General features: G+C 42.3%; 4 protein-coding genes across 5 annotated transcripts; 3 read left to right on the forward strand and 1 right to left on the reverse strand.

The window, feature by feature from the left end:
* Positions 1-15,254: 15,254 nt before the first annotated feature.
* Positions 15,255-44,239, forward strand: LOC139461042 (dymeclin-like). 2 transcript variants are annotated; one of them, XM_071242547.1, is made up of 18 exons: positions 15,255-15,309; positions 15,953-15,995; positions 17,289-17,381; positions 18,815-18,962; positions 19,232-19,378; positions 22,063-22,190; positions 25,722-25,830; positions 29,676-29,801; positions 30,834-30,967; positions 31,316-31,504; positions 31,935-32,116; positions 32,814-32,939; positions 33,641-33,754; positions 34,801-34,895; positions 35,998-36,106; positions 36,592-36,774; positions 41,943-42,056; positions 43,452-44,239. In XM_071242547.1, the coding sequence occupies exons 4-18, from the start codon at positions 18,823-18,825 to the stop codon at positions 43,605-43,607; spliced, it is 2,052 nt and encodes a 683-aa protein (XP_071098648.1). In that variant the 5' UTR covers positions 15,255-15,309; positions 15,953-15,995; positions 17,289-17,381; positions 18,815-18,822; the 3' UTR covers positions 43,608-44,239. The 2 variants fall into 2 exon arrangements, with proteins under 2 accessions (XP_071098648.1, XP_071098647.1); XM_071242546.1 differs by lacking the exon at positions 15,953-15,995 and having other exon boundaries at positions 15,260-15,309.
* Positions 44,240-50,973: 6,734 nt separating this feature from the next.
* LOC139460255 (DNA-directed RNA polymerase II subunit RPB1-like) lies at positions 50,974-52,669 on the forward strand. The gene is made up of 4 exons (XM_071241763.1): positions 50,974-51,119; positions 51,313-51,491; positions 51,671-51,871; positions 51,957-52,669. Exons 1-4 carry the CDS (start codon positions 50,974-50,976, stop codon positions 52,667-52,669), a joined length of 1,239 nt encoding a protein of 412 aa, XP_071097864.1.
* Positions 52,670-67,561: 14,892 nt separating this feature from the next.
* LOC139461043 (mothers against decapentaplegic homolog 6-like) lies at positions 67,562-104,677 on the reverse strand. The gene is made up of 4 exons (XM_071242548.1): positions 103,891-104,677; positions 102,900-102,959; positions 99,911-99,982; positions 67,562-70,360 (listed from the first exon to the last, which is right to left on the reverse strand). Exons 1-4 carry the CDS (start codon positions 104,285-104,287, stop codon positions 69,828-69,830), a joined length of 1,062 nt encoding a protein of 353 aa, XP_071098649.1. The 5' UTR covers positions 104,288-104,677; the 3' UTR covers positions 67,562-69,827.
* Positions 104,678-141,829: 37,152 nt separating this feature from the next.
* On the forward strand, positions 141,830-143,524 carry LOC139460256 (fap1 adhesin-like). The gene has a single exon (XM_071241764.1). It carries the CDS (start codon positions 141,830-141,832, stop codon positions 143,522-143,524), a length of 1,695 nt encoding a protein of 564 aa, XP_071097865.1.
* Positions 143,525-144,179: the final 655 nt, after the last annotated feature.

Below are 144,179 nucleotides of genomic sequence, written 5' to 3' on the forward strand. Positions count from 1 at the left end.
CGACTTTTTCACAACTTCTTCCAAATAGGTGTCGTGCCGTCACTACCCCCACCGACCACGACTACTTGAAAACCAGGTGCAGAAAAACAAACTAGTAAACATGCCAAAAAAGTTTCAAAACAAGGGTGAATGGATATCAAGTGCCTGTTCTATTGGAATGGCGAATACCAGTTTACGGATCGACAATGTTCCATATTTGGTGCTGGAAGTCTTATTAGTTCAGTGTGTGAAACTAGAATAGTGTCTCTATGGTAACAGAGTAATCATTCTCCTGCATACATGTTCAGGGCATGGGTGGCCACATCATTGAAGGAGTCGCATTCGGAGTCCCACAGGCGTGGCGGAAACCTGTGCTCGTGGGTTAGAATGCCAGACTCGCCCTGTTTGTTTCTAGGTCTGCCAGCACTATACCGGTGCTCGAGGGTTCGAATATCAGATTGGCCCTGTTTGTTTCTAGGTATGCCAGCACTATACCTGTGCTCGTGGGTTCGATTGCCAGACTCGCCCTGTTTGTTTCTAGGGTTGCCAGCACTGTACCGGTGCTCGTGGGTTCGAATGCCAGATTGGCCCTGTTTGTTTTTAGGTGTGCCAACACTATACCGGTGCTCGTGGGTTCGAATGCCAAATTCGCCCATTTTGTTTTTAGGTGTGCCAGCACTATACCGGTGCTTGTGGGTTCGAATACCAGATTAGCCCTGTATGTTTCTAGGTTTGCCAGCACTATACCGGTGCTCGTGGGTTCGAATGCCAGATTGGCCCTGTTTGTTTCTAGGTTTGACAGCACTATACCGGTGCTCGTGGGTTCGAATGCCAGATTGGCCCTGTTTGTTTTTAGCTGTGCCAACACTATACCGGTGCTCGTGGGTTCGAATGCCAGATTCGCCCATTTTGTTTTTAGGTGTGCCAGCACTATACCGGTGCTCGTGGGTTCGAATGCCAGATTGGCCCTGTTTGTTTCTAGGTATGCCAGCACTATACCGGTGCTCGTGTGTTCGAATGCCAGATTGGCCCTGTTTGTTTCTAGGTATGCCAGCACTATACCGGTGCTTGTGGGTTCCAATGCCAGATTCGCCCTGTTTGTTTCTAGGGTTGCCAGCACTATACCGGTGCTCATGGGTTCGAATGCCAGATTGGCCCTGTTTGTTTCTAGGTCTGCCAGCACTATACCGGTGCTCGTGGGTTCGAATGTCATATTGTTACTGTTTGTTACTAGTTTTGCCAGCACTATACCGGTGCTCGTGGGTTAGAATGCCATATTCGCCCTGTTTGTTTCTAAGTGTGCCAGCAATATACCGGTGCTTGTGGGTTCGAATGTCAGATTGGTCCTGTTTGTTTCTAGGTATGCCAGCACTATACCGGTGCTCGAGGGTTCGAATGCCAGATTGGCCCTGTTTGTTTCTAGGTGTGCCAGCACTATACCGGTGCTTGTGGGTTGGAATGCCAGATTGGCCCTGTTTGTTTCTAGGTTTGACAGCACTATACCGGTGCTTGTGGGTTCGAATGCCAGATTGGCCCTGTTTGTTTCTAGGTTTGACAGCACTATACCGGTGCTCATGGTTTTCACCAGAGCGGTAAACGTCTTAGCCGTTCCTCCTGTGGCAGCCGCTCTGTGGTGTAACTTGAGTACTCTTAATGCGGGATTAAGCCAATGTCACTCGCTCATTAATTAAAGTGTGTGATTCATCACAAAACATGGAACTGAATAAACTCCGTCCAGGTATAAATAGCAAAACTTTGTCGCGAATAGCTGCACCAATGCTCGTGCGGCGTTAAAGAATTGTGTGAGTGAGTAAGTTTGATTTAACACCGCTTTTAGCAATGTTCCAGCAATCATCACGGCGGGGTACACCAGAAATGGCTTCACACATTGTACCCATGTCGGGAATCGAATCCGGGTCTTCGGCGTGGCGATTGAAGGCTTCAACCACTCGGCTACCCGACCACCCGTTAAACAATTGGCGCTCATATCTACCCAGTAGCCAACATGTCTGAACTTGCAAAGAACACCACAGAGTACTAAACAAACAACATCATGATAATTGATCTGCAGGTAACCTCCCAAATGTCAGGCGAGGTAAGATTGAATGCACTAGTAAGTGTTCCCCATTGTCCACTACAGATAACAGAGAACCAAAATGAGGTACATGAAGGAGGATATGTTTATTATATATTTATATTGATGACAAATTTCAGCACAGTATGGTACATTTAAATATTGTGACAGACTGGTGATAGTTCCAACAAGATATCACTCTATATGAATCACAGTTCGTGTGATTGCCCATCATAAATCTGCATCTTAATATCCAAGAAGGGTCTTCTGCCCAGTGCACAACTTCTCCTTCAGACGCAGCAGTCCCCCTCAGTCAAATGGACTCCTTCTGTCTGGGTGGGGAAGGAGCACCATAGTCTGTCTGGGCCAGCTTACCACCACCTGACACCTCTATCTCTTGTATCAGTTCCAAACAGTCAACATTTTCATCTTGTCCTCTTCATACGTGGTCTGGCCTCAAGTTCTATTCTTGGAGCACGTGAACCCCTCAGGCAAGATGTGGGGCTCCTTTCTGCGACTCGATGAATTCGTCCGACTTTCATTTCATGTTATATACCACATGTGGGATTGTTAATATTGTGAATGTGTTCTTCTTAGTAACGTTTAATTAATTTGATAAGATGCTAAATAAACTCTTAGGTCAAATGATTTTATTAAAATACACTGAGTCTCACAACTATATCATCAGAAAACAACTACATGCAACCGGGGGGCACGGGGGGCACGGGGGGCACGGGTGACCCAGTCGTCTAAGGCGCCGCGATTTGCTGTGCAGAGTTGCGTCCTTTGGGCACGCCAGAAACCTATGATTGTGGGTTCGAATCCCGGTTCACCCCGATAATGTTTCTAGGTTTGTCAGCACCATACCAGTGCTCGTGGCTTTCACCGAAGTGGTAAACATCTGAGACCTGCATCACTTGGGGCTTTCCTCCCACATTAAGCTGACACGCCGTCACATAACACTGTTAAAAGCGGCGTTAAACCCAACTCACTCAGTCACAGGCAACCGGGCACAGATCAAACACCACCTTTTAACACAGTCACAATCTGGTTCATCTGTATCACCCACATGAGCTCACAGTTGGGAGATGCTCATTAATTACGGAGGTAAGGCTAGGCAGTGATACTAGTCACACCTTACCTACTTGGCTCACAACTTCGAGTGATCAGTGCAGTTGATCCTATATTCATTTTCAGGTGGAATTGGCGTTTCGTTGAAAGTTCATCTACACTGTGTTGTTCATCGATGAACATGTTTCAGGCACCATGTAAAAGAAGTGTTACTACCGCTTCAGTCCAGTGTAACGTTGGTTTGTTGTTTTACGCCGCACTCAGAAATATTCCAGCTATATGACGGCGGTCTGTAAATAATCGAGTCTGGACCAGACAATCCAGTGATTGATATCATGAGTATCGATCCTCGCAATGTGAGATCGATGTCAAACATCAACCAAATCAGCGAGCCTGACCACCCGACCCCGTCAGTTGCCTCTTACGACAAACATGGGTGCTTAAGAACTATTCTGAAACGGAACTTCACGGGTGGAATTGTATAGGAAGAACAGATACTTTTCCCTAAGGTTTTAGCTGTTACTTTGGCACCAGATTGTCTGGTCCAGACTCGATTATTTACAGATTTACAGTGCGGGGTTTAACAACAAACAAACAAACAAATAACTTTGGCCAGTTCTAAATTATCAAATATTAATATGTGAAATAACATCTGAATGTGGAATGGTCGGGTAGCCTTGTGGTTAAAGCGTTCGCTCGTCACGTTGAAGACCCAGGTTCGATTCTCGACATGGGTACAGTGTGTGAAGCCCATTTCTGGAGTCCCCCTGCCGTGATATTGCGAGAATATTACCGAAAGCGGCGTCAAACCATACTCACTAATTCATCATCTAAATGGTTAAAAATGATACGCATTGCCTTTTACATTCAATAGAGCAACAGCTGAGCGCGTGTTTTATCACGAGAGAGTCGTGTTGCACGTGCGGAATTGAGTAGGTTCCAATTGTGTCCTGTGCTCGCATGCTTTTTCGTGAATTGTATTCGATAGATATTCATCTTTTTAAAGTATTTAAAAGTGTAAAAGTTGGTTCAAATTTGAACAAAGCACTTTTCCTCGAGTTTTTCTCTATGAGATTCAAAACTCACAAACTAGGAATAGGATGCGGGGTATAAATCTTATAATATATTCTATTTATTTTTAAAATCAAAACTATATATCAAAGCTCGTGATAGTGTTTTTTCTCTCCGAGAAGTAAAATATGTTTGACCATCAAACAAACCATGCAACGACTCCTTCTTTATTTAGTGTGCAGAAACTTGCTTGTACAAATGTACCACGTGTCTTATGTAACTACGTGAAGCTCGAGCATATTTTGGACGACGCGCCTTTGCACTGAAAAGGGACCGTCTCAGTATGTTTTGATTATAAACATTTGCCCTTGGAGAGAATGTGTCTTAAATGTAGACTTTGTATACCGCCCCGTTGTTATGAAAAAGCATTGACGAGTTTTCAACACGTGAAGAACGAGAAAAGCATGAATTTATCGTCTTGTCTGGTGGTATAAATATGAAAACGAGGTCAAATGTCTTTAGTAGGCTCGGAAAACCTAACCTAGCAGGGGACTACCTTTCTTGTTCGATGACATCTTGGGAAGGAATTGCACGTGAGTAAACTGGAGCTGTACAACTGAAAATCCTTCAGACATACGCCATGAGATCTCCTTACCTGGTGTTGGCAGGCTTAAGGATCTCAATTTCCTGGGTCACTGCAAGTTGTCTGTTGGACGTAAGTCTTGTTTGGGTTGTGACAAGTAGATCAAATAGATTAGGGGCGGCCAGCACTGCTTTGCAGATGTGCGTCGGCCGGGGTGCCGGGGGGTTATGGTAGTGGGGGTGCGGTGGGGGTATGATAGGGTGTGTGTCACGCAGGTTGTTGTATAGTTTTGGTTTTCTCTCGTTGCGAAACTGGAATGGAAAGATTCGGTACAGGGGAGCAATTTTTCCCGTCCGCTGCGACCGTTTTCTCAGCAGGGCACGCGAAGTAGGGTCGTACGAGCAAGCTAGCCATTAGCTAGTCTTCTTTAGTGCGGCAGTAAGTGAAGGTTTCTGCATCTGGTGACAATGTGCGCTGGGCGGAGTCTGCTCGAGGTGCGGGTTAAATGGCACAACTAGGATTTAGAGACTGCGTTGGGTAGGGCGAGCATGACGAAGGAGCGACATTGGATGAACCATTTGACTTCACACTTTTGCTAAATTCTTATTGTCATTGGCTAGCTGGTCCTTCAAATTTAAAATTTGGGGCGACTGCGAGGCACCAGTGCGGCAGATGGTACTCCCCGACCCCCTGATTATTTATTTTACTCCCATTGACGGGAGATTGGGACCGCTTTTGTTTAATTAAGGCTCCTGTAAAAACCTTGATTCACTGCTTTGTGTTGATGGGTTAGCCATCATGACTAGATGGGGGGTCCCGGGCGCAGGAATAGGGTAGGTTATGTAAGGCCGTGCCGGGCTGGTTAGCATAGACTTAGGGCCGGGCAGTGTCGAGGCAGGAGACCTTCTATAAATTCCTCCCATCGAAATCGGCTGTGCGTGCCTCAACGTGGCATGGGGGTGAACATCCCTCGGGGTGGCTAAAGTAGCACAACGTCCTGGCTGAAACGTGACTGAACCTTGCATTTAAATATGTTAATGTAAACAGACCATATAATACATTTTATGGTCTCTGATGTAAATGTCTTAACTAAGCAATGCCATTTAATTGGTGATGTATATTTATATTATAATAGTGATAGATACTTGAATATATTGCAGTTTATGATGTTGGTAACAATCGTTTGATTTCTGTGATTGCATGTTTTCTTTGTTCAATGCATGGCTTGGGTTTGTTCTTTGCACGTGTTAAATAATGATTTTTCTTTCAGCAAGTGTATTTAGCATAACGATAGAAGCATGGTTTTCTTTTTTCACCACAGAATCATCGGAAGAGGGGTGCTGTTTTTATTTGTTGCAGTCAGTTTCTCGTCCATTACTTGGATTTGTTCTTTTTGTATATATTTTTATTCATATATGATGTACCCTGTGTGTGAGCCTATGTACCCCGAGCCGTCAGGTGTGATATGCAGTGTGTGAGCCTATGTACCCCGAGCCGTCAGGTGTGATGTACCCTGTGTGTGAGCCTATGTACCCCGAGCCGTCAGGTGTGATGTACCCTGTGTGTGAGCCTATGTACCCCGAGCCGTCAGGTGTGATGTACTCTGTGTGTGAGCCTATGTACCCCGAGCCGTCAGGTGTGTTGTACCCTGTGTGTGAGCCTATGTACCCCGAGCCGTCAGGTGTGATGTACCCTGTGTGTGAGCCTATGTACCCCGAGCCGTCAGGTGTGATGTACCCTGTGTGTGAGCCTATGTACCCCGAGCCGTCAGGTGTGATGTACCCTGTGTGTGAGCGTATTTACCCCGAGCCGTCAGGTGTGATGTACTCTGTGTGTGAGCGTATGTACCCCGAGTCGTCAGGTGTGATGTACTCTGTGTGTGAGCGTATGTACCCCGAGCCGACCGGTGTGATATACCCTGTGTGTGAGCGTATTTACCCCGAGCCGTCAGGTGTGATGTACCCTGTGTGTGAGCCTATGTACCCCGAGTCGTACAGAGGCTCACAGACGGGTACATCACACCATATGCCCCGAGTGATCGGTTGACAACGAACTTCTCACTCACATTCACTCATACAGACCCGGAATATATGTCCCAAGTTTCACGGACTGAAGCGCTTTGACACGACGACACCGACGAACCGAGGTCCGTGTACCCAATGCATTCAGATAAAACTCGGCTCATTTCAGCTCAAAAATAGTATTGCGAGATACGCAAGTTGCCTTATGTATGTTCCGATTGATTTCTCATCGGGCTACATGGAAAATAAGTTTCCCTAAGTAATCAGGAGTTTGTATTTTTATGTAATAAACTTTTAATGCTACTGATAAAACCATAAATTGACGTATATATTATCCTTGAAAATCAGTTGTGAAGCCATTTTGAATGTTTACCCGCAATAATTCGCAGTTTAATCCAACCGCAAGATACCCCACGCTGTTGTGCACGTCAACAACACTGCTCACATCTTCATCTTAAACCTGATCCGAGAAATTGAGATGGTGACGTCACTTCCGAAACGAAGCTACGGCGGGGAAACGGTCGAGGCTATTTATAGTAACTGAATTGAGATACAACACCCTGGATAATCATTTGATCAGGAGAAGTAAACTCGACCAATAACACAACAAATCTATGTAGTACGTTTCTTTTTAACAATGGCATACGTTTTCTGATATTTGGACATTTGTAAACGTAGATGTACAAACATGCGAAAATATTTACCTCTTAATGTTCAATATCAGAAAACCTGTGCACATATTGAAAAGACACCTACCAACATAGATTTGTTAAAATAAAAAAAGGTGATTTCGGTCATGCTCTGAGATTTCATGCACTTAAAGCTTCAATGCAATCTTTCAAAAGGGAAGTGATTAAAATTGCTGGGTATGTATATAAACACACTGAAGGATATCATTGCAAGGACTGATACAAACGGTTGTCACACTGGCAGCCTCGGCTGTCAATCAGAAGATGAAATTGACACGTACGTTCTCATGCACGAAGCACACAGATCACGGCCATGCGAGTCTGTATTGGTTCGTGTGTTCAACTCACGGAAATACTGGAGCCATTTTCAGGAGCCAGTGTCCTCGTTATTCAATTATTGTCACTAACTCCTTTACGGAAAACAAATTGTGTATGTGTTATTTGACGAAGGATTAAGTGTCGTGAATCTTGTTTTCGATAGCGACATTTCCACTCCAACCTTCATTAACCAATTGCAATACATACAAACCAAAACCCTTTAAAGACTGCAGCTATTAATATAAAACATTTCCACCATTCGTTATAGTTTTAAAATAAACCGGGTTGGTAATGTTATGGTGAATTGTGCCTAATTCATCACATTGCCCATCCATCCACATATCAATGATCAGATCTCACACAAATTAGTATAATATACGTGTATCTTCTAGCACGATTGAGAATACATATTATATCAAGACAAGTTTCCTCTTGAATAAGGAAATGAATGTTAATCTGTCCCCGAGATGACACCATCTATTATAACAGCGGTGTAACTTGGGGGAACATGGGAATACAGGTAATACACTGGCTTTTGGGGAAAATTTATAATATTATATGTATTAACAATTGATTGATGAAAGGCTAAGAACTAACCACTTTCCTACGCTATACACTTTAAATATTTTAGAAAAAAATGTGACTGAATAAGCCTATATAATCCTATGCACACACTGGTGTAACTGCATTGATAAACCTACTGGCTGTTTGTGTAACTCGATATGGAGTTTTTGACATTGTGATGACGCCTCGTAGGAGGTATTATAATGATTGTAACACCTCGCAGGAGTGCTTCCGTTCAGATTGCAACATGTAATGAAATGTAAAATCAAATGACAAATGTTTTCTTTATATTCCCGAGGAGCGAATTCGCAAACTTCATATCTGTAGCCCAGTGGGTGTACCACAAGGCTACAGAGGTGTTGATGAGCTGCACTGCTTTTTTAGAATGTCCTTTTCAAGATCCGTACGCCAGCAACAGGCTGTACAATGAATGAGCTTCAGTCAAAAAAACGTGTAATAGTCTCAGTCTACAAGACGCACATGCAGATTTCGTGCCACTGCCAAACCCACTTGCTGAGGTCACCGGTTTCATTGAACCGAGTTCTCGACTGCAGGCGATATTTCATCTCCGATACAGGTTATACATTTGAGAGTTTTTATTAGTTATTTCATTAAAAACGTTGTCTGTGCGATGAGTCGGTTTATGAGTTGGAGAAACCATGTCTCCTTGATATTACTAGAGTTGTAAACCCTCACATTCGGAAACGTCCTTCATGTGAGTGTTTACAATCTCTAGTAATCCCTCGGAGACGTGGTTTCTCCTACACATAAACATACTCAAAGTTTGTGCAGCGATGCTGTGGTGCAGTGAGAAGCTGCATCTTACACGAGGAGGTAGTTTCAGGGCACGTGTCCGCCAAGCCATGGACAACATAAGAACTGTACATCTCATCAAGGCCAAGCTTGAGACTGGATGAGCAGACACGTGACTGACGCTTTGTCTCTGAAAATATATGTTTTTGATAGAAAAGATAACTCCATTAAAGTTGAAAAGTGAGATGAGGAAAATCTAGACTTGTTTTGTTTGGGGCTTTTTGCATGACAGAAAGGGCTGGGCGGAAGGGAAAATAATGTGGGTAAACTGGACCAGCAACTGACCATACAGAAACTCGATATGAATGCTGATTGCATAACCAAGCTTGATACATGTACCGAGATGTCTCGAGATAGATACTTAGATAACTGAGCTGGATTTTCCGAGATCGTGACATGTAAACTGTGTGTACACACTAGTAAAGTGTTGAAAGTTCATTTTACTTTCAGTAGTATACTTATTTCTATTTGGTTTCCAAGGTTGACACCCATGTCTGGTGTCCCCCGCCGTGATATTGCTGGAATATTGCTAAACGCTGCGTAAAACCAAACTCACTCACTCACTCCAAGGCTGACAAGGGTCTCTCATGTTGAAAAAGGTTGGTCTCACTTCCGGAGCAATAATCACTTACTCATAAGATGTTCAATATCACATCAGAACCTTTGCTAAACTTGGGCTTTGGTTGTGCAAACAGTTTGGTCCAATCCCTGACCCATGAAGATCTGGATTAGAATAGGTCTGCGTTAACCCATGCTTGCTGTAAAAGGCTTGTCGTCAGAGGCGATTATAGGGATCGGGTGGTCAGACTCGCTGGCTTGGTTGATGCATGTCATCGTATCCCAATTTGAGTAGATCGATGCTCATGATGTCAATCACTGGATTGTCTGGTCCAGACTCGATTACTCAGACACTGCCGTCATAAAGCTGGAATATTGCTGAGTGCGGCGTTAAACAACAAACTGATAGTCACTCACTAGCTACTGAATGCATAGTTACTGATATAGGTCCGATAGGAACACTCTAGATACTGTATGAATAGTTGCTGGTATAGATCTGATAGTGACACACTAGCTACTGTATGAATAGTTGCTGGTATAGATCTGATAGTGACACACTAGCTACTGTATGAATAGTTGCTGGTATAGATCTGATAGTGACACACTAGCTACTGTATGAATAGTTGCTGGTATAGATCTGATAGTGACACACTAGCTACTGTATGAATAGTTGCTGGTATAGATCTGATAGTGACACACTAGCTACTGTATGAATAGTTACTGGTATAGATCTGATAGTAACACACTAGCTACTGTATGAATAGTTACTGGTATAGATTTGATATTAACACACTAGCTACTGTATGAATAGTTGCTGGTATAGATCTGATAGTGACACACTAGCTACTGTATGAATAGTTGCTGGTATAGATCTGATAGTGACACACTAGCTACTGTATGAATAGTTGCTGGTATAGATCTGATAGCAACACACTAGCTACTGCATGAATAGTTACTGGTATAGATCTGATAGTAACACACTAGCTACTGTATGAATAGTTACTGGTATAGATTTGATATTAACACACTAGCTACTGTATGAATAGTTGCTGGTATAGATCTGATAGTGACACACTAGCTACTGTATGAATAGTTGCTGGTATAGATCTGATAGTGACACACTAGCTAATGTATGAATAGTTGCTGGTATAGATCTGATAGCAACACACTAGCTACTGCATGAATAGTTACTGGTATAGATCTGATAGTAACACACTAGCTACTGTATGAATAGTTACTGGTATAGGTCTGATAGTGACACACTAACTACTGTATGAATAGTTACTGGTATAGATCTGATAGTAACACACTAGCTACTGTATGAATAGTTACTGGTATAGATCTGATAGTGACACACTAGCTACTGTATGAATAGTTACTGGTATAGATCTGATAGCAACACACTAGCTACTGTATGAATAGTTACTGGTATAGATCTGATAGTGACACACTAGCTACTGTATGAATAGTTACTGGTATAGGTCTGATAGTAACACACTAGCTACTGTATGAATAGTTACTGGTATAGGTCTAATAGTAACACACTAGCTACTGTATGAATAGTTGCTGGTATAGGTCTAATAGTGACACACTAGCTACTGTATGAATAGTTGCTGGTATAGGTCTGATAGTGACACACTAGCTACTGTATGAATAGTTACTGGTATAGATCTGATAGCAACACACTAGCTACTGTATGAATAGTTGCTGGTATAGATCTGATAGTAACACACTAGCTACTGTATGAATAGTTACTGGTATAGGTCTGATAGTGACACACTAGCTACTGTATGAATAGTTACTGGTATAGATCTGATAGTGACACACTAGCTACTGTATGAATAGTTACTGGTATAGGTCTGATAGTAACACACTAGCTACTGTATGAATAGTTACTGGTATAGGTCTGATAGTAACACACTAGCTACTGTATGAATAGTTACTGGTATAGGTCTAATAGTAACACACTAGCTACTGTATGAATAGTTGCTGGTATAGGTCTAATAGTGACACACTAGCTACTGTATGAATAGTTACTGGTATAGATCTGATAGTAACACACTAGCTACTGTATGAATAGTTACTGGTATAGGTCTGATAGTAACACACTAGCTACTGTATGAATAGTTACTGGTATAGGTCTAATAGTAACACACTAGCTACTGTATGAATAGTTACTGGTATAGGTCTAATAGTGACACACTAGCTACTGTATGAATAGTTACTGGTATAGATCTGATAGCAACACACTAACTACTGTATGAATAGTTACTGGTATAGATCTGATAGTAACACACTAGCTACTGTATGAATAGTTGCTGGTATAGATCTGATAGTGACACACTAGCTACTGTATGAATAGTTGCTGGTATAGATCTGATAGTGACACACTAGCTACTGTATGAATACTTACTGGTATAGATCTGATAGTAACACACTAGCTACTGTATGAATAGTTACTGGTATAGATTTTATATTAACACACTAGCTACTGTATGAATAGTTGCTGGTATAGATCTGATAGTGACACACTAGCTACTGTATGAATAGTTGCTGGTATAGATCTGATAGTGACACACTAGCTACTGTATGAATAGTTGCTGGTATAGATCTGATAGCAACACACTAGCTACTGCATGAATAGTTACTGGTATAGGTCTGATAGTAACACACTAGCTACTGTATGAATAGTTACTGGTATAGGTCTAATAGTAACACACTAGCTACTGTATGAATAGTTGCTGGTATAGGTCTGATAGCAACACACTAGCTACTGTATGAATAGTTACTGGTATAGATCTGATAGCAACACACTAGCTACTGTATGAATAGTTGCTGGTATAGATCTGATAGTGACACACTAGCTACTGTATGAATAGTTGCTGGTATAGATCTGATAGCAACACACTAGCTACTGCATGAATAGTTACTGGTATAGGTCTGATAGTAACACACTAGCTACTGTATGAATAGTTACTGGTATAGATCTGATAGCAACACACTAGCTACTGTATGAATAGTTACTGGTACTGGCACTATTTGCCGCCTTTTAGACCGATACACAAAGTTCAATTTTACTGCAGACCTTCCGAGAACCGGCCGACTATGAGTTACCATCCCTGCACAGGATCGCTGCATTCGACTGTTCCACCTACGTCATCGCAATGCCACAGATACGGAGACTGCAGGACGCATCCCTGGTTTGAGGAAGTATCGGACCAGACTGTCAGGAACCATTTTCGCGATGCTGGAATCCGACCCAGAAGACCAGTTGTCGTCCCTGTTTTGCAACAGATCCATGGACACAACGCTTGCATTGGTGCCATACCTTACCGCCTTGGAATTTGAGAAACTAGAGACGAGTGTGGTTGGGCGATCTCCTTCACCGGCGAGATGGAAGACAACATGCTTATCCTCGTCGAAATGAGCCCCCACATTGTATACGCGAATTCGACTATTTCGGTGACGGTAGTGTCATGGTGTGGGGGCCATATTCTACACCACGAGATCTGACTTGGTTGTGGTTCAGGGAAATTTAACGGCAAATCACTACATGAATCAAATTCTTCAACCTCACCTTCTTCCAATCATTGACCGTCAGAGGAAGCTGTTTCAACAGGACAACGCTCCACCACACACAGCTCTTGTCACGGTAGACTACCTCCCTAATGCCAACATCAACGTTTTACCCTGGCCGTCGAGATGTCCAGATCTCAACCCAATCGAACACCTCTGGGGTGAACTCGATCGACGTGTACGTCAACGTCAGAACTCACTGCAGACACTCACACAACAAGCAGAATGGTGCAGAATTCGTGGAATATTGCTAAAAGCGGCGTAAAACAATACTCACTCACTCACTCAAATGTTAGCGACATCGCAATGTTAAGAATTCTATATGATTAATTATTCTAAATTGGGACTAACGTTCTCAAGCCAATGTGTGTCTGGTCACTTACTTATATGAGCAGTGTGTAGAGTGAGTGAGTGAGTGAGTATGGTTTTATGCCGCTTTTAGCAATATTCCAGCAATATCACGGCAGGGGACACCTGAAATGGGCTTTACACATTGTACCCATATCGGGAATCGAACCCGGGTCTTCGACGTGACGAGCGGACGCTTTAAACACTAGGCTACCCGACCGCCACAGCAGTGTGTAGAAATTAAGTGTTTCTAACTGTCAGTATCGGTTGCCAGGGAAACCATTAATTACGCCGTGATTAAACTGAAATTATGTTCCAAGGGGCGTAAAATACATCTCACTCACTGAGTTGTGTGTGTGTGTGTGTGTGTGTGTGTGTGTGTGTGTGTGTGTGTGTGTGTGTGTGTGTGTGTGTGTGTGTGTGTGTGTGTGTGTGTGTGTGTGTGTGTGTGTGTGTGTGTGTGTGTGTGTGTGTGTGTGTGTGTGTGTGTGGTTTTACGTCGCTTTCAGCAATATTTCAGCAAAATCATGACAGCTTCCACGAGATTCTTTCAACAAATTCAATAGCAAAACACGAAAACGTTACAAATCATCTGGGTTTGTTTTTAGAAGAATTTTGCCTAGAATATGTGGAGGGGTTGATGATCTCTTTACTCTGCAGTTCCTGTCTGAACATTGGGGACATACTTCTTTTCATCATTAACACTCCTTTTGTGTCATCCTATGAATAATCCTGATTTGCCACAATACGGTGTAAAACTGTATTCTGACAATGTCTCATATTACTATGCACAGAACAAGTTTTAATCATGTCGAGGCATTCCTGAAGATTATTGTGTGTTACCGATGTGTTAAGTTCCTGTGAAGAGTATTTTGGGGACTTGATAAAATTCACACAATAATCTGAATAGACATATATATATGCAGTCTGTGTATTTCACTATATTAGGAAATAATATCCAAATGTTACCTATTTCGTTATTCGTTATATGGTCCTAACTATTAGAAGAGTTATCCAATAATTTAGATTAGAGTGTATATGTTTACAATAGAGAAGATATGATCCAGTTAGGTGAAACCCAGTTTCTGAAACATCAACACAAAATAACCTTTCTGGCTTCTTTTGAAAGTGAAATGTGTGTGGTATGTTGTACACACTGCTAATTAGGGCTGGGACGGGTAACTCGGGTACCCGGGTTAGTGAAGTGATATTATGCACCCATCCCTTGTGACTTTTCATATGGCTGGATAACGATCTATATCAACTTCAGTGTATGCATGACCAGATTGTTAAATAAGCACGTTTTGACATGGCTATGGTAAAAAAGTCCCAATCGGACATTTTGTTCTTCTCTCTTGAGGCCTACAGTGGGTACCCGGGTACGTCCCTACTGCAAATGCACCTGTTCACCTCTTTATGCAACTCTGGTACAACTGTGAGGCAATTAAACATAACAACATCAACAATGCAACTGTTTTTACTTTGTTTTCTGACGGGTGTATTCGTATGAAAACATCAAGAGTGTGGAAAATGATTTTTAAAAAACTGTTACAGCGTATGTCAGCCCGATTACATATGTTCACTTAATTTCCGGCTTTTATTTGAAACCGGAAATGAAGTTGACAGGAAGTAGGGTTTCACGCGTGCGTACGACGTGGAAAGAAAAACGAATTTACCTTGGGAGAGAATGTTTTGATTGTCTTGGTAAGGATCTGCATTTGACGCTTTGCTTTTTTAGATTGAATGAGTGTAAACAGTGCAGTCGTTATTGATGCATACGGTGATTTGACAAACCTGGCTAAGTGTCATACAAGTTTCTGCGACGGGTCTTATCACGGTCTCGTCTTCCGTTCTTTACCTAGGCCTATTCGTCACTGTCAAGATCCGACACTGTCAGAATTTACACGATTGCCCTAATAATGTTTACACTAATGTTCGGACACTGTTTCATACTGTTTATTTAGTATGTCTAGTTTCTCCTACCGCGCTGTGGCGATTGTTTTTGCAGCATATAGAAAAAAAGATGAGTGTTTGAAAAGCCAACATCCTCTGGATCATGAGGAAATACACATGCGTTGTTAAATTAAATTCAAATATAATTAATATTAGGAGTACTGCACTTTATCTACTCTGACAGTACATATTATCTTCGCTCCCGCCCAGCCCTTGCTATTATGCTATGGCTTAAAAGAAGCCAGTCTAGATTTTTCACAGGTTCTGAATCTCCCATCTCACTGGGGCTCCTTTCCAATCTTGTCAATATAAATGTAGTTGTGTGTTTCTATGAAAATGATATATTTCTGGAGACTAAGTATCAGTCTACACTTTATCTTGTGCACATTTTCAGATTCCAAAAAGCTGAACATGGGTACAGATGAATGAACTCTAGGGTAATTAAATGAGTGCTCTATTCTCACCCTAACACAACTAACCCTAATATGCTTAAGGAACTCAGACGCAGGTCAGATAAGTCAAGTGAGAGCCACATCAAATACAAATTTGCACTAAATGGTTTTGCCTCGGAACTATCCCTTTTGAGTTTTGAATAATAGTATATGTTTTTTTAGTAAGAATATTTCAGAGGAAGAACGACTGACTGCAGAATTGTCAGTTCATTCTTGTGTTCTTTTGGAAGTAATCATCTGATTCACACAGATACTTGTTCACAAGCACATTAGCTGACCATTCACAAATTTGCTAACCTGTTCACAAATTGGATGAGACATGCTAAAATTATCAAATTATTTCTGCAAACGAATGAGTCAATTCTTTTTAAGTAAGTGTCTTTGCATGATCAAGTTGACTATAACCCTTTTTTAGAAGTCAACCTGTTTAAACCCATATTCACCTAATACATGAGTATGCTGACATGCAAGACCATCTAGTGAGTAAATGAAATGTCATCAACAATACTTCACAGGTTTGTATACAATGCGTTCATGTCTAATTTTAGTCAAATAATGAGATGAGACCCACCTATGACTCATGGAAGTCTCATGGAATTTTGTGTGAACCTCCCTTTGCCTGATAAGACATGTTGCAGCAGAAATATTACTGAATTCCGCGTTATATAGAGACATCCCAATTCATCATCAGTATGATTTAGGACTGGCATTCGATATAGATTATTGAGATCAATAATCATTTACTAAATATCGATCAATTATTGATAAATATTGCAGAAATAACTAAAAGAAAATGTGCAAGAAAGGCCTGAAATAAATCAACATATTTCATGGCCAAGACATAGATTATTTTGTGGACATTTAAGATATAGCAAATACAGTTGCTTTCCGTCTTTGACAGTTGACATTATTTACAATAACAATTCTGTTTCGGTAAATCTAAAATTTATTTCATCACCATAGCTTATCTAAGTTATTACTGATGACAACAATTTCAAATCATTAATATTTCTCCCCATCACTTATAATTCCAATTATCAATCTTTTAAGCCAGCCTGTCATAATGTTCAGTTTAACAGATATTTGGCTAAACTGAGTTGGACAAAGTACTCTGAGGCCCAAATGTAACCTACTGAAAAATGTGCCAAGAGGTTGATTCATGCTCAAAGCATTATAAGATTTTGATACACACTACATCTGTGGATGAGCCAATATAACATCCAAATTTTGAACATGTTCAAGTCGTCATCTTTATATTAGTGTGTGTCTCTGTTTCAGATTTTCTGTTCAAAGAAGATGTTCATCTAGGTCAAAGATCTCAGTTCCACGTCAACAAAAGATCAGTGTATCTCAGTAACTCCCATAATACAGGTGTGTTTCAGCAGGATTAGTGTGTAGACATGAAGAAGTCAGCAGGATTAGTGTGTAGACATGAAGGTTTCAGCAGGATTAGTGTTATAGACAGATAGGTGTTGACAGGAATAGTGTGTAGACATGAACATTTTAGCAGGATTAGTGTGTAGACATGAACATGTCAGCAGGGTTAGTGTGTAGACATAGGTGTCAGCAGGATAAGTGTGTAGACATGAAAGTTATCAGGATAAGTGTGTAGACAGGAAGTTGTCAGCAGGATTAGTGTGTAGACAGGAGGGTCTCAGCAGGATTAGTGTGTAGACATGAAAGTTATCAGGATTAGTGTGGAGACATGAAGGTGTCAGCAGGATTAGTGTGTAGACATGAAGGTGTCAGCAGGATTAGTTTGTAGACAGATAGGTGTCAGCAGGATAAGTGTGTAGACATGAAGGTGTCAGCAGGATTAGTGTGTAGACATGAAGGTCTCAGCAGGATTAGTGTGTAGACAGATAGGTGTCAGCAGGATTAGTTTGTAGACAGATAGGCGTCAGCAGGATTAGTGTGTAGACAGATAGGTGTCAGCAGGATTAGTGTGTAGACAGATAGGTGTCAGCGGGATAAGTCACTAGTGTGTAGACAGATAGGTGTCAGCAGGATTAGTTGGTAGACAGATAGGTGTCAGCAGGATTAGTGTGTAGACATGAAGGTGTCAGCATGGTTAGTGTTGTAGACAGATAGGTGTCAGCAGGATTAGTCACTAGTGTGTAGACAGATAGGTGTCAGCAGGATTAGTGTGTAGACAGATAGGTGTCAGCAGGATTAGTCACTAGTGTGTAGACAGATAGGTGTCAGCAGGATTAGTGTGTAGACAGATAGGTGTCAGCAGGATTAGTCACTAGTGTGTAGACTTGAAGGTGTCAGCAGGATTAGTGTGTAGACAAGTAGGTGTCAGCAGGATTAGCAGGGTTAGAGTGTAGACAGGTTGGTGTTTATGATCATGGCTTCATATGGATGATCATAGCTTCATATGGATAATCATGGCTACATATGGACGCTCTTGGCTTCATATGGATGATCATGGCTTCATATGGATGATCATGGCTACATATGGATGATCATGGCTTCATATGGATAATCATGGCTACATATGGATGATCATGGCTACATATGGATGATCATGGCTTCATATGCATGATCATGGCTACATATGGATGACCATGGCTTCATATTGATGATCATGGCTACATATGGATGACCATGGCTACATATGGATGATCATGGCTACATATTGATGATCATTGCTACATATGGATGACCATGGGTACATATGGATGATCATGGCTTCATTTTGATGATCATGGCTTCATTTTGATGATGATGGCTACATATAGATGATCATGGCTTCATATTGATGATCATGGTGATGAATTGTCAGGATGTGTGTGTTACAGTTGACATCATGGGTGCCACAACCAGCAGCCTGGCGGACCTGGCCCAGAATGAGTACCTGATGAGGCTGTCAGGGCGTGACCCCATTGACCCTATGGACCCCTTCTGGAACCAGCTGCTCTCCTTCTCCTTCCTCATCCCTGTCAACAGGTACGCTGCAAGTAGTAACCATCATAACTGAAACATAACATAAGTTCAATTTGAAATTGTTCATTGTATTTTGGAGGGCCTTCCACCACACTGTCAGGTAACTTTTGAAGGAACATTCTAATACTATCTCCTTATCAACTGTTCATACAAGTGGTCACTTAATACTTGATGCTGACAACATATTATTCAACTCTGTTTACATTTATTCTGCATACAGTAGTTAAACATTCGTTTAAGAAGGTTAATGCACAAATGTCGTCTCTTGACAGCTCAGATTCCAAGCTCTTGGAAGATTCAACTGAAAGGATCTGCAGCAACTTTGCCATCAACAACACACACACGGGCAACTTCGGGGCCCTTGTCCACAACTTCTTGGTGCGGGCCGCAGAGTTGAAGGCCTCTGCCCAGTGTGAAGAGTAAGTAGCAGGGGAGACAACTGATGTGAACCCATGATATGTCAGAGGTGAAAAATATCTTAACTGTGAATCAGTAGTTTATTCAATTGTTTAACAAATTCTACAGGAACATTGACATAGAATAGAACCTAAGCAGTCTCCTCAGAGCAGGCAAACAGCCTCTGTTTCGACTGTGTCACTATGACCAAATTGTCCACGTCCGTGACTCCACTTTTTCATTGCCAACCTGCCCTTGTCACGGTATTCACGATTGTCTGTGTTTGTTAATGATAGACATTGTGAGGTAGCTAAAATTCTGACTCTAGGGTTTGCCTAAGACTCCTTAAAAAGAGGATGTTATTGTTTTTTGTTTTTAAAAATTAAAATATGTAATTTCATTATGTAAATGTAAATTTCAAATATGTTTTGAATTCTGAAACACAGTGAGAGTCATCTAAAGCACCTAAGTTCAGTTGCCTTCCACAGTCCCTATCATAGTGGGTATGATGCCAGATTCACTAACTGACATACTGGCCAACAGCGGCATGAAACCCAACCCCCTCACTCTCCGTGGGATGCAGTAAACCCAAACCCCTCACTCTCCGTGGGATGCAGTAAACCCAACCCCCTCACTCCCTGTGGGATGCAGTAAACCCAACCCCCTCACTGTCCGTGGGATGCGGTAAACCCAACCCCCTCACTCCCCGTGGGATGCAGTAAACCCAACCCCCTCGCTCCCCATGGGATGCGGTAAACCCAACCCCCTCACTCTCCGTGGGATGCAGTAAACCCAACCCCCTCACTGTCCGTGGGATGCGGTAAACCCAACCCCCTCGCTCCCCATGGGATGCAGTATAGCAGTGTAATGGCACCAATGAAGTAAGTTCCTTGTGCCGACATCATGTACAGGGCACACTTTAGAATTATGTCTGAACAATGCTTACATGACACACTGTAATTTCCTCCTGGATGTACTGGACATAATCACACAAACATCAGCATATGAAGTAGTATCCTCTTGAGTGGTGGAATCAGGGCCAGATAACTCCTCTTGGTAACCAAGGACAGAGGGTGCCCTGGAGGAGGAAAATGCACATTTTGGGTTCCATGTTATGGGATCCAAGCCCAGAATGAAATAGCAACATTTTAAAACTTATCCTATCTTACACAATGCATTTCTTCTTTTTCTTCGATCTTGGTGTGGAAACATCCTAGAAAAAAGTTTCCCGCTTCAAAAAACACCAATCACCCAAACACATCCCATACATCACCAAATCACCACTGTGATCATTGTTCACACACCACTAAAATCCTGTGCGACACGACCCCAGCGACCTGATCACCTGACATATCCAGCACCCTCATTCTCAATTCTATCGCTATGGTGTTCGGGCGTTATACTCAAACAGAGAAGCAGCTCGTGTTAGAGGAACTTGTGCTTAGACGTCGGTTGAGTCCGGTTCCAGCATCTTCAACCTGTGCTGCTTCCAATCCTCATGAGATGAGGGAAGTGACTTCCACCTTGACGCTGCATAGTATTTCTGGCGTTCTGATTGGTCTTTGCCTCCTACTCCTTTCGGAATCTCAGGTCCAAGGTCATTGCAGCCACACAGCGCAGATGAATAAGCCCAGCGGACTACAAGTCTCAAGTCAAATACTGCAATAATTTTGGATATCCCAGGGTGTATATACTTGTCTGTCGTCAATAGAAGCCACCATCCGGTGCGGCCATTTGTTAAATGGTGTCGCAATCTTCTACCTGTTCACCTCTGTGTTTTGCACATGTGATGTCTCAGTAGTTGATTGAAGACCTGTGTGAAAAACAGGTATCATCATGCGTTTCCTCTTCTCATTCTTACCTTATTCAATCTCTATGTGAGTTTGATTGGTTGCCGAAGTGAAAAAAGAGATGCCCAGCTGGTCCGCCTTCCATCCTTGAGCGTATGTGTGAGGTCTGTCTTGTAGAATCTGCTCGCCGTCAACCATGATCACAGTGGTGATTTGGTGATGTATGGGATGTGTTGGGGTGATTGGTGTTTTTTGAAGCTGGAAACTTTGTTCAAGGATGTTTCCACACCAAGATCGAAGAATAATAAGAAATGTATAGTGTGAGATAGGATCAGTTTATAAATGTACAATACAGTCGGATCCACAAAATAAACCTGGAGATTCAGAGATTGAAAAGGGTATTATCTGTCTCAATATCAAGGAAGGGGCAAACTTTACAAATTGCTGTGTGGATGAACTGAAGCTTTTGGCTCGAGGTGGCAGCCCGTGTTAACATCACAGCTATCAATAGAAACTGTCTATGTTGTTGTTGACATCTTTGATTCCAGCGGTGGCATGAGTAGGACAAGGTAGCCAGGTCTGGGTTTTAAACAACTCACAAATTTGCATCATATATGCACTAATGTATAGAATAGATGCCGACAAAAAATAAATACATTGTACCAAGTTCTTGACAAGAAATATGAAGGCCCTGTAATTGAAATAATTACATCTTACAGTACACTACGTTACCACATTTCATTACTTTACAGTACTCTCATATTTTCTGAGGACCCTTGTAATTAATTATCAGGGGTCCAGGGAGCCCCTGTATTGTATGTCAAGGTAAACCATGCAAATGTCAGCTGGGAAATATTGATATATTTGTTTTTAAAATTCCGTGGTTATTAATTATCTGCATATGTTTGTGTCTACAGCAACATCTTCATTTGGCAAACCTACAATGCACTGTTCATCATCCGAAGCTTCTGCAAGTACTTTGTGGAGCATTTGAGTGAAGAACTTGTGTTACAACAGTTTGACTGCAAGCCCCCCGGGGAGAACGGTGAGTTCAGTGAACACCTTGCTCCCATGTAACATACAACAGTTTGACTGCAAGCCCCCGGGGAGAACGGTGAGTTCAGGGTACACCTTGCTCCCATGTAACATACAACAGTTTGACTGCAAGCCCCCCGGGGAGAACAGTGAGTTCAGGGTACACCTTGCTCCCATGTAACATACAACAGTTTGACTGCAAGCCCCCCGGGGAGAACGATGAGTTCAGGGTACACCTTGCTCCCATGTAACATACAACAGTTTGACTGCAAGCCCCCCGGGGAGAATGGTGAGTTCAGGGTACACCTTCCTCCCATGTAACATACAACAGTTTGACTGCAAGCCCCCCGGGGAGAATGGTGAGTTCAGGGTACACCTTGCTCCCATGTAACATACAACAGTTTGACTGCAAGCCCCCCGGGGAGAACGGTGAGTTCAGGGTACACCTTGCTCCCATGTAACATACAACAGTTTGACTGCAAGCCCCCGGGGAGAACAGTGAGTTCAGGGTACACCTTGCTCCCATGTAACATACAACAGTTTGACTGCAAGCCCCCCGGGGAGAATGGTGAGTTCAGGGTACACCTTGCTCCCATGTAACATACAACAGTTTGACTGCAAGCCCTCGGGGAGAATGGTGAGTTCAGTGTACACCTTGCTCCCATGTAACATACAACAGTTTGACTGCAAGCCCCCCGGGGAGAACGGTGAGTTCAGGGTACACCTTGCTCCCATGTAACATACAACAGTTTGACTGCAAGCCCCCCGGGGAGAATGGTGAGTTCAGGGTACACCTTGCTCCCATGTAACATACAACAGTTTGACTGCAAGCCCCCGGGGAGAACAGTGAGTTCAGTGTACACCTTGCTCCCATGTAACATACAACAGTTTGACTGCAAGCCCCCGGGGAGAACAGTGAGTTCAGGGTACACCTTGCTCCCATGTAACATACAACAGTTTGACTGCAAGCCCCCGGGGAGAACAGTGAGTTCAGTGTACACCTTGCTCCCATGTAACATACAACAGTTTGACTGCAAGCCCCCCGGGGAGAACAGTGAGTTCAGTGTACACCTTGCTCCCATGTAACATACAACAGTTTGACTGCAAGCCCCCCGGGGAGAACGGTGAGTTCAGGGTACACCTTGCTCCCATGTAACATACAACAGTTTGACTGCAAGCCCCCCGGGGAGAACGGTGAGTTCAGGGTACACCTTGCTCCCATGTAACATACAACAGTTTGACTGCAAGCCCCCCGGGGAGAACGGTGAGTTCAGGGTACACCTTGCTCCCATGTAACATACAACAGTTTGACTGCAAGCCCCCCGGGGAGAACGGTGAGTTCAGGGTACACCTTGCTCCCATGTAACATACAACAGTTTGACTGCAAGCCCCCCGGGGAGAACGATGAGTTCAGGGTACACCTTGCTCCCATGTAACATACAACAGTTTGACTGCAAGCCCCCCGGGGAGAACGATGAGTTCAGGGTACACCTTGCTCCCATGTAACATACAACAGTTTGACTGCAAGCCCCCCGGGGAGAACGGTGAGTTCAGGGTACACCTTGCTCCCATGTAACATACAACAGTTTGACTGCAAGCCCCCCGGGGAGAACGATGAGTTCAGGGTACACCTTGCTCCCATGTAACATACAACAGTTTGACTGCAAGCCCCCGGGGAGAATGGTGAGTTCAGGGTACACCTTGCTCCCATGTAACATACAACAGTTTGACTGCAAGCCTCTCCGGGGAGAATGGTGAGTTCAGGGTACACCTTGCTCCCATGTAACATACAACAGTTTGACTGCAAGCCCTCGGGGAGAACGGTGAGTTCAGTGAACACCTTGCTCCCATGTAACATACAACAGTTTGACTGCAAGCCCCCCGGGGAGAATGGTGAGTTCAGGGTACACCTTCCTCCCATGTAACATACAACAGTTTGACTGCAAGCCCCCCGGGGAGAATGGTGAGTTCAGGGTACACCTTGCTCCCATGTAACATACAACAGTTTGACTGCAAGCCTCTCCGGGGAGAATGGTGAGTTCAGGGTACACTTTGCTCCCATGTAACATACAACAGTTTGACTGCAAGCCCTCGGGGAGAACGATGAGTTCAGGGTACACCTTGCTCCCATGTAACATACAACAGTTTGACTGCAAGCCCTCGGGGAGAACGGTGAGTTCAGGGTACACCTTGCTCCCATGTAACATACAACAGTTTGACTGCAAGCCCCCCGGGGAGAACGATGAGTTCAGGGTACACCTTGCTCCCATGTAACATACAACAGTTTGACTGCAAGCCCCCCGGGGAGAACGGTGAGTTCAGGGTACACCTTGCTCCCATGTAACATACAACAGTTTGACTGCAAGCCCCCCGGGGAGAACGGTGAGTTCAGTGAACACCTTGCTCCCATGTAACATACAACAGTTTGACTGCAAGCCCCCCGGGGAGAATGGTGAGTTCAGGGTACACCTTGCTCCCATGTAACATACAACAGTTTGACTGCAAGCCCCCCGGGGAGAATGGTGAGTTCAGGGTACACCTTGCTCCCATGTAACATACAACAGTTTGACTGCAAGCCTCTCCGGGGAGAATGGTGAGTTCAGGGTACACTTTGCTCCCATGTAACATACAACAGTTTGACTGCAAGCCCCCCGGGGAGAATGGTGAGTTCAGGGTACACCTTGCTCCCATGTAACATACAACAGTTTGACTGCAAGCCCTCGGGGAGAACGGTGAGTTCAGGGTACACTTTGCTCCCATGTAACATACAACAGTTTGACTGCAAGCCCCCCGGGGAGAACGGTGAGTTCAGGGTACACCTTGCTCCCATGTAACATACAACAGTTTGACTGCAAGCCCCCGGGGAGAACGGTGAGTTCAGGGTACACCTTGCTCCCATGTAACATACAACAGTTTGACTGCAAGCCCCCCGGGGAGAACGGTGAGTTCAGGGTACACCTTGCTCCCATGTAACATACAACAGTTTGACTGCAAGCCCCCCGGGGAGAACGGTGAGTTCAGGGTACACCTTGCTCCCATGTAACATACAACAGTTTGACTGCAAGCCCCCCGGGGAGAACGGTGAGTTCAGGGTACACCTTGCTCCCATGTAACATACAACAGTTTGTCCTGTGGAAACTAGTGATCTTTAACAATGTTTAATAACAGTTGATTGCCTTGATTTACAATAAAATGTCAGCTGTATTGAAGTGTTTGAAGTCTAGCTGTATGAAAGGGTAAAAGTTAACTTTGCTATTTATTTGTCTATAAAACCCTTACAGAAGTTACAATGCCTTCAATATCCACACCTACCCCAACATTAATCTTCTGTTTCTTTGCAGGTGTACTCTTTTCATTTTCAAAATGGGTAATGATTGAAATCTTGGTTTTGAGAAAATGCGAGATGCAGATCTATTGAAATAACTGCCCCAATAAATATGCAGACATGCGATACGGAAGTCAGGAGATGGTCCTGCTTGATTTATAGTTTTGTATCAACAATTTTGGAGGATGACAAAATAAACTTGTTTCCATCCTGTAGTTGACAGCAACCTTGAAGGAGACATCGATGAAGTGGATCCAACAATTGGGGAACTGGCTGAGAAACTGATGTCATCTCTGGTGGAGCTGTTGGTGGACGTCCCTGTCTTGTAAGTATATCACTGTTGGTGGACGTCCCTGTCTTGTAAGTATATCACTGTTGGTGGACGTCCCTGTCTTGTAAGTATATCACTGTTGGTGGACGTCCCTTTCTTGTGAGTACATCACTGTTGGTGGACGTCCCTGTCTTGTAAGTACATCACTGTTGGTGGACGTCCCTGTCTTGTTAGTACATCACTGTTGGTGGACGTCCCTGTCTTGTAAGTACATCACTGTTGGTGGAAGTCCCTGTCTTGTAAGTATATCACAGTTGGTGGACGTCCCTGTCTTGTAAGTATATCACTGTTGGTGGACGTCCCTGTCTTGTAAGTACATCACTGTTGGTGGACATCCCTGTCTTGTGAGTACATCACTGTTGGTGGACGTCCCTGTCTTGTAAGTATATCACTGTTGGTGGACGTCCACTGTCTTGTAAGTACATCACTGTTGGTGGACGTCCATGTCTTGTAAGTACATCACTGTTGGTGGACATCCCTGTCTTGTGAGTACATCACTGTTGGTGGACATCCCTGTCTTGTAAGTACATCACTGTTGGTGGACGTCCCTGTCTTGTAAGTACATCACTGTTGGTAGACGTCCCTGTCTTGTAAGTACATCACTGTTGGTGGACGTCCCTGTCTTGTGAGTACAGCACTGTTGGTGGACATCCCTGTCTTGTAAGTACATCACTGTTGGTGGACATCCCTGTCTTGTAAGTACATCACTGTTGGTGGACGTCCATGTCTTGTAAGTACATCACTGTTGGTGGACGTCCCCGTCTTGTAAGTATATCACTGTTGGTGGACATCCCTGTCTTGTAAGTACATCACTGTTGGTGGATGTCCTTGTCTTGTAAGTACATCACTGTTGGTGGACATCCCTGTCTTGTAAGTACATCACTGTTGGTGGACGTCCATGTCTTGTAAGTATATCACTGTTGGTGGACATCCCTGTCTTGTGAGTACATCACTGTTGGTGGACGTCCCTGTCTTGTGAGTACATCACTGTTGGTGGACGTCCATGTCTTGTAAGTATATCACTGTTGGTTGACGCCCCTGTCTTGTAATACATCACTGTTGGTGGACGTCCATGTCTTGTAAGTACATCACTGTTGGTGGACGCCCCTGTCTTGTAAGTATATCACTGTTGGTGGACATCCATGTCTTGTGAGTACATCACTGTTGGTGGACATCCCTGTCTTGTGAGTACATCACTGTTGATGGACATCCCTGTCTTGTGAGTACATCACTGTTGGTGGAAGTCCCTGTCTTGTAAGTATATCACAGTTGGTGGACGTCCCTGTCTTGTAAGTATATCACTGTTGGTGGACGTCCCTGTCTTGTAAGTACATCACTGTTGGTGGACATCCCTGTCTTGTAAGTATATCACAGTTGGTGGACGTCCCTGTCTTGTAAGTATATCACTGTTGGTGGACGTCCCTGTCTTGTAAGTATATCACTGTTGGTGGACGTCCCTGTCTTGTAAGTATATCACTGTTGGTGGACATCCCTGTCTTGTGAGTACATCACTGTTGGTGGACGCCCCTGTCTTGTAAGTATATCACTGTTGGTGGACGTCCATGTCTTGTAAGTACATCACTGTTGGTGGACATCCCTGTCTTGTGAGTACATCACTGTTGGTGGACATCCCTGTCTTGTAAGTACATCACTGTTGGTGGACGTCCCTGTCTTGTAAGTACATCACTGTTGGTAGACGTCCCTGTCTTGTAAGTACATCACTGTTGGTGGACGTCCCTGTCTTGTGAGTACAGCACTGTTGGTGGACATCCCTGTCTTGTAAGTACATCACTGTTGGTGGACATCCCTGTCTTGTAAGTACATCACTGTTGGTGGACATCCCTGTCTTGTAAGTACATCACTGTTGGTGGACGTCCCTGTCTTGTGAGTACAGCACTGTTGGTGGACATCCCTGTCTTGTAAGTACATCACTGTTGGTGGACATCCCTGTCTTGTAAGTACATCACTGTTGGTGGACGTCCCTGTCTTGTAAGTACATCACTGTTGGTGGACGTCCATGTCTTGTAAGTATATCACTGTTGGTGGACGTCCACTGTCTTGTAAGTACATCACTGTTGGTGGACGTCCATGTCTTGTAAGTACATCACTGTTGGTGGACATCCCTGTCTTGTGAGTACATCACTGTTGGTGGACATCCCTGTCTTGTAAGTACATCACTGTTGGTGGACGTCCCTGTCTTGTAAGTACATCACTGTTGGTAGACGTCCCTGTCTTGTAAGTACATCACTGTTGGTGGACGTCCCTGTCTTGTGAGTACAGCACTGTTGGTGGACATCCCTGTCTTGTAAGTACATCACTGTTGGTGGACATCCCTGTCTTGTAAGTACATCACTGTTGGTGGACGTCCATGTCTTGTAAGTACATCACTGTTGGTGGACGTCCCCGTCTTGTAAGTATATCACTGTTGGTGGACATCCCTGTCTTGTAAGTACATCACTGTTGGTGGATGTCCTTGTCTTGTAAGTACATCACTGTTGGTGGACATCCCTGTCTTGTAAGTACATCACTGTTGGTGGACGTCCATGTCTTGTAAGTATATCACTGTTGGTGGACATCCCTGTCTTGTGAGTACATCACTGTTGGTGGACGTCCCTGTCTTGTGAGTACATCACTGTTGGTGGACGTCCATGTCTTGTAAGTATATCACTGTTGGTTGACGCCCCTGTCTTGTAATACATCACTGTTGGTGGACGTCCATGTCTTGTAAGTACATCACTGTTGGTGGACGCCCCTGTCTTGTAAGTATATCACTGTTGGTGGACATCCATGTCTTGTGAGTACATCACTGTTGGTGGACATCCCTGTCTTGTGAGTACATCACTGTTGATGGACATCCCTGTCTTGTGAGTACATCACTGTTGGTGGACGTCCCCGTCTTGTAAGTATATCACTGTTGGTGGACATCCCTGTCTTGTAAGTACATCACTGTTGGTGGATGTCCTTGTCTTGTAAGTACATCACTGTTGGTGGACATCCCTGTCTTGTAAGTACAGCACTGTTGGTGGACATCCATGTCTTGTGAGTACATCACTGTTGGTGGACATCCCTGTCTTGTGAGTACATCACTGTTGATGGACGTCCCCGTCTTGTAAGTATATCACTGTTGGTGGACATCCCTGTCTTGTAAGTACATCACTGTTGGTGGATGTCCTCGTCTTGTAAGTACATCACTGTTGGTGGACATCCCTGTCTTGTAAGTACATCACTGTTGGTGGACGTCCATGTCTTGTAAGTACATCACTGTTGGTGGACATCCCTGTCTTGTGAGTACATCACTGTTGGTGGACGTCCCTGTCTTGTGAGTACATCACTGTTGGTGGACGTCCATGTCTTGTAAGTATATCACTGTTGGTGGACGCCCCTGTCTTGTAATACATCACTGTTGGTGGACGTCCATGTCTTGTAAGTATATCACTGTTGGTGGACATCCATGTCTTGTGAGTACATCACTGTTGGTGGACATCCCTGTCTTGTGAGTACATCACTGTTGATGGACATCCCTGTCTTGTGAGCACATCACTGTTGGTCGATGTCCCTGTCTTGTAAGTACATCACTGTTGGTGGACATCCCTGTCTTGTAAGTTCATCATGGTCCCTGGGCGTCCCTGTCTTGTTAATACATCACTGTTGATGTGTAAGATAATTGATCATTGTCCACAAAATGACAAAATGAATTGTCTGGTCCCGATGGATTGTTTACAGACTGCCATGATGTGTCTTATATTGCTGACAGTAACTGTAGTGTAAACCGTTGTTTGTCATACACATGATAGGAATGTTAACTTTCCAGACCTATGTGTTACAATTGTATGTTTCAGGAACTTCACATACGCGTTGCACCTTGAGACACTGAACACGCTCCTGACACTGCTGTCAATACAGATGTTCCATGCCCAGCCGGCCAGCAAGTTCACTCTGTACAGGTTCATCATGCAGGGCAGATGGTGAGTTACCTCATCGTGGGTGTTACTCCCAGATTCCTCGGTATTCATCCTTGGTCTCCACACATCATGTAGGGCAGGTGGTGAGTTACCTCATCCTGGGTGTTACTCCCAGATTCCTCGGTATTCATTCTTGGTCTCCACACATCATGTAGGGCAGGTGGTGAGTTACCTCATCCTGGGTGTTACTCCCAGATTCCTCGGTATTCATCCTTGGTCTCCACACATCATGTAGGGCAGGTGGTGAGTTACCTCATCCTGGGTGTCCCTCCCAGATTCCTCGGTATTCATCCTTGGTCTCCACACATCATGTAGGGCAGGTGGTGAGTTACCTCATCGTGGGTGTTACTCCCAGATTCCTCGGTATTCATTCTTGGTCTCCACACATCATGTAGGGCAGGTGGTGAGTTACCTCATCCTGGGTGTCCCTCCCAGATTCCTCGGTATTCATCCTTGGTCTCCACACATCATGTAGGGCAGGTGGTGAGTTACCTCATCCTGAGTGTTACTCCCAGATTCCTCGGTATTCATCCTTGGTCTCCACACATCATGTAGGGCAGGTGGTGAGTTACCTCATCCTGAGTGTTACTCCCAGATTCCTCGGTATTCACTCTTGGTCTCCACACATCATGTAGGGCAGGTGGTGAGTTACCTCATCCTGGGTGTCCCTCCCAGATTCCTCGGTATTCATCCTTGGTCTCCACACATCATGTAGGGCAGGTGGTGAGTTACCTCATCCTGGGTGTTACTCCCAGATTCCCCGGTATTCATCCTTGGTCTCCACACATCATGTAGGGCAGGTGGTGAGTTACCTCATCCTGGGTGTTACTCCCAGATTCCTCGGTATTCATCCTTGGTCTCCACACATCATGCAGGGCAGGTGGTGAGTTACCTCATCGTGGGTGTTACTCCTAGATCCTTGGTCTTCACTTGGTAAATTACCTGATTCCTGCAGACCTCCCTCCCATCAGAACTGAAAACTGCCAAATCTTACGCACTATCCCCCAAATAATGGAGTTACTTGTTGTGTTTCAGTGCGATCCATGCGCCTGTGGTGATCAAGGCTCTGCTGTGGAACTACATCAACCAGGAGAAGTGTCCGTCCGAACTCTACAAGAGTAGCGCCGATGGATCCAATACCTTCTACAACGTCACTGCTGCAGTCGCTTGTGAGTAATGACATAGACAACTTGTACCATTCATGGTGAACAACTACATTCAACTTCTTGAATGACTGTACACTAAGGATATGTTTTTGAAATGGAAAATATGTAAGAATAAATCTGTGAACAATAAATGTGTCAAGAATTCCACTTTAGCATTTAGGAAGGTTTGAGCATATGTGGCCCAAAATGGACAATTTAACCCGAGTTCTCCAACACCTACTAGACACCTCCCTCATAGCTCCCTTATCAAGTCCATGGTAACTCTCTCCCTGCCAGTAAATGTTACATCATCTATTGTGTTACTAGGACGCAATTGTGTCCGGTCTCCTGACAACAGTGTTTGTGTTCCAGCCAGTCTGTGGTCCGTGGTGACGCTCGGCATGGGAAGCAGCCCAAAGAAAAAGGAGGAGGAGTTCTCAGAGACGTTGTTAGCCAATCAGAGCCTTTTGTTCCTACTGGTGCTAGCCAATCACTGCACCAGTGACTCCGGCTTGAACAACCCCTACAGAGAGGCATTGTTTGCCTTCACAGACTCACAGGGTACGTGAATGAAATGGTGAAATGGATACTTCAGTAATTATGTTGATCAAGTTTTTTTTTTGGTCAATATTTATAAAAAATATTATGATTTATTTGTTTGTTTCCCTCATTCTGCCGACCAGACTGGTTGAGCTGCCATAAGGCATATGACGTCATGTCATTTATTTTTCTGTTATTTGTTACATTTGACCAGTTACTAAATGGCATTGTGTGTTCTTACAAACGTAGTGGTGACATTTCTAGTGTGGTATTATGGACGTTATGTTTCCTACTTGGGATGTTGTATGGCTTGTGTTGACCTGTCCTATCCCTGAGTCCTGTGTTGGACTCCCCCACATGAAGTCCAGCTCTACTGCTGTATTCGTGGAACGGCCTACCACCTGTTTGAGTACTCTTCCAGAAGAGTGTAGTTAGTGCTGTCTACTTGCAGATACCTCAGCCATGAACCCTGTGATAGCCGGCCCCACATTCAAGATGGACTTGAGTCGTCTGTACTCCACGCTGTGCTCCACCCTGAGAGACGACCAGACCACACTGTTGCTGTACCTTCTCATACACCAGAATACATCCATGAAGGCGTTCATCCTGTCCCGAACCAACATAGACCAGCTGGTCAGTACCATACGGGATACGCCACAACACCCACTTCATGCATGCAATACATTATCTAACGTATGAACATGCAGATCTGTCATGTTCCCAATGGGTACAAGTGATGCTATTGTGTCATTTTACAGGTGCTGTCCCTGTTATGTTATGTTATATTACAGGTGATGACACTGTTATGTTACAGGTGATGACACTGTTGTCATGTTACAGGTGATGACACTGTTGTCATGTTACAGGTGATGACACTGTTATGTTACAGGTGATGACACTGTTGTTATGTTGCACGTGATGACACTGTTATGTTACAGGTGATGACACTGTTATGTTACAGGTGATGACACTGTTGTTATGTTGCACACGATGACACTGTTGTTATGTTACAGGTGATGACACTTGTCATGTTACAGGTGATGACACTGTTGTCATGTTACAGGTGATGACTGTTGTCATGTTACAGGTGATGACACTGTTATGTTACAGGTGATGACACTGTTGTGATATTACAGGTGATGACACTGTTATGTTTCAGGTGATGACACTGTTGTGATGATACAGGTGATGACACTGTTATGTTACAGGTGATGACACTGTTGTCATGTTTCAGGTGATGACTGTTGTGATGTTACAGGTGATGACACTGCTATGTTGCAGGTGATGACACTGTTGTTATGTTACAGGTGATGACACTGTTATGTTACAGGTGATGCCTCTACTTCACATCCTGTACCAGGCCCAGGAGCGCAACTCCCACCACATCTACATGGCTCTCATTATACTGCTTGTACTCAGTGAAGACGAAGTTTTCAACAAAGCTGTTCATGAAATTGTGAGTTACCTGCTTGGCTTACAGCAGATTTATTTAAGGTTTCTCCAGAGTTCCTACGGAATTTGAATAAAAAACAAAACTATGAATTCGGGTGAAAAACAATCAGATTTTTAGAATATGATATAATTCTTAAAGTGCAAGTATCATGAAATAATTGTTTTCCTGACAATTTCACCTGTCATTTTTTATCATCTCTTTAATGTTAATTTCGTTTATCATGTTCATCAAATTTAATTTTAATCAAGCATTTGTGATTAAGTATAAAATCTGTAAATTGTGATATATGTTGAGTTAACTTGCCACGAAATGGGTGCAACCGGCTATGACTGCAAAAGGAGGGCAGGCTTGTCCTCCAACAGAGACCATATATGTACAGAAAGTCTCAGCTTCCTCTGTATTTGTGTTTCTGTCTTGGACTTGATAGACAGGACTAAAGTGCATATCAACCTTATTTCACGCCTATGTTTTGAATACAATATTTGCCTTAACGAAGTTACGATTCTACGAAAACTCAAATGTAGGATGGAATTTGGTGCATGTCGTACTTAGGCATTAAAGTAGTAAGGTTTTGAGCAAATTTCCTTGGAAGGTCAAGGTCACCGAAATGGTCAGCCGTGACTACTTCTTAGTGTACTGAACCAACCCCCAGCGTTGATACAGCAAATTTGTGAGAGGCTATAGGCACACTGCTATATTTTCAGAATCTGAAGAATATCCTGTGGTTCAAGGAACGGCCGCTGACCGAGATCTCACTAGGAGGGCTTCTCATCCTGGTTGTCATACGGACAGTCCAGTTCAACATGACACGCATGAGGGTGAGTATGTGAACACCTCTCACCTACTACCTGGCTGCCTTAGGGTGTTTCCAGACCTGCACAGTAATCACTGGTGGAGATTCCAGTCAATCATGCAAAATAACATACTGGAGAATAAGCTGGCACATGGGAGATAATCAGGTCATGCAGGTTTCTATTGCCTCCCTTTGACTGCTAGACACAGAACCGTACTATTTTCCAGCAGACAGTGTTAATACACTTTTGAATTTTTATACACCTGCTAACAGTGTCATGAAGAGCTTTCTGTCACAAGCACTGTTTGACCAAATTGGAAGTCAAAATTTAAGCGCTGCAACTGATTGGTTTATTTTAGTGAATATCTATTGAAGTTTTGCGGAGGATATTATCACATAGAAACGGGTCCGATCTGTCACATTCCGTTTCTAGAGCATATCTCATAAACAATTCAATATTTCGTGATGAAACTTTGAAGCACATCAGATCTGATACAACCCTGGTTGGAGCCTGGTTTCAAACAGGTCCTCAGCAACCTGTGCTGGTTTTGAGAGGGGACTCAATGGATCAGGCAGTCCAACTTAATTGGGGTGTGACGTCGTATCCTGACAGAGTGGGACGTTGATCATAAGGGAACCAAACAAACATACCTCATGTTTAATTGTCTTGCTATTTTGTTATATAACTGTTTTTAGAGTGTTGAGTGTTGTTATGTAACATCTCTGTCAAAACCAAAGCTCTGTCTCCTGAGTAGTACCATGGACACTTCCCACTTGGAAGGTAGAGAGGACATTGAAGAACAGAGGGAATCCCTGGATTTAGTACTCAATCTTTATGGCAATTGTACTCACATGTTTTAGTATTGCCATTTTTGGTCTAATCACTGATAATGAGATATATGATGTACCTTTTGGAGATTCTATGCACATATTTAAGAAGTCAAAATGAAAAGATAACTTGGTTGTATTTGTTAGTGAAAACTGTAAGTTTAGGGCCGAGTGGTAGCTGTGGTTAAAGCTGCACCGTTGATGTCTACCTGCTCCATGTTGTGTGTCTGTCTGTCTCTCCAGGACAAGTACCTGCACACTAATTGCCTGGCAGCCCTGGCCAACATGTCCTCCCAGTTTGCCAACCTGCACCAGTTTGTCGCACAGAAGATTGTCAGGTATGTTCTCTTAATATGCTTCTGTGAGGATTCTGGGGGGATTCTGGGTGAGCATAGATCCCCAGCAATCTGTTTGGTTGTCATGTGAGACAACTGAATGGAACGTGTGGTTATGCTCAGTTTATCATATACTTCCGAAGTTGAGAAAAGTGATACTTTTATTACAGTGAACATAATGCTTGATATTTCACTGCAGTGAACGTAACTTTGACGGAACTATTCTTATACAAGAGTTACCTCCCCTCAAATTGCCTCCCTTCTGTTGTGTCTATCCCGTACACATGTTGATGTCCTTTTTACATTAGTTCCGCATTGACAAGGCAAAATAATGACAGATGGTCATTTATGAAGTTAAAATCGCTTCTTGATTTTTTTTATTCATTCCGAAATGTTTCTATAACAACTGTTAATTTCTCATTTGACCCATCAATCGAGACTGTTAGTTTTGCAGAGCACCATTTTTGTTACTTGATCATCGTGTATTCCTTCGGTTCCCACAGCATCTCGTAGCTTTCAAGAGTATTATTTTTTAGTTGATTTTGTACATAATCCTATCCAAATGAATTTCCATGACCCTAAATATTTTTTTAGACTTTTGCAAACTCAGAAATACTTTTGAAGGGGTGGTGAAATGTTCATTTGTGTTAGTAAGTGAGAATTTACAGGTTTTACATTTGTAATGAAAAAAAAATAATTCTGGTAGAAAGCGACACAAAAAGTATATAATAAATAGGATATTCCAAATGTCGAGAGAAACATCTTCCATGACTTGGATTGTACCATGACTGCATGGGACTTTGCTCACAGGATTATCTGGTCCAGACTGATTATTTACAGGCTGCCATCATATGGTGGGTATATTGCTGAATGTGGCATATCAACAACACGACTTTTTAATGTCAATCACTGGATTGTCTAGTCCAAACTCTATTATTTACAGACCACCGTCATATAGCTGGAATATTGCTGAGTGCGGCGTAAAAATACAAACCAACCAACCAACCAATCCCCCCAGCATATAATGCCTCCGTAATCATTTCGTTTCTTGAGCACAACTCGAAAGCCATTGTGATCGGGTGTCATGAAGTGTGTTGTGTTGCAGCCTGTTTGCCCAGCTGTGTAAGAAGCACAGTCGCCTGGTGGAGCAGATCAGACAGGTGGGGGCTGGGGAGGTCGAGCAGGGTGACGATGAAGACTCAGAACAGGTCTTTGTGAGTACTTCAACCTCTAGGCATGACACCTGTAAACACAAGCTCATGCTGCCATATGGGTAGGGTAATACCATAGCTAGTCATGCAGGTTGTTGCTTTTCAGAAATACTTTGTAAGAAATTTGAATTTATAATCTTGTGATTGTTAACTTAACCATAATTTGACTCAGTTGCGACATTATTGTCAATTGGTATTCACATTGAAATTGATTTTTATCAATGTTTATTCAGCTAACATTATGTTAATGTGCTATTCACTCAAACATTTTGATTTTGATCTGCTGCTTGATGTGTTGATACTTATCAAATTATTCCAATATCATGCAGCCAAGACTGTTGGACATTGTTTTATTTGAGCAGGACTCGATTGACCATTACTTTTAGACTTGTTTATCTTGACCTATTGACTTGACCATTACTGACCTGGTGACCTTGACCCATACTAACCTGGTGACCTATACTGACCTTGTGACTTCTATGTTGCAGATGCAGGACATGACAGCCCTGCAGGAAGTAATCCGGATGGTGTTGGAGATCCTCAACTCCTGCCTCACAACCTCACTCCACCACAACCCCAACCTCATCTACACCCTCCTCTACAACCGCAACCTGTTCGACCAGTTCCACACCCACCCAATCTTCCAGGACATCATCCAGAACATTGACACAGTCAGTACAGTGTATTCATACATGAAATTCATCAGGAACATTGACACAGTCAGTACAGTGTATTTAACTGAAGGCTGAAGTGTGACCTGAAACAGCCGAAAGGCTGCCTACTGTATACAGACTCCTGTGGTCTAGCTGTAGGCTGCCTACTGTATACAGACTGATATAGCTGTAATTGCTGCCTACTGTATACAGACTGTGATCTAGCTGTAATGGCTGCCTACTGTGTACAGACTGTGGTCTAGCTATAGGCTGCCTACTGTATACAGACTGTGTGATCTAGCTGTAATGGCTGCCTGCTGTATACAGACTGTGTGATCAAGCTGTAGACTGCCTACTGTATACAGACTGTGTGATCTAGCTGTAAGCTGCCTACTGTATACAGACTGTGTGATCTAGCTGTAAGCTGCCTACTGTATACAGACTGTGTGATCTAGCTGTAGACTGCCTACTGTATACAGACTGTGATCTAGCTGTAGACTGCCTACTGTATACAGACTGTGTGATGCAGCTGTAAGCTGCCTATTGTATACACACTGTGATCTAGCTGTAGACTGCCTACTGTATACAGACTGTGTGATCTAGCTGTAGACTGCCTACTGTATACATACTGTGTGATCTAGCTGTAAGCTGCCTATTGTATACAGACTTTGTGATCTACCTGTAGGCTGCCTACTGTATACAGACTGTGATCTAGCTGTAGACTGCCTACTGTATACAGACTGTGTGATCTAGCTGTAAGCTGCCTATTGTATACAGACTTTGTGGTCTAGCTATAGGCTGCCTACTGTATACAGACTGTGATCTAGCTGTAATGGCTTCCTATTGTATACAGACTGTGTGATCTAGCTATAGGCTGCCTTCTGTATACAGACTGTGATCTAGCTGTAGGCGGCCTACTGTATTCAGACTGTGTGATCTAGCTGTAGGCGGCCTACTGTATACACACTGTGTGATCTAGCTAAAGGCTGCCTACTGTATACAGACTGTGTGATCTAGCTGTAGACTGCCTACTGTATTCAGACTGTGTGATCTAGCTGTAAGCTGCCTATTGTATACAGACTTTGTGATCTACCTGTAGGCTGCCTACTGTATACAGACTGTGTGATCTAGCTGTAAGCTGCCTATTGTATACAGACTTTGTGATCTACCTGTAGGCTGCCTATTGTATACAGACTGTTATCTAGCAGTAGACTGCCTACTGTATACAGACTGTGTGATCTAGCTGTAGACTGCCTACTGTATACATACTGTGTGATCTACCTGTAGGCTGCCTATTGTATACAGACTTTGTGATCTACCTGTAGGCTGCCTATTGTATACAGACTGTGATCTATCTGTAGACTGCCTACTGTATACAGACTGTGTGGTCTAGCTATAGGCTGCCTGCTGTATACAGACTGTGATCTAGCTGTAGGCCGCCTACTGTATTCAGACTGTGTGATCTAGCTGTAGGCGGCCTATTGTATACAGACTGTGGTCTAGCTATAGGCTGCCTGCTGTATACAGACTGTGATCTAGCTATAGGCTGCCTACTGTATACAGACTGTGATCTATCTGTAATGGTTGCCTACTGTATACAGACTGTGTGATCTAGCTATAGGCTGCCTACTGTATACAGACTGTGATCTATCTGTAATGGTTGCCTACTGTATACAGACTGTGTGATCTAGCTATAGGCTGCCTGCTGTATACAGACTGTGATCTAGCTATAGGCTGCCTACTGTATACAGACTGTGATCTATCTGTAATGGTTGCCTGCTGTATACAGACTGTGATCTAGCTATAGGCTGCCTACTGTATACAGACTGTGATCTATCTGTAATGGTTGCCTACTGTATACAGACTGTGTGATCTAGCTATAGGCTGCCTACTGTATACAGACTGTGATCTATCTGTAATGGTTGCCTACTGTATACAGACTGTGTGATCTAGCTATAGGCTGCCTACTGTATACAGACTGTGATCTAGCTGTAGGCGGCCTACTGTATTCAGACTGTGTGATCTAGCTGTAGGTTGCCTACTGTATACAGACTGTGTGATCTAGCTAAAGGCTGCCTACTGTATACAGACTGATATAGCTGTAATTGCTGCCTACTGTATACAGACTGTGATCTAGCTGTAATGGCTGCCTACTGTGTACAGACTGTGGTCTAGCTATAGGCTGCCTACTGTATACAGACTGTGTGATCTAGCTGTAATGGCTGCCTGCTGTATACAGACTGTGTGATGTAGCTATAGGCTGCCGACTGTATACAGACTGTGTGATCTAGCTGTAATGGCTGCCTACTGTATACAGACTGTGTGATGTAGCTATAGGCTGCCTGCTGTATACAGACTGTGTGATGTAGCTATAGGCTGCCGACTGTATACAGACTGTGTGATCTAGCTGTAATGGCTGCCTGCTGTATACAGACTGTGTGATGTAGCTATAGGCTGCCGACTGTATACAGACTGTGTGATCTAGCTGTAATGGCTGCCTGCTGTATACAGACTGTGTGATGTAGCTATAGGCTGCCTGCTGTATACAGACTGTGTGATGTAGCTATAGGCTGCCGACTGTATACAGACTGTGTGATCTAGCTGTAATGGCTGCCGACTGTATACAGACTGTGTGATCTAGCTGTAATGGCTGCCGACTGTATACAGACTGTGTGATCTAGCTGTAATGGCTGCCTGCTGTATACAGACTGTGTGATGTAGCTATAGGCTGCCGACTGTATACAGACTGTGTGATCTAGCTGTAATGGCTGCCGACTGTATACAGACTGTGTGATCTAGCTGTAATGGCTGCCTACTGTATACAGACTGTGTGATCTAGCTTTCGGCTGCCTACTTTATACAGACTGTGTGATGTAGCTATAGGCTGCCGACTGTATACAGACTGTGTGATCTAGCTGTAATGGCTGCCTGCTGTATACAGACTGTGTGATCTAGCTGTAATGGCTGCCTGCTGTATACGGACTGTGTGATCTAGCTGTAATGGCTGCCTGCTGTATACAGACTGTGTGATCTAGCTGTAATGGCTGCCTGCTGTATACAGACTGTGTGATCTAGCTGTAATGGCTGCCTACTGTATACAGACTGTGATCTATCTGTAATGGTTGCCTGCTGTATACAGACTGTGATCTAGCTATAGGCTGCCTACTGTATACAGACTGTGATCTATCTGTAATGGTTGCCTACTGTATACAGACTGTGTGATCTAGCTATAGGCTGCCTACTGTATACAGACTGTGATCTATCTGTAATGGTTGCCTACTGTATACAGACTGTGTGATCTAGCTATAGGCTGCCTACTGTATACAGACTGTGATCTAGCTGTAGGCGGCCTACTGTATTCAGACTGTGTGATCTAGCTGTAGGTTGCCTACTGTATACAGACTGTGTGATCTAGCTAAAGGCTGCCTACTGTATACAGACTGATATAGCTGTAATTGCTGCCTACTGTATACAGACTGTGATCTAGCTGTAATGGCTGCCTACTGTGTACAGACTGTGGTCTAGCTATAGGCTGCCTACTGTATACAGACTGTGTGATCTAGCTGTAATGGCTGCCTGCTGTATACAGACTGTGTGATGTAGCTATAGGCTGCCGACTGTATACAGACTGTGTGATCTATCTGTAATGGCTGCCTACTGTATACAGACTGTGTGATGTAGCTATAGGCTGCCTGCTGTATACAGACTGTGTGATGTAGCTATAGGCTGCCGACTGTATACAGACTGTGTGATCTAGCTGTAATGGCTGCCTGCTGTATACAGACTGTGTGATGTAGCTATAGGCTGCCGACTGTATACAGACTGTGTGATCTAGCTGTAATGGCTGCCTGCTGTATACAGACTGTGTGATGTAGCTATAGGCTGCCTGCTGTATACAGACTGTGTGATGTAGCTATAGGCTGCCGACTGTATACAGACTGTGTGATCTAGCTGTAATGGCTGCCGACTGTATACAGACTGTGTGATCTAGCTGTAATGGCTGCCGACTGTATACAGACTGTGTGATCTAGCTGTAATGGCTGCCTGCTGTATACAGACTGTGTGATGTAGCTATAGGCTGCGGACTGTATACAGACTGTGTGATCTAGCTGTAATGGCTGCCGACTGTATACAGACTGTGTGATCTAGCTGTAATGGCTGCCTACTGTATACAGACTGTGTGATCTAGCTTTCGGCTGCCTACTTTATACAGACTGTGTGATGTAGCTATAGGCTGCCGACTGTATACAGACTGTGTGATCTAGCTGTAATGGCTGCCTGCTGTATACAGACTGTGTGATCTATCTGTAATGGCTGCCTGCTGTATACAGACTGTGTGATCTAGCTGTAATGGCTGCCTGCTGTATACAGACTGTGTGATCTAGCTGTAATGGCTGCCTGCTGTATACAGACTGTGTGATCTAGCTGTAATGGCTGCCTGCTGTATACAGACTGTGTGATCTAGCTGTAATGGCTGCCTGCTGTATACAGACTGTGTGATCTAGCTGTAATGGCTGCCTGCTGTATACAGACTGTGTGATCTATCTATAGGCTGCCTACTGTGTACAGACTGTGGTCTAGCTATAGGCTGCCGACTGTATACAGACTGTGTGATGTAGCTATGGGCTGCCTACTGTATACAGACTGTGTGATCTAGCTGTAGGCTGCCTACTGTATACAGACTGTGATCTAGCTAAAGGCTGCCTACTGTATACAGACTGTGTGATCTATCTGTAATGGCTACCTACTGTATACAGACTGTGATCTAGCTATAGGCTGCCTACTGTATACAGACTGTGTGATCTATCTGTAATGGCTACCTACTGTATACAGACTGTGTGATGTAGCTATAGGCGGCCTACTGTATACAGACTGTGTGATGTAGCTGTAATGGCTGCCGACTGTATACAGACTGTGTGATCTAGCTGTAATGGCTACCTACTGTATACAGACTGTGTGATGTAGCTATAGGCGGCCTACTGTATACAGACTGTGTGATCTAGCTGTAATGGCTGCCGACTGTATACAGACTGTGTGATCTAGCTGTAATGGTTGCCTACTGTATACAGACTGTGTGATCTAGCTGTAATGGCTGCCTGCTGTATACAGACTGTGTGATGTAGCTATAGGCGGCCTACTGTATACAGACTGTGTGATGTAGCTGTAATGGCTGCCTACTGTTGCAGGTGTTGTCCTTCTTCTCATCGAGGCTGGAGCAGAACGGGAAGAACCTTTCCCCAGCCGATGTCCTCGAGTCCATCAAGGAGGGGGCACTGCAGTTCCGCCGGGACAGACTGAAGGTAGTGGTGTATAGCTGTTGCAAGACTTCCAACAGTTTTGATTCAACAGTTACAGTTGGAACGTTTTGGGGTCATCATGCCCCATGGACCAAACACTCACTCACTCACTCACTCACTCACTCACTCACTCACTCACTCACTCACTCACTCACTCACTCACTCACTCACTCACTCACTCACTTTCCAACAAAAAATTACACAATTGCTATGCATTAATTTAGCTAGCATGAGTTCGTCAACTTTTTATATGACACTCCTCTATATCATAACCAAATTTGAAAGATATCTTCAGGACCGCCTGTGTGGTCTATTGACTAAACCGACTGCCTGGAGACCGCCTCTGTGGTGTAGTGGATAAACTGTCTGCCTGGAGTTTACCTCTATGGTCTAGTAATTAAACCGTATGCCCGGTGATCGCTTCTATGGTCTATTGGATAAACCATCTGCCCGGAGATAGGCCTCAGTGGTCTATTGGATACACCATCTGCCCTGAGATCGCCTCTGTGGTGTAGTGGATAAACTGTCTATCCGGAGAAAGGTCTCAGTGGTCTAGTGGATAAGCCATCTGCCCGGAGTTCAGCTCTGTGGTCTTGTCGATAAACTGTCTGCCCAGAGACCGCCTCTGTGGTCTAGTGGATAAACCATCTGCCTGGAGAGTGGAAGGTCAGTGGTTCAGTCCCTGGCCGCACCATACTAAAAGATGGTACTTGTTGTTTCCATGACTGGCGGTCTGTATTAAGGTGATGTGTCTGAGTGGAATATCCATGTTCAACTGTGGCTTGGTGTCTAGTACATAATTATTTAAGGTGTGCGAGCGTGCATGGATGTGTCTAGTACATACAGATACATCCATGCACACTTGCACACCTTAAATAAGTATTCGATGCCTGAAGGGCACACTTAGATATATTGTTTTAACAAATATACCTTGTCACCTTGTGCAGTGTATAAACCTCTGATAAATGTTCTTTTGAACTGCTGCATGGAGCAACACGTGGACGTGGGAAGCCATGGGAGCTTGCTTAATGCATTGTATAATTCATGATATAAACCTGCGGATTCCAACTTTGAAATGGACATTAGCAATCCCAGTGAAAGAGAAAGGGCAGTCGTTACGACGGCTAATCCGACTAGAAGATGGCTTAAAAGTATTTCTTCTTTCTGGCACACTTTAGATTAAAATAGAAACATCTAAACAAAATTCCATTCCTGTCCCTATATGTAAAGTGGCATTTCAGAAACTGTAGCATCAATGAAAACAGAGCTGTGGTCTTTATTCTTTCAATGCTTGATGAAGGTTCCAGCGTCTGTACCGAAATGTGGCAGTGATAGACTAGAGATGTTGACATCCATGACTCCACCTTGTGTTCATCCCTCTTCCTGTTATGTCTGCAGAAGTTCCCAGAGCTGAAGTTCAAGTATGTGGAAGAGGATTCTCCGGAGGAGTTCTTTATCCCCTACATCTGGTCCCTTGTCTACCACTCCTCCAACATGTACTTCAACGCCGCACGCATCGTACTCTTCTCCCTGTCTGCCAACGCAGAGTCCTGAGACCAGCAGCACTACAACAGTGAACACAGCCTCCCAGTCTGGTGATGTCAGTGCCACCGCCGCCGCCGCATCCCTTGTGAGAAGTCATACCTGATATGTCTCACTCATTTTGGAATCTTTTAGATTTTGAAATCTCAATATTATTGTGTATTTGGAATATGACATAGGAAGTAAAAATCACATTAGAGGAAATTTGATTTGAAGCATGTAGCTTATATGAAATGAACCACAACTGTAGAATGATGTTGATGGAAGTTATTTCCATCAGATGAATACACTTTTTAAGATTTTCAGCTGGTCTTCTAGTAGAGGTTTCAGTAACTCACAGATGACTGGACGAGTCTGTATCAGACTTGTGGGAAGCGATCAGTCTTTGAAGGATTCTATGAACTCAGCAGTATATTTGACTGAACCTGTGAGAAACCCAACAAGCTACAGGTTCACAATACTTTTATGTTTCACAGCACACAATTTAGGCACAAATTTAGACATAACAAGTCACATGTTGAACACACGTATGTTGAGTATATTTTTGGTTACAATGGACGACCACAAAGTTTTATAACAAATCCAGCTAAAAATCGAAAAGATTTAAAAAAATATATAAATGCCAACGAAAATTATTATGTCAATAATTTTGGTAAAATTGGTATAATTTTGTTTTGTTCCATTCACTTTATGTGTCAACTTCAGCCTGTGGCTGTTTTGTGCAAAATCGCTTTCGTGTGTATTGTTTTCACAAAAGAGGCAATTATGCATATTTCTGCAAAATATGTAAGTATGGTGTCTGCAAATGTTTTGTGATCACAGAAACACAATCCTTCATGGACTGATGAATAGGATTCTGAGTGTTGCATTCTGTGTATGCTGTGCCTTTATGAGAGCTTGTCATCTGAAGAACTAAAGTACTCACGGAAATGAAAAAAACCTGTTTTTCTCAATTTAAAAATCGACACAAAGTGTTACGTAGCTCTAAATACGAAATAACAAAACAACTTGAAAAGTACTAGTCTGGATTTGCTAGTTTGATCTCAGTGAACAATACAAAATGTACTTTACAGGAGGCAATTTGTCGGCACATTCAACATTAAAAAATAAAACAAAGTCTAAATTGACATAGCAGAAACAGACTATAGGCATTATGCATCTGTTCTCACCTGTCGTCAAGGTGTCATAGGTCACCTTGATCTACTTACACCTGGTTATGCCCTGTTTCACAATAGTCTGTTTTATTCACATTTTTACACACTTTTATGTGTAAAAAGGCTAAAAACATTTGATACGCTGTATTTGTGCCACGGCCCAATTAGTACTAATTTTGTTGTTTGGATATTTACATATTTTGTATATTAACTGCATTTATTTAAGATCTGAGGTCGAAAAAAACAGGGTTTTTTTTCATTTCCGTGAGTACTTTAACACTGTATGGACTGGCAGTTGAAGTCCAGGAAGCAAAGACTGCTGCTATGGGACACTGCATCTGTGTGTTGTGGGGAGGTGTGGACACAGACATCTGGCATCAGGCAGGAACACTGGAGGCAGACGTTGTGGTTGGGAGCAAGTTGGTTGCTGAGGATACAGCATTCCCTTGTCTCCTTACTGTAATTGCATCAGGATGTAACGTCCAGACTGAGTTGGGAACTACTTGTCAGTGTCACAGCGGATGTTGTGCTTACATTGGGTGTATTCTTGCTGTAAAGGAACAGAACGTAGTTGTGGGATTAAAGATGATTGATGTTATGGGTGTTAATTCTTCATATATGTATATGTTTGTTCAAGTGGTTTTATAGATCAGGTTTTACCTGTTCAAGGGAGGTAACTAATCTAAAACTTGACAGTGGTTCATCTTTGTTTTTACCGAGGTTTTACGCTGAGCTGTTAACATTGTTTTCTTTGTTTTGTTAGCATTCACCAACAACTATATTGTCACAGGCATTTGTTAAATAAAAAGTCTTTAAGCTGTAAGCTTCACCTGTGCCAGAAACCTGTGATTGTGTTCATAAAGACTGCTGGTTTGTCAGCTTGGAATCCATGCTGACGGTTTCCCCAGGGTACAACACCTCACACCGGCATCAGTTGGAGCTTTCCTTCAATATAAGGCTGGAATATTGTGTGAAGCGGCGTTAAACCCAACTCACTTACCGTAGTTGACATGTCAATCCTTCTAAACATCACTAAATTATATGACATGTTTAGTTTGAAGTTGATATACAAGTCATTTCATAAATTATGATCATAACATTCATATATGTGGTTTCATTTGCTGATAAGATAGATAGATTTACCTTTTGTTGCTTATCGTAACCTCACTAACCTGTTGTCTTCTTTCTGTTTACTCTCTAACATATTCTTAGAGATTCCCAATCAATCGCTTCAACTCAAGTGAAGTACAAACCTGGAATATTTATTTCAAGAGATCTTGTTCAGTGGAATTTAGTGCATGTGTACTTACATTGTGCACAGGTTGGAGCCTGATGGGGTTGTCCTTGTTATCCTTTGTCACTTGTCTGAATGAGTATTTGTTGTCCTCCTCCTCCTCATGTATTGTTAACTTGTTATCTGAACTGACACACCCGAGTTAAACACATCACAGGATAGTCACCTATTCTAGTCTTGACCTTCACTTTTATTAATATTCTAGTAATAAATGTAGTCTCATCCTAAAGATGAGTCATTGTGTGATAGCCTGTTATATAAGAGTGGAATTCTACAATCATTGGGATGTTGATGAAGCGGTTGTCAGTCTGTCACTGGAGATGTGTGAGAGAATTGGCTTGGGCCAGATCACTTCATTTCTTGTTTCCTAGCTACAGATGCGGAGAACACAAAAATATAGAAATGTTGCTTGGGATGACAACTGATCAATGGTACTTATATGTGTGATGTGTTTCCATTATAGAGTGAAAGTTCAGATGACAAGTTGGATGCGTATTTATAGCAATGAATGTGATATGTAGCCAAACAGTTATTTTTTGTACTGTACATAATTATATTGACAGCTTGTAGAACAACACTGGAGATTTGTAAATACTTGTAGCACACCTATATACTGACTGACTTCAGCCGGACACATGACACATTCGCATGTGTCATGTATAACAGACACGTTTGTGACACTCTCACACGTGTCTTACGGTGACATGTTACAACACTCCTCGTCAGTAATCGTCATGTGATTCTAAACTTGTACATATTGGTAGGAGATTCTTATCAACAATTAACAAAAGATTATTGATTACTTGTGAATATGAAGTGAAACATGACTGACTGTTGATGTTGAGACCAGACTGTTATGTAGAGTGACGGGAGATTGACATGGATGGGTGACTGTACATAGCAACAGGTGGTGTTACCATGGTTACCGATATATCTACTGTATATAAACACTGGTGTATATATTTCCTAAGGGGCTGCTTCGTGTTCTACGCTGTGGGTAGTCACATACAGGTGTTCTCTCCGCCTCATATCAGGGGACCTACAGCCTTCACTCATCCCAGCAGAACCAGTTTACCATCTACAGCATCTCTCACTGATTCGGCTCTTTGTTTAGAGAATTTATGTCGAGGGATTTAGCTCAGTCATATGATATATTAAGGATGTTAATATCTTTCAGAAATTTGTTTCAACTTATATTGTTTGCTGGTGTTATTTGTTGATGTAAACATGAAATGAAACACCAATTTAGGGTTATGTTGTGCAGTTGCCAGCTGCTGTTGTTACAGCACCATGCTACAGAGGTGTTACAGTGCTGTATTACAGTGTGTTTCTGTCCAGCTTTGGCTAAGGTGTTTTTTGGTGTGGTAAAATACACTTTGTCCATGCGGTTTATCAAAGATTTAATTTTTAGCTCACCTGACTGAAAGGCAAGTGAGCTGATGTTATGGCCTGCTAGGCAGTCTTCTGGTGGCAGCAGTGTCTGTAAACAGTATAACCTGTATAGGACCAGTGAAGCTGATGTTATGGCCTGCTTGGCAGTCTTCTGGTGGCAGCAGTGTCTGTAAACATTATCTCCTGTATAGGACCAGTGAAGCTGATGTTATGACCTGCTTGGCAGTCTTCTGGTGGCAGCAGTGTCTGTAAACATTATCTCCTGTATAGGACAAGTGAAGCTGATGTTATGACCTGCTTGGCAGTCTTCTGGTGGCAGCAGTGTCTGTAAACATTATCTCCTGTATAGGACAAGTGAAGCTGATGTTATGACCTGCTTGGCAGTCTTCTGGTGGCAGCAGTGTCTGTAAACATTATCTCCTGTATAGGACAAGTGAAGCTGAGTCTTCACATACTTGTTCCCAGTACTGAGGGCACCACAATCTGTTCCTGAGGTGGGAGGAATCTGACTTTCAATGTGGCTGCCATGGTTGTCTTTGTTGACATTTTAGACATGACTGTTAAACTGCTATAGGTGAGCTTCAGAGCTAACGCACTGTGTTTGTTGTTTTTGATAGAGCTGACCAAAGAGCATCAGATTAGTTGAGGGGGTTGTGTGGTCACTTGTAACACAGGAGGCATAGCCCAGATTCCTGACTTGGTTTGAAGTTGGAAATTGGAAATTCCTAAATATGATACATTTATATTTCCACTGTGCAAAGATATCAGCTGTTAAACATGTAGGACACTATTAGCACCTGGATCAACTAAAAACAGATTCATGAAATAAATAAAATGACTAGCGTCAAAGATGTAGCAGTGCATATACTGCCAGGGACCAGTCTGTATTTAGATTGTATACTTTGTCCCAGAGCATGACCTCTTCACTTCACTGTGAGGGACATGGCAATTAAAAGTACTCGTTCAAAATGTAATGTTTAGTGGAACTGTTTCTCTGAAATATTACCCCTAATTCCGAGAGGCTTTAGAAACAACTATCAGTGTGTGTGAGGCTGTGAGAATCTTACTTCCCAGGATAAGTCAGCATGTGTGTGTGGTTCACACATATTTGCAGCCATGGGGCCCTTTCCTAGAAGTGAACTCCGTATTGCACCTGTCTCAAGTCTCATAGTTATGTAGATGATGGACAGTTGTAGGACTGCGGTCACTTGATGGAGCAGGTTCCTGGTACAGTGCCTGTATAGATAACACATGGTCTTGCCTTGCATCAGTTTTGTGGTTAACCCTAACAGTTGTTGACTGGGATATAACTATTGCTGGATAAACTGAGGGTCTTGTGAATTATAGACATGTCTGTGACTGAAGCAAGAATATTTTATTAAAATATTGCATTTTATGAAGTTTATCTCATAATTATTGTTGTATGACATGTCCATCATGAAAGATTGTATTTAAATGGTATTTCGTACATAAAAAATATAAACTGCATTTGAGTTTGTTGTTGAAGTCTTCGATGGGAACCAGTCTGTGAGGTGAGTATGTTGTCTACATTTACCTGTGGTGAGCATCACAAAAGGATACCCTTTACACCAATCCTACTCCTTATTTGCCCTCTGCTGTGAAGATTCTGAGTAGACTTGGCTGACTGCGTGCCACTGATGCTGCTCACAGTATCAATCACACATGGGAATTCAGGGTTAGAATTGGTCCCCAGGAACCTTTGCTGTCATAAGAGGCAACCAAATGGATCAGGTGGTCAGGCTAGATGATTTGGTTGATAAGTGAGTCCTCGTACCCTGATGTCATGGATCATTGCTCACAATATTGATAACTGGATTGTCAGGTTCAGACTCAATTATCAGTCATGCCATCGCCATATAACTAGACTGTTACTTGGTTCTGGCAGCAGTGTTACACAAATAACGAACAAAAGCAATATCAATCACTGGTTAGCCTCTTCAAGACTTAATTTACAGAAGGTTACCACATTAAGGATAATCTTGTATTTCTCGTGTCATAACATGGGGATACAGTGAGAGACTTTGTGTGTGTCTTTACTCTCTGGGGTTTAAATGTAAAAAACAAATCCCTGAACCCCAATCAGTTAAACCCAACTCACTCACTCACTATATGACGGTATAAGTATCTCCTTAATTGAATCTTCATTGATGGGTCATCATCAAGGCTTGTTTGTTCTCCCAGCCTTAAACACTGACTAGTTCACTTTTTTGTGGCCCATAGTTGAAAGTTTGTCAGGCTTAGAACTTTTTGACCAGCCGTAGTATCTGTTAGGTGTGGATATACACAGGGACAGACAGCATGTAACGATTGGGTATGAATTTACACAAAGTCAGCCAGGATATAACGTTTGGTGTATGAATTTACACAACGGACACACAAAACTATAATTGTTTGGTGTTAATTTACTCAAGGACGATAGCATATAACTGTTAGGTGTAGATTTACACCAGGGCAACCAGCATAAATTCCTTCGAATACCCTTCGTCATTACATCATAGTCATAAATTCCAGTTGGGCTTGTCATCAGACGTCCTCTTCACTGCCAACGTATCTCATAGTTGTGAGGAAAAAACTTTCCTCCACAGGAAATGCAACTGCGCACGTGCAAGGCGGGAAACCATTTCTTTCTTGTGTGTCCAGATGTCAACTGATCATATCTGGACACGCTCGCTGAAAAAATAGCTGATGTCAATTGATAAATCAGACAGAGAAAATGCGCATGATGATCGACTTGAAAGTACTGAACAAGGTTGATCTACTTCAGCCTCACAAATTTCAAATGGAGTCAGTCAAGAAATTAACGAACGTTTGGATGATAATCTTAGACTTACAGCACGTACCCATTTATCAATGGTTACCGTCACGATCTATGATTTCTGTTAACAGGCAGAGGTATCAGTACTAAGTTCTACCGTTCGCCATGTCCATGGTTCCGTGGCTGTTCACTAGGATCACCACACACCTCATCGGGTTTGCTCATTTGAAGATAGTTAGACTATACAGCTACATCGACGACTTCCTATCGGACGATTTAGTCGCAGATCAAGCAAAATACAGTCTTTTCCTTTCCAACTTCTAGCGTACCTAGAATTCCTAGGATTCCTGGTTCACCCGTCAGAGTCAGTACCCACTCAAGGCATGGTCTATATAGGGGCAAAATTCCAGCTCAACAAGGGTATGCTAGCGCCACTAGAGAACACATACGTAAGGTCAAGAGACATGATCATCAGGTTGCGCCGTTGGTGGATGTCATGTCTTGGCACGCTCACATCCCTCCAGGATATAACCCATAGAGGCTAGTAGCAGTTACATACCTTGATGTCCCTACCAGAGTCCTAGATTTAGATGCACTAACGCAACCTCTACCAGCTCAGCTGTCAGAATAAATCTGGTGGCTACTAAGTCATACACCTACATAGCTACACCTCTCATATTTCCACCACTTCCACGTAACACCTACAGGGATGTTTCAGACAATGGGTAGGTGATCAAATGGACGACGTCACAGTACAGGGAAATGGCCCTCCCAAGACATGAAGTAGCACATCAACTGTCTGAAAGCCCAGTGTCAGCCCAGCATCAGACTAGCCCTCCAACAATAGCCTACCTGTGTACGTCAGCCCAGTATCAGACTAGCCCTCCAACAACAGCCTACCTGTGCACGTCAGCCCAGACACGCTAGCCCTCCAACAACAGCCTACCTGTGGACGTCAGCCCAGTTCCAGACTAGCCCTCCAACAACAGCCTACCTGTGTACGTCAGCCCAGTTCCAGACTAGCCCTCCAACAACAGCCTACCTGTGTACGTCAGCCCAGACACGCTAGCCCTCCAACAACAACCTACCTGTGTACGTCAGCCCAGACACGCTAGCCCTCCAACAACAGACTACCTATGTACGTCAGCCCAGTATCAGACGCCCTCCAACAACAGCCCACCTGTGTACGTCAGCCAAGTTCCAGACTAGCCCTCCAACAACAGCCTACCTGTGTACGTCAGCCCAGTTCCAGACTAGCCCTCCAACAATAGCCTACCTGTGTACGTCAGCCCAGACACGCTAGCCCTCCAACAACAGCCTACCTGTGTACGTCAGCCCAGTATCAGACTAGCCCTCCAACAACAGCCTACCTGTGTACGTCAGCCCAGTTCCAGACTGGCCCTCCAACAATAGCCTACCTGTGTACGTCAGCCCAGACACGCTAGCCCTCCAACAACAGCCTACCTGTGTACGTCAGCCCAGTATCAGACTAGCCCTCCAACAACAGCCTACCTGTGTACGTCAGCCAAGTTCCAGACTGGCCCTCCAACAACAACCTACCCGTGTACGTCAGCCAAGTTCCAGACTAGCCCTCCAACAACAGCCTACCTGTGTACATCAGCCAAGTTCCAGACTGGCCCTCCAACAATAGCCTACCTGTGTACGTCAGCCCAGACACGCTAGCCCTCCAACAACAGCCTACCCGTGTACGTCAGCCCAGTTCCAGACTAGCCCTCCAACAACAGCCTACCTGTGTACGTCAGCCCAGTTCCAGACTAGCCCTCCAACAACAGCCTACCCGTGTATATCAGCCCAGCTCCAGACTGGCCCTCCAACAACAGCCTACCTGTGTACGTCAGCCCAGTTCCAGACTAGCCCTCCAACAACAGCCTACCTGTGCACGTCAGCCCAGTTCCAGACTAGCCCTCCAACAACAGCCTACCTGTGCACGTCAGCCAAGTATCAGACTAGCCCTCCAACAACAGCCTACCTGTGTACGTCAGCCCAGTATCAGACTAGCCCTTCAACAACAGCCTACCTGTGCACGTCAGCCCAGTTCCAGACTAGCCCTCCAACAACAGCCTACCTGTGTACGTCAGCCCAGTATCAGACTAGCCCTCCAACAACAGCCTACCTGTGTACGTCAGGCAAGTTCCAGACTGGCCCTCCAACAACAGCCTACCTGTGTACGTCAGGCAAGTTCCAGACTAGCCCTCCAACAACAGCCTACCTGTGTACGTCAGGCAAGTTCCAGACTAGCCCTCCAACAACAGCCTACCTGTGTACATCACCCCATTACCGGACTAGCCCTCCAAGTGGATGCCGTATCCATGAGCTGGGAGTGAAGTTCCACCGACTCAATTTCCCTTGGTCTCTCCTAGGCAGAGTTCTCAGAAAAATACAGGACACGGACTGCGTGATTATACTTATTGCTCTGAGCGCCGTGAGATCTGACTGAGATATTTACACGGCATCCTGATTAGCCTCCACCTTCATGCCTTGAAATTGTCTGGACAAGGATGCCACTTGCCAGCTAATCAGCTGCACAGACAGTGGCAAGTTCCTGGAGACCAGCATCTGCTTCCATCTGTAACAATAGCTAGGACATGTTCGTCAAGTGGCAAGTTCCTGGAGACCAGCATCTGCTTCCATCTGTCACAATAGATAGGACATGTTCGTCAAGTGGCAAGTTCCTGGAGACCAGCATCTGCTTCCATCTGTCACAATAGCTAGGACATGTTCGTCAAGTGGCAAGTTCCGGGAGACCAGCATCTGCTTCCATCTGTCACAATAGATAGGACATGTTCGTCAAGTGGCAAGTTCCTGGAGACCAGCATCTGCTTCCATCTGTCACAATAGCTAGGACATGTTCGTCAAGTGGCAAGTTCCTGGAGACCAGCATCTGCTTCCATCTGTCACAATAGATAGGACATGTTTCTCAAGTGGCAAGTTCTTGGAGACCAGCATCTGCTTCCATCTGTCACAATAGTTAGGACATGTTCGTCAAGTGGCAAGTTCTTGGAGACCAGCATCTGCTTCCATCTGTCACAATAGTTGGGACATGTTCGTCAAGTGGCAAGTTCTTGGAGACCAGCATCTGCTTCCATCTGTCACAATAGATAGGACATGTTCGTCAAGTGGCAAGTTCCGGGAGACCAGCATCTGCTTCCATCTGTCACAATAGATAGGACATGTTCGTCAAGTGGCAAGTTCCGGGAGACCAGCATCTGCTTCCATCTGTCACAATAGATAGGACATGTTCGTCAAGTGGCAAGTTCCGGGAGACCAGCATCTGCTTCCATCTGTCACAATAGATAGGACATGTTCGTCAAGTGGCAAGTTCCGGGAGACCAGCATCTGCTTCCATCTGTAACAATAGATAGGACATGTTCGTCAAGTGGCAAGTTCCGGGAGACCAGCATCTGCTTCCATCTGTCACAATAGATAGGACATGTTCGTCAAGTGGCAAGTTCCTGGAGACCAGCATCTGCTTCCATATGTCACAATAGCTAGGACATGTTCGTCAAGTGGCAAGTTCCGGGAGACCAGCATCTGCTTCCATCTGTCACAATAGCTAGGACATGTTCGTCAAGTGGCAAGGGGAAGAAGCTTGGCCGACGTATATATTACGATACCTTAACTTGCTGATTTCTCCATCTCAGAAACGTCACGAAGTTCACACATATGGCACCATCGAAGGCTTCAGACCAGCTCTTGCTTGGGTATTACAACACGACCGACTCTCTATAGGTACTCGACCAGTACTAAATCGACTCCAATATCGAAGTCCCTTGTGCTGGAAGATAGCACAATACAATTCCTAGTCTCCAAATGAAATCCAAATGAATCTTACTGTCAGCATTGATGGAGCTACCATATGAATCCATGAACAATGCTACACTACAAATGGCTTGGAGAAAAAACAGGTTCCTCCTCGCTGTCACGGCTACACGTTATGGATACTTCCTCAATGACGCACGCACAAGACTGAAGCATAATATCTTTCTGGTCCCTACTGGTAGTATATTGTCCATCTGTCTTTCGTCACCTTGGGCACAGGCGATATTCGATACCTGCCTTAAGTAGAAGTCTGGATTATCCGGACAGGCTACTACGTCCTATCAGAGTTCTGAGATACTACATCACAGGTACTCAACACCACAGAAAGCAGAGATAACGACTATTAATCTCATGCAAGCCCTCTTAGTAAAGGATGTTACCAGTGCCGGAACAACGTCACACATATGAAACTATCACCGGCAGGAAACAGTGACGTCATCAGTAGGAAGCCTAGTGGTGGTAATTAACCCGACGTGACGTCATAGGTGATCTCAGGCTTGAAATGACATCATAGAAGACCCCAGAAACGAAAGTAACATCATAAATACGTCAACAACAAAAAAAACAAGGAAGGGAAGTGACGTCATAAAATGTTAAATGTTAGAGGGGGTTGTGGGGTAGCCAAATGGTTAATTCCCCACATGGGTACAATATGTGAAGCCCATTTCTGGTGTCCCCCGCCGTAATATTGCAGGAAATCATACTCACTGAGTCACTCAATTAAATCTAGAACCCAGAATTAGTTCCTCCCACCTCCCAATATATCTGCATCTAGTTGATGAGGGTTATGGGTTGCAAGAAGTGACGTTTTCCCGCCTCGCACATGCACAGTTGCATTTCCTGCGGAAGACAATAGGATTGTGATGCGAGGATTGTGATTCGAGGATTGTGATGCGAGGATTGTGATGCGAGGATTATGCTGCAATGATTGTAATGCGAGGATTAACTGATACGTAAGGAGCCTCACAGAGAAAACACTGAACCTAAATACAGTAATCATATGTATTTTTCAACATAATGCCTTTCCACATGATACACTTTTGCAAAATATGTTGGGGGGGGGGGGGGGGGTCTGGGGCTGTAGAAAACGTTCTCCAAAGTTACTCTGACGTCATCGTTCGAATCGAAAAGGTGTCCGTAAAAGCTTTCGTCATGTTATGGAACAGATAAGCCTGGCAGAGCCAGATCAGGTGAATAACGTGGGTGCTGAGAGAGTTCAAAGCCACATTCATGGATTGTAGCCATGTCAATGACTGATTTTTTCGCACTAGCGCATTGTCCTGGTGGAAGAGAACTCCTTTTTTCAGCTATCCACGCCACTAAGTCTAAATTTTATTCCATAATTTCTTCAGACGTGCAGCATAATATATCTGACCTTTCGGAAGATAGTCATGACACTTTGCCTCTTTTGGTGGTGGTGATGTAAACTGTTTCCACCGTTTTGATTTTTGTTTGGACTTATTTGGACTGGAAGTGGTTAACTCAGGTTTCCTCCATTGCAAAGACCTGTCTGGAAACAGACAGCTTCAAACAGATCTATATTATCACAAGACATGTTGTACCTTGAGCGTGATCAGATGTCAAAGCCTTGAAATCATATAAACTGATACTTCATTGCCAAAGTTTCTGTGAAAATCAAATGTACTCTCTTCTGGTAAATACCTACTGAACTGGCAATATGGTCATTCTGGTGTTGCTGATGTTACAGGCTTTCCAGGACGGGGTGTTCTTCAATGCTCTCCCTGCCATGCGTTTTCTCTGCTGTCCACGTCTTTACAGTGACATACGAGGGGTGTTCATTAAAGATTTCCCCTGACCCACTTCCGATGGACCTAGTGGAATGAAACTTGGCATAGGTATTAGTCTTTCTCTACATAGGAACCACCAAGAGTTACACACTTCTCCCATCGTTTTATGCAACTATGGAGACCTCGCTTATAAAAGCCCTCATTTTGCGTCTCAAACCTGGACTTGACTTCAGAAATCAGTGTTTCATCATCTGTGAAACGTTTTCCCTTCAAAAATGACTTCATGGTTGGAAAGAGGTGGAAGTCAGATGGTGCAAGGTCAGGAGAGTAAGGAGGATGTGGAAGGATTTCATAGCCACAGGACCGCGCTTCTGTCTGGGCAACATGAGAGTTGTGTACTGGAACAATGTCTTGCAGGAGACGGACACCCTTGGTCGGCATGCCACGCCTCTTAAGCTTGATAACGTCCCGCAATTTCCGCAGCAGTGAAGCATAATAAGCTCCTGTAATTGTGGTACCCTTTGCCAAGAAATCCATCATCACTACCCCATGCTGGTCCCAAAACACTGTGAGCATGACCTTGCCTGCAGAGGGTTGGACACGTGCCTTCTTTGGGGGTGGTGACTCCACATGCTTCCATTGCATCGACTGAACTTTAGTCTCAGGATCATAGTGATGGACCCATGTTTCATCCTGTGTGATAAGTCTGTCAAAGAGGTTTGCCTGGTTTTTTTGGCACATGTCCAAAAGCTCGTTTGAGCAACTGACTCGTTCCTGCTTTTGGATAGGTGTGAGCAACCTGGGAATCCATCGTGCTGACACCTTATGCATGTTCAAATTGTCATGGATGGTTTTTTCCTGACCCTACACTGATCTTGACATCTTGTGCTAACTAGCGAACAGTTATACGTCGGTCTGCCAAAATGTCGGTCTCCACCTGATGGATGGTGTCCTCATCATTGGCTGAATGGGGGCGACCAGGAATGGCAGCTGTTTCCATAGATGTCCGACCACACTTGAACTGGCGATGCCAGTGTTTAACAACGTCATATGATGGGGCATCTTCCCCTCATCGAAAGTTTCTTTTGGTGTGCGACCTTTCAAATATAAAAACCTAATCACTGCTCGGTATTCTACTGGCTCCATTGTCACACCCTACTCGATCATAACACCTGTAAAAGTGGTAAGATTAATAGTTCGGTGCTGCAAATTCAGACATAACCCATAGATACATGTATCATTACACATGTGAAATTTCAACCAAATATGATAACCCTAAGTGGTTTAGGGGAAATCTTTAATGAACACCCCTCGTAGGAAGGAGCATCCTTTCCCAGCGCTGTACTCATATATTCATGGGTGGCTAAAGAATAGGGGGTCACTTGGTTTCTTCCTAATACATAACCAACTCAGAGTTTAAAAAGCTTCATTCTTTTGAAGCATTTTCTGTGACAATGTTTTTTTCGATAAAATCCCAGGCTATCCCAGAATATCAAATGGTCGGTCCCTAACAGTTGTGTATGAAGGTACATACAGTGTTGTTTAACCGTAAATAACGCTTACAAAATGCCACGGCTTGCTGAAAATATCTGTGCGGCGTAGGTTTGCTGCAAACAGGAATGGCACAAAACGAAGTTGACAAGACATGTTCATGTTCATCGAACACAATATCATCTCTTTGGCCAACACTCATGACTTGCCACTGGCCGGCTGTCCACGTGTGGCGTCACAAGCCATATTCGGTTGGTGCATTTACGAAATCGATACCAAACTGACGCAGTAACAGCTCCGACAATTCCTGGGTTAAGACCAATTGGTGGAAGAACCGTACGATACCGGTTGAGGGAGTTCAACATCCGCCCCCGACGCCAAATTTTGGTGTAGACAGAATCTGAGGTTCGGAAGACAAGACTGGAACTGTATACTGTTCACAGCTTTCATCTGGACAGCTCTAATAGTCGCGAAGGTTGGACAGGCGTCCAGATGAACAGGTTTGGCGATGCTTGTGTGATTCTTGGAAGAACTCACGGAACTCACATGGCACTTATCTTATGGCAGATTGAATGGCGTACGCTAGCGGGCACATCAATTTACATCAAGGTAGACAGCGTATAGAATTTGGGTTTGAATTTACACCAGGACAGACATCCCATAAGCGTTGTGTTTGACTATGAATATTACACTAAATCAGCCAGCTGTTGGGTATTAATGCACACCAGGATAGCCAGCCCATAGCAGTTGAGTATGATTTTACACTAGATTGCGAGCCAATTAGCAGTTGGGTATGCACACCAGGACAGACAGCGTAAAACAGTTGAGGTATGAATTTACACCAGGACAACCAGCCCATAACAGTTGGGGTATGAATTTACACTAGGACAGCCAGCACATAGCAGTTAGGTATGAATTTACACCAGGACAGCCAGTCACAGTTGGGGTATGAATTAGGAAATAAACATACTGTGTTTTCAATGTAAAGCTAGGTTACCTGTAGATTTAACCCCGCTAAATTGAATTTGGAACCGAACACGCAGCTACCATTCTCCTATGACTAAATAAAACGCGAACTCTTTGGTGTTAGTAAATATACTGAGTGAAGCGGCATGGGTTGAGTCCAGTGTTTTGAGTGGGTTGTCGATCTGAATTACGGAATCACCGAACAAAATATTGTGATTTAATAACCTCTGATTGACCAATCAGAATCGGGTAAATTCCAAATTCATAGTAGAATTAGTAATAGGACAGCCAGCCCATAGCAGTTTGGGTATGAATTTACACTAGGACAGCCAGTCCATAGTAGTTGGGGCATGAATTTACATAAGGATAGCCAGCCCATAGCAGTTGGGGCATGAATTTACACTAGGACAGCCAGCCCATAGAAGTTGAGTATGTATTTCAACCAGGACAGCCAATCCATAACAAAGTGAGTGAGTGAGTGAGTTTGGTTTAACGCCGCTTTTAACAGTATTCCAGTTATATCGCGGCGTGTCAGCTTAATGTGGGAGGAAAGCCCGAAGTGATGCAGGTCTCAGACGTTTACCACTTCGGTGAAACCCACGAGCACGGGTATGGTGCAATCCATAACAGAATTTCAACTAGGACAGCCAGCACATATATAGCAACTGGGTGTGAATTTACACCAGGACAGCCAGTCACAGTTGGGGTATGAATTAGTAATAGGACAGCCAGCCCATAGCAGTTTGGGCATGAATTTACACTAGGACAGCCAGTCCATAGCAGTTGGGGCATGAATTTACATAAGGACAGCCAGCCCATAGAAGTTGAGTATGTAATTCAACCAGGACAGCCAATCCATAACAGAATTTCCACTAGGACAGCCAGCACATATATAGCAATTGGGTGTGAATTTACACCAGGACAGCCAGTCACAGTTGGGGTATGAATTAGTAATAGGACAGCCAGCCCATAGCAGTTTGGGCATGAATTTACACTAGGACAGCCAGTCCATAGCAGTTGGGGCATTAATTTACAAAAGGAAAGCCAGCCCATAGCAGTTGGGGCATGAATTTACATAAGGACAGCCAGCACATAGCAGTTGGGGTATGAATTAACACCAGAACAGCCAGTCCATAACGTTTGGGGTATGAATTTACAACAGGGTAGATATACTATAACATTTGGGGTGTGAATTAACACTAGGACAGCCAACCCATAGCAGTTGGGGTATGAATTTACAAAAGGACAGACGCTATATAACAGTTGGGGTATGAATTTACATTCTACCATAAATTTGGAATTTACTCGATTCTGATTGGTCAATCAGAGGCTATTGAATCACAATAAACCCCCTCTGATTGAAACAGCTGGTTTGTCGGCTGCATCACCGCGGACGCTTATATTCATAGAATAGTACTTTTTTCAGTCATTGTCGGTAGGCATATTTAAATAATTATATCTACAATTACAGGTTACAAAATGCACAGATGCGGTTACTACAATATTCAAAGGATGTGTGGCAATATTTTACGTGCAGAAAAACACGACAGAAATCATCACAGAAATTACGTTTTGGAGACAACAGAGAGCTTGGAATTTTGGCGCTTTTCTATATACGACTGTGACGTCATATCTTTTGAGCCACAATGAGCGATATGACGTCATAATGGTGACGCGCGATGTAGAGCGAAAGCCTTGCAAAGCTTGCTTTGTTTTCTCTAGGGATGCCTACCTCATGTTAGCTTACCATGTTGCCGTGCTTATATGCTTTAAATGCCTGTCATGTGTTCGAGTGAAGTATTACGGTGTAAACAAACTGCTTGAGTATATACAGCACCATATTTTGTTCGGTGATTCCGTAATTCATCGATAACCCACTCAAAACACTGAACTCAACCCATGCCGCTTCACTCAGTATATTTTCTAACACCAAAGAGTTCGCGTTTTATTTAGTCATGGTAGAATGGTGATAGACATACTGTGTTTTCAATGTAGAGCTAGGTTACCTGTAGATTCACTGCATAGAATATAACAGTTTTGGTATGAATTTACACTAGGACAGCAAGCCCATAACAGTTGGGGTATGAATGTACAACAGGACAGACAGAATATAACAGTTGGGGTATGAATTAACACCAGGACAGCCAGCCCATAACAGTTGGGGTATGAATTTACAACAGGGCAGATATACTATAACATTTGGGGTATGAATTAACACTAGGACAGCCAACCCATAGCATTTGGGGTATGAATTTACAACAGGACAGACGCTATATAACAGTTGGGTTATGAATTTACATTAGAACAGCCAGCCGGCCATAGCAGTTGAGTATAGATTTACTCAGGACAGCCAGTCAATAACAGTTGGGGTATGAATTTACACCAGGACAACCAGTCGAGAACAGCTGGGGTATGAATGTTAAACAGGACAGACAGAATATAACAGTTGGGGTATGAATTAACACCAGGACAGCCAGTCCATAACGTTTGGGGTATGAATTTACAACAGGGCAGATATACTATAACATTTGGGGTATGAATTAACATTAGGACAGCCAACCCATAGCATTTGGGGTATGAATTTACAACAGGACAGACGACCTTTAACAGTTGGGGTATGAATTTACATTAGAACAGCAAGCCGGCCATAGCAGTTGAGTATAGATTTACTCAGGACAGCCAGTCAATAACAGTTGGGGTATGAATTTACACCAGGATAGCCAGTCGAGAACAGCTGGGGTATGAATGTTAAACAGGACAGACAGAATATAACAGTTGGGGTATGAATTAACACCAGGACAGCAAGTCCATAACGTTTGGGGTATGAATTTACAACAGGGCAGATATACTATAACATTTGGTGTATGAATTAACACTAGGACAGCCAACCCATAGCAGTTGGGGTATGAATTTACATTAGAACAGCCAGCCCATAGCAGTTGAGTATAGATTTCCACCAGGACAGCCAGTCCAATACAGTTGGGATATGAATTTACAACAGGACAGACATACTATAGCAGTTGGGGTATGAATTAGTACTAGGACAGCCAGCATATAACTTTTGGGTTGGCCAACCAGCTTTATATTACTGTTCAGGTATAAATATACACCAGCACAGCCAGCTTTATAAGAGTGTTCAGGTATGAATTTACACCAAGACAGCCAGCTTTTTATGACTGTTCAGGTATGAATTTACACCAGGACAGCCACCTTTATATGACTGTTCAGATATGAATTTACACCAGGTCAGCCAGTTTTATATGACTGTTCAGATATGAATTTACACCAAGACAGCCAGCTTTATATGACTGTTCAGATATGAATTTACACCAAGACAGCCAGCTTTATATGACTGTTCAGATATGAATTTACACCAAGACAGCCAGCTTTATATGACTGTTCAGATATGAATTTACACCAGGTCAGCCAGTTTTATAGGACTGTTCAGATATGAATTTACACCAAGACAGCCAGCTTTATATGACTGTTCAGGTATGAATTTACACAAGGACAGCCAGCTTTTTATGACTGTTCAGGTATGAATTTACACCAGGTCAGCCAGTTTTATATGACTGTTCAGGTATGAATATACACCAGGACAGCCAGCTTTATATGACTGTTCAGATATGAATTTACACCAGGTCAGCCAGATTTATAGGACTGTTCAGATATGAATTTACACCAAGACAGCCAGCTATATATGACTGTTCTGGTATGAATTTACACCAGGACAGTAACATCTTATGGATTTATTGTTGTGACAACTTGACCCTACGAGACATATTTTATTACCAAGATGAATGAACCGAAGACCAACCATGGCATACTTAGTAGGAGAGTAAGACCTCTTGTAAAACCAAAAGAAAATAGTATTCTTCAATTAATTTTCATACAATTCTTAAGCTGATCTTATATAATATACTTGTGTTATTTTGCATCGTTTCACCTCAAAAAACGAGTGGTATAGACAGTAAGCCTCACTCACCCTCATCACTTGGTCTCCAGGTCTGGACTTGATACATGTGGCCAACATGGTGGTGTAGCAGTTAGGGTGGGTATAACACTGCACCAGGACACCTGGGCAACTGATCTTTGGTCTCCTTGTAACAGATGAAGTGAGATGAAATTGGGTTTAACGTCGCGTCCAAGATTATTGCACTAATATAGCGACGTGCATGAGCGTGTGTGTGTGGCTGCTTGTACTAGTCCCGACCAATGCCGATTTATAGTGCCAGCTCACTGAGATACCATGCCGCAGTTTAACATGAATACCCCACTCAGACACACAGTCTACCAACTCCGAGACGACCAGTCCTTTTTTTTAGCCCCTTTATGTGGACAGCCAGCAAGGGTAACAACAGGTACCATCTTTTTCCTTGTAACAGTGTCTATCTGGGCTCCCTGGTTTTATAAACTGATAAATATACCAAATATAAAGCTTTGATATGATGGCGAAGCAGCATTTATAAGGTTGGTCTCACCTTGGTCACAACCCATCAATGTGCAATGAATTGCATTGGTTGAACATAAACATTGTTAAATGGGAATAGAACCCAATATCTTCTCTACTTTTCTTGATAAGCATCTTTTCTTTTTCTCAATCCAAAAAGAAATTTGAAAATAAATGTGCCATAGGGCTTGGTGAAATGGATATGCAGTATGCATTTCATTTTAGTTTTTTTCACATTCCAGTGAATACTGGATATTACACCATCCATTGAGTCCTGATGTCATAGCACTCCGGCATCATGTCTGTCTCACAGCTGTCAGAGTTTACTTAGCGAGTAATACGGGTAGAATTTTTACATTTTTGTCCAAAGTAACTCTTAACTAAATGTAAACAACACAAGACATATTTAAATTCACATTTTTGTTTTATTTCATAAATTTGGGGGAATCACTGCCCCATAACGTTCAGTAGTTTGAGTACTGACAGTTGATTGGTTGACTGTACAGATGCTACAATCCGATTGGCTGAAAACTCCCTCACTGCTGACAATACAATAAATATAGCACTAATAACAAGTTGCCATTTGCTTCTTCAGTCATCAGCAATCTTACTTTACATTGCCGTGTAATGCCAGCAAACAAATAAATATCAACACAATAATAACAAAAATACCGCCTTGTCTTACCAATGTCTTAACAACTGATAGCTACCCAATTCCATGGTTCCTAACTCTTGTTTTAATAAACTGCTATTGGTAGAGAAGAGAATTAAAGCTTTGGCGAGGTAGAGTATTTATCTCAGTGTGGACTCAAGTTGGTGCAAACTTTTAAAACAAGTCTGAGCCTGGCAAATCAACACATAAATAGAGTGAGTGACGTTGGTTTAACGCTGCTTTAAACAGTATTCCAGTTATATCACGGCGTGTCAGCTTAATGTGGGAGCAAAGATCAAAGTGGCGCAGGTCTTGGACATTTACTACTTCGGTGAAACCCACCAGCACGGGTATGGTGCTGACAAACCTTGAAACATATTCAGGGTGAATCCAAAATTGAACCCACAATCATAGGTTTCTGGTATGCCTAAGGGAGGCAACTCTGCACAGCAAATTGCAGCACCTTAGACAACATGGGCCCCGTGCCCCCCTAGACACACACATACACAAATGTTCCAGGTTTTCTTGACACAACTGATGACAAGGATTACATCATCTACATGAATATCTGATTGACTTTGATATAAGACATAAACATGTAATACATGTAATTTAATGAAGAGAACAGAATGATCAATTGTTGGCCATACCTTTTTCTTTGAACACTGATCTTTATCCATTATCCATGGGAAAAAAGTAAATAAATTTCTGAATTAAACACAATTCTTTACTTTGCCTTTTTTTCCCTTTGCGCCTGGATAGTTATTTCGAAAATATAAAAAATTTAAGTTTCATTCTATAAAGATAGTTTGGGGTCAAATGTTTGAAAATATCATCATTGTTTTAATACTTGTAAAATTAAGTGTTCGCAAACAACAAAATAAAGTTTGACCATAAGATACAGGTATGTGGTTTTGAGGTCCTCAAGTCCGCTTAAATCTCAGAATCTTCAGAATAAGTAATTTTGATTAAACAAAAAGAGTTATTTGTAAACATTTTTGTAAAATCATGTAAAAGTGATTTTATTTAAACAATATATCAAAACTGGCAATTTCCTTGAAATAATCAATCCTTCTCCAAGCTTAATATGGATGAAGATGTTGTCTATAACGGATATATTCTTTTAAAGGATCTGATGAACACGATGAAAGTTTTGAGATGACTCCAAATGGGATGATCAACATTTGACAGTACAATAAACACCAATACAAGCACAACAAGCTTTGTATCAATACAAGGTACAAGACTTGTACCAACACAAAGTGTTGCTTACTTGTACCATGCTTGTATGAATACAATGAGGTACATCATTTGTGTAGGTACAAGATACAAGATACAATGAGGGAGTTTCTGGCCATGCTTCTCTGCCACCAGTACTGGGAACCCTGTGCCAAGACACCACACACCACGGGGGCACCGCCGCCGCCGCCGCACTTGAACCATCTCATAACACTGACCCTCACATCAACGTAGAATGCCTATCAATAATTGTTATCATGCATATCAGCTGTTATCTTGCTGTTAAGCCTCATGAATGCCTGTTATCCTCGTCAATACTTCACAGTCTTGTATATATTACGTTCTGGTATCATAGGATAAGATAGTTAACAAGTATGTGAAGTATTGATAGTGGTCTGTTGTGTATTCTGTACAGATTTTCATCTCCATATAAAGCACAAGTTTCATCTGGATACTTCATGTTAAAAAAAGAACAACTTAACAAACATTGAAACAGGATCGCTTTCCCCTTAAAGAACCATCTCATGCTAGCATCCTTTTATCACATCTTCAAATAAACTTTAAAAAGTCAGATCTTTACTGTTGGGTCTAAATTGTAATAAATATTGACATTTTCAAGATGAAAAGCTCAGAAACAATACATACTGTTGCATTCAAGTGCAGCCGCAATCAACTGTCCTGCCAATGTTTGGCTAGGGGTAAGATTACAGCGGAGTTATCTCCCCTGACCCAGGAGCCAGCAAGTCTGGCCTCTCCCCACGCCATTCAAGAGTGCAACAAACAACATTCCGGAGATAGTTCAAGTGTAGCGGCATTGTCTGTACCTTCAGTAGCTACTGCAGCTCTCTCACACAGACCACACTCTACAGCACTGCCAGCCAAACAAATAAATAGAACACAAAACAGAGTAACTTTAGGCAAATACTGGAACAACTAGTGTTTAACTTTAACCGGACTCCACCTGGTCTACTAAATGCGCTTTTATAAACATTCACTTAAAGATCAGCCCCTTATTACAATCTGACTACTTTCCATGCTGCTGAAAGATTGTACTCAAATTCAAACTTTTAAAACAAAAACAATATTTTCTTCCATTCAAAAGATAATTAAAAATCAAATTCTTTTCAAATGTGAAACAAAATATACACAATGGCCTGTAATTTCAATTTAATTTTCTTTGTATGACTTAAAATCGAAATATTTGATGTAAGTGACTGCTGCCAGTTTTGCCCCCTAAAGCCTGCTAATCCCCTTCCCCTGCCCAATCCCAAGCCTGCCCCCTCAAACCACGGGGGATCATGAAGCTAGCTCTATCATATTCTATTGTGTGAGGAGTCCATCATTTCTCTCACATCACTAGCCAAACATTTCAGCCAAGACCCATTCTCCTGCAAATGGTTTTCCCTTATTGAAATGTGAAAGCCATGTAAGACAGTGAACTGGCGGACGAGGAGGCCCCACACTAACTGCAGGCAATTCACTGTGAGGAGGAACAAGAGGCTTTCACAACAGGGAGAGTCAGAAACCCAAAGTCATTGTCGGGAGTCACTATCGGGTAGTCCACCAGGGGGGAGGGGGAGGAGGATTGGGGGGAGGGGGTTCTAAATGTGTCTCACATGATGGAGGGCATCTTACACTTACAAGCAAAACTTGTCATATTCTCAGGCAAATCAGTCCATCAGTCTGTTATATTCTCAGGCAAATCAGTCCATCAGTCTGTTAGTCTAGGTAAATCTGTGTCATATTCTCAGATAAATCAGTCTGTCATATTCTCAGGTAACTCCATCCCTTCATACTGTCTGTGGTGCACTCAGGTGTATTCATGAACCTACTACTGACCCACCTGTATGATCTCAGTTCTCAGAGTACATCTGTATTCAACCCCAAAACTTGCAGAACAATTCTAAAGGACAACATTAAACCTCCATGAACTACTCTTCTTTCAATTCAAAAACAAACATCATGGTACACATGAACTCAACAATCCCAGATATTGAATTTTTAACACAGACTTGTCCCTTGAAACATCTGAATGATGAATGAGGCCATCCAATGTTCAGTACTTTCATGTCGGACCTATAGAAGAGTGGAAACTGATGCCATCCAGCTAGTCAAATAGTGAAACAATCAAGACCAAATGACTCTCCCGTTACTCATACCTATGTATTTCAAATAATGTGATTTCAACATGTAAATATTTTTCAAGAGATAATGCAAACAAAGCTGTATAAAATATCCACCTACATTGACCAACTACATGTTTGTGTGTCTTTTTGCAAGAATCTAGTCAGCCTGGCGCAGGTCCTCTTAATCCCTGTAGATCAAGAGCCCTCATAAACTGCAGGAGACATCTATTCCTGCTCAGTCACCTTCTCATATTGTCCTATTTGCATTTAGGTTTCACGATCCCTGCTATCCAATGTCGCTTTAAGTTGCGAGTTTCACCTGATCATGTCCCAATATGCAGATAGCAGATATAGATTTGCTCAAGTGGCTGGCTCGAGCATGGCCGACATCTCGCTATGTTACCATCACAGCTTAATTATTCTGAAAATCTGTCATCTTGGGGAGAAGATACAACCTGGCTTATAATCTGCTGTGTTAGACTTCAAACTGCTTGAGACTGATCTCATTATGAACGGCCTTCTTAGGACACAACTACATCAAACATTCATCTTACACCAGAATAAACTGAATTATATTCATCATCACATCCACCTGGACATTCAGCTCGATCTAGTGTAGCGCAATATCCCCGATGACCAAAACAGTTATATCATATTGTATATAAACATAAATTCTTGATCTGCACTGATAAACCTGCTTCTTAGCATCTACCCCTCCCCTCCCCTCCCTGGAGACACGGGGACAGAGGTATATATACCTCCACATTGAACTGTCACCCTTGCTTCTCCTGCCCCACCCTTGTCACCCGTCCTCATGTCACCACCATCCTCCGTCACCAAGGCACCTATGATCAAGTCAAGTCACCAAGGCACCCATCGTCAAGTGTTCCCCCACCCGTCGCCCTCACATCATCCCCCTCTCACTGTCCCCATACACCGGCTCCCTCCCTTCCTCCCTCCTGCTGGAAGACAACTGGTGGGTGAGTCCTGCCTGCCCTCCTGACCCCATGTCAGTCACTGACCCTCCTGAACAGGGTTAATTGTCCTGTATCCTGTCCAGAAGCATCCTCTGACAATGAGGTTAACACAGCCAGGTATCCACACCAACGTCAGTGGCCAGTCCCCAACCAGCCAGGATCCTCTACAACAGGCTTTCCCTATTCATCTTTAACAATACTAAAACATTTTCTTATAGCTATCACTAAGAGGTATTAGATGCTTTTAATTCCTATTATGAAACCTTCTGTACATATCATTTGATTTCAGCATTTCTTTATGTGTTAAGGAATATGGAGTCCTCATAAATTCTATATTTCTAAAATATGAAACGTTCCAGCATTTGCCGTAGTTACCATGAGGCCAGCCTGGAGGTAGCAGTGCTGTGCAGCCAGTCTGTGTGAAGGAGGCAGTCCATTTCACCATGCACGCACCGTGCACCAACAACATCGAACTCATAACAGTTGCTTTGTACAATGTACAAAAAAAAAACAATTTTCAAAATTTAAAATTCATTCAAACAGTTTTATCAAATCATTTCAAATTTGGACACCTTCAGCCACAATTTCTCTTACAGCCCATCCATGCTGGTGCCCTTGGGTGATAGGCAGAATGTGGCTGCCCCACCCCTCGGGGCCTGCCGTGTGTGTGAGGTAACAAACATATAACATAGCAGTAACAGAACATTGACGCCAGCTAATGAGGTAGATTCATATTAAAATGCTGCTAAAACGTCAACAAACAGCCGAGTCAAGACTACAGAGGAAATATTATCATTAACACTGCAGTCTTTTGTAGTAAAACTCCTTGAAACTCCATCGGGAAATTCTAATCTTCAAGCACCTTCATGACAACAATGACTTGAAGTCATTTTTTCCCAATAACTTTTGAAAATGGACCTGTCAAATGGGTAGCATCTAAAACTCTTAACACAACACATGTAAAACAAATGTCAAAACAAAACAAAGCCTGATGTTAAAACCTTACCAAGTCTTGAATCGGCTGCTTGTGAGAGTTAAAAATACTTGCACATTGTCTCAGGTAGCGTTCCCATGGCAACAAAAACATTCCGTTACCATGGCAACCCTCAAACATAAAACTTCCCTTGGAAGTGTAGTAGAGCTGAAGAGGGCATAATTGAATTACACAACTCGTGTTGACAAAGAATTGCACACCATTGGTCTTGGCACAACATTCCCACAATTCCATATCTATTTTGTATTTCAACAGGATAAAAAGTGCCAAATGCATTGCACTTCTGATGTCATAAATTACATGATAAAAATGTCTGGACCGTATGTACAGAGACACGTATACACAGGCACATGGTATGCTTATATAAAATATTTATAACTGGGCTCATTTGTTTTTGCCCTCCGTTCACGTACCATTTCTTGGACCACTTCAGGCCCAGTTAATTTGATTTCTGCATATATACATATTTTATATAGGTATGTATGTAGGTAGTTCAGTATTCAAGGGAGGTAACTAGTATTTTCTTTTCCTGCTTCCGCCTGGGCATCTGTTATTGCATGATGGGAAATATTCACGATTTATAACACGGCCAGTTGACTTGTTTTCTGCATAGCGAGATGTACGTGACCTTGACATTGACAAAGAAGGCACTTTGTATGGAAATGAGGCTGGCGTCATCGGCCTGATCCACGCCCACCTCTGCACCATCATTTATGCAGGGTTTTTTTCGGATACTTAAATCGTGGGCAAATCCCAATTTTCCACTTCTGACCCTGTCCAAGGACAGAGCCACACTGAAATGCTAACAATAATCCAGTAAGCAGTACGTTAGACCCGTTTCTTTCCGAAGACCCCAAGTGGGGCCGCCATTTTGGTATTGTGCTATGGGACGCAGCTTGGAGGACCTTGGCCATGGAGGGTCAGTTAGGACCAGATGAGGTATCAGGTCCTCCTGGTGAGGAGGACTGAAAGCCGAGGCCCACGCAAGCCTCATCCCATGCACAATCATCACAAGCCTCCCCTGGAGCAGGTGCTTCTTCACCCCTAGGTGGAGGGGAGGGGGACACTTTTCGTTTGAATGCCCAGAGTTGTGACGCAATTCCAAGACCTTTCGGTCCCAATCCTAGCCACTATCACCTGTTAATGTTTAAAAGTATTTCCACCCAACATGGACATGAAGTCACAAACTGGCGGGAGTAACACGGGCCCCATCCCTTGGCAAAACTGATCCGAATTGAGCTTGGGTCATACGGCCCATCGTACTGCAGGGGGTCACGAGTTCGTTCCAACGTCTCCGCCTCCTCATAGTCGAACATTTTGATTGAATATCCTGGCATGACTTTCCGAACCACTAACATCCGAGAATTGGGAAGTTCCAGCGTTGGAGAGTTGACGAAGATCGGAAAGAGGGAGCGGTTATACACCCACACACCGTCCCCCTCCTGACTGAGGATAATACCAAATCCTATCTTCTCTCGAGTCCGTCGCACAGATTCTAAGTTTGAGTCCTGTTGTAGTATCTCCAGACACATGCCGTCTCCGTGTGGCAGAACTTGGAAGATGCTAATGCTGGGTTCGAATACTGTGAAGAGTCGGCCAACGCGTTGCCGCTGCTCCCAGTAGGCGATGTTGCACCAGTGAGGGCCGCTCATGGCATTCACGCTGTCTGAAATACGCAGAAGAGCACAGTCAGTACAAGTCAAGGTGAATTAAGGCTACAACATGTGGTTATGGATAATAAGACTAGAACTGTGTGATAACATAACATACAACATGGAGGAGAATACTGATACAGCCACAAAGTGGATAGGGATACACCCCAGTGAGTGAGTGAGTGACGGAGTGAGTGAGAGAGAGAGATTTAGAAGCATGAGAATGGGTAGATTATATTCCAGTTTATATCACACCTGAAATCAGCTTCACATAAAGTGAATAGAGATACAACAGAAAAGTGAATAGAGACACAAGAGAAAAGTGAATAGAGAAACAACAGAAAAGTGAATAGAGAAACAGGAAAGTGAATAGAGAAACAACAGGAAAGTGAATAGAGAAACAACAGGAAAGTGAATAGAGAAACAGGAAAGTGAATAGAGAAACAAGAGGAATGTGAATAGAGAAACAGGAAAGTGAATAGAGAAACAACAGGAAAGTGAATAGAGAAACAACAGGAAAGTGAATAGAGAAACAACAGGAAAGTGAATAGAGAAGAAACAGGAAAGTGAATAGAGAAACAGGAAAGTGAATAGAGAAACAGGAAAGTGAATAGAGAAACAAGAGGAATGTGAATAGAGAAACAGGAAAGTGAATAGAGAAACAACAGGAAAGTGAATAGAGAAACAACAGGAAAGTGAATAGAGAAACAACAGGAAAGTGAATAGAGAAACAGGAAAGTGAATAGAGATACAACAGGAAAGTGAATAGAGAAACAACAGGAAAGTGAATAGAGAAACAGGAAAGTGAATAGAGATACACCATGAGAAGTGTGAGAAGAGCCTAAAACTACCACACAATACGACGTTTGAGCAACGAGTGACAGTAGCATACCTACATACTGACCAAAGAGCATTACAACATGCATGCTGGACATCACTCCCACATGAGATACAGAGACCAGTCCACAGGGACTGAAGACTTCCCCTATCCCACCCCCAGGTGGTATCGCCTTCCACACTTTCGTCAACTTTTACAAATTTATTCTACATCAAATCTTTGCTTTTTCTTGCCAAAACAATAATACGTGAAAAAAAAAACAAGTTCATAAATTATTTTATTTGCTACATAATTTTCCTAACTCTATCCAAATCAGTTGTGCTATTCTCCTGTGAGATGCGTGTGGAAACTGTTCAACCTGCCAGGCCATCACAGATCAACAATCCAGCTAGTTCAAGCTAAGGTATTCAAGTCCTAGTTTCAAAGTTGAAAGTTACAACATTTCCTGGATGAGATCGTAACACCTAGTAATCACACATTCTTGTGAGGAACAGAAGACACAGGCTCAGAAATTCTCCAACAAACAGACAATGTATGAATCATTTTCTTGGTACACACAGTTTGAACACTGAAGTTAAACAAGCAACATCTTCAATGTGCAATAACTTTGTCAATAAAGTATTTTTCACAAAATAAAAATAACACACATTTAACTTAATTCACATTCTTCAATACTACAAAAGTTCTGATCATGTTAATGAAAATATAACAGCTTGTTTTATAATGAGGGAGAGGAGTGTGTCCCAGCTTGCACGCTATAAGAGGGCGACATAAGGGAAGAGAAGAGTGATAGCTACGCGACAGCGAGGCACCAGTCTGCAATAGGGTCTAGCGCTATCAGTGAATTTGAGACAGGGAACCTCAATGCTAGCTCTACTCCTAAAAGCCACAACGCTTATCACTCCCTGCCCATCGCAAGGAGCACCCCATGATGAATGTATACCTCAAGCCGGGTCTATTTGAGGAATGTGCAGGAGGGCCAACTTAACAGCTGCCAGCCAAACCACAAAGTCTATATCTCCTTCAAATATTTTCCTTGTATATCATAAATATATGATTTGGTGGATCTTGAATAATAGGTCCGGTATGAATTTGAAGTGAGTACTGGTGGTATGGGAGGTGTGATTGTCGAGGCCTGCGACCTATCCGCCCTCTTGGAGGTTGGAGTGGATCGGCCCGGGGAGCCACAGATCTGTGTATTCTCCAGCAGGCTGAGAGCAAGGGCCCCAGTATGTGTGCTATTTTCAACCTTTTGCCGATCCAATGTTAAAACTCACAATTAAACTCACGACAAACTTACAACGCTTTTTCTAGGAAGAGTTCTTTGGTTGTCCCAAATCTCAGGTTTAAACATTACCACACTGTTTTTCGCACCTCACTTTCATATTGTTGATTCTCTCATTAGAGAGTGGGTGATTTCCTTCATCTCGTGCATGGTCAACGTTTAATTGTTTATTTGAACAGGGGCATATCTGAGTGATTCTTAAACTCTGCCTCACCAGTAGGTCCACATGTTTGTTGTTTCTACCTGATACTTACATTCCATCTGAAGGACAGAGCATCACACAAATCACATATCCGCCTAGTGTATACCTTCCATAATTTCATTCATGCTAACTACCGTGACTACAGTTCAAACACGGCTGTGTTATTAAACACGTAATTTTTTCAACCAAACAATGAATTATTTCCAAATAATCGGTAGGTTACTTGGAGGGCTAGGATTAGTGTCTAGGCCGACCCTATCCTTGCATTGATAAGAAATAAAATATATACCGCTGTAGCGCCATATTGTAAAGGTGAAAGCCATTGTGCAGTTAATGATGTGTATAATAACGAGACCCGGCAATGCACATAGTGTGGATTCCCACTGTACACAGAACACTGTCTCAGGCAGGTCTATATGGCCGGCGGCATACACAGGCATGCGGGGCCATGTGGCGTCACTGGGGACCACTTATGACACAGGTATGTTGGGCCATGTGTCGTCACTGGGGACCACTTATGACACAGGTATGTTGGGCCATGTGTCGTCACTGGGGACCACTTATGACACAGGTATGTTGGGCCATGTGTCGTCACTGGGGACCACTTATGACACAGGTATGTTGGGCCATGTGGCGTCACTGGGGACCACTTATGACACAGATATGTTGGGCCATGTGGCGTCACTGGGGACCACTTATGACACAGGTATGTTGGGCCATGTGTCGTCACTGGGGACTACTTATGACACAGGTATGTTGGGCCATGTGTCGTCACTGGGGACCACTTATGACACAGGTATGTTGGGCCATGGGTCGTCACTGGGGGCCATGTGGCGTCACTGGGGACCACTTATGACACAGGTATGTTGGGCCATGTGGCGTCACTGGGGACCACTTATGACACAGGTATGTCGGGCCATGTGTCGTCACTGGGGACCACTTATGACACAGGTATGTTGGGCCATTTGGCGTCACTGGGGACCACTTATGACACAGGTATGTTGGGCCATGTGGCGTCACTGGGGACCACTTATGACACAGGTATGTTGGGCCATGTGTCGTCACTGGGGACCACTTATGACACAGGCATGTTGGGCCATGGGTCGTCACTGGGGACCACTTATGACACAGGTATGTTGGGCCATGTGGCGTCACTGGGGACCACTTATGACACAGGTATGTTGGACCATGTGTTGTCACTGGGGACCACTTATGTCACAGGTATGTTAGGCCATGTGTCATCAATGGGGACCACTTATGACACAGGTATGTTAGGCCAAGCGTCGTCATATTCATGATATATTGTTAATTTGTGACACATTTCACAATGTCATGATTGGCCAACCACATGGTATAATGCCTCAAAGTAACTTCTAATTCTGTCCCCTTTAACATGAATGTAAAATAAGATTTATTCTAAAAAGAACCACATTTTGAGAATTCAAAAAAGAGGAATCTCCTGAACATTCTTCAGCAAAGGAAACACATCCCCAGTTATATTCTGTATGCCTCCACCACCATGACCTACGGTCCAGTTCATCTGATATGGCCCCGATGGGCAGGCCAGCAAGCAAATTAAGTCTCCGACAGAGACACTCCTTAGACAGGCTCCACAACATCTAAACAAAGGCCAGCCATGACGGGGTTTGAACAAGGGGGTCGTGGGCTGTAGAAACATATTATAAAACTGCCTATGCCAGGACTTGAAGTTGACCTGGAGCCTCAGTGAGTCTCCGTCTAGACCTTGTGATTGTTAGTTGACTGCAGTCCCAGCATTAGTCAATATAATTACAACCACCCCCCACCCACCTCCCCTTGTCATCTACAGGTTATTTCACATGTCGGCCCAATACTGGCCTTACAGACTTGTCACGGACACATGTGATGGCCAAATACTGGCCTTACAGACTTGTCACGGACACATGTGATGGCCAAATACTGGCCTTACAGACTTGTCACGGACACATGTGATGGCCAAATACTGGGCTTACAGACTTGTCACAGAAACATTTGATGGCCAAATACTGGCCTTACAGACTTGTCACGGACACATGTGATGGACAAATACTGGCCTTACAGACTTGTCACGGACACACGTGATGGCCAAATACTGGCCGTACGGGCTTGTCACGGACACATGTGATGGCCAAATACTGGCCTTACAGACTTGTCACGGACACACATGATGGCCAAATACTGGCCTTACAAACTTGTCACGGACACATGTGATGGCCAAATACTGGCCTTACAGACTTGTAACGGACACATGTGATGGCCAATTACTGGCCTTACAGACTTGTCACGGACACATGTGATGGCCAAATACTGGCCTTACGGACTTGTCACGGACACATGTGATGGCCAAATACTGGCCTTACAGACTTGTCACGGACACATGTGATGGCCAAATACTGGCCTTACAGACTTGTCATGGACACATGTCGGCCCAATACTGGCCTTACAGACTTGTCACAGACACATGTCGGCCCAATACTGGCCTTACAGACTTGTCACGGACACAGGTGATGGCCAAATACTGGCCTTACAGACTTGTCATGGACACATGTGATGGCCAAATACTGGCCTTACAGACTTGTCACGGACACATGTGATGGCCAAATACTGGCCTTACAGACTTGTCATGGACACATGTGATGGCCAAATACTGGCCTTACAGACTTGTCATGGACACATGTGTCGGCCCAATACTGGCCTTACGGGCTTGTCACGGACACCCGTGATGGCCAAATACTGGCCTTACAGGATTGTCACATTTTGATCCTCGAAAAGATCTTAGAGCTTAGATGATCATGACTTCCCAACTTTAACATAGACTCACAACAATAATAGCTCTAAGATTGCTTAGTGGAGCGGGGCCCTGGGCGGACCAGCTTGCCACAGACGCATTCATACACCAGGTCTATACACCAGGTCCATACACCAGGTTCATACACTAGGTCCATACACCAGGTCCATACACCAGGTCCATGTGAATTGCTTACACCAGCAGATAGTCACTAATCACAACAAGCAGAATCCATCACATACTACTGACTGAAGAGGCTGAATGTTCTGAGACAATATGCCTGTTTTCCTAGGTCTGCTCTGGATGTTATACTATAGATGTAATTAGTGTAATATGGTGATCGTGAAAGAGAACATGGACAATTTTCACTGATGATTTAATAACGTAGATAACCCTCAAGTTGACAATTACAGTAAATTCAGGTCAAAGGGACTAAGCAACATAAACTGACTATTAATAAGTCAAAACTAGATTACTGTGATTACATATACAGAGTTCCAGATAAGCTTTTGGTGTTGTAGGTTTTTTACCCATGCATTTTAAAATCATTGGGTATCAGTAATTCTATCCGGGGAATTCAAATTTCTGTTACCCACTAGTTTTTACACATGTGGGTAATTAAGTTAAATATTTAAAAACACTATTCATCTAGTCCCTGCAAACTGGTGTCGTGTGGGTTCGAGAGCTTTATAGGACTCAAAAATACCACGATACTCCCACAAGAAAGTGTGATGGCAAATGATCGTGACGTAACTGTCATCGTGGAGTTGACGGAATGCCCGTTTATAATTTCAAAATAAGTTGCCAATTTGCTAATTGAATACGCAGGGTTACTTCACAATATTTAGATGATATGCATATTTTTGTAGCTTATCTGTAATGTTTGTTGCGTATTTGCGTATTTAATACGCTTGGATTTTATTTTACTGCGTATTTCTTCATTTCTGTTGCGTATTTTACGCAGATACACAGCTTATCTGGAGCTCTGATATATAGAAACATAATCAATACTATCTTGTATGATTCTGGTTTGAGCATGACTAATATTCAAATAAATCTTCAAACAGATTATCCTTCTAACATGTCTATTCAGGAAAACACTAAAGTGAGTGAGTCAAACATGTAAAGTGAGTGTGTCAAGCATGTAAAGTGAGTGAGACAAACATGTAAAGTGAGTGTGTCAAGCATGTAAAGTGAGTGAGACAAACATGTAAAGTGAGTGAGTCAAACATGTAAAGTGAGTGAGACAAGCATGTAAAGTGAGTCAAGCATGTAAAGTGAGTCAAGCATGTAGAGTTAGTGAGTCAAATATGTAAAGTGAGTGTGTCAAGCATGTAAAGTGAGTGTGTCAAGCATGTAAAGTGAGTGTGTCAAGCATGTAAAGTGAGTGAGACAAGCATGTAAAGTGAGTGAGAGAAACATTTAAAGTGAGTGTGTCAAGCATGTAAAGTGAGTGAGTCAAATATGTAAAGTGAGTGAGTCAAGCATGTACAATGAGTGAGTCAAGCAGTATAGTGAGTGAGTCAAGCATGTAAAGTCAGTGAGTCAAGCATGCAAAGTGAGTCAAGCATGTAAAGTCAAGCATGTAAAGTGAGTCAAGCATGTTAAGTGAGTAAGTCAAACATGTAAAGTGAGTGAGTCAGGCATGTAAAGAGAGTGAGTCAAGCATGTAAAGTGAGTCAAACATGTACAGTGAGTAAGTCAAACATGTAAAGTGAGTGAGTCAGGCATGTAAAGAGAGTGAGTCAAGCATGTAAAGTGAGTGAGTCAAGCATGTAAAGTGAGTGAGTCAAGCATGTAGAGTGAGTGAGTCAAGCATGTAAAGGGAGTCAGTGAGTCAAGTATGCACAGTGAGTCAAGCATGTAAAGTGTGTGTGTCAGGCATGTAGAGTGAGTGAGTCAAGCGTGTAGAGTGAGTCAAACATGTAAAGTGAGTGAGTCAAGTGAGTGAGTCAAGCATGTATTGTGAGTGAGTCAAGCACGTAAAGTGAGTGAGTCAAGCATGTACAAGTCAGTGAGAAAACTCAATGTGAATTCAGCAATATGTGCATCTGTAAGCATCTATCAGTTCCAGAGCTCTCTCTAAAAGGTAATACATCAATTACATAATCGGATTATCCAGATATTCACCAGGAATTATTTCCCACTCTGGAACATATCAACTGCCTGGTGTATAATCATGTTAACCTTAGCATAGTACTGTAACTACATTTCCTGTCTGACAAAACAAAATCACACACAAAACTGAAGTTGAAAATCATTTCCAAATTGATCTATTCACTTTGAGAAGGGTCTGTTTTCTTTCTGTCATGTGCTACTGAACATACATATTCTGTTCCGGGCAATGATAAAGTACAGTTTGAACAGAGTACTGTTTGAGTATATTCAACAGTCTATGGTTCTACATAGGTGTGCAATATAGTTTAAATATTCTCTATGAATGCTCACATCATTTTGTCAACTGGGACATTAGTTTATGACCCGCGACAACCTTGCAGTCAATTCATATGCTTCTATATGTAAGGGACCCTGTTAATATCACTTTGACAAAGTAAGCTAGGCCTGTCCCAACCAAATGGAGGCCAACTTCTAACCTTGGAAGGTTAGCTCACTCTATACTACAAGCAACAACAATGTTAGGAGAGAAAAAAGAGGGTGACATTGGCGCCTTATGCATAGAGCGGACTCACTCAAGCTATTTAGGCGAGAGTCTTTGCTTTCACACTCATATGAAAAGAGGCTGCGCCGGCAACAAAGGTCTTTTCGACTCGTTGTCGCTTGAACAACAATAAGCAATGTAGGGGAGTCTCACTGTCAACATAGGCAGAAAGGCAGCAGGAAGATAGTATATTTTGAAGGAGAAATTGTGAATGTCTAAGTCAAGAGCAGAAAGATACATCTATAGGTTTGATCCCGTACTAAGTACACAGTGTTGGAGATGGAACAAAACATATCAACAGGTTACGCCATCTGCAAGCTCCACACACTGTCAGGCACTGGTTCCTCCAACACCTCAATACGGAACTCAACACAGCGCTGTGTGTGGTATCACGATTTACACATACCCTGTAAATTGTATTGTAAGCTCCCTGCACCATCAAAAGGATGCACTCTGCAGTAATAACTAACTACCCATTGATACAGTGAGGGCAATGATCTAGTAATTGCCATTCCACACAGAAAGTTACCGACTCTAAAGCAGCCCTATGTGTGTTAATGGTTAAAAGATATAATACCTACAGTGTTATATTAGGATATAACTCATGCACTATGAGTGTGCACTGGCCATGTGATTCATGACACACATCTCTGCAATAAAGGAAACAGTCTAGTGGCAAGTCCTGATACAAGTGTTGGTCTTATCTACTGCAAATGGAAATACAAAATATTTAAAACACTGGCTGAATAATGCTCATTCACCCTTTAACTTGTCAAAACAACTTTAAATATCAAGTCCTTTATTACATATATTTAACGTAGCACTTTTAAACTGACATCCAGCAATCGACACAGGGAAACCAAAATTAGCTTCACATATTTTATCCATTTGGAGAATCAAACCTGGGTTTCAGTGGATGAGTGACTGCCTTAACCACTGGACTAGCCTAACATTAAGAAGGGAAATAGCGAGTATCATCACTCTCAATTTCATACAATATTGTCATATGGTGAAGGTGACAGAATCTGGCATGTGTTATGAATAAGTGGAGCTAAAAAGTCACAGGCTTGACCTTTCAAGTCAACAGTCAGTTGACCTCTACTAATGGCCAATACAGTTCATTCTTGTTATAACAGAAGCCCAACAAAAGGTCATGGGAGAAACCATTAAATTGAATTGTTCAAATTCCTCATCATACTTCACTGCAAGTTTATCTCTCACGTGTGATGCAATTTACATACTATAAACATGTGTTTTAAAAGATATTTCTTTTCAAATCCCAAACAATCAATCAATTTTTCACTTTGATTTTTCATAACTTAATCTGTGATGCAAAATTGTAGTATTTTTTCCTGCTTGGCGAAGACATTACAGTGACAGAGTTCTATATCATAAAGTTATAAACTCACAAGGGATGGTAATTTCACACAAACTTGCTCAACTGCAGGTTTGCTGGCTGTTGGTGAAATCCCTGACGAGTCGACTTGTCTCCTGAACTAGCAGTCAAACCCAATTGTTAACATTAATCACTTATTTTTCAACCGACACAGACAAGTTAAAACCAAAGAAATCTGCTAGTATCATCCACAGTAAAGACACTTTTCTCCCAGTTCAGAGCAAATCAGAGATTACTTCCATACAACTTTTTGCCTACTGTAATCAGTCCAGCAAGAAGCCACAATTACTTCTCCCAAACTTGTAATCATGGAAGACAATGTTCTGCCTTGTGTAGGAAAAAATAACAAAAGTACTGCTTGCTCTGCTAGTCTTGGCAGCCCTGGCAGACTGGTGGTGGTGCTGGCCCTCACGTCCCTGTCAAGGTAATGTAATAAATAAACTGTACATGATTTCTGGTCATACCCTGTCCATCAGGCCCATGTCTGCAGTCACGACAACCACTCCATCACCCACCCCTACATCCACTTGTGTACAGAGTAGTTTTGCAAAGTATCCCGCCATGAGGCCTTAAGCACAATATTCCACATTCAACATACAGTGGACCAGCTCAAATATTTTTTTAAAAAATGAATCAGAATTAATGGAAAATATTAAAAAAATAAATTATGCAGTGTCCCTTGATTATTGATGCCACAATTTCTCCAGGAAAGAACTAAAACAATCTTTCGTCTCAGATTAAAGCAGCAGAGCTACCGTGTAAATGACAAAAACAATTTGCTCCCACCCCCACACAGCCCCACCCTGGCCCAAGCTGCAGGCCTGTGAGGGCCCTATGATATACAAGAGCCATGTTAACCTGGTCCACCAGCAGCATTTCCATATCTCCACCAAGCCTTCAATATTTCAAAGCTAAGGCCCAGGCTGAAATGTCTTTTAACTTGCTCCATTACAGGGCTAAATTTGTCTTTGACATTTTGGAAAACATTCTTTCTCGGCAAACTGTTCAAATATTATGACCAGTTCGATGAACAAATAGAGGGTAACGTTTTTCAAAGTCACATGGGCCATTTTTCAAAGCGGCTAGCTGTACTAGGGGCTAGTGTGTTTCATCTCAGGGTAATATCACGTCTACACCTCCACTTCCGCAGCCTCGTTCCCTCCAGTTGGCCCCACTGCATCCGCCTTGAAATCCTCCTCAAATACACCCCAAGTAGCGCAAACACTCGCCTTTTCCTCCACTCTGTTGTGATTGGACAAAATAAAAGCCCAAGTTCGACTTTGACTCAAAATGGCCGCTACTGTTTGCCAATTTCTGTGGAAGAGGATTTAAGGTTGATCTCCTAACTGTAATTGCCAAAATGACACTAAACAGTGTTGCGTATATTCAAACACTCACTACAGCAAGTCCCAGTATATTTTGGGATGGATATCCAGTGGTGTAATTTGTGCAGAACTATGATTGAGAAAGACAGTGCCTAAGAAAGATGCCAATACTGGAAGCAACAAGTCGACTGCTGTCTCTGCTGGAGCAGATGCCATTGGACCTACATGTCGTCCTTAAATCATTCTCAAAATTTGATCACCACCTTGTGATGATTTCTCCACAAACATTACTTCACACAGTTGAAAAGCTTTGTTCACTATAACCAGGATGTATAAGGCCCAAAACACACCAGCATTATACTGAGGCTAGTGTCATGGTCTAAAAAACCCTAGCTTTAAAAAGAGGCATGTGTTGCCATGTGGTAGCTAGGGCCCCAAACACAATAGTGTTATAAAGAGGCATGTGTCACTATGTGGTAGGGCCCAAAACACACATCATAGAGAAGCATGTCTGCCCGTGTTACAACCTTGGACCCACACTAGAGTTAGTAAGAGGCATGAGTTCCCATATGACATGGTCCTGGTGGCACACAAGCATTATAATGAGGCATGTGTGCCCATGTGACAGGGTCCTGGTGGCACACTAGCCTTATATCGAGACATGTGTGCCAATGTGACAGGGTCCTGGTGGCACACAAGCATTATAATGAGGCATGTGTGCCCATGTGACAGGGTCCTGGTGGCACACTAGCCTTATATCGAGGCATGTGTGCCCATGTGACAGGGTCCTGGTGCCACACTGGCCTTATATCGAGGCCTGTGTGGCATGCCCATGGACTACATGTTGCTGGACCTCCATGAATGATATCTGGAGATGATCTGTGCTGTCATGTCAACCACCACTGCAAAGCCTATCTAAAGATAGGTGCAACTTGATGAGGGTAACTTAGCTCAACAGCGATACCTGGACCTTCTGTCTGGTCAAGTACCTGGGGCCGCCCTCCCGCCCTGCACACAGTCAGCTGACTGAAGGCTTACCTCCAACACTGGCTTTAGCTCAGTCAGCAGTGTAATGGGCCTCAACACTGAAACCAGCCATTCATGCATATGTCACAGCTATATCAAGCCATACCCCATGCCTACATATCACAAATAACTCCCACGTGGATCACATGTATCAGGGAGTGTGTTGTGTATCAGTAACTCGGCTAGACCATGTACCTGTAGAAAGTGGGGGCAGACAAATCCCTTGATGAACACTCTCACGTATAAAGCAACTACACAAAACATGCCCAATAAGTTTTATTACCAAAAAAGCAGCCAGCAATATTTCTTCTGATCATACTTCCTGTGCCAATCTGACAGGGACTACTGCACCAACTACACAAAACATGCCCAATAAGTTTTATTACCAAAAAAGCAGCCAGCAATATTTCCTCTGATCATACTTCCTGTGCCAATCTGACAGGGACTACTGCACCAACTACACAAAACATGCCCAATAAGTTTTATTACCAAAAAAGCAGCCAGCAATATTTCTTCTGATCATACTTCCTGTGCCATTCTGACAGGGACTACTGCACCAACTACACAAAACATGCCCAATAAGTTTTATTACCAAAAAAGCAGCCATCAATATTTCCTCTGATCATACTTCCTGTGCCAATCTGACAGGGACTACTGCACCAACTACACAAAACATGCCCAATAAGTTTTATTACCAAAAAAGCAGCCAGCAATATTTCCTCTGATCATACTTCCTGTGCCAATCTGACAGGGACTACTGCACCAACTACACAAAACATGCCCAATAAGTTTTATTACCAAAAAAGCAGCCAGCAATATTTCCTCTGATCATACTTCCTGTGCCAATCTGACAGGGACTACTGCACCAACTACACAAAACATGCCCAATAAGTTTTATTACCAAAAAAGGAGCCATCAATATTTCCTCTGATCATACTTCCTGTGCCAATCTGACAGGGACTACTGCACCAACTACACAAAACATGCCCAATAAGTTTTATTACCAAAATGCAGCCAGCAATATTTCCTCTGATCATACTTCCTGTGCCAATCTGACAGGGACTACTGCACCAACTACACAAAACATGCCCAATAAGTTTTATTACAAAAAAAGCAGCCAGCAATATTTCCTCTGATCATACTTCCTGTGCCAATCTGACAGGGACTACTGCACCAACTACACAAAACATGCCCAATAAGTTTTATTACCAAAAAAGCAGCCAGCAATATTTCCTCTGATCATACTTCCTGTGCCAATCTGACAGGGACTACTGCACCAACTACACAAAACATGCCCAATAAGTTTTATTACCAAAAAAGCAGCCAGCAATATTTCCTCTGATCATACTTCCTGTGCCAATCTGACAGGGACTACTGCACCAACTACACAAAACATGCCCAATAAGTTTTATTACCAAAAAAGCAGCCAGCAATATTTCCTCTGATCATACTTCCTGTGCCAATCTGACAGGGACTACTGCACCAACTACACAAAACATGCCCAATAAGTTTTATTACCAAAAAAGCAGCCAGCAATATTTCCTCTGATCATACTTCCTGTGCCAATCTGACAGGGACTACTGCACCAACTACACAAAACATGCCCAATAAGTTTTATTACCAAAAAAGCAGCCAGCAATATTTCCTCTGATCATACTTCCTGTGCCAATCTGACAGGGACTACTGCACCAACTACACAAAACATGCCCAATAAGTTTTATTACCAAAAAAGCAGCCAGCAATATTTCCTCTGATCATACTTCCTGTGCCAATCTGACAGGGACTACTGCACCAACTACACAAAACATGCCCAATAAGTTTTATTACCAAAAAAGCAGCCAGCAATATTTCCTCTGATCATACTTCCTGTGCCAATCTGACAGGGACTACTGCACCAACTACACAAAACATGCCCAATAAGTTTTATTACCAAAAAAGCAGCCAGCAATATTTCCTCTGATCATACTTCCTGTGCCAATCTGACAGGGACTACTGCACCAACTACACAAAACATGCCCAATAAGTTTTATTACCAAAAAAGCAGCCAGCAATATTTCCTCTGATCATACTTCCTGTGCCAATCTGACAGGGACTACTGCACCAACTACACAAAACATGCCCAATAAGTTTTATTACCAAAAAAGCAGCCAGCAATATTTCCTCTGATCATACTTCCTGTGCCAATCTGACAGGGACTACTGCACCAACTACACAAAACATGCCCAATAAGTTTTATTACCAAAAAAGCAGCCAGCAATATTTCCTCTGATCATACTTCCTGTGCCAATCTGACAGGGACTACTGCACCAACTACACAAAACATGCCCAATAAGTTTTATTACCAAAAAAGCAGCCAGCAATATTTCCTCTGATCATACTTCCTGTGCCAATCTGACAGGGACTACTGCACCAACTACACAAAACATGCCCAATAAGTTTTATTACCAAAAAAGCAGCCAGCAATATTTCCTCTGATCATACTTCCTGTGCCAATCTGACAGGGACTACTGCACCAACTACACAAAACATGCCCAATAAGTTTTATTACCAAAAAAGCAGCCAGCAATATTTCCTCTGATCATACTTCCTGTGCCAATCTGACAGGGACTACTGCACCAACTACACAAAACATGCCCAATAAGTTTTATTACCAAAAAAGCAGCCAGCAATATTTCCTCTGATCATACTTCCTGTGCCAATCTGACAGGGACTACTGCACCAACTACACAAAACATGCCCAATAAGTTTTATTACCAAAAAAGCAGCCAGCAATATTTCCTCTGATCATACTTCCTGTGCCAATCTGACAGGGACTACTGCACCAACAGCACATGAAACAAAGTGAGTGTGAAGCCTCACACAGAGCAAAGACAGGACTTTTTCTTGTTGACTGACTAAAGACCATCAGACACTGGCAGTACAGTGTAACTACATGCTGCTACTCAGCATGGACAAAACACAAGTTTTACACCCCATGCAGTAAAAATAATTTGCCTCCACTTTCTGTGCATACAAGGCACACATTTTTGCTGCAATGGGTATATATATATATATATATATATATATATATATATATATATATATATATATATATATATACACTTTTAGTGACACAGTTAGAATTTCAAACTATTTCATTTGCAAATACAATATTTTTTACTTTATCTTTAAAAAAATGCTGACCCGTAAAATTACCATGCTATTATATTAGTAAGACTGTGGTCATCCTTCATTCTGCCCTGTGAAAGCTGCGGCTGGTGTGGTTCTCATTCATGTTTTATGGAAGCAGTGTAACCAGCTGCTAACACAACACTGAGAAGTGGTGTCTTTACCCACCACAGCCGACACACACTATAATGTAGTGCTGACAATAGCCGGACAGCTTCATGTAACACGCTATCGTTTGGGACAAATGTAGTCACACTCGTAGAAAGAACCACTACTTGCTTGCGTTTCCATTCTGTGAATGAATACAATTGGCCACTCGACATCCCCACAAAAACAATAGCCTCTCCTTACATTTTTGCTAGTGTTGTGTTAATGTGAGGAAAAAAGAAGAGTCTATTCCATGAGAGGGTAAGCAGGTGAACAATGGTGGCACGCTTGGCCACCCCTTGCCAATGAGCTGCATGAAAGGCCGAGCGGATCAATTTGAAGATCCTTACATGTAATTCATTCACATTTTATCATCGATCCGGCAGCGGAGCTGAAGCACTGGGACCCATGCTCTGTAATCATTAAACACACCAGAATTCCCTAGCCTTGAAACGACCCCTACCTGCCCGCGTGGCTTTCTTTGGTCTGTCCTACAAGTTGCTTAAACTTTAATACAAATGTCACATTCAAAAGTGCCTAGCACACGGTTGAGGTCCGGTTGCAAATCAATACTAAATGTTCGTGATGCCCAAGTTTTGAGTTTAAAAAGACAAGTAATGTAATCACACGAAGCTGAAAGTCTCTGATGATAGGTAATTTGAAATATTTCCTCTCGGGAGAGTTAAATCTTCAGATCTAAGCAATCTCATTAAAACTGCAGCAACAGTATGCTATAAATGTCCATTTAAGTTACGAAGGTTCCCTTTCTCATCACGCAATCTTTACAAAAGACACTGATTGACTTGGGTCTTCAGAGCTCATGGTGATCCTACAGGCCATGATGCAATAAACATTAATTGGCCAACTAGTTATGAACTTTCTAAAACAAGCTCCAGTGTATAACAGACTTTCCATGCATTCAGATGGATGGTCCCATCACTCAGCAGTCCTATCTGACTGTACCAGCACATTACCACACCTTAAACACAGTCAACTCAGACCTGTCACTCATCGGCATTTCAAGAATTTGATTAGGTCTCCGTTATTTTTCGTTATGTTTAATAATTTCTTGTCAGCACCACAAACTATTCAACAGATAGGGGGGTCTGATCCATGAAATAAAAGCTAAACATTTGGTGGAAAAAGTCAGCAATTTTTCTTGGGTGGTTGTCTACACTGTAGAGAGTGTTTATTCTATCCGACTTGATACGAAATGGAAAAGAAAATAGCTGAGGAGATAAGATTGGTAGTAGACATGATAGCGCGAGTTGGAAGCAGGGTTTCCAGCTTCACAAGGCAGCCTTCATTGCTCCCTCAATGAAGCTTTGTTGATGCGACATGGGTTTCTTCCAACTTCTACCCTCCTTTGTGACTGGTGTGATGCTTTTACACCACAAATCGCTTCTCATTACCGACCAGATAATATTCTGGCATCCCATTTTAAGTACTTAGACTGAATACTTAGTGTGAAAAAGCATGTTGGCAGGAGATAAGCCAAATAACCCCTGATAACCACCAGGAATATCACACTCCTAGGTAAGGGTTACCACCGTCACTGTTCAAGATTAAACACCTTCCATTGACTTCCATGTAAACTCCAATAAAAATCAAGTCCGACTTCTTTACTTGACAAAACACAGGAAAAATGATGTATTTATTTATTTATTTGAGTTAAAGACTTTCACAATTGAATTTACTTATTCTTTAACAAATCATTTATCATTCAAATGTTTGAATAATGTAGACTTTTCTATTCCTATCTTTCATCATGCCCGTTCCCCACAATATGCCAAACACATGACAAAAGTATCACCAATTGTCACATCAATTTTTAGGCTATTTACTGCACTATTTCACAAAGAAAATCAATCATGTTGCATTTCTCCACGACGCTTGTATAATTATTCTCAATTCTTCCTCACAGTAACTAGTACGGAAGTCATCGTAGCCCGACTGTCAGATTTGGCAAGTACTGTCAAATTACAAGAAATCGCCTCTTCACTTGGTCTCCATTGCTTGAGCGTGCAGTCGTAACCTTCAAAAAGCAAACTCATTTTTTGCCATCATTTACAAAGAGCTTACCGCGAGACTGGTGGTGGTGGCCGAGTCAACACGGTGTAGAGAGATGGGGCAGGGGTGTCGCTGGTCGACCTCCTCAACACCACGTACACAACAACAACATCGTTGTCACCACCACTAGCTTTACACCACTTAATGAGTAAGCCTCACCATGCAAGTCCACCTCCAAGTTGTCGGCCTCAGCTGTCAGAATCTCATCAAGAATCAGGATGTTGGCATTTTGATGTTATCACACATGATACAGCCAATATATTGGCAAACATACTCCTCAACATGTTAGAGTCATTATTTTAACAAATGTCACCAGGTCGTTCCATAAAACTCCCAAGGAAAATCTCAAAGATCAAAGAATCAGTATTTCCTAATGGTCAAAAAGTGTTTTTTCCAAAAGGAAACAGAGATCTCATTCGGGATGCAGTTTTTAATCTTAATCCAAGTTATTTGACACATATGTTTAAACTTAAACAATGATATTTCTTTCAAATTAAGCCTTGAACCAAGAAATCCTCCCTCCCCGAACAGGTCTTGTTTTCAGATGGTGTGTTTTGGAGTACTGTGGAGACCTTCGGCTACAGAAAGCACTGCTTTCATACACAATCCCAAACAGGTGCTACTGTTGCAAACTCCCAAACATTTATCAAAGCCCATTATGACAACCAGGCTGTGTTAGCGCCGGGGTTGTCTCCCCTGGGGACTTTGGGGGAGTGCAGTGTCCGAGGAACAAAGTGCCAGATAACATGGAAGCGGTAATTATTGAGAGAACGCGGCAGCAGGACATTTGGCTCTCCTTGCTCAAGTCTCCAAGTTCCCCAGCTCCACAGAACGGCAGGTACCACAAGCACCTTCACAAAACAGAAACTGCCATTTGAGTAGCAATCTGACCATGTGATTAGTTGGTAGAAATAGTCTGCTGAAGGAGATGATTTGGTATGTTGTTTATGGAAATGTTACATGTCAGAGTTCCAGATTCATTTGAAATATTCAAAGTTTGGAAAGAAACCAACCAAGACTTGACTCTTAAACTAGAGAATCGTGAGAATAATGCGATCTGACTTCAGAAATGGCCAAAGCGATTCATATGGCTTTTATTACAACTAATAACACAGATAGAAACAAAATTATTTTGTCTTTTCAATAATGATTTGATTGCAACGGACAACAGTGGGTATGTTTCAGCCCATCTCCCCACCACCCTCCTATCTGTGTGTGCGTGTTGTGCATTGATCGACCTGTCACCCCCCTAGTCACCTACTCCCCCCAACCTACCAGATCTCTCCAGGTCAACCCTAGCTATCTCTTGCTTGTCCCTTTATGCCTGAAATTATATCTTGATGTATTTACAATAGCTGTGTAAATTTCCCTATCCATGAAGGAGCTTAGCAACCACCGAGTTGGCAGCCATAAACCTCTCTGTGTAGGGAGTCCTAGCGGCATGGGGGATCTGGTACCCCACACTGCCACAATGCTACAGGTACTCCACTGCCACGATACTACAAACAGTAACCCACTACAGACGCTGCACTGCCACAACACTACAGGTGCTCCACTGCCACAACACTACAGGCGCTCCACTGCCACAACAATACAGGTGCTCCACTGCCACAACACTACAGGCGCTGCACTGCCACAACACTACAGGTGCTCCACTGCCACAACACTACAAACAGTAACCCACTACAGGCGCTGCACTGCCACAACACTACAGGCGCTCCACTGCCACAACAATACAGGTGCTGCACTGCCACAACACTACAGGCGCTGCACTGCCACAACAATACAGGCGCTGCACTGCCACAACACTACAGGCGCTGCACTGCCGCAACACTACATGGGGCTGCTCTGCCACAACACTACAGGTGCTGCACTGCCACAACAATACAGGCGCTGCACTGCCACAACAATACAGGCGCTGCACTGCCACAACAATACAGGCGCTGCACTGCCACAACGATACAGGCGCTGCACTGCCACAACAATACAGGTACTGCACTGCCACAACACTACATGGGGCTGCTCTGCCACAACACTACAGGTACTGCACTGCCACAACAATACAAGCGCTGCACTGCCACAACACTACAGGCGCTGCACTGCCGCAACACTACATGGGGCTGCTCTGCCACAACACTACAGGTGCTGCACTGCCACAACAATACAGGCACTGCACTGCCACAACAATACAAGCGCTGCACTGCCACAACAATACAGGCGCTGCACTGCCACAACAATACAGGTACTGCACTGCCACAACACTACATGGGGCTGCTCTGCCACAACACTACAGGTACTGCACTGCCACAACAATACAAGCGCTGCACTGCCACAACACTACAGGTGCTGCACTGCCACAACACTACAGGCGCTGCACTGCCACAACAATACAGGCGCGCCACAACAATACAGGCGCTCCACTGCCACAACACTACAGGTGCTGCACTGCCACAACACTACAGGTGCTGCACTGCCACAACACTACAGGTGCTGCACTGCCACAACACTACAGGCGCTGCACTGCCACAACACTACAGGCGCGCCACAACACTACAGGCGCTCCACTGCCACATCACTACAGGTGCTGCACTGCCGCAACACTACAGGTGCTGCACTGCCACAACACTACAGGCGCTGCACTGCCACAACACTACAGGCGCTCCACTGCCACATCACTACAGGTGCTGCACTGCCACAACACTACAGATGCTGCACTGCCACAACACTACAGGCGCTGCACTGCCACAACACTACAGGCGCTGCACTGCCACAACACTACAGGCTGACACTACACTGATATTAAACTATATGATGACATCATACACTGCTACAAAACTAGTCAAGCACTGGTACATCAAAACCTCTGGTGAATAACAAATATTCCAGACCCAACCATAAATAGTCAATCACCAATAATCTAATCACAATATTTACTCCAACTTCACAGGTGATCTGAGTTGCTTCAGATAAGTACTAACCCCATACTGTTAATGTGTACGTGATACATGCTAGTGTTTGTTCCATGGGCGGTCAATGCTACAGAAAACCTCCCTCTCAGAATCTCCCTGTTTCTCCATTTCGTTTGAAGTTTACCATAACCAACGGTGTCTGGCTTGTGCGGGTTTTACTGTCGGCTGACAAAGGAAAACACAATCATAAAAGTGACTTTACTTTGCCATGGAGACACATCTCCTATGTGTGGACCACGGTACTACCATGTCCATAGCTCAGCTTGGGGAAGAATACCTCGTAAATTGGCGGTAGTTAGGCATACACCATGCAAGATTATTTTCTTATCATCATTGTTCAAAGTCTCATATTATTTGTCCTGATATTCAAAATGGGTAATGAATTGTTTGATGTGCAATGTAGACGGTCTGAGAAGGAATTGACAAGAAAACCGACGCCACCCAACCAGATCACATATTAATAGACTGAGGAAGTTTAAAACACTGACACTATCACAAGTTTATGTACTGGTCTCTAGATACCATGGTTACCATTTTCTACTTCATCGGAAATATAACATGGCATACACATCCGGGAGGATTTCTTAACCAGTATTGAATCAAGGTGCTTAGTCTGACCTCGAAGACATATCTCCATCTACATCTAGAGAAATGTTTGACATCTGCCTCAAACAAGCAATCAAGTGGCAGTTGGCATCTACACCATCAGGCAAAATGTTATCCAAAATTTATGTTTCTTGGGGTAGAAGTTGAAACACTAGTGAGAGGTGTTTAGTTGGTATTGATGGTATCAGGGAGTTTTATCTAGCTTCACAATTCTAATACGTCCCTATCAGCCCTTCCATAAACCAAGTATAGCCCACATTTGGAGGAGCAATTCCAGGGGCACACATCGATCTCTCCAGTGCTGTCGGTGTGATAAGTCTGGAGTAGCTGCCACCAGCTACAGAGATATGATGTACCCCTACCCCTTTACACAGCCATATAGTGAAGCACTCAGCAACATGACAATAAAAGCATAAATCTCTGTGCATGGCCTGTCGATCTCTTCTCCTCACCATGTAGGACCTCATGTAAATATGAATAACCTCGTATCAACTGAAAGGTTCTCTAAACACCATTAATGGAGAGAGAGAGAGAGAGAGAGAGAGAGAGAGAGAGAGAGAGACAGAGAGAGACAGAGAAAGACACACAGAGAGAGAGAGAGAGAGAGAGAGAGAGTCTGTTGTTCCTTCCTTCTGTCATCTTCCCGAGGCAAGAGTGTTAACTGACTTTAAAAGTCCAGTTTCCACCCTTGCTGAACTAGGCTGTAATTCCTGGGCTCGATCGTAGCGCCACTCGTGGCTATTACAAGTTATGTCCCTCCTAAGGCTCTCCTATGACCAATCAGATTCAACCTCTCGTTTCACTTGCATTTGCTTCAAACAAAATGGAGTCGCCCAGTCAAGACGGTCTGATCGATAATCAAGATTTATATTGTTATAAAACGGGTCTTACATTGTGAAGTGCATTGAATTATGTGAGCACCTTGATTAGAAACATGAAAAGATTGAGAAAATATCTGTTGACGAGTTGGCGGCGCACATGTTTTGCAAATCCTGCAATCGACCAAAATCTGCCCGACAGTTCAGAATCAGGATTTCAATTTCGTGGCGCGATTTTGATTGGACTATGCATAGACTCGTTAGTCCAGCCAAAATGTAACTCCATAATACCAGCCTAGTTCGGCAAGGGTGGAAACTGGCCCCCAACACTCTGTGTAGATGGCTTACTGTACACAAGAATGTGAGATCATTGTGAGGTTATCCCACAGACAAAAGACACAATAACTAAGACTTAAGAATGTGTCTCTAATTTCATTAGGAGAGGAGAGACTGATATGGCCATGATGCTGACCTACTTAAAACACAATTAAAGACTTTTTTGTCAGCATAGTTGTGTTGAGATGTGCAGCGTCAGGCTTGATGAGGGGTAAGCAGACCTTGGTATGTGGACATGGAGCATTAGCGTACACTGGCATCACCTGCACGATCGGTCAACTCCGTCAAATCTGACCTTGATCATCAGGGTAAATCATATAGTCACGAAACACAACAGTTACAACAGAGTTGAAATTTATCATTAGCAGGGTTTTAAATTAAAAATTATTTCTGCTACAAAATGGAAGATATAATTTGCAATAATGAAATTTCCACATCACACAACTGTGTGTCCATACACACAACTTGGGTACAGAAAAATATAATTGTGTCCCAAGGGACACATACAAATTATTTATTATTCATGGAGTATACCAATTACTTTTATCAGTGGCTTGGTAAGTCCCAGTCTCTGAATAAACACTACATTTATGATCATATCTTAGCATTGAAGAACTTAATGTTTTCAATATCACTGTGCGGTACAGATGGGCCCTCACCCATCTCATAGGGATCCTTAAATAATTCTGTCCTCGAAACCCCCATTTAACAAACACAGGTAGAAACCCTGGTTAGTGAAATTTGATTTTCAACAATGTGAAAAGATGCACTTTCACAAAGGAAACACCAGCAAGTGCTAGTTTCCCACGAGATTGATAGTATCCTACTCAACAGAAGTTACAGAACACCTGAAATTGTTCTTGGGCTCCATTTGAGTCATATTTATGTATATAAAGGTTCAGTCAACATGGTCAAAGCCAGAGAACTTATCCGAAACATACTTTTCCAAAGTTCAGTTTGTAAACAGCAAGGATCTAGCAAACTACCACTTACTGGCTTATTTATCTTTTGAACAAAGAATTGTTCTGATCCCTTTACAAACTACAATTCCAGTGTTGTGCAATTATTTCAGAAAAGATTTAGAAAGTTAAAGTGATGTTGGCATAGATCTATTCCCAAAACACTTGAGTTTTTTACTAACATAACCACATACAAGAACTGTTTGAACAGAGCACATTTGCAATCAAATACACCCACATAAAAAGTCATCTTTTTAAGCAAACACTCCAACAAAAAGCTGTAGCTCTTCAAAAGAACAAGTTTGGGGGAACACCTTATAAAGAGGAGGACCTGAATTCCTGCTCAAGTATGATGGTAATATTAGCCTTAAAGTGAGGCAAATAAATGGCTGGGCTACAAGCATGGGCCATAACTGGTTGCTGGCACAGCCTGTAGTCACAGTGTCTCCAACAGCAAGAGACAGCTTTCATATCCAGTTTGTTCAACTATCCCCTGTCTAACTCCCTAGATCCCTATCTCGGAGCAGTGGAGACACCCAGATGCCCCATTGTTGCTTGCACAAAAGGTCAAGCTATTATTGCCAGGGGGGTGGCAGGTTGTGGCCTATATCCAGTGAGCCTGTGCCCCATGATGTCCCCTGTTGACAAAGGCCTACTTGAGTAGGGTACCTGTCTGTTAATGAAGCAGTGCTTTATGGGCTAGTTTTTCACATTGATGAAATATCTTCATGTTTAGGTATTCCTTTTGAAATCTTGGCTGTGTAAATAGGAGATTATTTTGAGTGTGACTGCCTGAATGTCAAATGTCAAACCTAAACAGAAAACAGCACCAAGGAAACTTCCACAATAAGTAAAACGCTTCCCTCTCTCCCCAATCCGTGTGTACCTCTTTCCAAGTATATAGAATTAGGAGTAACTCAGCTTACATTCACCCATATCAACAAAACACACTTCAGAGAGGCCTTATTTGAACAAAGCTGGCCATTTTTAAATTTCATGAACAATTGAAGAACATTTGTTATTGGTTAAAATAACCTGTCCGATTCTATTTTAGATCTGTCATCAGTTACAATTGTGTTGATGTGTTTAAGAAGAAGAAAAAGGCTATTTCTATAGCTCCAAATTCCACATGACTGGGGACCCTAGTTTTTAATTTTTTTTTATAGGCTATACATAACAAATAGTTTGCCTTCAACATGTTCAAGTACATACAGTACATACATAGATCCATATTTCAAGAATGACCTCAATATTCTTAAAGGTCTCAACATGAAATATATTGATAACAGAACAGTCATTTGTCATTTTGGTAGCTTCCATGAATATACAAACAAGAAAACAGCGGTACCACCATCCCCTGCCATGGGGTACATTAGAATTTTGTTTGTTCATATGAGAGTGAATATAAACTATGAAAAAAGAGTCCTATAAAGCCTGAAGAAGAGATAGGCACTTGGGCTGCTTAATGTCATCAGAAACAATGACTTAATGTGAAATTAATACACACAAGATGTCCCTCCTCTGGAAAACTCATTCTTGATAATTATCTCTTAGATACACTAACTTCAGTACTTTAGTTTGGTAGACATGGGGGTAGTTCGGTAGACGTGGGGGTAGTTCGGTAGACCTGGGGGTAGTTTGGTAGACATGGGGGTAGTTCGGTAGACGTGGGGGTAGTTTGGTCGACCTGGGGGTAGTTTGGTAGACATAGGGGTAGTTCGGTAGACGTGGGGGTAGTTTGGTAGACCTGGGGGTAGTTCGGTAGACATGGGGGTAGTTCGGTAGACGTGGGGGTAGTTTGGTAGACCTGGGGGTAGTTCAGCATGAGGAGAACCCACCAGTACAGTGGTCACCATCACAACAGTCAGAAAATAAACTGCAACTATTAGTACTTCATTCAAAATACCCACTCTAAAATGAAACAAATGTTTGTGGTTACACCCTTTAATAAATATTTATTTCTATTCTATACGCAGCCAAGAGTTCATGCAACAGTCTTACTAAACAACCCAGGCCAGTGTGCTGTTTGTGGTGGAGATATGATTTCATAGAGGCCAACTACATCATTAATTATAAAACACAGGATAATGAAATTTGACTTAAAAGTCATTAAAAATGAATTTAGACTCGCCTAGTCCCAGCAAACATTTAACCACTGAAAAGTACTGGGTATTCAAGTCAAGTACTTCCCCAGTTAGAGTGTTTCACTTCTACAGGCTTAGTCCGTACAGAAGTCTGAAGAATGGAAAAAGCTCTCCTAGTCATACATGTGTTTTAATATTAGATTCCTACAAGGATTATTTTGAAGAGAAAAAAAACATGAATGGTTTAGTAAATACAAGGGTTGTTAAACATTAACATTTTTCCTGATATGTTTCCCCAAAGTCTAGTGAGGCAATGCCAACTACCAATGGAAGAAGCTGTCATCCATTTAGAACCATAGAACTAAAGACAAATGAAGTTGATACCTTGTCACAGCCCCACATTTGGTTGGTTGGTTTAGTGAGTGAGTTAAAATTTAAAGTTGCATCAGGCTTTTTCAAGGTAAGACATTACTTCAAAATAGACCATATAAACTTTCAATGATTTCACAAGAAGGGGCTCATGTTTCTGGAGAATGCTTTTTTCAGAATCGTAAACTAGATTCAACAAATAGGTAGTGTAGCGTAAATATGGTATCTGGAAATGAACAGTTCCCAGGGCACACTATCCACCTTGAGACTGTTACATTGTCAGGGGTGTAAAGACACACTTTGTTGTGTCACGATACCTATCTCAGTACTATAGCAGGGCCGTGTAAGGCTGCAGGGCCGTGTAAGGCTGCAGGGCCGTGTAAGGCTGCAGGGCCGCAGGGCCGTGTAAGGCTGCAGGGCCGTGTAAGGCTGCAGGGCCGTGTAGGGCTGCAGGGCCGTGTAAGGCTGCAGGGCCGTGTAAGGCTGCAGGGCCATGTAAGGCTGCACTATACATGAAATACTGGACATGTTACAACATGGTGTGGAAACATTTGAATAGCAGGTTGGCCTGTTTCAAACGAGGAGGAAATAGTATTTCACAATTTTTGCTTATACTTTTTTACATATTATGTTTATGATATTTTTGTGTCTTGATGTATCTACCAATACCATATTTGTACAGAGAATTGCGTTGCACGGAACACAATGTGAATTGCTACACCCCTATTGTCAATACTGATATTCCTCCTGACTACAGACAAGCATTAAACTGTTTCACACAACTTCAAACAATGATCGAGTATTCAAAAACATAAAATATGTACATTCCAATGGAGAATTCAAACAGGTTTTATTAAAGTACAAAATCTGAAAGAACCCCAAGCCATCCTACATACGAGTGTCCAAACACCTGTCAGAGCGGACATCCCAGTGTATCTAACAACCCGGTCTCCAGCAGCTTCAGGCACACTAGCAGATAAATAGCAAATAAATCAATCCAACTTGTGACAACAGGAGACAAGTATATGTCTTCCATCTCAACATAACGTCTATCTCCGCTCCCTGAAAACAGGTAGCAATAGCAGTAGCAGGATGGCTGGAGTCGGCAGGCATGCTTCTCTCAGCGTAAGGAGCTCTATGTTTAACAGATTTCAAGATCAATGAAGATAGGTAGTTTCAAATTCCTAATAGTAAATTCCTTGTACAAGACTTGCCAATTTTTGGCATGGTTAAGATCATAAAAACACAGCTAAAATAAGCTCTTGGTGGCACACAGGAATGTTTTCACATACGATGAAGCTAGTAATAAATATACTTCCTCATAAGTCAACTGGACAAACACATGAACTAAATGCAGAACGGGATCCACAAAATAAACCTGGGGATTTGGAGATTGGAAAAAGTATTATCGGTCTCAATATCAAGGAAGGGGCAAACTTTCCAAATTACTCCTGCTTATCTAGTTATCTAGTTCATGGTAAGATGACAGTCACCATTAGTGAAGATGGATCAGAAGTAGTATTCTGGTTGGCACACTAAATGCCAAAGGGCACACTTAATACTGCTTAACACCCTTCATACCCTGTAGCACATCTGACAAAACACATTCTGCCAGCGTACCTCTACTGATCACAATGCAAACATTATTGCACTCATAGTAATTTTCATTTTCAAATATTGTAAATGCTATCACTATCAATAATTCCATGTCAATTTGTTTTTGGGAAAGTTGAGGTACCCAACTAATGTTTCCACTTTGATCAACTAATAACCAAACAACGTTGATGCCATAATGGTGCCGAGATGTCATACTCCGACGTGACCATCCTTGTGATGCCATAATGGTGCCGGGATGTCACACTCTGACGTAACCATCCTCGTGATGCCATAATGGTGCCGAGATGTCATACTCCGACGTGACCACCCTCGCGATGCCATAATGGTGCCGGGATGACACACTGTGACGTGACCATCCTCGTGATGCCATAATTGTTCCGGGATGTCATACTCTGACGTGACCATTCTTGTGATGCCATAATGGTGCCGGGATGACATACTCCGACATGACCATCCTCGTGATGCCATAATGGTGCCGGGATGTCACACTCCGACGTGACCATCCTTGTGATGCCATAATGGTGCCGGGATGTGACACTCCGACGTGACCATCCTCGTGATGCCATAACGGTGCCGGGATGTCATACTCCGACGTGACCATCCTCGTGATGCCATAATGGTGCCGAGATGTCATACTCAGACGTGACCATCCTCGTGATGCCATAATGGTGCCGGGGTGTCATACTCCGACGTGACCATCCTTGTGATGCCATAATGGTGCCGGGATGTCACACTCCGACGTGACCATCCTCGTGATGCCATAATGGTGGCGGGATGTCACACTCCGACGTGACCATCCTTGTGATGCCATAATGGTGCCGGGATGTCACACTCCGACGTGACCATCCTCGTGATGCCATAATGGTGCCGGGATGACACACTGTGACGTGACCATCCTCGTGATGCCATAATGGTGCCGGGATGTCATACTCCGACGTGACCATCCTCGCGATGCCATAATGGTGCCGGGATGTCACACTCTGACGTGACCATCCTCGTGATGCCATAATGGTGCCGGGATGTCATACTCCGACGTGACCATCCTCGTGATGCCCATGTCAGGTGGTTGTGGTGTTACACATATAGATGATGGCCACAGACAGTAAGCCAGGAGGTAAAATGCAAGTGTGTATCTTTGATAAATTGTCTAAGATTCTCCAATATATTGCATCATGTCTGCCACATATGTTGTCTAAGCACAAGGATACAATTCAGTTCACTCCAAAGTCAGGTTCTACCCAACTGTTCTGTCGTCACAAGTTGTAAGTTGTAAGACTATACACTTGTGTCATATTGAACAGGTTGAACTAACAATAACATTAATGCAGGACTCTTTCACGTGTATCCAACAGCTTCATTCAGATTCCCCTACATTATCTTCTTGACATCAACACCACTATGGAGTCCTCTGTCAGTCCCATACTCCATCTGTTCATGTACTCAATGTGTTTTCAAGTGAAACTTTCACCGATATTGGATACAAAATACAGAGCTACAGATAAGCAGCATATTTGTGTAAAATACACCCCAAAAATATTCAAAACCCAATTAATTTAAATTAACTTGCGTACAGAAACGCATGCATTAAATGAAAAACTCAAATGTTTATACATTTGAGTTATATTGAGTTAAATGAAATCTCAAATGTTTATACATTTGAGTTTTTCATTTAATGCATGCGTTTCTGTGGTGCAGCACCCGTAAATACCCAATGTAGCATTTTCAGCATGCGTACAAAGGAGCAAATTTCCGAAACAAAATTACGAGCTAATTTACTTTCCGAGTCAAGCCTATATATTTAGAACAGTTATATACATCTAAAACATTATTTTATTTTTTTTAATCTGAAAATGTGCACTAATTTTAGGAAAAACCTAATAGAGTGATGAATAATAGATGAGTGAAAAAATATTGGTTACCCAATGAAAAATGTAGTAACCCAATTAAAATAGAAACACTGGAGTAAAAACTCAATTGCCCAAAAAGTTATCTGGAGCTCTGCAAAATAGCAATCGTGACAAAACAAGTATTTCTTAGTCTGTGTTATGTCGGAAGTTAACAGAACTTGGTAGTTTCTCTCAGTGGAGTACTGTGACACCCTGATATTGTGTAGTACTATTGACAGACAAGATGTGTTTCTGACCTAGCAAATTGTGTCTAAGCAGAGTCCTCAAACTAATAGGATAACATAAAGTAGAGATGTTAAGACTCAGAGACTCTAAGACTGCTGGAAATCAGGTTCTCATTCTATCTACTTCCCATTTTTCATCCATGAATATCAAGTCTGGATGAATGTACAGGTCTTAAGGGGGCAGTGACAGTCCAAATGCTTGCATATTCTGTGAGTCCTGCTGAAGTCCAGCCTTCTTCATGACAACCTAACACTTCACTTTGCTATCTGCAAGCTCATCTGGACATGGCAGAACTCTTGTGAACTTGTAAGCATCACCTTAAACCTCACCCTTAAATTACCTGGGTACTGTTAACAGTTTTCATAATTAAAAAAACCCCGTTATCAGCAATCTAGACAATTCTTTTCCCCAGCCAAGTTTTGCTATTTTAATTTCACTTGTACGAGAGCAACTTTTCACATTTCACAATCATGCCAACAGTTCAAATGGAAAGATTTGTGCTGAGAAAGCCACTCGGAAATTCAAATCTCTCTACAAGATCCAGGTACACCTCTAAATACAGCCTGCCGATTGGAGACATATCGATAGAGACATATGATGCATATTGTGCCTTTAACTTCTTGCAAGTATCCATGGAGTCCGGGCATTGACTTCCAACCCTGTATATTTATTTAATGACGAGCTGGTAAAAAGTGAAGTCAGGGGACAAGTATTGCATTGATACGGTCCGATCAAGTTAATGAAGTACTCACCTGAATAGGTACACCTTCTTGTGGTCGGCGTCATACCCGTTTCTGTTGACTCGTTAACACGTAGAAGCTCATCTGTAATGAGAATCAGCTATTTAGTTAGCATCAGTAATATATTCATCATACCTGAATAGAAATTTATCAAAAAGAAAACATTTTATAAAATTAGTATCACAAATTATGTTTATACCAAGAGACTCCAAATGAAAAATATTGAAACACTTTACAAAATTAAATTAGAATTACTTTTTGTAGACAATACTCAGAATTTAGGGTTTAGGAACAAATTGAAGGAAATAATCGAACAGGCTTTTCATATCATTACAACCTTAACTAGTTAACAAAACACAAGCAGAAAAACTTAAATCAAAACAGAACAGAACTCACTCTTACAAAATCCAGCTCCAAACCTAATTTTGAAATTAAACTAGCTTAAATAGAACTAGCCCCCTGATATTGGTGTTGATTAGTAAATGAAGGCAAAGGTGAGCTAAATTACCCTATGCTGGCGAGTACAGCACCCCTACCCTCCCTCCAGGGCTGAGCAGGCAGGCAGTTTAACACAATTACAAGGGCTCACCCTAGAGTCCTACAGTCTATTGGTAATAAAGAGTTGAAGCCACATTTCCTATGATCGGACATAGATCATTTTAAGAGTCAAGTGCTGCACTTCCGTCAGTGATAATCACATCACCGATGTCTACATAGCTGTCGGAACAAGTAGCTTGGCGCTCCACTCCAATAACTTGCCGTCCCCTGGATCTGACAGGAGCGTGATAAGATCATTAGAGACATTGCTCTCATACACAGCTGAGTATGGTTAGACAGAGCCAACCATACAAACTCCCTTTCTCCATTTTCATCACTAATTATGTCATATTTATCCTCAATATTAAATAAAGCCTGCCGGGGATAATAGTGACGGCAAACCATTTACATGACATACCAAAGTGAATTATATTCCTTCATGTTTTCAAATCAACTCCATCTGTGAAGGCCTGCTATACTGATTTACTATTTTTGAAAAAATCATTATTAACAATTCACTAACCATTACAAATAGAAAGAAGCCTTTCAAAATATTCTTCAAAGAATGAAGAAAATGTTCCTGTATAAATTGTAATTAAAGCATAATTTGAGGTAACATTCACCAACTCCATGAAAAGCTTATCATTCAGATGATATATTACTGATGTGATGTCAACTTTTAATTCTCTCACCAAGTATATTCTCAAACAGTTAGAGACTACAAAAGTGTCCAAGGTGCAACAATGATTTTCAACCTAATATAGTAAGGAAGATGCCCATCTGAGAAGAGCTGTAGACGATGTATGGTGATCTCATTACCAGAGATTGATGATCATGTATGTAAATGGTCCTATTTAAAAAATTAATGGAATATTGAATTTCTGTCAAGTTACCAAATAATTCATCATTAACTCTGTTTTACCACAATGGCCTATTTGTATACAGGACACAAGTTGACAAAAATAAAAATATTGATAAACACAAAATCAATAAATAATCGGGGGTTTTCCTGATCACATCTTAAAATAATTATTTCAAGACTAAGAAAATCAATCTGCAATTTACAAAGCATAACAAAACTGTCCTTGAGTGCAGGAATGCCTCTCATAATTACTAGAATGGTAATTTCAAAATTGTATTTTATTGACGAATACATTTATCCTGTTAACGGATTGAGTTAAAAGCAAATCTTAGCACTAACAAAAATAAGAGAGTATTTCAAATATGTCTCATCAACCTTGAAGTTTAAAATCAGCGACTTCAAAACCACAGGCTTCTTGAAACACAAGGATTGAAAGCGAGCCCTTCGTATTCCATGTTTTCTTATCACTTGAGTCAACTGATTTTTTTAGGTTTTAAGGGCAATCTATCGTCGTTGAGTAGTGTATTAATCGAGGCTCAGTGGCTCTTCAGTTAGTACGCATAGAGGCCTGGGCTAAACGGAGCGTGGCATGCTTTCTCTAGCTTGGCTATCCCCAAATATTGTTTGGTGTTCATTCGGGTGAATAACCTATTTAAAATATGCTGCAAATCTAACTTATATGAGAGAGACGTTGATTGTGAATATCACGAGTCAGCTCTATCGCTGTGTATTCCTGTGTAAACATGAGGATGGTTTAACAAACTCACTTACCACATCACAAATTGCTGGAATTTCAATGTAAACAAAATGGGTTTTTAAACTAATAAATAACAACATGTGTGGACTGACACATTGCACACGTAGTATTTCCAGTGAGACACTGTATCAAAGAGGTCATCATCCTGGATCCCATCATTTGAAGTACTCAATTCTTAGTATGTGGTTTGAAATATAATTATAATCATCTGTAGTTACATATATTAGGACACTGTTACAATTATCTAACAAATAGGAACTATGTCTATTTGATTAGAACACAATTTCACAATTTCAAGTGTTCTGTTAATGAAATTTTCTACAACTTAAGAGGATGGTATTGTCTACACGCAATACAAACCATTGGATAAATGTTATATCATTTAATATCAACACCTTGGTTGCATGTTTTATTTATACAATGTTCTTTTTGACTAGAAGAGTCAAAGGTAGTGTTCTTTCTCTTCCTATAGCATTGCATCATAGAGCTGGTGATAAAAATTGCATTTTTGGTTATACTTGCTTCAGGTATAGCGTATCCTTAAATGTTGACTATTATTTCTTGTAGGGGATATATTTAAACAATCACGAGAAACCTAAATATTAATAAATACCTGTAGATCTTTTTCATCTTAGCAATCATTGTAAACATGTCTGTTACAATGAAAGTAATTTTAATTTGAAGATTTAAATAATATCAAAACACGACTGTGAAAATCCAACATTTATTTAATTTTGAAATCAAAACAATTCTGTTGAACTACACATGACTGTCAAATCGGAAAATAAAATAATCAATAATAATGTCGATATGCAGTTTAATTAATTTTTAATTTTTCCCCTCACCTGTAATTTTTACTCGTTCAATCTGTTCGTGTGTTCGAGTTTGGTCTGCGACCGTGGTATCTGAAAGAAAGCAGTCGGGTTGGTAAAAGCCCAGAGATGAAGTCACGCCAATATGCTGGCAAGACATGTGATAAACAGTGTAAGAGCTCTACTGGCGCCACACTATAATTGCTTGTCTGTTGGGAGGCTTAGCCTACGAGACGTGTGTCCAGTCGAATTCAGACCCGAGACTCCCAGCCTACGGCGGGTTACTGCATTTAGAACACAGTCTCAAAACTAAGTGGAAAAAAATAAAGAAGTTATGAAGTATTTTTGAAATTACCCGCTGTAAGAATGCCGAGCATGGGGTCTACTATTTAGCCATTGATGTTATCATTAATTCAGTCCGACTGTGGCCCGTCAAGAGAAATCAGCTTACCCGTAATTTACAAAAATCGCAAGTTTTACCTAATAAGCCTATAGCTCGACGTGGGAAAATGTTACAATTCGAAGATAATCAATAAAATATGCGTAAACTTTTCCAGATTCGGAACGCTGAGAAAAAAATGTTTCGTTTACTATAACAATACTTGTCAAAATTTGACAGCAAGTTGTTTTGAAGCAATTCGCGAATTGAATTTGTTGCGTTTTGCGTTTAGATTGAATCACAAGCGAGATGCAGCCTGAAAGTACCACGAGGTTGCTCTCAAGAATGTGTAATTCACAAGAAAACGACAAAATACAAGATTTGTAAATTTTGACGCAATGTGAAAAGGAATACGCGGTCGCCTGACAAGCGTCTCATAGCGGCCCCTCGTCAATGTTAGACAAATAACTAAGTTATGTACATACATAAGAGAGCGTTGTCGAGAAAAGGCAAAGTCTTGGAGTGTTATATTATGATAAACCTTGGGTCTAAACCTTGCATTCAACCACTCATAGCACAAGTAAAAACAAATATGGCCGCGCTGAGCGGAGGTCGCTGACGGGGCGGTGAGGACTGACATCATACCTGGTTTGAGAAGCAGACTCCAATGATACGGGTTACAACAGACGTAGCCTGGATCATTCACGGTATTGCAACAAGACAATCTTTTCAATTCTGCCTCTTGGCTAAGGTCCGGCCATCGCCAAAGTCGACAACACAGGTTGTGATGAGAGAACGACCGCCGTCCGACTCGAACGTGTTCTTTTGGTAACAACACACATTCCGTATTTTCACCACCCTTGCTTTCAACAGACTGGACAAGGATATCCAGCTGTTTTTCCTTGAGTCTTTTGAGCATTGTGTGGGCCACAGATTTTAATTCCAATTCCTCTGGAGTTTCAGTCGCACTTTGGGTTTCATCGTTAATAAGACGGTGTTTCCACAGCCGTTTCACGAGGGAGTGTCTTTTAGACCGAAACATACAGCATAAGGCATAGGTTATCCCACGCTATGCCTAGCATCATAGCCGCCAACACTCCACTACAGTCTCCCAACTTGCTCTACACTATTGGTAAATAACAACAACGATCACCCTTGATCCTTCCAACCCAACCGGTGAAATGTGCTCACATTTGCCTGGCTGTACGCTCACTGACCAGCAAACAACTCCCACGATATACTCCCATTTAATCCTCCACAGAATCAACCCAAAACACACGTTAACTCCTTTTTTTCCTTCCTCGGTCCTGTTACTGAAAATATTTCACAATAAACAGTTGAAATCCAACAATTTGTTGCCTTCTTCTACGTAAACCCTCATAACACTGCAATGTACAGTGGCCACAGCCGAGTCGACTACACCTTCAGGGTAGACAGGTAAAACTACCTCAGTGGGTCACTGTCAAGTCACCTCTGCACGCAGAAAGGGATAATTCCGCCTTGCATATGCGCACATACAACTAAGAACAGTTGATTAGGTTCCGTAATGAGCATGATCTTATAAATGCACGATTTTATGTTAAAACAACAACCACCACCTCCCCTTTGTCATTGCTAAGTAAACCCTTCTCACTCTCATACGGCTTCACAAAAGCTGCACGCTGATTGGCCAAGATGTAGCACGTGGGTGTCTAGACTTTTTGGCGCGGCTGATGTCGACTATGATTGTTGCGCAAATAACATATCAAATTACTGCTTCTATCGGCCTAACTTGAGTTCGAAGCAAGTATTTTCCATGGGACAGTGTTTTAGAGAGCACAATTTTCATTTTGAAGTGCAATTTGCTATGGATATAACCGTGTGAGAGAAGAAAGTGTGTGGCTACTTCTCGCTATCTCGCCATGTTTACGGCTAGCTGAACACATGGTCGAAGGACGTGCCGCCTCAGGGAGAAATCATTGTGCGAAACGGTCCCCCACCGTTGTCGCATCTTACCCCTTTATCTTGTAGACTCGGACGTAGCTTTACCTGGGAGATCGTATTACCTACCAGAAGCCCGAGATTTCTATGAGTTGGCTCGCCATGGACTTAGTAGATTTGTGATAACGTCACATCAATGTGTTACACACCCTCCCTCTATCACAAAGTGGATTCGTCTGTTTCTTGACTTCAAGCAGACGACAGATTTCAGCTTGAGATACATACCACTAGAGGATACAGCGCAGAGGTTTATGAACCGCAAATTCGCGATTCTTCCAAGGAATATTCGTTTTTAACAATAATTCTATTTATGAACTTGTTTTAATTCTCTTACTGAAATTGCAGATTTAAATCCAGATTTAACACGAAATGAGTCGAATCTAGTTTTCAGGTAGACCGACTGTCTCAACCGAGAAAGTTGACTTTGGCATGACGAGACATTAAAATAGTGACCCCAGTTAATTCGCATGGTTTAACTACCCTCTTCTTAGTCCAGGCGAACAAGGGCGCTGGCTGGCGACCTACAGAGTACATTTAATGACGCTGTATGCCTGCAGGGACTATATATCATACGAAGGTAGAAGTAGCGTCACAACAGCGACCCACTGACGCCACTGCACACCAGAGGAGCCACGGCCAACACGCCGGGACCGCTCGCACGCCAAGATTTATCGTCGGCCTGTCACACGCTCCTGCCTCGGTATAACGCGCATGTTTACGCCTGTTTGGACATATTATGACCCGTTTGTTTATTGGGAGTGAATTTCAGCTAACCCTTGGTGAATTACAGTTTTGGAGGTTAATAAATCGAGCTTGGACGCCACTTGTCTAGACTCCCGCTGAGTAAAACAAAGTGAAATGGCCAAAGTTCACGCTGCGATGCTCCGTGGTTTCGCTTAATTTATTTTGTTTACTTATTTATCTATTTTTAGAGAATAAAATATGGAAATCATGTTTGTAATAATGTTTGATTTCTCAACATGGGCTTTATTTGGATCGTTATGATTGTGAATAATAACACTCTAACTAATAACAGGAGCATTAGACGAAGAGATGCTGGTAATAAACAACCGCCGAGTGTGGTTACAGTCAACTGAACGATGCACAATGGGGATTTGTTTCACTGAAAAAACGGGTGTACAAACTGTATGTACCCCCCCCCGAACAAGTCGCACCCTCCTCATATATATAAAGACTAAGGAAGCAGACGATTTCATCCCATTTCATTCAAGCCCAGATCGTAATATGGAATAGGCCCCCTGAAGTACTCCAAAAGTTTCTGTAGGAGTCGACATTGGGGATTGGCTGGCTTTACAAGGCTTGGTAATTTGCCGTCGACTCCCCTGTGGAGTTTCCGGGGGTGAATTGGTCCCAAGTGTGCTCTCCATGCTTTTCCCGGAGTGTTGACGCAGATTGTCTAGTTACATATTGTCTGAGTTGTGCATCATACCCCGACACCATGGCTTTGGTAGTTAACGGCATCAGCCATATGGTCCCTCTGATCCAGATTCGATAATATTACATGTGGGCCATCGGGATAAATCTGTAACACTCCCACTGTTCGCATGGCACTTTCCCCGTTGTCGAACTATCATTCATAATAATGAAAATATATGATTACTGTTTTTCTTCAGAATTTCGGTCTATATATTAGCATTCAATATGGCCACATCTAGTAACAATAAGTAGTTTTTGTTTGTTGTTTAACGCCACACTCCGCAATTCCAGGTACCTGACGGATATATCCAGTGATTAATATCATGAGCACTGATATCTGCAAATGGGATACGACACATAGACATTCCATCAACTAAGTCGTCGAACATACGATCCACAGTTGGGTCGCTTGAGATCTTTATCCTGAACTGTGGGGGGAGGTGTATGGGGTACTAATGCCGATTTTATAATGCTAGTCCACTGAGATTCCATACCGCAGTTTAGCATGAATACCAAACTCAGACACCGTACACTGACTCCGAGCCAACCAGTCTTGTTTTATCTTCTTAATGTCGAGCGCCAGGCAGGGTAACAACAAGTACCGTCTTTAACGTATTTTGGTATGACGCAGCCGGGGACCAGGCCCACGACCTACCGCTCTCCGGGCGGACGCTCTACGACTGGACCACGGAAACGGTCTCCCTGACCTGTAACCACCACATAGGAAACACGTATGCCTATCGCCAGGAGAGCCATGTTAAACCCATGTAAGTGTAACGACACTGCGTTTTTACCCCATATGGCCTCTTCAGCTCCAGCTTTTATCGAATTAAAAAAATGACCTGGACAATTTTTTAACAAAAGATTATGCTTCAGACTGTTGAAAAAAAAAATTGTTTGCCACAAAAATAACATTGATTTAAGGTGTGCAATAAATTATTCAAGCTGATAGTTTTAACTAAAAAACATATCTGGTCTTGCAACTGAAGCTGAGAAAATGTCCACACACACACACACACACACACAAACACACATTCACTCACACACACACACTCACTCACACACACACTCACTCACTCACTCACTCACACACAAACACACACACATACACACAAACAAACTCACACACAGTATATCAAATGGTCGGTCCTTTAACTGAAGGAATGTAGCCATCACAGTCATACTCCAGTGACTATTGTAAAAAAGCGCTATATACTATACATCATGCTTATGGTAACTTGTTGACATGTATACATCGTAATATTTGAGTTTACGCAAGATCTGACACACTTTAGGCAGGACATGGACATTGAAAGTCTTCCTAAAAAATCGTTTTAAGCATAGTTTTTAAAACATATCTACGCTTTGGTTTAAAATTTAGAAACTGCCCCCACGGAAGTGAAAATATCTTGAAAACCCTAGGAAAAATGTATTAGTAAATACCCAATGGTTCTGAGACTTATTTAGAGCTGTTGTATATATATGTGTGTGTGATAGTGTTTCCCGAACTAGCATGTATCTTTTTTGAAAATGTCTCCTTTCGATAAATGTCTTCGATACACCACTATAGCTGTTGAAAGAACACTGAACGTTACCCCGGATGGTCGCAAGTACTGGGTCACGTCGTATGAATCAAAGACGACATTTAGAGGATATTATATAATCCGTTTCTGTATTTCAACACATGCATGTCACTTTCCAGGTATGTACATATACGCACCCCCTTAAACCTAAATTGCCTTGGCCATTTTCGAATCAAGGACAGCAAAATTGACAGCTTGTCAAATGTATATTTCATGGCACCTGTTCGCTGATTTTTTGTTTCCCAGCCGTATAAACTTCATACAACAAATTTCCTACATCTTTAATCCCCTCTCAGCTCAACGATACGCTTTTAACGGCGTTCAGCATATTTGCGATCCACAAACGGTTTCGTCATCACCGCATTCTTGGCTTAGCGTGACTGCGCGTTATAGCGAGGTGTAACGGAAGACAGTTAGGTGTGCTCATGAAGGTGTTTCCGAGCGGACGTTACTATTGTTTCTACACATATACTTCGTTTTTTCCTGTTTTGAAATTCAAATTCTGGAATAGTAATGAAACGAAAATGATTTAGAATGATATAAGGTGAAGGTTCGTCAACACGTCTTGGATTTCGCTTTTGACGGACAATATAAATGTCTTACTTGAGGCTCCGCGTTTCTGTAATGATTTAATTCTGAATAAACTTGCTTGTTTATAAGACGCATACAGATCTTGAAGCAGTAACTGGAATAGTTGAATATATTGACTGATATCTCCCAAAGCAAACGAATTAAGCAAATGCATCCTTGTTAGTCAGATGGATGTTGAAAAAGACGCATTCACAAATGTTAAGATGAATTTTAAGGATTCGAGATTTAGAACTGAAAATGAATCTTAAAAATGAATACTACTTATATAACAAGCATGAAGTACTCACACGCCCCGTCAGTATAACATGTCCGGTGGTGTGCAAGGCAAATCATATTTACAGTTTTCAAGATCTGCTCCGGAAAGAAGAACCACCATTGTCGGTCTAAGTCAAGGTCGTTGCTATGTATGGAAACTCGAAAAATAAATTTTGTAAAAATCCCAAACTATCAAGCCACCAGTTCACCACTAGATCTAACTATGTGCCAGGTTTGGTTAAGATATATCTCATGTTTTTTTAGTTCTGCTCCGGAAACGAAACGTGACGGGTGGACGGGCATCACCAATTCCTATATCCTCTGGGAATAATATGTTTCTGTCGAATAATTATATCATCATTATCATTATGACCAGAGAGAGAACCAAATGGTTAATGAGTTCTCACATTGCAGTCCGGTACACAAACGCTTAGCCTGTGAGAGTTATAGCGTTATTTTAAAAGGAGTCCTAGTGAGATGGGAGATTAAGATGGAAAATCTAGACTTGCTTCTATTACATCTATAGCGTTACAATGAGTGCTGGGCGAAAGGAAAAGTAATATGAATCAGGGACTGTGACATACTAGGCAGTCCTCGTTCTGTTGCACACACACACACACACACACACACACACACACACATATAGATATTGTTATGTTTATGTTCGGATCCATGTGTTTCTGAAGGTGAAGCCCCGGGGGTGAGAGAGAATAGACCCCAAGTATACCCGTGCTTGTCTTAGGAGGCGACTACACTGGGGGTCAGGCGGTCAGCCCGTGACTGAGGTGTTGGGCCTGCCCGATCACGTGGGTTGTTGATTATTTGCTTTGTCACTAAATTTTGGGATGCTCCAAGCTCGATTATGTACAGACCGCCGTGATAAAAGGGGAATAAATCTGACTGCGGCATTAAACAATATTTACTCACGTTACATTTATAGGCTTATGTTCCGATAAATGAAAAAATAATAACGTAAATACGACATCGTTCAGACGCCGCATCGGCACGCACAGATTTGAAAATAACATGGACAAACAAGTCATACCCTTGTGTTGAATTATTGAAATACAATTAAATTTATTGAACTAACTAACAAGTGACCAGCTCCCTTCCCATCTTTGTCTAATTCCCAACCATCATCTCCACTTTCCTTCACAAGCATCCCGTATCACCTCTGCTCCTGGGGTGGAGAGCGCGTAACAGCAAATACCTGGTGGAAAACTCGCAGTCTACAATGAATTACGGCGTGAATATTTCACCCTAATGAAACAGGACGTTATCAGTAAAGCCTGTCTGATACGATAAGTATATTAATGTGATATGTCAGTGTGATCTACGCGTTCTGTGACGTAATCAGGCGACTGTCGAGAGTTATTACACACCTCCGACAACCGTCCGCCACAGGCAAATACCCACAATGCCTTGCGGCTGTTTGCCTTCCGTTACGTCATAACATAACAGCGCCGGTGGCTGTTGAGATATCAGACGGAATAATAGACTAAAACTGCCTCAGGACCAATATATATTCAGTTAGACTGCCATTGGCTTGAAAGAATTGATTTGTTTGGATACAATGTGCATAGGTTATCGTTGAGTGAGGGCGAAAGATTAAAGGATCATTTCATCTAAATGACAAAATTCAAGCAAGGTATAATTTCCAATGAATTTATTAACCAAAAATACTTCTTGTTTTTGTCTCGTCCCGGATCTGTCATAAATTACAACGGGTGTCATATTTCGCCTATTTATTTACACAAGAGCAGGTAACTCCAAAAATATTTCTGAAGCGGTATTCTGGGACCTGAACTGTTTTCCCAATATGTCGCCTACTTGCGATTTGTCTTCTCTTGCACCGAAAAGTAGGGGGGAAATATTATGTCTGGTACAGTTAAAGTCGCGGAGATATACCCCCTTTCTACATGTCTGTTCACTTTACACATTCTGTTTATAAGCAGCTTCCACCTTCTGGTTGCTACACAGAGCGTCTGTTCAGGGAGCAGAAGGTCGATGATTTAAGACTTTAAACGGTGTGGAGTGTTGTTACCCTGCCTGGAACTCGACGTCAGGGGATAAAACAAGGACTGGTCGTCCCCGAGTCCGTATACTGTGTCTGAGTAGTATCTAAATTGACTAGCTTTACTAACTAGTACACACACACACACACACACACACACGCACACATGTACACACTCTCTCACACGCAGGCACGCGCGTCGCTATAATGCTATAATAAATAACATATACTTGAACCCATTTCACCTCACCATTCTTTTATGGAAAAGCTATGATGCTGTTCAAGGACTATTTATCAACAGAAATAATCCAGTGCAAAAACTGAGAGATCTCTGCACACCCATTTGATGTTCTGCAACCTTGCAACAATATAATTTTTGTGGCAGTCATTTCTTTTTCAACAGTCTCAAGCACGATTATTTTCTGGAAGATATTTTTATAATAAAATTCCATGCCTTACTCCCCGAATATCAAATGGTCGGTCCCTAACATTGTACAATAGCATCTTTACGACCGCCACGGGGAGAAGTGTGTGGGGTGGACTGTATATACTGAACAGACTTGTCCCCCCAGGACCTCACGTCATGGAGACTCAGTCGGCCCGCAACACCTCGCCCGGCAGACAACGTCGTCCCCTAATCCGATTAGTCTCTGACGCCGCCGTACAAAAACACTAGATCAGATTATCCTTGACGTTTTCATCTATAATTACAGTATCAGTCTTCATAAGTAGAATCAGCCAGCGGACTTTCTAATACCCCGCTTTCATGTTGAGAGAATGTTGGCACTTTGGAATGAGGACTTGAAGAATGGTATATACTGATTTGGCGGCGTTTTGGTTAAAAGGATATCACGAGTGATATATTTTATACTGATTTGGCACTTTGGTTATAAGGGTATCACGAGTGATATATTTTATACTGATTTGGCACTTTGGTTATAAGGGTATCACGAGTGATATACGTATAAAAGAAATTCACAAAGTAGTTATGATGATACGAAGATGACACATACAATCAAACAAGCCACCAGATCCACTTAGTCGACTCTTAAAACAAGCACAGGACCTAGATCCATTAATGATTAAATTCCGAACAAGATTAGAGTATAATAAGTCACGATTATCTTCGGAAAGATTGCATAGGGCGTCAAAGGCCAGTTTCAGTGAAAATGAAAATAGGTGAAGACACCAGGTGTTCGCGAAATGGGTTCGCATGTCCTCCTCTGCCGGTCGCACCCGCCCCACACACTATTTGTATTTGAAGTAAGCGTTTGTCGCCGCACACAGCATTGCTCGGACGGGTCATGTCTGGTTATCACTATTTGGAGTGAGTGAGTAATATTGCGTAACGACGCCACATCAGCACTATTCGCGGCGAAAACCAATATGTGTTGGTTAGCGGTCACGCCGAAGACCCGGGTTCGATTCCCCGCATGGATACAAGATGTGAAGCCCATTACTTGTGTTCCCCACCGCTGAGTTGCTGGTATATTGCCCAAACTCACTCTATCACTCTGGCTGAAGCGTACACGCCCTTTCCCCCAAAATGCATTGTCGACAATCTAAACGTGCTTCCAATTCACCTGTACAGAAAATCTAAGCATTAGAAACATTTAAATCACACGTAAAGATCGGTACAGAGGTGTCGAATCATACTAAATATTACATGCTTTTACAAGTCAATTTTTTCCCTTTAATTAAATTCTGTTGTCATATTGTGCATTAAATAAACAAATAATTTACCATAATCAGTTCAAAGGTTTTCGTTACACAAACGAAATCTTATATGAATGGAGGTCGTGTTAAAAAATACAGAAAAAAACTATGTAACGAATCACAAGATCTGAGCCATTGAACAGAAAGGTCGTAAATCTTGAACGTTAATTTGTCCACTTCATTGAATCTATTTGAGTACACTGAATGGACAAGTGGAGTCACGGTCTCACATACCAGTCCTATGTGAGGATTACTGACACACTGAACAACAAAACTTCTAACAGTTTGTTCGGCCATTGTTACCAACGACTTTTACGACATCAGTTTACGACATTGAATTACGGCTTCGTCTCGCCATCACTTGTGTTTCTGACACCAGGTTACGCTGCCAGGATTTAACACCGACTACGATGGGCAATTGTTCGGCCCTTATGAATTGGTGTCCACTTCGCAGACTGACCAATGCATTGTTTACCAACCCGTAATGTCGCGCCTGTCTGTCTGAGTGGTTAATCACGTGACGCGACTGCGCGTGCGTCGTATTGTTTTCGGCAGACGCTTCCCGCTGTGCGTGAGATTTTGCGAGGCTTGAGCGACGTGTGGAGAGGTTGTGAACTGTAGAACGCGACTCCTCTACCCGCCTTAATGAGCGGGTTTGCGCAGCCCGACTGTTAGCCACTGGACGCACAATGGCTGTCATTAATTGGGGCAATGGTCGAATTTAATACAGGCGACAAGATGTCCTGGGTTTGTGGCTCACATCTGCTGGTACAGTTTCAGTAAGGCAGGACACAGTTATTACAACAGTGTAGACATGACAAGCGGGTACTCCAACAATAGCCCATGCCCCCTTAACTCAGCCAGGAATACTACAATTACTCTGTCAATAGTCTTCATTATGCTCAGAACTGTAATTTATAATGTAGGTCAACACGGGTGTAAGGAGTTGGTAGGCACTGTGTTGTTTCCTGAAAACAACAATTGATAGAGTGGAGAGTGTGTTTGGTTTAACGACGCTTTGAACATTTTTTCATTTGGTGATAACAAAAAAGTCAACGTGGAAAATAATGTCTCATGATAAAGATTCTTAAGAACTGAAATAGATTAATTGTTTTCGAGTTAAAGGGATACTTGGGATAAACAGGTTGGCTCAGACTCTTGAAAAACAAGGGATTAAATACGATTGGGCTTCCACTCAGTGTGAATGTGAATGTGTTTAGTGATTTTTTCTCACACCAAAATCAGTGACGTTTCCTATCACGGCGTGTCAGATTGATGTGGAAAGCATCAAGTGATGCAGACGTATACCTATTCATGAATATCAGGGGTAGAACAGGTTTTCAGCAACCCATGGTGGTCTCCCCGTGAATATGGGGGTTAGAATAGGTCTTCTGCAACCTATGCTGGTCTCCCCATGAAGATCGGGGTTAGAACAGGTCTTCAGCAACCTATGCTTGTCTCCCCGTGAAGATCTGGGTTAGAATAGGTCTTCAGCAACTCATGCTTGCCGTAGGAGGTGACTATTCTTGTGAAAAGAGACTATTCAACTGGATCAGGTGGTCATTCTCGATGACTTGGCTGATGTATGTCATCGTATCCCTATTGCGTGGATCGATGTTCATGATACGAATCACAGACTCGGTTATTTACAGACCGCCGTCATAAAGCTGGCATATTGCTGAGAGCGGCCTTTACGAACAAACCAACCAAAACGTGTACCACTTTGATGAAACTCATGTGCACGGGGATTGTGATGACGAACCCAGAAACGAGAAACTGAGGACTGACCGTTCTCTTGATTGCCATCTTTGTGGTATTTCAAATGACAGGTCACTAGTTGAAGAATACCTGACGTCGATGTAACTCTACTACAGAAAGGGTGATAAAGTACTCACGAAAATGAAAAAACCCTGTTTTTTCGACCTCAGATCTTAAATAAATGCAGTTAATATACAAAATATGTAAATATTCAAACAACTAAATTAGTACTAATTGGGCCGTGGCACAAATACAGCGTATCAAATGTTTTTATGCCTTTTTACACGTAAAAGTGTGTAAAAATGTGAATAAAAAAGACTTTTGGGAAACAGGGCATAACCAGGTGTGAGTAGATCAAGGTGACCTATGACATCTTGACGACAGGTGAGAACAGGTGCATAATGCCTATATAGTCTGTTTCTGCTATGTCAATTTGGACTTAGTTTTATTTTTGAATGTTGAAAGTGCCGACAAATTACCTCCTGTAAAGTACATTTTGTATTGTTCACTGAGATCAAACTGGCAAATCCAGACTAGTACTTTTCGAGTTGTTTTGGTATTTCGTATTTACAGCTATGTAACACTTTGTGTCGATTTTTAAATTGAGAAAAACGGGTTTTTTTTCATTTCCGTGAGTACTTTAGTAACTACCTGGTGAGAGTCAACGTGTGGCTGGGACCAGACAATTCCCCACATGGACACTCACTGGGTATGACCATTTGGATCTCATTAGGGTTTCTGATTGTAACAATTGTCCAAATGAGCATACTGAGTATAGATACGGTACCATTGATACCAAAGGTAACAGTTTGTTAATAGAGGATATTTGTAGTGAATACTTAATGCCACCCAGCTAGTATATCTTTTGACTTTTTAGTCCTTTCTTGCTCGATCTGTGGGCAGTTCTTTGACGCTGAAGGAAGACTCACTCAACAAGTTTATGTATTTCATGTCAAAGAAAATCAGACTTGATTAGATCCGTGTATATCTGCGACAGCTTTCAGTGAACTTGACAATTGATTATGAATTTTAATATTCATATTGTTATAGTTTGACAAATTGTGAATAAAACTGTAATTACCTATCTATTCAATGTGGGGAAAAGTCCATTAGGGAAATGTCAGTGTGGAGTATTGTCCAAGTAGGGAGTATTGTCCAAGTGGGGAGTATTGTCCAAGTGGGGAGTATTGTCCAAGTGGGGAGTATTGTCCTAGTGTGGAGTTGTCCCGAGGGGTAGGTCCTGCACTCACGTGGCGTGGATCCTCTTGCTCATGCTGTAACACGTCCTGGTCGTAGTGAGACATGCCCCCTCATGGTTTATTTTCCCTGCAGTGTTTTATTGTACGATAAACAACTCCCACTCTTCGTTTATTTCTTAAATAATAACGGAAACGTTTCTAGTATATATAAGGTAACGTCCCAGGTATAACGAATGCCAGACTAACATGTGACTATAAGATATTTAATTTCACAATCAGTTTCTCTGTGTAACAATTGTTGTTAACAATCCAATGCTATTTAGTTGACTAGTGCCAGCTAGACTTCCCTATAGTCTGTCTTAATTACATTATATGCAGACAGACTTCAGTCACGGCGCAGGACTCACAACACACCAATAGCATCGCAACAGTGTGCTGAAACCAAAGAAAACACAAAATCAATTTACAAAGTTTGTTAAACCAAAAATGCATCGTCAAAGTTGCCAGGAGAACACAGTTTTGACTGTCACACCATATTACGAGGCTTCCCACACTAAATCAAACGGCCTAGCACTGACCCACTGGGTCACCATGCCCACCACGCCACTATTACCATCCACGTATCACCAATCCCAAATAGACACGGACTACACAATTATTAACAAACACTCTCAAACTCAAGTATACTGAGCAGCAAAAGAATACCTAGTTTGTTTTTATGTAATTGAAATTTAAAAGAACTGTTAACTTTGATTGTGTCTATTTTACCATCACTCACTCCTGCAACAGGTTGTAAAATGCAATCTGTAGCTGGATCAATTGATGCACTGAAGACTGGGAAAAGAAATGACTTTGCAACCACATGACCCCTACGGTGTTTGAAATGTAAATTTGTGCAATAAAAAGCAAACATTGATGTTTAAAGAAAACATGTCTGTGATACCTACCGGAAAGGTGTGTATTATGCGGGTTTTTTTTATAATTTAAAAGTTTTAAATCAATTCATATGTTTTTAAATGAAACCACGTATGATTATTCTTTGAATGATGACTAAGCGCCGGAATACAGTTTATATTTTGGATATATACTCCTAAAGGAAACGCAAAGCCAGAATTGTGGGAGGTAGGAAAATACATTTATACGAGGAACAGTAGAAGGTATTCAAAAACCAAAATGTTGTGGAGAGAACACTTGGTGATAGTAGTCAATTTTAGTTATCGGTACATAGGAAAAGTCCAAGGTGAAGGTCAGCTACCATCAATAACGCGTTTGTCCCCCTTCGGAATCGATAACGGCCTGACATCTCCTGTCCATGGAAGAGAAGAGTATGTGAATCACATCCTGGGGAATGGTAGCCCTTTCGGCCTGCAACGCAAAAGCTGCAACGTCTGGGGTTGTGGTTGACGTCTATCCAATTCATCCCACAGGTGCTCAATCGGGTTCACATCCGGGGATCTGAAGGGCCAGGGGAGAACACCAACGTTTTTGTTGCGTAGACAGGCTCTTGTGACCCGTGCTGTATGCGGTCGAGCGTTGTCCTGCTGGAATACACCGTTGCTGTTGTCTGTAATTGGGAGGACGTGTGGAAGGAGAATTTCGTTGATGTATCGTTGAGTCGTAAGATTGCCCTGGATATGGACCAAACCTGTCCTGCCACGATGAGGGATAGGCGTCCACATCATAACGCTACCCCCACCAAACCTGTACGCAGTTCCCGGCGTAACGTTCTCCCCGACGTCTGTCGACCCGTGCTCTTCCATCCCCTCGACGGAGGAGAAATCTTGATTCGTCGCTGAAACAGACATCTCTCCATCGCAGTTGAGGCCATACCCTGTGTTGACGACACCAATGCAGTCATTATTGACGATGACAGGACGTCTTGCTCGTAGACCTGCTGCTCTTAAAAGGTTTCGTACTGTCTGGTCTGAGATTCTACGCAGACCGGGTATTCTGGATGCGGTTGAGGTGGCTTTGGTCGTCCTTTCACGTAGGTGGCGCAGTCGGACGTAGCAATCTTGGGCGGAGTTGGTTACCCTTGGTCGTCCCGACCTTGGCCCATCACGTGTTGACCTATGCTGTTGAAAGCGATCGCATAGCCTTGTGATGGTGCTGGGCGCTACATTAAAAACCCTGGCTACAGCTGATCGGGATTCCCCTGCCTGCAAGCGGCCTTTGATGTAGTTTCTTTGCACTTCTGTTAATCTTGGCATGTTGTTGAACTGTCACTGTTCGATTGGCGCAGATGTCAGGCAATCAAAAACCCTGCACGTGATACCGTTCATAGTGCTGCTGCACGTGAAGTACGTGTAGCTCCATGGCCCTTTTGTTAATGCGCCGGGTGCGTTTTTCCGAATCGTACGTGTTTCCCGACTAATGGTTTGCATGTCCTTGTTGTGATCATTTTGATCCAGGAAATTTGTCACACTATAACACATTAAACTTCTTCATTTTGCACCTCTTGGTCCGCTAATTTTGCTTTTATGGCCCAAAATATACGTTTTGCATTTTTTATTTGAAGAGTATAATATCAGATATAACTTCAGATGTTTTCAATTGAAAATCAAGCTCATGATAAATCAACTGAGGTGTAAAGTTTCTTTTGTTCTTCAGTATGTATTTACTGCAACGTCAGTAACTAAAATGTCAAACTAACAGGTAATTATATATATTTTAAACCCCTATAATAGCCAAGCTATAGAGGTTTAACTTCAACATACTCACCGGGTGACCTATATAATAATACTTAACAAGCTGCCAGAATAAGACAATGCGTGATGCATGGAACGTTATGTTATGTAGAATATGACGTAACTTGCAACATGTTTGTTGTTTGACGCCACACTCAACAATATTCCAGCTTTATTCGACAAAGTATTCATTTTCGGCAATTACATCGTCTGTTCAAATTGATAGGAGATAAAATTGTTATTTATACACCATGGGCAGAGTAACGCTTAGTCTCTGAAAATAAATAATTTTGATAGAATCAAATGAATCCATTTAAATTGAAAAGGAGACCCAGTGAGATGGAAGCTTCAGAACCTGAACCTGAGGAAAATCTAGACTTGCTTCATTTGGGACTTTTTTGCATTACAGAAAGGGCTGGGCAGAAGGGAAAATAATATTGTTCTGGGACTGTGAGATAGACTACACCATGGCTTCGATATCAATACTGTGTCATTCGGTAATTCACGTTCATCAGATACACTGATACCAGTACTCACTTTGGCGTACCAGACCCGAATAGATCCTGGCTTTGCTCCCATTTGGTTTCTATAGGTTTGTGAGTACCGACTGTGCTCATGATGAACTCATCACTTTCCTCACGCCGTGATATAACTGTAATACTGTTCAAAGCAGCTTAAACCACAATCACTCACTCACTCTAACATACCATACCGGCACTGGTACAAAGCATGGCAGCCCTGCTATAGCAACCCCCATACTTTATCATAGATTTAGGCAACGGCCATGTGATATTCTGTGGTGATGGGTGGGGGATTTTGTGTTGTATTTTTCGGCTACAGCTGCAAAACCAGATATGTTTTATTTAAAACTATGAGTCTGAATTGTGTAAAGATAAACACCTTGCAACACTGTGATGAATGTGGCAGGCAGCAATTTCTCTTTTTCAACAGCCTGAAGCATAATTATCTTTTATAGATTTTTCGGGGACAATATATTTTGTTCGATAAAATCCCAGCCCCCCACAGAATATCAAATGGTCAGTTCCTTTTACAATAGTAGTAGCGCTTACATTGCTCTGTGCAACGAGCCCTGGTCTTAACGACCCACGGTTACAGATAATGTACGATGTACATGTACGTCAAACTATGGGAGCGACATGGGAATGTGCCACGAGTCAAGGAGAGCATCGCTACAGCTGTAGGTGGTCATCCATACAAAACAGTCATACGTAGAGGACATTGTGACCACCCAATCACCAATTCCAGGGTCGATGGTTGTTTTTACGGCTGTAAACCGGCTGTGAATCCATAGCTATTGTTTCAGGCAAGTACATGCCTATTCATACTACAGTATTAAGGACTGACGTGTTTCGTGTATTGGGTGTGCGCGTCATCTGTCTGCCAGATCGAATCTGGTACAGACAAACCATTTGTCGATAGGATACGACAACACACAATCAGCCAGGCCACACGATCCCTTGGTTGTGACACGTTTGAAATCTCGGTACACACTTATAAGCTACTCTGAGAGCCAATCCGCACTGCAGTCGTTGAGACCGCCCCAAGACAATAAGGGATAGAACTTCGGCGTATGTCCAGCACTTGGAGGGATGTTTCGTAATTCATTCTGGTCAACTCGGGTAATCTCGGGTCCTCTCGGCTTATTCCTGCACTGAACTGTATATATCCCCAACGTCGTAGACAGCATATTGAGGTTAATTTTAGGTAAACAACATATTGCAAATGGCGACGGGTTATCATATACTTGAACTTGTCACTTTCAATGTGATAGTAGTTTCCTTTTCGTAATGACGCATATTTCTAGATTGGAAAAGTCATACCATTTTCTACAACCAATAGGAACTGTGTACACACACTGCTCCGCGATGTGTTCAAATGTTTTAAGGGGGCACGGCTGGCCCAGTCGTCTGAGGCGCCGCGATTCGCTGTGCAGAGTTGCGTCCCTTGGACACGCCAGAAACCTATGATTGTGGGTTCAAATCCCGGTTCGCCCCAGTTATGTTTCTAGGTTTGTCATAACCACACCCGTGCTCGTGGGTTTCACTGAAGTGGTAAACGTCTGAGGCCTGCATCACTTCGAGCTTTCCTCCCACATTAAGCTGACACGCCGCGATATAACTGGAATACTGTTAAAAGCGGCGTTAAACCCAACTCACTCACTCACTCAAATGTTCTAAACATATAACGACTGCAAAACCAAGGCAATATTCAACGGGAAATCATTGCTATGGTGTTCTGAATATTTATACATGTTTCACAATCATTTTCTTTACAGACCACAAGGTATTATCCTCGATTATCCGCGTATTTTAAAATCACACTTTTGAAAACTACCATAATCCACTACCATAGCTATGTTTTGAGCCCTATTCGAATGAAATGACGCTAAAATAGCAGTCCAATCAAATTACTCTCACGAGCGAGCGGAATGCTGAGCGAGGTGAGAGATAGGCGAGATTGAAATGTCCCTCGCCAAACGAGGCTATGGCACCAGGGTGTTTATCACAATATGGTGGTCAGAAAACACGCTGCAAAACCGAGGAGGATAACTGCCATTCACTGACATAGAGAACTTTGCTTTTGTGGGGCTCTGACGCTTGCGAACCATTTGGGTGACCAGGTCAAACATGATATGACCCCTTTACAACTGTTTTGAAGCTTTGATGAGACCCGCGCGTATCCAGATTACAATAGGTCTTCAGCAACCCATGCTTGTTGTAAGAGGCGACCAACGGGATCGGGTGGTCAGGCTCGCTGACTTGGTTGATGCATGTCATCGTATTCCAAATGCGTAGATCAATGCTGATGATGACAGTCACTGGATTGTCTGGTCCAGGCTCGATTATTTACAAACCGCCGTCATAAAAGTGGAATATTGCTGAGTGCGGAGTTAAACAACAAACAAACAAACAAAGAAGGACGCTCTGCTGGCCTGTATTCTCTAGCAAGTTGTTCTGTAGGACGGGGTATGACCAACTATGTGATGTCCACGTAACTTTGTGGCATATGAAGATCCGACATATATATGTTTAAATTGTATGGAAGCAGGGAAGATTATTTACAATTTACAACAATACAGTGTATATACTGATTGTCCAGGGGACTTATATGATAGTATTTGAAGTATGATTGCACAAAACTTACATAACTTGGAACTCACACTTTGGACTTTTAACACATTTGACCTGTTGTTATAACATCTAGGTAACACATCTTCAGCTTTTGAAATACTTATCATGGAAAAGTGCATGAAATTCATCACCAACGTCGCTGATATCACATAAATTACATGACTTTCAATTAATGGGTACGGCCTGCCACCAGCTGCATCTGTTAGCCTATGCCATGAAGTTCTATACTCGATAAGAGAGAACCATTGGTTTTTACACAATTTATTAAAATATTGTTCTACTACAAGTTCGGATTATATTTATTACAGCTTTTGATGATTCAAACCTGTCAGGTGACCATATTAGTAAATACCGATCGCGTAATCTATTTGACACAATACATTGTAGTGAATGGACAGAATCAAGACAATGTGAATGCCATATATACACCAATTCACTGTTCATAAAGATAGATTCGATTGACAATAACTATTTATTCGTATTACCTTTAGCAAGATGATCACCTTAAAACAATTTATACAATATACATGAAACTTTTTTGTTATTCCTGACACGACACTAGCCCAAAAATGACACCACTCGTACGTGCATATAATTTGGATATAAAGCAGGTTTCTTCAAAGTTACCCGTGTATCAAATGTGATGGAGTGCCGTTTTTCAAAGGAAGAAGTTTACGTAAAAGTATTAAATAAACCTCTTCAATGCATTTCCAATCTCCAAAGCCCCCATACTTCACACCCACATGGAAAGCTCGGCACAACCATCGCATCAAACAACGTTACTGACATAGAATTGATAAAACACATTCTCTGCCTTTCTTAAGAACAAAATAAACGGCCTCTGTTGCCAGGTCTGCCAGAAACTATTTTGCTATGTTGAATTTATTTAATCCATAATTTAATCCAAGATAGTGATTTATTTAATATATCTGACGTGCCACCATGTCTTGGTCAGTAAAATGGGTAAAGTAAAACTATTCACACAAGAAATTCATCTATTACAATATCAATTGAGTTTACTCTTAATTCTATTTGCGCTCTGAACACAAAATTTGAAACCTTGATACATAGTATATACTAATATTAAGCGAAAGAAATTTTAATTCACCCCAATAATCTTCTCCGCAATCCCAGCTCAGACGTACATGAGGTAAGCGGAGATCCAGCTCAGACTTACATGTGGTGAGCAGAGAACCAGGCCAGACTTACATGAGGTGAGCGGAGTCCCAGCTCAGACATACATGAGGTAAGCGGAGATCCAGCTCAGACGTACATGAGGTAAGCGGAGATCCAGGTCAGACTTACATGTGGTGAGCAGAGATCCAGCTCAGACTTACATGAGGTGAGCGGAGTCCCAGCTCAGACTTACATGTGGTGAGCAGAGAACCAGGCCAGACTTACATGAGGTGAGCGGAGTCCCAGCTCAGACATACATGAGGTAAGCGGAGATCCAGCTCAGACTTACATGTGGTGAGCAGAGAACCAGGCCAGACTTACATGAGGTGAGCGGAGTCCCAGCTCAGACATACATGAGGTAAGCGGAGATCCAGCTCAGACTTACATGTGGTGAGCAGAGAACCAGGCCAGACTTACATGAGGTGAGCGGAGTCCCAGCTCAGACATACATGAGGTAAGCGGAGATCCAGCTCAGACATACATGTGGTGAGCGGAGATCCAGGCCAGACTTACATGAGGTGAGCGGAGATCCAGCTCAGACATACATGAGGTGAGCGGAGATCTAGCTCAGACATACATGCGGTGAGCGGAGTCCCAGCTCAGACATACATGAGGTAAGCGGAGATCCAGCTCAGACATACATGAGGTAAGCGGAGATCCAGCTCCTCACTTTCAGCCCGCGGTCACACACAACGAATCGGTACACCAGACTCTCGTATCTCCATGACGTTAGGCATTTTATACATTTACACGAAGTTCACACATAGACATAAACACTCGTTGCTCGTTTAACGTGTGCAGAGTGGATCACCCTGCATAATGGATGGGGATTAACCATATAACAAAACGAGTGGCCCTATTGACTTTAGCTATTGTACAGGAAGGGTTGCCTAACAATTGGCTGATTGACAAGGAAGCATAACCATATAACTGATTAAAGTTGACACGAACCCTCCTAACACAACAGCAATAAATTAAAGAAGGGAATATTTGAACAAAAAGGTTTAGGTGTCACACTTTGACATAATGATAAAATTTTCTGACAAAACACATTTGTTGTAATAAATGTACACGACTGTGAAACAGAACTCGCCGAGAAGGTGGTATGAAATACATATCTGACAAGTTGTCCATTTGTTGACAGGCAACCATGAACATGGGCTGAATGGCTATACCCAGCAAAACGTTGAGGTTTTTTTGGTATGAACATTCAATCACTTTTTGCCGTGTAAACCTTAATTCGAAAATGACCTGGACATGTATTCGGTGCAGGAGGATGTTTATCCACGTGGGAAGTGACTGCTGGCGTTGAAATACAGAAACTGAAACGGATCATCTTATGACCATCTTGGTAAATGTTCCTTGGAAATAAAATGTTTGACAATCCTGTTTCCTATGATTCAGTACTTGCGCCCGTCTGACGAAACACAACCACTTGAATCGGACATCTGTCAGGACTATATCAATGTCCTTATTTGTCCTATGTAGATATTGCAACAAGATAACAGGTTGGCGATGTATAACGCGGGGATGTGATGGTTCTTGTAGATTTATTGTTGGAGCTCCCAAGGCAGACAGCAGACATAATATACAGTAATGGCGTCCTTTTTCAGTTACCCCGTGTAACATGGCATGTGTCTCACCCACTTCAAGAAACGAGTGGGAGAATATTACCTGAACAAAATCTGAGAATTGTCAAATATTTGACAAGTGAACTTTAATCCCTAAAACTGAAACCATGTTGTTTACTCGCACAATTAACACTAAACCAAACTTGTTCATGAGTGGCAGTGCTGTCCACATTTCAAGTCCTGGCAGATGGGAATCACCCTGCAAAGTCGTTGTTCTAGGGATGTTCAGCTACACGATGTCGTTAAAAGAGTTGGGTTATATGCTCAACTGCCTTGAATGGTTGGAATATCACCCATGAAGGTAAGCCCTTGGAGCTATGTGAAGATCATGTTTGGGAGAACCGTACAAAACAACAATCACTCTCCCTAGAAACGTGACATTTAGATGCGTTACGTGCTGCAGTTGCTGTACCAAGTCGTGATGAATATGTTGAGAATCTAACAACTCTCTTAAGCGAAAGAAGAAATCGCTTCAGATTGACAACCTACTTTAAAATGTATAAACATCACCTTCCTGAACAATTATGCAAACTTCTACCGCCACCAGCAGCAGAATCAAGTCGCCATATATTACTGAAGAGTACCAGTTTACACACTATCAATTGTAAAAGTCATGCAAAATCATTTATGCAGGTATATAATAAATCTTTGAAATGTATTTTCGCGCGACTATAGATCTAACACGACGTTAAGAGCACGTCCTACCTGGGTCAGAGACAAAGTGAAAGTAGCGGACAATTCCTCCATGTAGAGCCAGCCTGGTAGCAGTGACCTTATTGCTGACAAGGTCAACAGGTTTGTCTCGGCCAGATTGTACTCCTCCTGTGTATTCCAACCGAATACGCACTTCACTATTTAATCATGTGTGGTTAATATGATATTATTAGAAACAACATGTACAGTTTTACTGTTTTACTTCTGGATACTCACTGGAAACTATTCTGAACGATAATGCTTCCTTAAAGAGCAATTGAAATGGAAATACAAAGAACAGTACAGCGACTTAATAACACATACAATAGATTCGAAATAGCTTAATGACATTTAATAAAAAAGCCAACCCCATGAACTATCTTGTATGGATATTGTGACTCTTATAACTTTAATTACAGACATGTTAACTTGTAATACAATGACTACTGGTGTTTGTACATTGCCAATTTGCATTCTGTGACCGGTTTTGTAATTGTTTTGAACACATTGCTGGCGCAGTATTATCATACGCGAGTTGTGTTAGTTTATCAATCCAGGGTCTTCTTTAAATAAATATATCTAAATGACATGATACCAACTTTGATACTTTATGACGGCATTAAACATTATACCAACAATGGTAATTCTTTTAGCCCGGGAAATACTATTGAAAACTGACTTCAATATTGCGTTTATGCATTTAACGGATTATAGTGTGCTCTCCGGTTTTTACGTTTGAACCTCCGTAAACGCAAACACATAACACATTCTTATAAATAATACGCTAGCAATAATAACTTCACAGAATATTTGTTTAATCATTAACACATAGGAGAGAGACAACGCCAAATCAGTTACACCACTAAACGTAATAGTGCAACCCAAGCCCCGCCCACACTATTATCAGCCAATCGGGAAACAGTAGTCCGCTCATGAACGTGGCCTAAATTTCTTCTGTTTATTGAATCATATATTGCTTAGTTAGCCAATCAAATGTCACAGACACACTTGCAATTTATCTATTAAAATTTATTCATAAACCATTATGTTATATTTGAAGTAATATCTTCATCACCATCAAAACTTAATAACTAGAAATTATCGTTAGCTGTCAATGATGTTTCTAGGAGAATCAGATTACAACACACATTCCCATTCGGTTTACAAATGGATTCATAGACGAGTGAAAACAGCAGAAGGTCGTTTTTTCTGAGCATTTTCGATTACTTCCGAGGTGTGCCGGATGCTACTATTTCAAGAGGCGATTGAAACGAATATATGGTTGCATAAAAAGATAATGGCGGTTTTACCGTGCTGAATTAGTTAGCGATTAAGGATAAATCACAGCAGTTACATAATATATGTGACATCTGTTAATGACGCACGCACTGAGCGACTCTATGTTGTAATCACGGAGGCTATTTTGATACTGTTTTATTGCCAGATTTATCACACTTGAACATGTTATGGAATATGTCCATATTTAGATGTTGTAGCCCTGTTATAACGCTGTATCTAGGCACTGCGGACGAGGTGTTACCATACATGGGGTTAAGATCAATTGTATACATGTAATAGAATAACACATAGTTGTGGAGCAGTGGGTTTGTTGTGCTCTCTACAGAGGCGAATCCAGGATTTTGAGAAGAGAGTGCACATTTCACCGAGGGGAGGGGGCAGGTAATATGTAATTTGTCTGTGAGCTGGGCGATGCACACTCTCTGCAACCCCTTTAGAAATGAAACCACAGTTTAATGAAATTGCCATGTGCTTGATCGAAACACGCGACTGAAACAACAGCGTGTTAAGTAAGCACAAGATATTAATACAGGAATTATTTATCGCCATTCCGAACGTCCCATTCACGTTCGTTTTCGATAAACAGACGTCAGATATGCTGCTCTGAATGCTTTGCTCACTCGTAACCAGGTTTTAGGAGCCTTCACGCTGGTTTGCTAATTTGAAAACTTCCATTGAGTTCCAATGGGGGTTTGCCAGATGATGACGGAGGCCTTGAGGCATCCAATCGAAGTAAAATATGTCATTTGAATGAAATTGTAAATAGCGCCAAATCAGCAAGGTACGTTCAACTAACATGTTTCAACTGACACAAAATAATCCATGGGATATAAACTCTGATTTGCGAGTATATGTTTGGGTGTGCCAAGTGGACCGACGGTAGTACATACGACGAACTCATTCCATTTTGATTCTATTTTAGCCAGTTTGACAAATATTTTTATTAACCACATTATCTGTGAATACATGACACTTTCATTGATAACAACTTCTGATATTCTTTTAACGACGTTTCGGAGCTACGTTCTGCCCCTTCATCAGGTGAATGCTTGTCACGACGTTTCAGAGCTACTTCTTGTCTTTTCATCAAGTGAATGCTTGCCACGACGTTTCAGAGCTACTTCTTGCCCCTTCATCAGGTGGATGCTTGTCACGACGTTTCAGAGCTACTTCTTGTCTCTTCATCAGGTGAATGCTTGTCACGACGTTTCAGAGCTACTTCTTGTCTCTTCATCAGGTGAATGCTTATCACGACGTTTCAGAGCTACTTCCTGCTCCTTCATCAGGTGAAATCTTGTCACGACGTTTCAGAGCTACTTCCTGCCCCCTCATCAGGTGAATGCTTGTCACGATGTTTCAGAGCTACTTCTTGCTCCTTCATCAGGTGAATGCTTGTCACGACGCTGCCCCTTCATCTGCTGAAAAAAGAAGAAAACAAGAAGTTGTTATCCATAAATGGTGTCATGTATTCATGTTCTTCCAACTTCAAAATTCCTATCAAAGACTTTATATTGTCTTGTGTTTTGACTGCAGATCTTACTCTACAGGTCATAGACGAAAGTTTTTGGCCAGTGTAGGTTATTTGGAATAAAATCGTTTCTAAAATTTAAATAATTCAGATTAAATTCCATTTATCTATTCATATTATTCTAAGTGTACATTTGTGTTTTGGGAAGGCAGGAAATCTTACAAACAAGCAATTAATTCACTGTGTCACAATCGTTGAATTTGTCTAATACAGCAGTTTCATTTGTCTGCTAGCTCGGAGCTATATTTAGCCAGCCTGTGTTGCGGTATAATTTCCTTGAACTTGACCTATTAAACTGACATTCTAGTACCAGTTAAAAAACAGGTATTCAGCTGTCAACCCATTATTCAACGATCACAAAGTGGGCACCACGTACGCACGGCATGTGTAAGGGCGCTGTTTTGAATTTCGTGTTTCTGATAGCTCGAACAACGTATTTCCACTACTGACATAAAATGCAAATAAAATAAAAGTTTTGCATTTCTCGCTAACCATGCTTCCATCCATGCAAACTCGCCAAATTGGTAATTATGAACTAAATGCCACAGTTAAAGAGTTATGTCCCTTCTAAATAACCAAAAGAAACTTAACCCCATGAAAAAAATGAAATTGCCAAAATATAAAAACACAAGTTAAACTAAATCACTGCGAAACACACGGTCCAAACACAGCAATGCTCTATGCAAGAAGTGATACGGGTCCACGGCACGTTTCTTTTTCGCGTAGAAAATGCGAAAAGTGAAAAACACTGGTGCAACGTTACAAACAGACCGGGCAGACATCAGAAGGGCCAAGAACAGGCAGACCCAGGGTTAGGACGCCCAATGAAGACCGGTACTTGCGTACTTTGCATCTTCGGAAGCGATTCCTGACATTGACGTCATCAGCGACGAATTTCTTAGGGCAAATGGTTAGTCAACAGACAGTGGCCAGGCGACTCAGGGCTCTAGGAATTAGGGCTTGAGATGGACTGTACGTCATTTGTAGCGATGTGGCTGGCAGAAGGTCGTCTTCACTTATTAAAGCCGGTTGTGTCTGTTCGTGTTTACCGCCGAAGTTTGAGAACGAAAGGGCGGCATGTTGCGGTTTAGCCGTATGTTGGTGGGGGTGTTACAGTCTGGGGAGGAATTTGTGGGCAGGAGAGGACACCACTGGTCATCGTTAACGGAAATGCTACAACGTCCGATGGTGCACAACAACAGTCACGGGTGTCCTTTATCAGTACCAGTTTATTCTTTTGGTGAGTTACAGTTTTACGTCACATCGGCAGTATCTCAGCCATTCTTTTGGATTGTGTCCTACATGATATATTATGCCTCACAATTTCCGAATAACAATTACTATATTTGTCGTGGGCATATACACACGTATTTATACGATAGGATGAACATGCTGTCATTACAGGTCACAATATCAGGTCCTTGATTTTGATTCAAAACAATTTCAGCAGAAATAGTCTCTAAAAAAGCTATTTCCCCAGGGAACGATAACAATACGACGAGCCCCGAATTTAGTGGTTGACATCACTGATCCATGGTTCAACAACGACACACTACAGGTATGAAAATGTCAACCATTCCGCCATTTTGTATAGTTACCCGTCAGCCTCGCAACATCACACTGTCATCGCGTTATTCGGCGAGACCTTATTCCAAAAGAGAATTCTGGTGCGCCCAAGACGACATGCCAGTGTTCTGTGTATCCATAGCGATCTGCGTGGGATGGGGTGAGTGAATATGGCTTTACGCCGTGTTTTCTGTGCTATATTTCACCAATATCACCAGTATTGAACGTCACACATTGTATCCATCTGGAAAATCGAACCCGGTCCCTAGATATGACGACCTAACGATGTACCTGCTTGGCTACCCAGCTGCTACAAGGGGGTTCCGGGGTAAAATTGGTCCGTTGAAATGTTTGTAAGAGGCGACAAAATTGATCGGAGTCTTGGTTTATTGCGTGATTGCGTAGAAATGAAAATGAGATCCAGGAGCAACCAAGCAGGCGTCAGTGTCTGGCTAAATGTTACATCAAGGCATGGAAGTAACCGGCCATAAACCAGTGGGTGGTTGATAGTGTGAGTAGCGAAACACCCATTTAGTCTTGTCATTCAAACTAACCCTCATTTGGTCCCCAGAGACCTGTTCAATTCGATGGGAAACTGGCGTGGTCCCCGACACCAAATGTTTTCGTGTTCTTTCCACAAAGTAAGTTTTGGGCGACGGAATGGTGAAAGTGAGCGAGTTTGTTTGAGTTTGTTTGTAGTAATATATATCTCAACATGTTACATTTCGGTGAAACCCACGAGCACGGGTATGTTCCTGACAAACCAAGAGTAAAACACTGGGATTCAAACCTGCTATCAGCGGATCCTGGCATCCTAAGGGACGCAGCTTCTCACAGCGACTGCTGGTGCCTTAGACGACTGGGCCACCAGTGTATGTATGATAGTCACAGCATCTTGGGCCCATATTCACGAAGCGATGTTAGCACTAAGACCGGTGTTAGTCTACATCATTGTTAATGCCGTTATGGTAGAACCAAGAAATCGAAATCTCGATAGCGTAATGATCAATCTCCAATCATATTTAAACTATTCTAGTTCTTTCGTTCACAAAAATGTTCCATTTGTGTAGTAAATAGAGGTAATCACGCGAGTGTGTTTGGGGATGGTAAATATCCTGTATTCGGAATAAACATTGTATTACGTCAGATGGTAAGTGATTTGTCGGTCGGACAGTTACAGTAGCCAATTTAGTTCCAACTGAAACCTGTGGCGTAACTACATATACACCTCGTCATAAATATCGCACCACCCAATTTGTTTCACTAAGTTAAACTGGATCTTCAACCTCATATAAATGGTGCTTAGGAGAGCACATTCAACTGTTTATATGGCCTCATGTGAGCGTTCAGTCAGAAAATTGACAACACAAGACCGAATTTGAGCACTAATTAAGGGTTTAATTGTAGCAAACTAAAGTTCACTAAAATCACCGTGAAATAAGGTGAAATAAGTATGGCTGCCGGAGTCGTTACAACAGACACACAACACAGTTCACATTTCATTAATGTCGAACACACCAGTAAGGTCCACAATGACTGGCTAACTCAGTATCTTGAGTAATCGTCTCGAACTAGGATAACATGTTCTACACGCCGTCTCATGCAGGTCACCAGAGCCTGAATCTCTGTTGGGGATCTGCTGCCACTCATCATGCAATGCATGGGTCAAATCCTGAAGGTTCTGAACTGGAGGATCCCTTGCTCTCACCCTACGTCCCAAAATGTCCCACAAATACTCAATAATGTCTCGACTTCTGGCAGGAGATGCTGAACAACAGCTCGAGCACGATGTGGTCTGGCATTATCGTCCATGAAGACTGGACGTGTGGCGAGAGCATGGTTATCGAAATGAGGCACAACCTCACCGTCCAGGATCACGTTCTGGTACCTCTTTCCATTCAGTGTTCCGGGAACTGTGATGAGGTCAAGTTTACAATCGTAGGAACAACACCCCACACCATGACGGATCCACCCCCAAATGGAACATCAGCTTGAATGTTCCTCTGATCACATGCTGTGTCTCTCTGCCTCCAATTCGTGCCCTCCCGTCTGTATGATGCAGCAAAAATCTGCTTTCATCGGACCAGTGGATCCTTCTCCATGTCCTCAGGTTCCAGCGAGCACGTGCTTGGCACCAGGCCAAACGGGCATGGCGGTGCTGATTTGTGAGGAGTGGACGTCTGATTGGTCGTCTTGCTCTCAATCCTGCAGAATTTAGGCGTCGCCTGATGGTGCTGATGGACACTCTATTGTATGGATGCCATCCATGTCGCAGCTGTGTACAAGTAGACTTTGGGCTTCGTCTGGCTTGGCCTGCGAGAACACGATCTTCCCTGTCATTGGATTTTTCTGGGACGTCCAGACCTCGGTGCATCCTTAACTTCACTGGAAGCAGTATGCTTACGTATTAGCCTGCTGATGACAGTGTGATGAATGTTCAGTGGTGCTCTAATAGCACGACATGACATACTAGTCTGGTGCATACCAATAATTTGCCATCTTTGGTTCAGAGTCACTGGACGCTTGGGCATTCCACTGGTTGGTCAAAAAATAAAGCTTAATTTGTGCCTAAAACCAATTTTAGCTGTGTCTGCCAACATAACATACGCCAAAAGAGGCTATGTGCATACTGCATTTTAGCAAACCGACCCCCGGTACAAGCATGCTCAACGCAAGCGTGCACGTGCAGCTCGGGAAAAGGTGTGTTTGTGATATTATGTTCGCAGATGGTGTAGTATATGAAATCTGTACTTGTAGTTTAAAAAACCGAAAATTATATTTTCTACTTTTACTTTAAAATGTGTGGTGCGATATTTATGACGAGGTGTATATATGCAAAGCAACAATTGCTTACACAAATTGTTTTTACTTGTCTTTCGCGGCAATCCATCGGTCTGCCCTTTATCAAAGGGAAGCTACTCTATCTCTAGTCTATGAGACGTCACGGCAATGGTCATACGTTGTTGAGAGTCGGCCTTTCCTGTCATAACGTCACGAAGAGCAGTCAGATGTACGTACAACGACAAAACGAAACAAAGTAACAATTTGTGGAAGAGATTCCAAGCCGCAGAGGTCTACAAGTGCAGATCTCCAAAGTTGCCAAAAATTGTATAAAGACTATTCTTTTGATAATTATAGCAATTATCCCATTAGTTTCTCTAGATTCCCGATGGTTAATTCTGACTCGATCGCCGAATATGATGACAAGGGCGACGTCATGTTTGTTTATTAACACTGAAAGTTGTCCCTACTTGACCTTTGATATTTGCATCTCTATTCGCATATGACCCTAGCGGATATCGTTTTTATCCGTTGGCTTTATCCTGCCGAGGAACCTACCTATTATATAATAAATATAGAATACAAAACGAGCCCCTGTGTAATACCAATTTTATGAAACGAGTGAATAGTTCTGGTATTTGACGAGCGAACTATTCACGAGTGTCCTTGAGTTATCCTGCAGGGTTCCTTGTAGCAATCGTGCCACACTGAGAAGGTCCTTGCATATTCATGAAAATTCTTTGATGGATAAAATTGAAGCTAATGTAGAGGAGGGATTACATATTTGGTACAGTATGTTCTGAAACAAACTAAATATGGTGAAACTGAACACGATAAACATGGTAAAAACCGAATAATCTGAATCCAAGAAGACTCTCAGAAGGTATAGGTGTTGTAGCAGTGAATACAACAGAAAACGCTGCTGTAAACTGAGAAATGTGTATAAAACCTTTCGTAGAAAGTTCAAAATATGATCTTCAATTGTCACGGCTAGTCCGAATAAACAGCACTTTACACAGTCTGAAATTATTTTGGAAAACTATACGTTCTCTTCAGAGACATTCTACCCCCAGAGGATCTATATCCCCAACAGAATGGTTACATCATTTCTAGAAGTTATTCTCAAAAGATGATTCTATATATTTGGTAGACAATGAGTTCTTTGAACGTGATAATGATGGCGTCAGTGAAAGGTTTAGTGATGTTGACATGCTTCTGTTGGAATCTCCTTTTCACGGAAACGGAAATATGTAATGCTATATCTCGCCTTAAAACTGGTAAGTCTGCTGGGGCTGATTGTGTTATAGCTGAAATGCTCAAGTACTTACTACCTGATACTATGCCCTTTCTGGTTAAATGTTTCAATCGGATTTTTGATACAGGTGTTTTTCCTTCTGTCTGGTCTATATTTATAATTATTCCGTTGTTCAAGAATGGAAACGTAAACAAGCCTGACAATTACCAATTACCGGGGTATATCTCTCACTTGAATATTTGGTTAAGCGTTTACTTCTATCATCAATAATCGATTAACACAGTGGTCAAATATGAGAGATTTGATTCCTGAACACAAGCGGGATTTAGAAAGGACTATTCGACTTTTGACCACATATTTACTTTGTATGCAGTCATCGGGAAATATTTATCACACAACAAACGTAAATTGTATGTGGCCTGTGTTGATTTTAAAAAGGCATTTGATTCTGTAAATAGAACTAAATTGTGGAGCTGTTGAAAAATAAGGTTTTAGAAGGAAAAATGTTTGTTTGTTGTTAAATCAATGTTACCAATGTAAAATCCTGTGTTCACTGCGGTGGTAATAAAAGTGACTTTTTTGATTGCCCGATAGGCTTACGCCAAGGATGTGTTTTAAGTCCTATACTTTTTTTCATTTTTTTTTATAAATGAGTTATATGTATACAGCATGCAGTCTGGTAGACATGGCGTCCAGCTCTCCCCTGACATAATAAAACGTTTCATGTTACTTTTTGCATATGATGTGATTTTGATGTCTTGACATACTTTCGGAATATTCAGATAAATGGAAACTTAGTGTTAATTTTGATAAAACAAATACTGTTTTATTTCGTAGAGGTGGCCGCAAGAGAGAAATGTATTTTTAAAGGTAAATGTATTAATGTTGTGAATAAATACAAATACCTTAGTATATTGTTTACCCATACACTGAATCTGAATAAATCTGTAATTAATCTCACAAACACAGCAAAGAAAGCTTTGTTACAAGTCCACTCTATTATCTCTAAGCTTGGAGTTATTTCACCGAAAATGTATCTTAAATAATTTGATTCTCAAATACAACCTATTTTACTTTATTGGTCTGAGATATGGGGTTGTAAAGAGTTTTATACAATTGAAAAGGTTCATCTCTTCCGTTGTAAAAGGTTTTTGAATGTTGGTATGTCAACACCACGTAATATGGTTTATGGAGAATGAGGGAGATTCCCATTGTACATTGTATCTTACACTCGTTGCTTGAAGTATTGGTGTACAATAATAATTATGCCTGAACAACGTGTACCTAAGAAAGCCTACAACATGCTTGTACACCTCGATAGTCTTGGAAAGAACACATGGGCTTCTTGTATTCGTACATTGCTTTTTACATATGGCTTTGGTTTCATTTGGTTGTCCCAGACAATTGGTAATGCAAATGTTTTCATTAAGTACTTTCGCATGCGTGTCATTGATATGTTTCATTAGAAATGGCATTCAAATATTTACGAAAGTTCAAGATATGATACTTATTGCCATTTCAAGTCAATGCTTGGCCTGAATGATCTAAAAAATAACACAGGTAGTTTTTCATCCATTGAGAAATCCCTGAGGTTATGCACATTCTGTAGTAGATGAATACCACTTTATGTTTATTTGCCCTATGAACGAAAATCTAAGAAACAAGTACTTACCGCAGTGGTCTTTATCACAGTTTATTGCTATAAGATTGTCTTCATTGCTGTCCCGCAAGGATCTGGCTCTGTACATACGTCATGCGTTTTTGTTACGTAGTGAATTGTTACCTTGACTTAGTATATTATAAATATGTTATGTAACTCCGTTGTATATGGGCCTGTGGCCTTTCATACAATAAATTGACTTGACACATAGTGTATCAAGTGATAGTACATAGAATGCAAGATTCCCCACCGTTACGTTGTATAAAGTCCGTGTCTGACCTCCCCTGCCGTGAGAGTTGCTATATTGCTAAAGCTGTCTGAAATCAAATGGTATTGATGATCTTCCCGGCTTTTCGTGAAAGAATCTGTGCATAACAATAAAATAGCTTTTGGCATCAATTCATGGACAGGTTCTGCTCGTTAAAATATTTAAAGGCCGGTGTGGTTTCAGTAGCGAAAGAGTGATATCGTGCCAAGATATCTGGCTGTGCCATGACACGTCTCACATTCGATGATCTTGATAATATTTATATACAAAATACCAGTGCAATAACTGAAACGACGAGACACGGATATAAAAAAATATCTTATTCCAACTTTACATTTGCCGAAACCTTATAAGCTGTGCATGTTAATTGGTTGAAAAACATTGTTAAATGTCCTTTGAAACCTGGAAAACGTAAAGTTGATCGGTTGAAAGACACTATTAACTGGGATTTGAAACCTGGATACATCTGGCTTTTTCGCTACATATCAATTGTGTCGTTTTTCCTCAACCCCAAATTTGATTTAAAAAAAAATTGATTTGGAGAAATGGATACCACATTCGCCATTTTTAATTTTGCGAAAAAGTGTATATATATATTTATAGATTTTAGAATCCATTCCATTACAAATGAATATGGGTATAATTATAACCTATCTCCTTCATATTACGATAAACAGATTCACTGATTGTAGGCATCGGGCCTGGGAACAGTTCAGATTAGAAAGTCTTTCTTCATGTTTCTCATTAAACGGAAGCGCCGCGACATGAGAGGCTTAACGTCCATGGTGGTATTCTAGTAGCACAGGTCGGTCTCGTTGGTTCTACGATACAATATACGATTATACTTCTCTGTTTCCCACACTATACATTTGTCGAGGCAGGCCGAGAGGCTGCCACGACGCCACTCTCCCCATCAACACAACTCAACTCCGACGCCAATCTGACGGCGGTATGCGAGGTGGGACTACAGTTTGCCTACCTCGCTCCATACACCGACCGACTGTGCACGTGCTGTCAGGAGTATGTCGTAAACATTGACAATTAATGAGACGTTAAGGTGTCGGTATCTTCCTATTTGGATATCAGTTGTGAGGATAGTTGTCATAGACTAAACACAATGAGCGTGTCATTGACCTTTGCGTGCATGAAATTCATATTTCACAACGTGTAACCGAATTCCACACAATGGCTCACCCCTCTGACGGGATTTATATGCAATGTTTGTTATACTGAGATATGTTATTAACAGCACGACTTTTGTTAGCATGTCTGGGCCTAGTAATTTGTCCTTTACTCTACATTTTCATTTCGTTTCGTCCCCTTCGCGTCAACGTTTGTGTGGGATGATGATGAAACTACGATTGATGTCTTTAAATAATCTGACATATTCAAGGACGAACTTCACTATCGCGAATGAAAGGATATATCGAACGTATTTGTTTGACTGATTGTCATGTTACATACTTGTCACAAACAATCAGATATCTAGACTGTGAATGATCGTTATTCCATTAATGCGTGTCTGAACCATATGTCTCTACCACAGGGCCCAACACTATATTTTGTAGATGTTGTCTAAACATGCTAGGCTGGAGACATTCTATTTTGATATTTCGTATTTTTAAATAAAACTGGTCAATGCATCAGAGAGAGAGAGAGAGAGAGAGAGAGAGAGAGAGAGAGAGAGAGAGAGAGAGAGAGAGAGAGAGAGAGAGAGAGACGTCCAGCAATAAAGTTAATGAGACAATACCTCTGTTCGTATCCTGTATCAGACTTTATTATAGTTATATAGTGTTCATCAATTAAATAATTGTTTTCGGTTATACATTTTATAAAGTTTGCTATAGAAATAACCTTGTACATTTTCTGAAATAAATGCTGTAAGATTTGTAAAGGTAGGGTTTAAAAACACACTATTTCAAAAGTGTGTGTCTTTAATCTAAATGAATAATTATGATATCAAAGTGATGAAAACAGTTCTGTCTTGTTTGTTATAAAGTCCAGTTTCTAAACTGACGGCCAAAAGAAACCTACCACTCTAAATATGAAATCGCAAAAATTTAAAACCAAACTAAATCGATGCAAGAACACGGTCCAAACACAGCAATGCTCTATGTAGAAAATGATACACGTCCACTGCACGTTGTTTTAGAAAATGCGAAAAAGTGAAAAACACGTTCCGCTTGGGCACGTGCAATAGTCAGACATTCATACAACTAAAAAAAAAACACCGGAGAAATGCTACGGCTGACACCCGAACAACGCGAGCAGGCCCTGGGTAGTACACAGGCTGGAGCAATCAAGGCCCAGACTGCTGGAACGTTTGGTTGCAACTGTATTGCTGTAGCTAACCTGATGCAACGTTACAGACAGACCATTGAAGACCGGTACCTGTGGACTTTGCATCTCCGGAATCGATTCATGACAGTGACATCATCAGCGACGAATGTCTAAGGGCATATGGTCAGTCGACAGACAGTTTCCTGGCGACACAGGGCACCAGGAATTAGGGCTTACAGACCTTACAGAGGACAGCTTTTGGACAACGCAACATCGTCGTCAGAGATTGGGATGGGCCCGGACTGTACGTCGTTGGCTGCGACGTGACAGGCAGAGGGTCGTCTTCACTGATGAAAGTCGGTACTTTCTGCTCAAAGCTGATTGAAGACAACGTGTTTGCCACCGAAGGGGAGAACGAACGGTGGCATGTTGCGTTCAGGTTTGGTAGAGGGCGTGTTTTGGTGTGGGGAGAAAATCATATATTAATGCATTGTAAAACCTGCTATGTATTTTACAAAAAGTTTAGAGATATCGATAGACTAACATTTAGATTATGAAATCTTATATAACACAATATCCATAAATCAAAATAAAAAAATTCTATATGCTGATTTCATACTAGACATACTAGGCTAACATTTAGTTTCAAAATCTTATATTACACAATATCCTTCTTGACTCTAAAAAAAAATACCTATGCTGACTAGCTAGAGCTGGATAAACTTGCTTTTGTATGCGTTTCTAGATTTTGTTTTTCATTAAGAAAATATATATATTCTACAGTCATGGTGCAGGACTAAGATATCGAGTGAGTGAGTCTTTATTGGCAATAGCCCAGCAATATTCGAACCCGAGACTTTAGCCTGACAACCTAGTGATTTTACCACTCAGCTATCCCACAGCTATACTATATACTCAAAACAAAACATTAAGCACCACCTGCATTTTTAATGATAAACACGACCAATGTCTTCCCGAAGATGTAACTAAAACAAAATGAAACCTGTCAAAATTCGATTTATTGAGGAAAATAAACGTTGGAAATCGGATCGGTTCTTCTTATAGAGAAGTTACAAATGGATACATTTGAACAAAAAAGGGATAATACAGGTTTGCCCGTCAGTTACTCAAATGTCAGTGCAACTCAACTGGTGGGTCCCAGAAATATCATTCCCAGTGTCAAGTAAGAGTTCGGACTAAAACTGCGCAGCATCGAGTATACAAAAATCACATGCCACGGATCTGGTGTTAAATTGTAAGTTGTGTCAAACGCTGCCACTCTCGGTGTAGGTTCAGATGCTTCGTGAAACATTGTGCACTTTGTGAAAGTATGAAACTTGGCACAGTTGTTGGTAATGACATTCCAAATATTTTCACCCAAAGAATTCCAATATGGCCGCCACGGAGGAATAAAATTCTAGTATATCTCGTTTGAACATGACCTACATCCTAAATATATAATGAAAAATGAACATTTTGGAATGTATTTACCCAACAGTGCATCTGTAAAGTATATGACTATATCTTAGTAGACTATTTGTTTTGATTTAGGTAATCTTATCTTTCGGCATACCTTTAAGACATACATCATTAAAGCCAATTACCAATTACCAAACCAAAATTGTATACTCATATGGTAAGTAGCAGAACATTGAAAAATGTCTTCTTTGATAGGCATTTAGAAGTTGGAATACTAAGTAAGGATACGAATTTATGGATGAACAACTTCTTTATAACAATTAAGAGCGACGTTTCGGTGTAGCTTCTAACACCATTATCAAGCAAGTGATGAAGTATTGAAATATGCCTGTACCTGGCTGATATTTTGATTGGCTAGTGAGAAATATTTGTGATCATACCACTGGATTGTCTGGTCCAGATTCGATTATTTACAGACGGATGGAATATTGCTGTGTGTGGCGTTTAACAACACACAAACAAACGAAATATATTTGAAAAGTGTTGTTCTAATCACAGTCCGCATATCACAGTCACGCCCTGCTCTGCCCCCCTCTCAGACTTACAACTACATCTCAGAAGTTCCTGGCATGACTTAGAGGCTTGTGGTAGTGTAGTCCACAAAGGCTCATACCCATGTGCTACTGATGTTACCCATCCCCACACAATTGGTGTGGGAAGGTCTCTTTCGGCCTCCAGACTTCGTCGCCAACAATGGTCAGCTGTTGGTACAAAGCAGATAATGTAGGAGGAATGGAATCAGTTGCTCTATCTTTCTCAGTGAATATGTCTTTGTGTGGCTCATCAATTCCTGTACAGATACTGGCCCAATCAAACATTAAGACCACAAAACTCTGAATGACTGGCATCATGTTCTTCGGTTGGTACATCACCAATAGGGTTGAAAACCTCTGTTGCTTCATCTTACACATTCCCCCGCCCTTCCTTTGCTTTTACTTGGAAGAAACGCTCGAAATGAACAAGCTCTCCCTGGTCCAAGGTTTCCGACAAGGACATGAACAGCCAAATATCTGAATTGTTTGCCAGTTCCAAAAGCAATCCCGAAGTGAGACACATCTATTCTGTCACACAATGCAATGACCAGAACAATGACATCAGTATCAACTTTTCGAATCCAAATGCTATCCTGACTCTGTCTGGCAGCATGTGACTTGTGTCTTATAGCAGTTTCCTCATTAGTACATGGATGCAGATTATTGACAACATCGGACCCGTTGTTCCACAGAACCCGTTTGCCGTAAGTGCATATAATTTGTTTATCCCCACAATCTAATAAAAATACTTGTTCAGCTAAGAACTTAAACACTTCTGTCTCATTCTCATCAATTCTCATAAATGCCTCCCATGTGTGAAAGCAGCATCTAACCTTTACCTCAATTGCTGTTGATTTAAAACTGTCAACAATGTCAGCTCTGGACACACTCTCAAGCTGTTTTTGTGCATATGGAATGAAAACGTCTTTTAAAGAATCTTCAAAATACATCCCTATCCCACTAGGTCTCAGCATGATCACTACTATTGCCAACCTATCTAAGAGTAGTGTATCAAACTCTGGCGGAGAAACTGCATCACGGCTCCGACCTGTGTGGCCGGCATGGTCGTCCAGGTACACAGGCCTTGTCTCCAATTGGTGGTTGGCAATAAGGATCCAGTAGCAGTCCGGTCAATATCGTGTCACATCCTACCAAACCCACCACAAATTGCAACAGAAATGATTTCTCTTGTTTCATGTTCAGAAGGCATCCCCTCACAACATAGTTAAAATCTAGGAAAATGCTAATTTGGGGGAAATTGTTTAGTTTGGATATGATCTTAAAGGGGTATTTAGAATACAAGCCCTAAAACTTAATGTTTCAGTTTTGTTTAACCACGTCATGTTAGATATCAAATAAAAGCTGGCATCACATGCAGTCCTTTTGTATCTATAGTTTGTATCCGTTTTGCATTAAAGTAAAATAATCGGCCTTTGAAATAACAATTGGGGGAAAACACATATATTCATACTTATTCATCTATATACTTTTTGTTCGTCTTGACTATAATTATTTGATAATATTAAAAAAATGTTTATTTGTTTGAAAACCTTCATCTTAAAACATTTCCTTTTAAAATTTTCTATGTCAAGTAAAGGTCATCAATAAATGTTGACAAATATAAGTTTCCAGTCAAGTACACATCGGTGGAGACATCAAGGAGACGGGATAACAAGGTCATCAGGAAAGGCAATGGCAAGAACTGTTAGAACACATATCCTTGTATAGATACCAGTGTGAATGCTTTGCTGGTGGCGAAGCTTTTGCAAGTTTCAGCAAACAAGTCGTTTGGAGGACAAGGCCAAGAGTTAATGAGAGAACCAATGGAGAAAGTGACAGAGGAACCAATGGAGGTAGTGACAGAGGAACCAGTGGAGGAAGTGACAGAGGAACTAGTGGAGGATGTGACAGAGGAACTAGTGGAGGAAGTGACAGAGGAACTAGTGGAGGATGTGACAGAGGAACTAGTGGAGGAAGTGACAGAGGAACTAGTGGAGGATGTGACAGAGGAACTAGTAGAGGCAGAGTGAGAGGAACCAGTGGAGGAAGTGTCAGAGGAACCAATGGAGGTAGTGACGGAGGAACTAGTGGAGGAAGTGACAGAGGAACCAGTGGAGGAAGTGACAGAGGAACTAGTGGAGGTAGTGACGGAGGAACTAGTGGAGGAAGTGACAGAGGAACCAGTGCAGGAAGTGACAGAGGAACTAGTGGAGGAAGTGACAGAGGAACTAGTGGAGGAAGTGACAGAGGAACTAGTGGAGGAAGTGACAGAGGAACTAGTGGAGGTAGTGACAGAGGAACTAGTGGAGGAAGTGACAGAGGAACTAGTGGAGGAAGTGACAGAGGAACTAGTGGAGGAAGTGACAGAGGAACTAGTGGAGGAAGTGACAGAGGAACTAGTGGAGGAAGTGACAGAGGAACCAGTGGAGGAAGTGACAGAGGAACCAGTGGAGGAAGTGACAGAGGAACTAGTGGAGGTAGTGACGGAGGAACTAGTGGAGGAAGTGACAGAGGAACCAGTGGAGGAAGTGACAGAGGAACCAGTGGAGGAAGTGACAGAGGAACTAGTGGAGGTAGTGACAGAGGAACTAGTGGAGGAAGTGACAGAGGAACCAGTGGAGGTAGTGACAGAGGAACTAGTGGAGGAAGTGACAGAGGAACCAGTGGAGGAAGTGACAGAGGAACCAGTGGAGGAAGTGACAGAGGAACCAGTGGAGGTAGTGACAGAGGAACTAGTAGAGGAAGTGACAGAGGAACTAGTGGAGGTAGTGACAGAGGAACCAGTGGAGGAAGTGACAGAGGAACTAGTGGAGGAAGTGACAGAGGAACTAGTAGAGGAAGTGACAGAGGAACCAGTGGAGGAAGTGACAGAGGAACCAGTGGAGGAAGTGACAGAGGAACCAGTGGAGGAAGTGACAGAGGAACTAGTGGAGGTAGTGACAGAGGAACTAGTGGAGGAAGTGACAGAGGAACCAGTGGAGGTAGTGACAGAGGAACTAGTGGAGGAAGTGACAGAGGAACCAGTGGAGGAAGTGACAGAGGAACCAGTGGAGGAAGTGACAGAGGAACCAGTGGAGGTAGTGACAGAGGAACTAGTAGAGGAAGTGACAGAGGAACTAGTGGAGGTAGTGACAGAGGAACCAGTGGAGGAAGTGACAGAGGAACTAGTGGAGGAAGTGACAGAGGAACTAGTAGAGGAAGTGACAGAGGAACCAGTGGAGGAAGTGACAGAGGAACCAGTGGAGGAAGTGACAGAGGAACCAGTGGAGGAAGTGACAGAGGAACTAGTGGAGGTAGTGACAGAGGAACTAGTGGAGGAAGTGACAGAGGAACTAGTGGAGGTAGTGACAGAGGAACCAGTGGAGGAAGTGACAGAGGAACTAGTGGAGGAAGTGACAGAGGAACTAGTAGAGGAAGTGACAGAGGAACCAGTGGAGGAAGTGACAGAGGAACTAGTGGAGGATGTGACAGAGGAACCAGTGGAGGAAGTGACAGAGGAACCAGTGGAGGAAGTGACAGAGGAACTAGTGGAGGAAGTGACAGAGGAACCAGTGGAGGTAGTGACAGAGGAACTAGTGGAGGAAGTGACAGAGGAACCAGTGGAGGAAGTGACAGAGGAACTAGTGGAGGAAGTGACAGAGGAACTAGTGGAGGAAGTGACAGAGGAACCAGTGGAGGAAGTGACAGAGGAACCAGTGGAGGAAGTGACAGAGGAACTAGTGGAGGAAGTGACAGAGGAACTAGTAGAGGCAGAGTGAGAGGAACTAGTGGAGGAAGTGACAGAGGATTTTTCTAGATTTTTGATAAGATGTTAAGAAGGGCTTGTTAAATATGAATCAACTAAAAACATTTCTGTTGCAATTTGTGTTTGGTCTGTCGTTATTTTGATCGGACTATAGTTGATAGGCTACCACGTACAGTGACCAGGTCCAATGTGCAGTCGCATGAAATGGCTCCTGATATCATAACGCTGTAATGTTTTTCGGCGCATATTGCATGTGTTTCTGTCTCCAAACTCGGACCCGTCCACCCACAACATGCAATAACCCAAGGCTCTCCGACACATGAACTTGGAATGAACAGGAAGCCATATTCCACTGTCTTCGTGCCCTACAAGACTGAAGACGTTCATTTATTTGTCGTTGGTAAATAATGGCCGTTTCACTGGTCCGCGGTTCCGTACCCTCCCTCCAGATAGCCTTTTGTGGGTATTCCACTGACTTCTGAGACTGGTAGCATTTGCATCTGGCGCGGCATTGTTTCAGCATGTTTTTCTGCTAAACAACTGATAACAGTATGGTGGTACCCTACTTGCCTCCCAATGTCCCTGTACCACATCCCAGTGTTTGCCATGCCAACTAGGGTCCGTCTTTCACCTTCACATCTCACCGGGGAGCCACGGGACCACATTGT

Source organism: Haliotis cracherodii, unplaced genomic scaffold (assembly GCF_022045235.1).
Source record: "Haliotis cracherodii isolate W230 unplaced genomic scaffold, xgHalCrac1.p SCAF_14, whole genome shotgun sequence".
Lineage (NCBI taxonomy): Eukaryota > Metazoa > Mollusca > Gastropoda > Lepetellida > Haliotidae > Haliotis > Haliotis cracherodii.

Bases quoted from the DNA above. Each gene is read 5' to 3' on its own strand.
- LOC139461042 (XM_071242547.1), top strand. From the start codon at position 18,823: ATGGGTGCCACAACCAGCAGCCTGGCGGACCTGGCCCAGAATGAGTAC. The intron at 32,940-33,640 runs GTGAGTTACCTG...CTATATTTTCAG, and splicing joins ACAAAGCTGTTCATGAAATT to AATCTGAAGAATATCCTGTG. The intron at 36,775-41,942 runs GTCAGTACAGTG...CTACTGTTGCAG, and splicing joins TCATCCAGAACATTGACACA to GTGTTGTCCTTCTTCTCATC.
- LOC139460255 (XM_071241763.1), top strand. From the start codon at position 50,974: ATGGCCCTCCCAAGACATGAAGTAGCACATCAACTGTCTGAAAGCCCA. The intron at 51,492-51,670 runs GTACGTCAGCCC...CTCCAACAACAG, and splicing joins TCCAACAATAGCCTACCTGT to CCTACCTGTGTACGTCAGCC. The intron at 51,872-51,956 runs GTACGTCAGCCC...CTCCAACAACAG, and splicing joins TCCAACAATAGCCTACCTGT to CCTACCTGTGTACGTCAGCC.
- LOC139461043 (XM_071242548.1), bottom strand. From the start codon at position 104,287: ATGTTTCGGTCTAAAAGACACTCCCTCGTGAAACGGCTGTGGAAACAC. The intron at 102,960-103,890 runs GTATGATGTCAG...GCTTTCTTTCAG, and splicing joins GAGTCTGCTTCTCAAACCAG to ATACCACGGTCGCAGACCAA. The intron at 99,983-102,899 runs GTGAGGGGAAAA...TTCTCATTACAG, and splicing joins TGAACGAGTAAAAATTACAG to ATGAGCTTCTACGTGTTAAC.
- LOC139460256 (XM_071241764.1), top strand. From the start codon at position 141,830: ATGGAGGTAGTGACGGAGGAACTAGTGGAGGAAGTGACAGAGGAACCA.